The sequence below is a fragment of the Cricetulus griseus genome, chromosome 3 (assembly GCF_003668045.3).
Source record: "Cricetulus griseus strain 17A/GY chromosome 3, alternate assembly CriGri-PICRH-1.0, whole genome shotgun sequence".
NCBI classification, from domain to species: Eukaryota; Metazoa; Chordata; class Mammalia; order Rodentia; family Cricetidae; genus Cricetulus; species Cricetulus griseus.
In genome coordinates, this window is record NC_048596.1 from 113350687 (window position 1) to 113494865 (window position 144179).

General features: G+C 45.3%; 1 protein-coding gene across 2 annotated transcripts; it reads left to right on the forward strand.

Moving 5' to 3' along the window:
• Positions 1 to 6157: 6157 nt before the first annotated feature.
• On the forward strand, positions 6158 to 103022 carry Arnt2 (aryl hydrocarbon receptor nuclear translocator 2). 2 transcript variants are annotated; one of them, XM_035442410.1, is made up of 16 exons: positions 6158 to 6981; positions 10163 to 10376; positions 38149 to 38251; positions 44015 to 44080; positions 44416 to 44501; positions 62402 to 62478; positions 63993 to 64127; positions 66046 to 66120; positions 73268 to 73419; positions 79933 to 80005; positions 80839 to 80962; positions 83684 to 83783; positions 86302 to 86440; positions 87063 to 87213; positions 98248 to 98384; positions 100170 to 103022. In XM_035442410.1, exons 1-16 carry the CDS (start codon positions 6808 to 6810, stop codon positions 100266 to 100268), a joined length of 1905 nt encoding a protein of 634 aa, XP_035298301.1. In that variant the 5' UTR covers positions 6158 to 6807; the 3' UTR covers positions 100269 to 103022. The 2 variants fall into 2 exon arrangements, with proteins under 2 accessions (XP_035298301.1, XP_035298302.1); XM_035442411.1 differs by lacking the exons at positions 6158 to 6981; positions 10163 to 10376 and adding an exon at positions 17048 to 17453.
• Positions 103023 to 144179: the final 41157 nt, after the last annotated feature.

A 144179-nucleotide genomic window follows, 5' to 3' on the forward strand; every position in this document is an offset into this window, starting at 1 on the left:
ACAAGAAACATCAATGTCTTTCCTCCAACATGGACTGAGCCATGCTTTGGTGATCTGAGACGTGTTCTAGGGAGACAAGTTGACACTGCGTGTTTTCACTTCTGGCCAGAAAACTAACAGTGTGCATACTGTGTTTTATGACTTTTTTCCTTCCTGAGACTGTACGGATACTGTTTTAGCACTGCTAAAGGTTGGAAGCATTACACAGCAATGTGATGGGATGAAGGTCCCCTTGCTCCCACAGCACATGTCATTAATTACAGACTTCTGAAAGTTATAACCAGTACTCACTTGTGGCTTTGACCTTTCAGAATGGACTTTGATGATGAAGATGGTGAAGGTCCCAGTAAATTTTCAAGGTGAGTTTATTTTACCTTTCTTAAGCCAGTAGCCAGCAATCACATGACTGGCATGCACAAGCACTCAGTGCCTCTTGTCGTTGAGCAAACCATGGCCTATTCTTTGACCTTCTTGTGTGTGCCTTGTTTAGTGCCAGTATTTGGCCTAGTGACAGGAGGTTATTAGTAATTCTGCTATGTCCCAAGCCTGGCCTGGTGGTACATGCTTAAAGTCTCAGCAGGTAGGAGTGTGGAGCAGGAAGATGGCAAATTCAAGACAAACCTAAGCTGTATAGCAATATGCTGTCTTCAAAAGGCATAACAAAAGGAGGGGCATCTAAGTAACTAGTTCTTAATCCTGTTTGCTTTTAAGTTAAACAGTGTACACTAACTTTAATTGACTACTTTAAAAAATGTGTAGCCTGCTTGGGGTTGAATTCAACGTCCTCACAATGAAGGTACTGGTTGTGTGACAGCATTTTTAGCTGGCTCTGTGGGGCTGGCTGGGGTGTAGCCTGCCTTGAAGGAAAGCTCTCAGGTCACCATGATTTCTGATTTTTTCTGTTTGTTTTGTTTGAGGCCTTGTGGGACAGTTAGAAGTGTACAGAAGGAAGGTGTCATTCTCCTATCCTAACTATACTTCCCATCTGTACCGTCTTCTTCCAGCAGGGCTTGCCTTGATGCCTCCATTACTGCTTCTTGGTTATTGCTCTGGTCTGGCAGGTGATGGGTGTCTGCCAACTGTGTTCATACTCACATTGGGACTGATAGCCTTGCTTATTTGAAGCAGTTTTGAGAAGTGTGGTATCCACACAGCCCCCTGGGATGGCTGTCTACTTTTCTCCATGCAGGTCATTTTTGTTCTTTTTACCCATAACCAAAATGTGAATTAAGCAGTGCTCTCTACAAGCAGGAGGGATCCATGCCTTGTTCTGTCCAGGGAGTCCCAGAATCTTCAAGTCCACAGTAAATATCTCCTCACCCCATGAACTTTACCTTTGAGACCAGGCTCATCCGTCTATTTCCCAGCTTCTTCCTCAACTGAGCATGAGAGATACATTTTTAACCCATTAGTGACCTCAAGGTTTCCTGTCAAAACAACATGGATTATCTCTTCCTATGTGGATCGGACCCATGTTAGGTGTCCTGGCTTCTAAAGATGTATCTCAGTAGCAAGGAGTGCTTGGTCCCAGGAAAGGAGCTAACCTCAGAAATGCCCCCTCCCTGCTCTTCCAGAGCTTGCCCTTGCCACACACAGCCTTTCTGTAGACATTGAGCCCTCTATGTCAAAGTTCCCCTCAAGACTACATACCATAGCATGTTAACCTCAGGAAATAGTGTTGCTGGGTCTCAGGACAAAAAGAGGAAAAGAAACATGGAGTGACATTTGCTTGACATTGCATACCAGTGTCAGTGATGAAACAGCAGAGGTACACAGAGCTCATTGGGCCTGAGTGTGAGGAGGCAGTGACCCCATGCTGTGTAACACTCTGAACCTGCCAGTGAGTCACATGTTACACAGTCAAGTTCCAACCTTGGCTTCTCTCAACCACATCCTCTCCTCTGTGCCTTAAAAACAAGAGGGAGATGGAATGTACTTCCAACATGTGCTGTTACTTACAGGGCTGGATTCATGGGACCCCAGAGGCCACTGACTTCAATAGGCCATTTGAAATAATCCATGGCTGATGGACCTGTGGATACATCTGGGTTGCTCATAGTTGGGGAGACAAGCAAGTCCACTCCCTACATTCCCCTTAACCATCCGCGGAATGGTTAGATGTCCGCTGCCAGCCTTGATAAGGTACAATCTAAGGCCTCTCCCATTTCCTGCTCCCATGCTTGCAGTCAGCCCATCATAGCAATCCCAGCAGTCAAGGCCCTGAGAAGTGTGGGGACTGTGATGCAAGCCAGTCCCCATCCTTATTAGTTGATTCATAATCTGGGCAGATGCAACACCATGATCTCTGTCCCCTGATGTGAGTCTAGTGAGAATTCCCAGCTTTTTCTCAAGGAATGGAAATATAGAACTTGGCTTCCTTGCCTGAGGAAGCAGCCTTCACTTGCTGGTACTGGGCTTGACTTCTGTTCCCTCTTGAATTCCATTGTCAACTCACAGCAGACAGGGATGAACTCTCTGACTCTAGAAGACTGATCACACACCAAAGAAAAACACAGACCTCCCTCAAGGACACCAGGGCCTAGTGTCATCCATCCATCAAAGGGTCAGCATCCTGATAACATGGCCAGTCTAGAAGCCTGCACGCAAAGTGATGCCCAGGCCTTCTCACAACACTGGGCAACACAGAATGTCATCCTTCTAATGTCCCAGGATGTTTCTGTGCTGCATCTGGCATCAGTTGCCACCAGTGGGAAATGGCATCTCAGATATTATTTCAGTGTGTGGACAGCTGACGTTCCCATGCTGTCACCAAAAGTCAAAGTTAGACACAGTACTCTCCGTGTGCTTTATACTTGCAGGACCAGATCTTCTCAGACCCCTTTCCCCTGTGTCAGGTGAGGCAATGAGAGGCACTCAGGCTTGGCACATGATGACCAGGCTCCTCTCAGTCAGTCCTGCCTTCAGTGTCTTGGGTTCTGGGGTTCCTACATGTGTTCACTGAGACTTCTGTTTAGGGAGCCCTCTTCACCACATACTTTCATACCGTCCTGTAGGACCTTAACCTTTAGGTCACAAATGGATGACACGAGGTAACTGGGTCAGCATCTCCTGGTGGTCAGTGGGAGCCTTTGTGAAGTCCCTCCCTTTCTGTGTGTTAATCAGGATTTGTGATGCCCCACTACTCTGAGTAAACACAGGAGGCCCCTTTGCAGCAGAGCTGGAAAAGAAAGCAAGTCAACACACCTCCATCTTTGTCCTTGATTTCCCCGCTTGCCCCCTGAGGCCCAACAGAGGGGTCACCTCCTTTTGCTCTGTCCTTGCTGAAGAGCCCTTGACCCTTATCCTACATATATGGAGGCAGATTTGTTTACTACTCCTGCCTGGCTCCCAGCAATTATGGGTGCTCATAGACACCTTAGTCCCAGGCCTAACAGATGGATCCCATTGTTCCCTTCCCTTGGGGATAAGATAAACTTGGGGCAGTAGATAGGGTCTTGGGATGTGTCCTTCTCTTTTCACAGGATGGCACTCCTTCACCTCTGTATCCTTGAGGGCTTCAAAATGAAATCCTACACATCAATGCATACCAACTTGTTCTTCAGATCTTGTTGCTAGGCAACTGACAGTTCACAGTTCTTTTTAACATACTGCTAGTAGCTCAGGCTTATCTCATAAAATCTAAGATCATTGTATCATTTCCTGCACTGGTCAGTGAATGCGATTCTCAGCTTCCTTTAATTGTTCTCTTCCTTCACCTCAGCCCACGAATTGAATTTATCTATGGATCCATCAAGGAATCTCACAAAGACCATTCCCAGTGTTTATAGAGAAAATTAGTCCAGGGTAATAAGCTACCATTGGTTGCCACAGACACTACCCAAAAGCTTTGGGCTTAACTCTAGGTTTGGGGGTGACCACTGAAGGACTTTAAGTGACAGACTTACATTTAGAGAATTGTCAGTCTGGCTACAGTATAAGGTCTGAGATGGAGGGGGAGGAAAGATGGGAGGAGGCTTAGCCACATGGGGCAGGTGGTGTCAGCCACGGTGGGCAGTGAGCATGAGCATGGGGAAGGGAGGAGGGAGAGTCGAGAGGTTTTTGCAAGAGTTTTGGCACAGGCAGCAGTTTGTGGTGAAGGAGCCACGGTTCAGCATGGCCCAGAGATAAGTCAAAGTAGACACTGTGTTCTGATGATTCAGAGAGGTTCAGGTTGATTCGACTCCAGGTAGGGCAGGCGGATTCTCCTTGGGGGGTTGCTCTATACAGAGAGGAAAGCCTGTCTCACATGATTCCCCACGGGAACATGCAGGCAGGTGCTGTGACAGGAGCTCTGGGTCCCACCTAAATCATCTTCCCCCGGAAGTGCCTGAACTTCCTGTCTGACCTCCCCTTGCACTCTCAGAGTACCACCTTCTCAGGGAGGCCCTAGGAAGTGTGAGCCTGCGGGAGGAGTATGTACCTCCGGGAGCTCGCCCTGCCTTGGGTCTCGTGGATAAGTGTCCAGCTGAAGCATGTGGTCTGCACCACATGACCTGCTCTGTGCTTGTGGAAGGGGAGGAAAGGGACTCTGGTCTCTCCGTGGCGAGATTCTAGCCTGTGCTCAAGAGCTAGAAGTCCTCTGACCCAATTCCTGCCTGTATCACTTTCTCTGGCTTGTAGGTGTCCCACCTCAACCTCTTCTTATCTAGTTGGCCCTTTATTTCCCTACTCAGCCAACTCTGCCCATTTCTGCCTAGAGATGTAGACTTCCCTGAACACTGGAGGGTCTTTGCCTTGTACTTGAACATTGGTGCTTCACTGGCCAGTTTAGATCTTTACAGTTAACACCTGTGGGGTGGGGTTGGCCTCAAAAATTTGCTGGCTGGTCTTCACCTGTCTTTCTCCCCTCTCCTACAAGGCTCATCCACCTGTGAACTTCTCTAAAACGTCTGCTACAACTGATACTGTGCCTCAGTTTCCATTAGATTTCTTACTGTGGTCTGGCCTGCTCCCCAGCCTCCAAGTTCCTCAGCTTCCTCTTGCAGCAGGCCTGCCCTTCCTACAGGGATGTCTCTTCCTCTCTCAATGTGTTCTCCTGATCCTAAGCCTTCCTTTGACCCTCCACATGGACCCTCTTTCCAAAGCGCTGGTCCTCCTCCTGTTGCCACGTATGTCTAACTCTGTCTGCCATCCCCGACCTCTTCTAGTCCCTCCCCTTCTGTGTCTTTCTCTCTCCTGCCTTCTACCTTCCAAGGCCTTTCAGAGCATGTGATCAGATTCCACCTCTGGGTTCCGCTGTGCACAGTGCACCTTCCCACTTAATGCCCTTGCTCCTTGAAGATCATGTTGGGCTCTCTTTTTTCTCTGCCATCCTCTCCCCACTGGGAACTTGCTCAGGACTCCTTGAATGGAAGTTCTGCTCCAGAAGGCTCCCAGCAGGCCACCACAGGGACCACTGCTGTGTGCACACGCCGTGCACATCTCAGCACACACAGCACGAACACCATTTTACCATCAGGCCTGCTTGTCATGCTGTCCCACTTGCTGGAAGGATGGGGTGCGAAGCTGATGAATACATGCAGTGTGTGGAGCAGCCTTGCCTGGGGATCTTCTTTTCTTACTGTTAGTGTCACTTTCCTTCCCAGAGAAACCACAAAGTCCTCCATCCTGTAGCAGCAGACATGGGTGTATTTTTAGACACTGCTCCATCCCAGGGAACAGCTTTTTCTTAAGTGTGTTGAATGGGGCTGGCTGTTACTCTCTTTTGAGCCTAAAGGTAATAAATAATTCGAGACAGAAATATTCTCCCAGCCCTTCTGTTAGATTTTCATTTTCAGCCTGCCAGGGATGGAGTTAGGTAACTCCTTGCAGTGTTTTTTTAAATTGGTTATTGATTAATAAAGGGTCACACCTGTTCTGTTACTATGCTGCGGGAAATACACTGGATATAGAACAAAGGCACGTTCACAGCCTTATATAAAGTGAGTCTGCATCATCAGTGGCCTCCTTAGTGACACAAAGTGTAGTAAGGCTTGTGACAGTGTTGGATACTGCAAGCCCATTGTCAGAAGAGGGTATTGTTAAGGAGAAAGGAATTTGATACAACCCCTGCCAAACATCCCAGCCTGGCCTGGGCTGCCTTCAGCCAGATTAAAACACTTACATCAGCCTGTGGCTAGCTAAGCATTCAACACATCCCTGCCTTATAGTGGGATGTTGAGGTCTCATGTGATATATTGAATGCTGGATTGAGAGTGAAAGTAGCATGGCTGTGTGGGTATTTGTCATTATTGGGTGTTTTACATATTTTGAGGTACGGTGCTTACTGAATGGGTTATCACCACCGAAAAATTAAAGGAGCATGAGTTGGAGGCTATCTTATAGTGAGTGCTTCGTGCCACGAAGTACATAAATCACATATGCAAGCCGTCAGGAGCTATGTTTGTAGGTGTGAGCCCACACATTGATTTTTAAGATCACGCTTGTACACAGAAAGCCTGCTAGGATACATTGGCGTTCCATAGTCTCTGGTCTTAATTTTGCTTGTCTAGGAAAAATCCATAGGTATGTGGGTAATTAAGGAAGTGCAATACATATTTAAAGAAGGAGGTGACGGAGGTCCATGCTCCCCGCACATAGACAAGAGCTTACAGATGTGTCAGGGCTCGGCTTCAACACACAAGTACCAAAGCACTCAGCCATTATGAAGCAGGCTTAGGAGTTTGGCCATCTGTTGTTAACAGTGAGTTATTTTATCCCAATGTCTGCTGACCCCTGGTCTGATCCTTCTCTTTTTCCCTCCCCCTGACCTCTTGCTTTCTGGGAAGAGAGAACCACAGTGAGATTGAGCGGCGCAGGCGAAACAAGATGACTCAATATATTACGGAGCTCTCCGACATGGTTCCCACCTGCAGTGCACTGGCCCGGAAGCCAGACAAGCTCACCATACTGCGCATGGCGGTTTCACACATGAAGTCCATGAGGGGCACCGGAAACAAATCTACTGATGGTGCATACAAGCCTTCCTTCCTCACTGAGCAGGTGCCCCAGTGTTACTCTTCTGGTGTTGTGGCCAGTGGAAGTGTGTGTGTGTGTGGGGGGGAGTCTTAGGGTCACAAGCCTGAGACAAATTATGTGGGAACATGGAGGTCAGTATTGGGGAAGGGGTGAAGGCAAGAAATTTTGCTTCTATTCTTCAGCAAGAAGGACTCTTCAAGAGTGCCAGATCTCTCTATTTTCTGCTCTTTTATCTCCCACACACCTCAGTGAGGAGTGGTTAAAAAAACAGTGTGGTGAGCATGCTGACACAGGAAGATGGCATTGATACCATAATTCCTGTTTGTAAGGGTAGTGAGAAGGTAGTCATGCCATGAGAGTCAGCAAAGCAGTCATGGTGATGGCTACAGAGCCATACAGACAGCACTGGCAGGTGTTCATGGTCCTGGTGCAAGGCACATCCTTCTGTGCTGTTCATTTAGTTTAGCTAGCAAGACACTGCTCTCCGTCACTGTTTGAGCGGTGAAAAAGTCAAAGCTTGAATTTTGCATGGTCAGTTACTTAGAGAAGGGAACCGGAGACTGGTCTACTGGGGTTCCCTAAAGCCATGCTTTTATACCAGTGCTAACTGGGGAGAAGAAATACAAGAAATAACAAGGCAGCATTAGTAAGTGGATTTACCTGAGCCAGGTGGCTTGTGTTGCAAGTCCTTGTCCTTCATGTTGTGGTCACAGTGAACATCAGCTGATGCTTAAAGCTTTCGTTAGCTTGTCTAACTAAACATGAAGTTATGCCTTTCTGAGTTCCATAGCTTTCCTAAGAGAAATGAGCCGATGAATTTGGTAGAAAGAGGTGACATTACATAGTTGTCAGGAGTGTTAATTCGGAAGTGCCAAGTGTTCCATGTATGGAATCTTGAGTAATGCAATGTTTAACAAGACAGAAAGTTGCTCAAATGAAATTGAGCAGAAGTGACTGGGTTGCACCAGGGGCAGTGCTCAGGCAAAGGCTGTGAAGGAGGCACAGAATGAGCACAAAGGAAGTCAGTACACAGAGGGAGGGGTGGAGAAGGCATGAGAGGTCGCTAGTCATGCTGATCTGAGGGATCGTTAGTCACGCTGTGATCGTTAGGTCATTAGAACATCTGTCCGTGTTGTGACCAAAGGTTTAGAAGAATGAGGAAGATAAATCAATGCCATTTCCCTCTGTTTGGTGCAGGCACTTTACCTACACTGATGCCTTTTAAATGTTCCCAGGGTCACTTGACCTCTCATGTTGAGGATTTCCTGAAAAAGGGAGTGGCCATATTTGGTCTTATCGATGTAGAGCCTGGTGGCCCAAGTACAGGCTTCCACCCTCATTCCCATCTCTGTAAAAATGAAAACCATGCTAGCCCCCAGCTCTGTGGATGTCGTGAGGAAGGCCTCCCTGTTCGACTGGTTAGCATGGGGATGTTACTATAATGAAAGATGAATGGTGAGACATGACTTGCTGGAAACATTTAAGTAACGCTAACACTGGAGTCAACATGGCATCTTTTCTCTGAACCTATTTAACCCTTACAAAAAAGGACTCTAAGCAACTACAGGAGGTGGCAGAGAGAAGGCAAGCACACATTCACATGCCCTATAATGCCACTCTCTCCATCACATTTACAGAACCCTGTAAACACTTACTGTGTGGCAAACACCTCCTAAGCTTTGTACACCAGAAGCTCATGTAACCTTCAAAAGTTTCACTGCAAGTAAACTTTTTCAAATATCAGAAGCCAAAGCCATTAAATATCGTGCCAGAGCTGTAAAGCTAAGTAGAAGGGCATGGATGGAAGCTTTCTTAACTTCCAAACCCATACTGTCTGACTGGAGAAAAGAGGAGAGGCCAGTTATGAGTAACGAGTTCTCAGATGATGAAACTCAAGAGAGAGGATGGGGAGAGATGGGTGGGGGTGGCTCTGTCCTACCAGACCTTTGCAGTCCTTGCAAACTGGGTTAGAACATGCATGCATAAACAAAGCCACACAACCTCCTCCATCAACATGAGAAGATGTCTCTCCCTCCCCAGACATCTTATCCCAATTTTTTTTTAAAGAGGACCTTCCTGTTAGGAAGATTTTCCTGACGCTGAGAATGAAAATGCTGATGCTCTTAGAACTGCAGAAGCATCAAAGAGACACAGGAAGCAGAGTGTATATGGGAAATTGATAGAGTAAACTTTTGGTTGAAACATGGTTGCATGGTCAGCATCCACCTTGGTTTCCCAGGCTGAGTGTGTTTGAATTGTTCCCCAGCCAGTGCCTGCATACAAGCCACAAAGTTCCTAGGCCATGCCCCCAGAAGTTAAGGTCTTCTAGGGACTTGGGTCACTAGGAGGTTACTCTGACCAAATGTTCCATACTCTATCCTTCGATTCTTCTCAGCTGCCCCTGACTATTGGGTGGTAACCATTCCTTGTGGGATTGTATTTGAACTTTTGAGTCTGGGATGGGGAAATTGCTTGCTTACTGCTGACCCCAAAGAATGATTTTGTTCTTTGGGGCTTGGACAGTGTGCCAGACTGGTGACTGCAGACTCTAGTGTTTGTGGACATATAAGCTCACACCTCCTGCAAGCTGAGAGCCCAGGCATTTTATTTAGCTCGATGTGACAGGATATACATAGTTACCATTGATCTGCCTTTAGGTGTGGTTATCTCAGTTTAACAGAATTGATTATGACCCCCGGAGGTGATGACAGGGCTTCAGGAATAAGAGGAACAAGAGTGCAATGTCCCCACACAATGGGAAGACTTACAGTCTGTTTCTTTTTTCTCTTCTCTCCTTTTCATTCTCCTTTCTTCCTGCATTCAGGACCCTTTGTGCCACGAATTGGGTGCTGGGCCCTTCTGTGGTGTTATGACTGCAGTTTTAGTACATGAGGAAAGTACCTCATGAAACTGGCAACTCAGAACCCCCTCATCATGGGCACCTGTTCCGTCATTTCTCCATACTGGTAACCCCCCCCCAACCCCATTCATGCTCTCCAAGAAAAGACAGTGCATTTTAGGGATGGTGCAAGCTTTGTGTATTTCTCCAGAAAATAAGCTAACCAGGTGAAACGACATTCATCAACACAATCATTTGTACACCACAATGAACAGCTACCTAAAGGAAGTTGAGGTTGCTAATTGAGAGAAGATAATGGATCCGGATCCGTTAGTACACTTGCTGACCATGGCCTTTTCTCCCCAGGAGCTGAAACATCTCATCCTTGAAGCCGCTGATGGATTTCTGTTTGTGGTGGCAGCGGAGACAGGAAGAGTAATCTATGTGTCTGATTCAGTCACTCCTGTTCTGAACCAGCCACAGTCAGAGTGGTTTGGGAGCACTCTCTATGAACAGGTACACCCAGACGACGTGGAGAAGCTGAGAGAGCAGCTGTGCACTTCAGAAAACTCCATGACAGGTGAGCAAGTGTAGCTGTAGTGTATGTGTGGCCATTTGACCTTAACCCTTGTTCATCCTGCAAACACATTACATTCAATATCCTAAAGGTGAGGTGATACATTTTATTTAGTTTGTGTAAGGGCTTAATTCCCCTCCCCCTGGAATTTTTACTGTAATTTGTGCACGTGGCCAGTAGGAGGTGTTCTTGCTGCATTAGTGAGACCCATATGTTCTCTATATCAATATGATGCCCATCCCTTACACCCCAGGCCTGAGCCACTTGAAAGACAGTTCCTTATTGAGATGGTTAAGTAAGTCAGTTCTGCCACAACATAACAGACACTATTTCAAAATCACCTCTTTATACAAACACATGCAATGAGATCTGTAGACTTCACTGGGGGAAGTGGGTTGGAAGGAAAACACTCCATGGAAGATAAAAGTAAAAGTAAGAACCTACTGAAAATGCCAACATGGCTTCAGGTGAGAAATGGGAATTCATAAATATTAACAAGCACAGTGCTTGGCTGGGAAAATGGCTTTTGGTTGGGGAAACAGGTCTTAGGAGATGTTGTCACCTGTGTGTCCTCACAGAGTAGAAAGGACTGACACAGCCACAAGGGTTCCGCCCTCCTGACATCATACTCCAATCACCTTGGGGATTAGGATATCAACCTGTGAAGTTACAGTCAAGCTCTCAGGTCATTTCATCCAGGTCATGGTGTCAGCAAGTTTGTGTCCCTTGAGACCTCTCCTTAGTTTCCAGGTGCTTCCCTCTGGATCTTCCATGATCGTGTGTGTGTGTGTGTGTGTGTGTGTGTGTGCATTCCTGATACTTCCCCTACTCTTGAAGGACACCACTCATGTAGGCTGTCTTTACCTTAATTACCTCTTTAAAGGCCCTGCTCCTAAGGTTCTGGGAGTTAAGTCTTCAACCTATGAATTTTTGAGGGAGGGTCTCAATTCTACCCAGAATACTTAGAATCAAATCCAGTCTGGTGGAAGTTGTACCGTTTCTGAGGGACGGTAGTGTTTTCTTGGAGCTGGTGATTGTCGGATAGTGATCTAGCTTGGGGACAGTGTTTGTGTCTTGGCCGTCTTTGCATGCCTGTAAAAGAACAATGCCAGCTCAGACTCAGAAAGACACCTTGCTCCTTTGCTGAGCTGAAGTCTTACAATGCAGAATGTAAAGTTCAACCCTTGGGAACTTCGAGAGAGAAAAGACGTCAGCCAGGAAGTATTAGTTTTAAAGCTGAAGTCACCTTCTCTGGAAAGATATGGTTTTTTTTTCTTTTCCCCAGATTTTCTGTTTGGCCACAGGATGTGGCTTCTTCAAATCCTTCAGGAGACCCAGCTGAGGAAGATAACAGAGGAAGTGGTGGCCAAGGGCAGGGCAGGTTCAGGTCAAAAGTGTTGCTAACTGGCTCATCAGAGGCTCGTGGATATTTCTGTGTGAAATCATCATGCATCTGGCAGAGTAGAAATGGCCTTGGGGGTCTGTGAGCAATTGTCACAGTAGGCAGAACTGGTACAGTGTAGGTAGTCCTCCAAGATGCCAGAGGACTCCCAGGGAGCTTCAGACAGAGCTCTGAGCTCTCTTTCTGGCCAGGGTCCTCTTGAAAAGAACACGGGGTTGGAGATGTGGGCCCAGGATTTTTTTCTTGGAGCCACATACTGAAATGGGCTCTTCCAGGATACATACAAGACTGTTGATCTGGGGTTGTAGCTTGATAGAGTTCCTTGCAGCAGGGCTGCATGCTGATGGGCATGGGTCCACTATGCCCAGGACAGGCTAGAGGTTGATTACTGAACATCCAAAGTGTACACTTAATGTAAGTTTTTCATTAGAAACTCTTAAGGGTGACTTGATGCCTTTGGGACAAGGGTCTCAAATCCTTCTGTTCCTGGACCTCTGTAGTTTGAAGTCAGAAATAAGTAAACGTGGCCACTTGGGGGAATTAAGGTGATGGGTGCAGGGTCAGGGAGATAGGCAAAGTCTGCTGGGATAGAGGTGACTTACCTAGAATAGGCAAACTCCTCCACTAAGGGAGTCTTCCTCCCCTGATCCTCTCTTCCTGGAAAGAGCATGTCCCAGTGGTGTGGACCACTGCAGTGGTTTGTTTTTCTGTAAATGAGCACTGGACTCTAATGCTATTGACAGACAACAGTGGCACCCTCAGCTAGCAACAGCAATGTTGAACACAGACACAGTCACTGAGAGGGAGCTGGGAGACTCATTTTCACTCTGGTCTTTTCTTAGTGATCTTGGGAAGTTCCTTTCTTCTTTGATCTTTGTTCCCCTTATCCCAGCACAGAAGATTCCTAAGGCTCCTTTCATCTCTGATTTTATTCTTTGTTCTAAAGCTTCCAAATAGGATCGAATCCTATTTGGTTAGAAAATAGGTTAGAAAATTGTAGGAGGAGGGGTGGTAAAGGCTGGAGGAGTGACAAGGCAGGCCAGTGCCGTGCTGAAGTGCTGTTACTACCGTTCCAGAAGGTAGCAGTGGCCTTGTGGAGGAAGTAGGGGGTGTGTCCAATAACCTGTATCCAGGCACCAGTTACAGTGTTGATGGCCTCACCAGCTGGCTGTATATGCTGAATGTCAATGTGTTTTTTAAATAGACCTACTCATAAAACCAGGCTCTGTACTGACTGCTTGATAAAAACATGAATTGGGGCTTGCAGGAACCTAACCCTGAACTTCCATTAGGAGCAATGGTACAGTGTTTATTCACCTACTATCCACAGTAGCTTTATGAAGCATAACTATCAAATAATGTGAATTCATCCTTAGTCTTTTTCCCCAGCTCCAGCTTTTCTTTGTTTCATGTGGGGCTTTCAAGTGGCATCACACATTTATGTGTAGCTCCGGGCTTGGGGGCCTCTGGCTGTGCAGTACCTAGCATGCATAATGATTTCTGCCCAAGCCCCTGTGAGTGTTCTAGGCTTGCCTTTCTTAGCTCTGTTTAGATCCCTCTGCTCTGTCCTGCCCTGAACGGTCCTAAGGGCTAAGGAGTCTCAGAACCAGGTTTCCAGGCTAGCCTCTCCATCCACTTTGACTCATGCATTGAAGAGACTCTTCAGAGGAAGGAGGGATGCTGAGCAGTGAGTAGTGTTTAAAGTAATCCTGCTGAGGGACAGAGTGTTGCCCAGAACGAGGAGTGCCTTGTGGGGAAGGGGGCTATAGAAATAACCACCTCTGATTGATCTTCCAGTGATCTGAGTAGTCATTCTCAGTGGGGCCCGGGGTGAGGGGAGTGTGAAAAGGCCCAGGGCATTCCAGGTGACAACAGGCATCTCACTAAAACTGAATATACCCAAGCACCAGGTTCAGAAAGCAGGGGGCAGCAGAGACACCTTGGAGACATGGAGGAAGCCTGTCCTCTCAGTGTCTTTTGGTGGTTGAACTCTGGTAAACCTTGATCCTGGTGAGCAGAAGCAAGTGGTATTTTGACAGTGACCCCAGCACCTCACTGGGAGGAATGGCTTCGGTTCTCCAGCCTGAAAGATGATGTGGGAAAGGTTAACCTGTGGGCATTTCAAGAGGAAGTTCATTTGGGCCATGTCCCCTGCATTGCCCTGCTGTGCTTAGGGATCTGCAGGGTCCTCCTGCATTCAGGTGATTGGGTCAGCATCTTGGGTCAGTATAGGGAGTAACTTTGAGAAAGACTGCCCAGTAGTAGAAGTGGGTACAAAGAGTAAACTAACTTCCTCCTTCCTCCTTCCTCCTTCCTCCATCTCTCCCTCCATCTCTCCTTTCCTCTGCCCCTCCCTTTCTTTTTCAATGACCATTTATTCATTAATTCATGAGCACCTGACTTATACAGCTGTGGACAGGTCCTATGGGATGCATTCTCTCCGGCTCCTCACCTATAGACACTCCAAGCTTCTGTTTATGGATAAACCTCCATTTCCCAACTGTTGCAGCCTGGATTCTTTGTGTTAATTTGGGGAGAACCCAAGCCTGGTTGGTCCCCAAGGCTTCAGCTGGAAAGCCCCAGTGCATGAGTCACTCCCCCCAATCAGCTGTGATTAAGCTTTCATATCTCCCTTTGAGCTTTGCTGAAGTCCAAAGATGCTTTGAATCTTGCATCACAGCATTTGGCCAGGCTCCGGTCTGGGCACCGATAGCTGCTCGGAGAGCCCGCCACCAGGGAGCCATTTTCAGCCAGCTGTGCTCACAGCCTCTCATCAGGCATTTTCCATGAGAGCTTCAAGATGCCATATACACTCAAGAGCCTCCCTGCCTGTCTGGGAGAGAAGACACTTGTGGGACTCTGGATGCTTGTGACTTTCATTTTCTCATTCAACCCTAACAGTGAAATATTAATACCTATAATTAATCCACTTACATTTCCATGACATTCTTTACCCTCTGTAGAGAATAATCACACACTGCACACTAGCTTCAGTCACTTACAGAGAACTGGCAGATATACTTGCCCGGGGTTTGGCGAGGGGGCCTTGGTCTCTGAGACACCAAGGAAAGATGAGAAGCTTAGATTTTTCTGACCTCCTCTGCCTCATTGCAGTCCTGAGCATAGAGATTGATGCCAGTATCCCTGCAGCATCAGCAATCAGACCAGTACAGCAGTTTATCCCGGGCCGGTCATGGTAACATTGAAGGCTCAGGGGCACATGAGAGGTGCATAGTGTCAGAACCGTGGGACTAAAACAGACAGTCCGGGTGTCTCATCACCTTGTTCGAAGTGGTTCTCAACTCCAGCAATGGTTCTCATTGAACCATCTCTGTGAACATATTTTTTCTACCTACTGGAAACAAGTCTCAGCTTACCATAGTTCCATTAAATCAGAAACTAGGACGAAGTAGTTTGTCTGTCTACCCACATCCCCAGCCCTTGAGTTGCACACTGAACTTTGAGGCTTACCAACTTAGTGACACCATCTTGGAACTTTAGGTCAAATTCCTTAGGTTGGGTCTATCTTTATTCTTGACCTTGTCAGGTGCTTTGGCCTCTGTTTAAGTTCTGCCTTGGGAGGGTAGGAGATAGAAGATTTTGGGAAGTTTCTTATTAATTATGGTATGATTTGCCAAGAGTGTCCCATGGATCATCAGTACTGAATCTTCCAGGGGCTTCTGGAAACAGAGAATCTTTGCAGGCCTGCTGACCCCAGTCTGCATTTTCATAAGGCTCTTGCACAACAAAAGGGGAAGGGTATATTCTGGCTCATGGTTTCAGGGGTTCAGTCCATGGTTGGCTGGATCCATTGCTTTGAGACTGTCAGGTCGAATTTCATGTGACTGAGACTGCCCACCTTGGAGTGCTGGGAAGCAGAGAGAGAAAGAAGGAAAGGTGGTTGGGGGGGAGGGCAGGCAGCAGCCAGGGACAAGATATGTTTTTCCACAGCATTCTTGCAATGACTCACTTCCCCAATTAATCTTTACCTTCCATAGTTCCACACTCCACCCCTGATTATCTACTCAGATTTTTGAGCCATTAATAGATTAATCTATGAGGAGTCTTCACTGATGAAGAGTTCCTAAAATCCATTCATTCTGTAATTCCCTTATTTGAACAGTATTTATGCTGGACTAACAGCAATACATGAGGCTTTTGGGGGGGTGGGTAGGAGGGATGATACTTTATCTCCAAACCAGAGTAAGTTCCAAGAAACTTACATATGTGTATACACATAAAAGTTTAAAGGAAACCGAATAGCTTAGTGAAGTGTAGTGAAGGGGGCTTATAGTAGCTAGGGTCAGGAGTAGCATGTGGATGCAAAACTGGCATGAGATAATGGTCTGCCCAGCAGCTTCCACAGTCCTTGCGTTCACCCAGCCCTTCAAGGATGCTGCCAGGACTTTTGGGAGTGCACTTCTCACCATCAACAACACACCTTACTGTGAGATATAAGAGGAAGGAACTTCAGGGATACCCACACTGCCACCCAGGGAAAGCAAGCCAGATGCTCCAAAAACCATCCTGAGACAGAGGGCACACCGTGGGATGAGTGGACCTGGGAAATAATGGTAGTTGTCACCATTCAGTCTCAGCTACCCAAGGCAGCTGGGCTGCCTTGGTAACACTCACAAGAGAGGGCAAAGACAGACTGTGTGGAATGAAGCCATGCACTTGGGTCCTTTAGGGGAAGAATGTGAGGCAGATAATTGATCCCCCGGGAGTTCTGTGAACTATGCAGTCCGCCCTGTGGTATCAGTTCAGGAAGAAGATGGTGTATTTCCAACTGTCAGTCATGAAGGTAACTTCATGAAAACCATATTTTCAAATGCATAGTTTATTTTCTTTGGAATGCCCCAACCTAGTCTTTGGACTAATGCCAGAATCTGAAACTCTAAACACACTCAGCAGTCCATTTCTTGCCATATTAGGTAACACAGAAGGAAAAAAAATTATTCTGGATTTCATCTCAACTATTAACACTGTTACTGAGTTTCTGTTGTTTGAAGGGGAAATGAAACATCATAATGGTTACCAAAGCATGTTTATTTGAGTTAAGCTATTGGCACTTGCCCAGCTATGTAGTAAACACACAAGCTGCAGGGAGAGCGCTTGGCGTTGGGCTGTGAGAGGTGCCCAGTGAGGGCACAAGTGTAGATTGAGCTAGGTGCTCTGCCTCCTCACACAGACACTCCCACTGGAAACCACAGTGCTTTCCATCCCAGATGTGCCATTGGAACTGGTTCAGTTCTTTCTCATTGTTAAATATTTACACAACCTGCCTTGTTTTGCTTCATGAATACATAGCATACTGATGCCCCCGGAACTGTTTGTGGTTTTCTCTCATATTTTATATTAAAAGCTATTTCGTGAATCTGGACAGATCTCCAGCCTGAGCCGCTGGGTTCTTTATCATCACAGTGTGACAATAGAAGAAGAAGCTTGAGCAGTGTTTCCATACACGCTGCAGTCTCCTCAGAACTGCTTTTCTCGTGTGCTGCCAAAAGTCCCATGAAGTGATCTAGTGTGACTCACCACAGGACTGAAGAGGAGATGAGGAGTCATGGTGACATGGAGAGGCAGTCAGGGGAAGTGGAAGATCCTGCCCTTGGTCTGCTGGCCCTGGTGACATTTGCAGTCCATGATTCTTTACCTTGAGAGAGAACTTAACTCAGGTAGGCTCACTTCCTCATCTGTAGATACAGATAACAGTGTATGCCCTAAGGACAAATCCAGAGTATGAAAACTGGTATTCCATTCATTTCTGAATAATCGAGAATGGCACAGAACCACTAACATAGACGGGTGGCCTTCCAAACGACACTGCTTGCCCTGCTTAATTCTTTTCTTGTCCTCTGAAAGTGCCTTGGCAGCAAGGCTTGGAAGAAGCACAGAGAGAAAAGCTGGACTTCTCATCATCTCTTAGTTCTGCCCATTCAGACATCCATCAAGCAGCCCACCAAGCACCAACTTTATCAAGATACTATGCTAAGTGTTGGAAATATAGAAACGAATTAAACCAACTTAGCCAAGCACTTGTGGATGTCACAGTTTAGGACAGACATGTCTAGCTGGCTTGGAGAAGGCTGTGGGTTGATTGAGTGCTGCTTTGTAAGATCTGGCAAGGAAGCTAAGGGTGAACCAGGTGAGGTTGTCAATGGAGAGCAGGTGATGCTTTTTCCCAGAGTCTTAGAGTCTAAGGGTTTCCAACCAGAGGGATCCTGTGTCTCTGTTGTATGTGAGATGCTCACTGTGGCCATGGGCTTCAGAAGACAGATTAACTGTGCGTGGGAGGCAGAGTTCATCTCGGGAGGACACAAAAGCTTCATCTCAGGAGGATGTGGGGGGGGGCTCAGGAGGTGGAAGGATTCAGCTCATGCTGAAGTGTGGAAGTTATCCAGGTGAGAGCAATGATACAGGCTGGGGCTAGGTGGGGATGTTTCCCATTATGGTCATGACTGACCATAATTTGGGACAGTTTAAACAACAGAACTTCTTTCTCACAGCTCTAGAGACCAGAATTCTGGAAGCCCAGTGTGAAACTGAATTGGTTCCTTCTGTGGTTTCTGGGTGAAAATCTGATCTAAGCCTGCCTTCTGCCTATCCTTGAAGATGCCTCTTGATTTGTGCCTCCTTCATTACTTGGTATCTCAGTGTCTAAATTCACATCTTATAGGGACACCATTTATAGTGGACTAACACCCACCTTAATCCAGTGTGACTTTAGTATATCGAAAAAGACCTTATTTTCAAAGAAGGTATATAGATACTATAAGGATCTGAATTGGCTTGGGGAGTACAATATTAAATCAAGTCCAGGTTACAAAGTGGAAATAGAAGGAAGTGGTTATAACAAAGAGAACTATAGGCACACAAGCCAATGAGAGAGAGACAGGTGGATCTGAGTTGGAGGCCAGCCTGGTCTAAGGAACAAATTCCAGTACGGCCAAGGCTACACAGAGAAACTCTATCTCAAAAAGCAAAAGCAAAACAAAACAAACAAACAAAAACCAATCAAGGGAGTTGACACAATGGCTCCACTTCTTTCTGTGACCAAATAAGATGGCCTTTGTCCAATTTTAGCTGTTCTGTGTGCTGTGGATAAGCTGTTTCTACCAGAAGGAAGTTGGCCATAGATGGAGTTGGAAACCCCCCTGTATGTCCCTGAACTCTTGGTGTTGAATACAGCCACAGAACTTATCCCTTCCTGTGGTGTGTTTGTGGTTAATGATGGTCCCCTGGACTCAGCCTAGCTTTTTTGCATAGATCAACTGCTGCAACTGTGACCTACTAGGAAGTAAGCATATTCAGGGCTGGCAATGTTATAACTATGACCCACCCTGCTCTGTGAGTCAATATTATCAAAATCCCAAGAATGGATCTTGCAGCCCTGGGGGTAGCATGTGACTCTGCTTGCCTCACGTCTTGGCCTCGTGCCCATTCAGCTTTGAATGTAATATAGGTTGAGCCATGCTACCCAATTCCTCTACCGTTTCTTACTTGATCCCTCTAATCTGCTTTCCAACTGGACCACCTAACTGAAGTGAGTAAGTCTTCCCTAGGTGGGATAAAGAACAGTATATTCCTGCCTACACTACTCAGATCTGCTGGGGTTGGAATTCAGACCCCGTCAGAGCCAAGCAGCCAGTCTACATTATCATGATTCTTGCTCGTGTTCCATATTGTCCTGAGTTCTAGGCCTGGGTTTCTGTCTCTCTTCATTTGCCTTCCTTTGATCTAACTCAGTTTGTCACCTGATGCATGAGTCCCAGCCTTGGATCAGGCCTGCCACGTTGCTCTGTCTGCATTGGCAGAAGCATATCCAGACACATGCATACCTGGTGCCTAAGGGGACAGGATCTAAGGCATAGATCCCCTGAAACTGTAGTTATAGACTGATGTGAACCACCTCATGAGTGTTGGCATCTAAGCCCAGGTCCTCTGCAAGAGCAACAAGTGTTCTCAAGTACTTAGCCATCTCTCCAGTCCCATAATCTGTATTTTTTAAAAGCAACTCTTGGTTCCAACACGAACTAGAGGCTAAGCACTCCCACATTCGACAACGATCCCTGGGCACAACAACAACAAAAGAATAAAAGCGAAGAGACCCCCAAATAAAGTACAGTCTAATCTGCCCTATCTATGCCTTGGAGGGAAAATTTGAGGAAAATGAAAAAGCTACTTTTGATTTACTCTGCCAGCAAACAGAATGGTAAAGCTGAGTGGCATGGCGGAGAGTGCGCAGCATCTGCACAATAAACACTGCCAGTCTCCATTTCTTAACCAACTGTCTTTCATCTTAACCTTGATACTCAAACAGCGAGTCCACAGACCACCCCCTCACTGCCCGACACACCCCTTCTTTAAAAAAAAAGGAAACTATGACAAAAATAGCCCAGGAGTGGTATTGTTTTTAGGAAGATATAATTATTTTGAGTTGTTTGGAACATTTTGAGCAACACTGAATCATTGCTTCCTGGTGCTGTGATTTAGATCTCAGTAAAAACCTCACGTGATGGTCAGACTCTGTAAAGCCTTTGGTTAAAAATAGCTTGATTGCAAAACCCCGGCATGCTTCAGAAAATTAAAATAGTTTCCTCCAGCTTCACCAAAGAATGACACACATCTCTCCCAGAAGTGACATGACCCAAGGCAGACGGTTGGATGGAAATCATGCATAATCTCTGTCCTTCCTCTTAGCTGCCTCTGCTGCTAATTGAAGAAAGCATCTGCATCCAGTTTTCCCTTTATTTTTATAAATTCTTTGCTTACACCCGGACCAAAAGCCTCCTCTGCCAGTTTCGTGCTTAGGCATTAGTCCAATGGAAAGATGCATGGATGGCTTGCAATTTTCCCCTTCGAGTGATGACATAAATTACTCCCCAGTGAGCTATTTACAATGTCGTTCTTTAACCTTGACTCGGTGCACATGTTCTGAGGACTGAGAATCATGAGAGTTCTATATAGTGAGGTTGTGGGGGCAGACCCCGCCTGTCATTCATATCTCTCCCTCTGTAACTTGCTTGTGATATGGCCACATGACTTTGAATGTAGGTAGCAGTAAAGCCAGTGACCTCAGGGGAGAGCCGTTTCCACTTGAGAACAGTATGCTTGTACTCAACATTCTGAGTACTACAGCCTACGACTCTGCCACTGTCTCAAGCAGCACAGCTTGTATTGGTTGGGAGAGCTGTATATCTATAGATTTGTAGACATTCCTTGAGGTGATGACAGGGACTAATGTGGGTTTCTTGCCTGCTGGGTGACCTTGGCTAAGGTTAGGATTCTCTCCAAGCCTCGGTGTGAGGTGAGGATGGTGCTCAGGCCATGCCTGCCATATCTCAGCCACCACCTCCCTTCCATCTTCGTTACCTGGAACCTTTGTGTTTGGTGGAGTTCCCTAGACACACAAGCTGGATGGATGTTCATGCACACCGTTATGTGAACACTAAGTGTTGGAGGAGAAAGGAAAGGTCTTCAGGAGAGGTCTGATGTGTAGTAGTGGGGTGCAGGAGTATAAATGGTACGTAATTTGTCCCATCTGGTGTGCCAGGCTTTTTCTTTAGGGCCACCAACCAGCTCCCAAATCATGACACAGAGACTTTTTCTTAGTTGTGAATGTTCAGACTAGCTTAGGCTCATTTCTGGCTAGATCTTTTAGCTTAACCTAACCTGTTTCTCTTTATCTGCCTTTTGCCTCAGGTCTTTTTACTTTTCTTTCCTTCTGTATGTCTTACTTTCACTCCTTCTTATGACTGGCTGCCCGGCAGCTGCCCTGGCATATCCCTCTTTCTCCCTCTTTCTCTTCTTTCTTCTTCTCTCACCCCTCTTTCCTTCTCTTCCCGTTCTCCTCCCAGGCCTAGATTTTTCCTATTTATTCTCTCTGTCTGCCAGCCCCTCCATCCTTTCTCTGCCTAGCTATTGGCTGTTTAACTCTTTATTAAACCAATCAGGTACCTTAGGCAGGCCAGGTGAAGCAAATGCAGCACATCTTTATATGATTAAACAAATGCAGCATAAGCAATAGTAACACACCTTTACACAGTTAAGGTAATATTCTGCAGCATAAACTAATGAAACACACCTTTGCCTAGTTAAGAGAGCATCCCACAACCAACTGGAGCAAGGATGTAGTCTTTGGCCACCCTATCCCAAGCAGTCACTGATCACAGGCTTTAAGAGGGGAAGCTTCAGGCCAAGTGGTTTCTAGGACAGACAGAAAATGCAGTGGAGCCTTGACAAGTGGCAGAGGGACACTCCTGTCCTCCTGGGACAAAAGGCCTAGGGGAGCCTCGGCGGGATATCTGAAAGATTCTTCAAAGTAAGGGAGCCCCATGGCAAAAGAGGCAAGCCCCAAGGTTACTAGACCATCTGAGCATCTAGGTTTGCCCAGGATAATCTGACAAAGCAAGTGTCAGGTATGAAGACTGAAGCTGAGGGAATGAGGCTCCCTTGTCCTTACTCTTCTAGGGACTGGCAACAGCTTGGCTTATGACTGAGTCTAGTCCCTGAGACTTAGTCCCCAATTTTCATGAGTAAGGAGGGCATCTTTCTGGTGGTCTACTATGTGTCCTTTATTCTACAAATTATTAAACATATGTCTCTGGTGAAAACGGAAGATGCAGTCAGAGATGAAACTGACATGGTCACCATCCACAGTAGAACTCCCAGTGTGGCTAGGGAATGGACAGATGGCCACATGGTAAACCAGAATGAGGAATGTGTCCTCAGAGGAAAGGAACCGGGTGCTGAGATAGGAAGAGGGCCCCAACGTCTGTATTGGAGGATGTGGAAATGACTTGGAAGAGCTGAGGCTGTGTTTGACTGAAGATTCACAGTTTACAGGGCCACACTGTGGAGTTAGCAAGCCTGAGGAAGGAAGGCTGCCATTGGTGTGACAAGGAGAAAGGCCAACTAGTGCTGGCCCCAGAGAACCATTTTGCACTTAAGATTTAGTCATAGTGCAGGACACAGTCCCTGGAAGGATGTTAGCATGGTCTGCATTTTTATAGATAAAGGCTGTCCAGTTGCTGGGAAGGAAATGTGCTTTTGAAATCTAAGAATAAGAGCTAATATTTACGTACTATTAGAGGTGCTATGCAAGGTGACTCCACAAATATTTTTCCTTAAACCCTCCAGGCAGGCCATAAACAGGGTGTTCTTTGGCATGTGCTGTCTGACCAGTTGTTGCAGCCCCGTGGCTGAGGATGAGGCCCATTCTCCCTCCCTGGACCACCTTTGCACATCAGTTGCATGTGTGTGGCATCTTTCTCAGACCCTCTGCCTTCTATTTATCCTTGATGACTGAAGTTGGGAGCGTTGGTCTTTGGCATTTTCCAAGTCTTTCAGGGGTCCCTATCCCTCACTCACCTATACTTGAGAGCTGTTGTTTCATGGAATTGGATCCACTTCCTTACACACATGCCCCATCATTTCCTTTCTCCCCAAACTCCATCTTCCCTTTTCATTCAGCATAAGTTTCTAATGTTTAACAAGATTAACTTTTTTAAAAAATCTGGTACATGTGTCTAGCGGCTTCAACAAAAGGCAGATGTATGCTTTGGTCCCGGTCACTTGCAGAGAACAGGCTCCTCACCCACTCCTCCCACTGGAGCTCTGCCCTTGGAAGAAGTCTAAATGAACCTTTCTTCCTCACCTTGGCAGGTCAGCTGGCCCCTTTGCCCTAAGCCCTGAACCACTAGCCTCTGCTGCCTGACTCCCTGTTCTCCATTTCCTGCTCGGAGGGTGGACACTTCTCTTAGACTCCTTTACTTCCTTCCTTGGCATACAATTCCTTCATATGGTCACCTCTGGGCCTCTGAAGCCAGTTAGATTAGGGATCACCATGCAAATGCTCAGATCCCTACGTAGAGGTCTATGGTCATGTGTAGCCTATACACACCCTCCTATGGACTTTACATCACCTTTAGATGGCTTATTAAACCCAATACAATGTAAATACTATATGAGTTTGGATTATATATGGATTATAGATGACCCATCAAATGTCAGTGTGTTGAAGATTACACTGTTGCACTGTTGGAAACTGGCAGAACCTATAAGACTTGGGGCCTAGTGGGAAGTCTTCAGATCATTAAGGACACACTAATGAAGAGGATTGTGAAAAGAAGGTCCTCTCTTTCTCTTCTTAGCCATCAACTCAAAGTTTCTTCAACATGTACTCCTGCTATCATGGGCTACCTCACCACAGAACCAAACACAGTGTGACCAACTGATGACGGAAAAAGAAACTCCAAAACTATCACCTTAAATAATTTCATCTTCCAAGTTGATGAACTTCTGTGTATTTATTATAGTGACAGAAAGCTAATCAATATAATCTGTAACCAGTTACTATGTGGTGGTGTTCAGGGGTAATGGTAGGAAGATAAGGTGTGTCCATGGTCAGTGCAGATGCATTTCTTAGAGCATTTTTGATCAGTGATGGGTAGAATCTGAAAAGGTGAAATGCATGGACACACAGAGAGGGACAAGTATTTTTGTCAAACTACATTGCTGCTCATTTCTATACCCATCCCAGGTACACTGTTTTTGTTGTTGTTGTTTTTGTGCTTTGTTTTTGTTCTGTTTTGTTTTGTTTTGTTTTTTGAGAAATTCTTCAGTGTCTGTCTTATCTATCTAATTACCTCCCACTGTTCTTCTTCATGGGTCTAGGTTTTGCTGCTATTTTGATATTTTTAATCATTTCATTGGCCATTTGTGAAGTAAGGGAATCCAGACCTGAAGCTGCCTCCTGCTGTCCATCAGCCTGACTGTCTTCAGCCCCCGATGGACAATCATTTACCTTTGAAATGAAAACCCCCAGGCTCGAATTTCTGGCATTTTTGTAGCATGATCCCCAAAAGGAATTTATTTCTCTAAATCACACTCCAACATACTCTAAACAAGATGAGGGATTTGTACTCTTGTCTGTAGATTAAATAGCAGAGGTGCCAGCCATGGGGGGCTGTGAGTGATGATTTCATAATAAATAGCAGAGCAGCAGGCTGCAGCAGGAGGCGCCCCTGTAATTCCATATTATGATTGGAATTCAAGTGCAGGAAAGAATTATGGGGCTCTGCTGAGAGTTGAGGAGCCCAGCTGCTGAGGTAGTAGAGGTGGCATGGTGGGTTCCCTTGGTGCTCTCTGCCCCTTGGTAGAAATGTCCCCCCAGCCTTAGTCTGTTCTTTGCTGATGAGATGATTGCTCTCTGATGCTCCCTACAGACTGCCACTGCCCTGTTTTGCCATCTACTGCCTGCCCTTTGCCAATTAACACCTCATTAGCGCCTTCCCCAGATGGAGGGTTGGGGGACAGAGGGCCAACAATGCAAACCAGACAGCTTGGCAGGAAAGCTCCTTCTGAGTGTCAGTGGGACAGGGGCCCATCAGTGAGTGTTTGCCAGTCCTGATCAGCCTCATCAGAGCCTTTGTTGTTGTTGTTATTCCACTGTTACAGACTGGAGTCTAAGGGAAACCCCAGCACCACATTCCATGCTCAGAAAAGCAAGAGAGGGATGGGGGTGTGGTTCTCCACAACCTGCTCCTAACATGGACAGTTCCACCTGTCAACCATGGAGTTGCATTGCTCTGCTGAGTGGATGGGACCGTGGCTACCAGTCGTCCCTTCTCCCCAGCAGGCATTTCCTGTAGATTGGCTAGGACACTCAAGTCTCCAGATAATAGTGTGTGCTTGTTCTGCATGTGTTAGGTATGGCTCGTTCTGGATGTGAATGCTCAAGTTGCAAAGTTTTGCTTCTGAAATATACCTTATCATTGTATGTTAAAGAGCAAATCATATTAATTTCCCCAGGAAGTTCGGAGGAAGCAGAGGTTTTTACTTTGGTCATAGGTTCTGGCCTTTGTAAGGCACATTCACTGTCTATTGCCAACAATATGAAGGGGTGATGGGGCTGTCAGAAGCACATACCTCAGTGGAGGAGGGGGAACAGAGGGAATAGAGAGGAAAGGGGGAGGGATGGAGAAAGAGAAGGAGAGAAAGAGTGTGTATAGAACCTCCCAGAAAGCTTAACTACTTCCTTTTGTTTCTTTTCCTTTTTTTTTGTTTGTTTTTCAAGACAGTGGTTCTCTATGCAGTCCTGGCTGTCCTGGAACTCACTCTGTAGACTAGGTTGACCTTGAATTCAGAGATCCACCTGCCTCTGAGTGCTGGGATTAAAGGCATGCACCACCACTGCCCTGCTAACTTCTTATATTACTTGATTTTCTCATCTCTGTGGGGAAATACCTGATAGAAAGAAGCAACCTAAAGGAAGATCTATCATGGTTTAAGGAGGGGCACATCCATCTGAGAAGGAGGACATGAAGGTGGGACGATGAAGTGGCTGGTTAGCCTGGATCCATAGTCTAGGGAGCAGAGAGAGCTGATGGTTAGGTGGCTTCCTCCTTTCTCCATTTTTGCTCAGTCTGGTATCCTCACCTGTGGAATGGTGCCACCGGTGCTGAAGCTGGGTCTTCCCTCTTCAATCAAAACTCTCTGGAAACACCATTGAAGGTGTGTCTCCTGTGTGCTTTTAAATCCAGTCAGGCTGACAGTGAAGACTAAGGCCCTTCCTAGAACTGTCCTACTCCAACCCACCTGCTGCCTCTGTGCCTCAGGTTCCAGCCCAGCAAGACTTCTTTGTCCCATTGGCAGGGAGTTTCCCCAAACCTCGGGGCCTCCTTCCCTTCCAGCACCCCCTTTTGTGAGCTCAGAGCTCCTACCAACATGTGGTGCTCATCCTTGACTTCACCCTGCCATTTCTGATCCTCTGCACTGTCTCCCCTCTCTGACCCCAGGCTGCCTCTGCACTGACTTTTCTCCCAGCTCTTCTCCAGTCCAGCTGAGCTAGTTCACAGTTAGATGGGACCATCTTGCTTTCCCAGACCATGTGGTGATACTGGCACTGTAGCTTACATTTCAAGGTTTCTACTGATAGGTGCTCTACAGGCAGGTGCTTCTCACCTACCCCCTGGGGGTTCATGAACTTCCCAGCACTCTATTCTGACAATAGTATTTTAAGAAGAGAAGTCCTGTTATCCTGTGGGGTATGGCTAGCATAGGTAGGAGGCCAGTTATTTTAGCCCGTTCCTGACTGAGATCCTCACACTTCCAGCACCACTGTCTCCTCTGCTGACTAGAGTGATGAACATATCTCCTGCCTATGGAAGGACCTGCTGGTCCATAGCAACTTCCTGGGTCAGGAAGCCATATTCAACAGGTGCAGATTTTTGTAACCATGTTGACTTCAGTGGGAAAATAGTTCTGAAATAGCCAATGGGATGTACCATACATACATAACCTGTCATTCTCTGGATGCTACCATCTTTCCTCTGCCTAGATTACCACACAAAACCAGGCTAGGGGAGCCACCACTGGGGCTCGGGTGGTGCCTCAAGGTTGTTGAAAGTCAGGAGCTTAGTTTTTTTATGCTACATAAAACTGCTGCTGCCGAAGGGAAGATCAGGGTAGAGACTTGTCCTCAGAGGCTGGAGTCTTTAATCTTCAAAAAGTCCCTTAGAAAACTGGGAACACAAGGACAAAAGGACACCTACAGGAGGACGTGAAGAATTGTGATTCAGTTGTTGTCCACATGTGGCTGCATAGCCTCTTGGGGAGGTGGATGTGATTCCAGACAGCGCTATTGGAAGCCTACGGTGATGAGGTACCTGGTCCCAGGGAGACAAACCTGCTCCCCCACTGGTTATCTGTGCTCACAGTTTTTAATATAGGAAAGGAGGTAAGCCATCACCCAAGTAGCAGTAATGTTCTGTGCCATGCAAAAGCCCCCAATATTCAGACATGGTTACTGCCGATAGGATCTGTGGGTAGCTCCAGAGGGACCCTAGTCAGCAGCCAGCAAGGAAACAAGTACTTTAGTCCAGAGCTGCACAGAAGCAAACCCTGCCAAGGAACTGGAGGGGTCAGAGAAGTGCGTGCTTCCCAGGCACAAGCTCAGCTGGGTCTGTACCCAGCATTCTAAGGTCCTCACTGGGGAGCCCATTGGAGTAAGTTGAGAGCAGAAAAGTGTTTGAGAGCAGATAAGCTTGGGTGTGTTGGTGAGGTCACGATAAAGAAGGGCCTTCCTTCAAGAGCAGTGATTTCTGAGAGGAGGAGAGAAGAGAGGCTTTCTCGCTTAGATTTCAGCTTCATGTCCAGTCTCACGCAGGGTTCTTGGTGAGTGCCGGCCTGCAAGGAGTTCAGCCAATAGCTCCATCCAGGCCACAGAAAACATTTCTGTGGCAAACTGGAGCTAACTGTGCATGAATGTTAGCCACCCCTCACCCCCCCACACACTTGCTGAACTGAACCCACATGAACTTGAACCCTCAGTGATCAAGTCCAGCTGCATTCTCTTCCCTCCTGGGAGCAGGTACTGCACTGATGGCATGCTTAGCTTTTATGGCATTTCCCTCTATCCCTACAAATAAACTGAAGCCCTGTCTATGAGCAGACAGGCTTGAGTGAGAGCCAAGAGGCTGCCTGAGCTGCTTATCATCTGTGAGGTGGGGCTCCTTTCTCACTTGGGTTCTTCCTTTGCTACCACAGAGTGACTGGGTGGATTATCTCTTGCTCACAGCACCACGTTTTGAGAAAGAAAACTGTCAGTATAATAACGAAAAGCCAGACCCACTTCCTGTTTTGAGAAAACTGCTCTTCCTGTAACTCTACCCGAATGGACATGTAAACCTCTACTTCCCTGACCTCACTCTCCTAAGAACTGCTGAGGCAGACTAGAATGATCCAAACTACTCTATTAAGTCAAAAGGAAAAATCAAAAAGCAATAAACACACAGAAAGAATTGCCAAACCAAACCAAAGCCAGATTTCCCTAGTCTAGGTCTCTGATCCTGAAACAAACAGTCTAGCCACAGTCCCCTGCAGATGGCTGACTTCCTGTCCCCCCTCACTGCCCATCTGCTTCTGTCTGGTGGGTACTACCTCATTTTCTGCTGTGGGGCATCAAGCTCTTATGTACAAGTTGGACCCTGTAGCCTAACTCTCTACTCCTCAGCAGTGGAGCCATCTTTCTTGAGTTGTTGAATGTATCTGGACTTCAGTTTCCTCGTGGGAAAATAAAGCCTACTGGTATGACCAAGGAGGGGACATTGTTGATAATGTCTGCCTAGGGCACAGGCAGTAGGGAACTGCCCATGCCATGTTCACAATAGTAAGCTACAGAAATGAATCTGTTTTCCTTTACCTCTGTGCTCTGACAGTTTCTAGAATGAGTAGTAAGGTATTTTTTTTTTCCTCTAAGGATGACTTCTAAGGGTCTTCCTCCATGCTTGTTCTAGTTCACTTTCTGTTGCTGTGATAAAACACTCTTACCAAAACCAGCTTAGAAAAGAAAGGGGTTTATTTTATCTTGCAATCCCCACATTATAATCCATCATTGAGGGAATCGTACCCACCTGCTGTCATCTGAATGTTGCAGTCTCCCTGATTCCCATGTTGAAACTTACCCTCACTGTAGGTGGTCATTATCTCATGAGGGCCTAATGGGGTTAGTAACTGTCAGATATTTTTGTGTCACTGTGATCAGAATACCCAACAGAAACAACTTAAGGAAATGTTCACTTTGTCTTAGAATTTCAGAAAGTGTAGTCCATGATGGCCTGGCCCATCAGCTGCACATCTGTAGCATCAGGACTTCGCACCAGAGACAGATGCTTAATCTCACTGTAGACAGGTAACAGAGCCAGGCAGGACCAGAGACTGGGTACCACTTTCAGGGTCCATCCCTAGTGGCCCACTACCCCCATTGAAGCCCCATGTCCTGGAGGTTCCAGATCCTCCCCAATAGGGTCAGTTTCAGAATAAACACTCAAAACATGGGCCTGTGGGGGATATTTGAGGTTCAGACTCCAATGCTCTGATGAGAGAGACTCATGGGAGCCTGCTTGCCTCTTTCTCCTCACAAAGAGGCAGTGGTAAGGTGGTATCTATGAAGAACAGACCTTCATCAGACACCAAATCTGCCACTGCTGTGCTCTTGAATTTCTCAGCCTCCAGAACTATGAACGCTAAAATTGACTGATTACAAATTACCCTGTGTAAGGCAGGCATTTTGTTACAGCAACCCAGTGGGTTAAAACACAACTTTAGAGGTAGAGGGCCCGTTGTCTGTGCTCTCCCAGGCTAATTGCGAGATGCTTGGGTTCCTGTGCTAGGGCAGGGTGTTTTTGCTGTGTGTACAGCTGCTAGGATGGTGGGGTCAACCTTTTGAGAAAGGGAACACATTGTCACTGTAACACCAAGGGAAGCATCCTCAACCCCTGGCTCCCTATTTCAGGGGGCCACATATTTTGGAACCACATCAAATATTGTCATGTTGTGGGGCCATCAGTTTGTTTTTGTCACTAAATATTTTCTTCTTGTTTTTCTCCCTTGCTATCTTGGTTTTCCTTTTAAGACCGAGATAAGATGTTTCTGGTTTTCTCAAGGTTCTTTTGATGAAATATTTCTAATTTATATTTGTATTTCTCTTGTAGCCTGGGGAGCATTTTTATGTGCACAGAGTCTTCTTTTGTAATCTTATCCAAGACAAACTTCTGATTCTTCTTTTTCAAAAAGTCACTACTAAGAAAAATAAAACCTAAAAGCCAGCTTACCAAAAAACATTATGGAAGGAGCACATGCTCACAGGGAGGGGCACTCTGCTCCAGAGTCTTTAAAATGCCTCTCAGTAAAGGGTCAGGGGTGGATATCTTTGTGTACTATGTAGTCTCTGCCATGATCACTCAACTTGGTCATTATAGTTTGGATGTAGCAATGGATCAGAAACAAATGAGTGTGCAGGACTGTTTTTCATTAAAACTTTATTTACAAAAGCAGATGGTGGGCCAGATTTCAAGCATTTCCTGCTTTTCAACTATCTGAGAAAAATCACAGTTCAAAACTTTAAAATGAATGGGTGTCATTTTTATCCCCATTTCATGGGTGTGGTGGCTTGAATGAAAATGACCCCCATAGGATCATAGGGAGTAGCACTATTAAGAGGTGTGGTCTTTTTGTAGGTGTACCCTTGTTAAAGAAAGTATGTCACTGGGGGTGGGCTTTGGGGTTCCAAATGCACAAGCCAGATTCAGTGCCACTTTCTCTTTCCATTGCCTGAGGATCTGGTTGTAGAATTCTAAGCTACCTCTCCAGCGCCATGTTGCCTGCATGTCTCCATTCTTCCCATCAAAACAATGATGGACTTAACTTCTAAACTGTAAGCCAGTCCCAATGAAATGTTTTCCTTTATAAGAGTTGCTGTGGCTATGGTATCTCTTCATAGCAATAGAAACCCTCACTAAACACCAAAGTGTTGGGAATGAAGCTCACCCCATAATCGTGGAGGTTTGGGATGAAGAGTTATAAGGTCAGTCTAATGTTGCAGTGATTGCATGGTGGAGAACTCATCCTAAGATGAAAAATATACATAGAAATATATACCTGTGCATATACACATATATTAACTGTCTACATATATGTACATGTGTAGACACTTCTACATACACACATGTGCAAGCACTCACATATATGCATATATGTGTATGAATATATAGATACACATATGTATATGCATGTGTATACATATACACATATGTATATACACACAAACACACATACATATATACTCATGAACACATACATATTTATACACAGAGATATGCAAACGTGCATATGCACACATGCATGCATATGCAAATACATTCACACATGTACATATACACATGCATGTGCATTTAGATGTTCACCACAGCAGCCTTACCATATGGAAAACTTGGGAATAGCTTAAATGTTCAATAGTAAATTCTTCATGCAAAATGATATAAAACCATGAAAATGAGATTTGTTATAAAATCCCTTATTAGTTTATGCTAAGTGACATGAAGTAGGAAAATGTAACGATGAAACCTCAGCTAATTAAAATAAAGAGCAAGTATGTAGAGAAAGAGATTGACAGTCCGCCTACACGGAAAGTGTGTTTTTCTCTGTAGAGATTGCCTAGGATTTTACTTGATGAGTTTATGTATATATGGGTATGGGTGTGTGTGGGTGGGGGTATTTTTCTATAGTGATCGTGTTACTTACAGAACAGAAGAGCATCTCAGGAGAAAAATACTAGACTAAATCTTATAGCTCTCAGCCTGAGGCCAACCTCTTCATATTCTGAGGTTGGCTAGATGTCCTGTCTCCCAGAGAAGCCAGGATCAGGGGCTGGACCACACTAGAGTCCCTGGGGAATGCACCCTGTGTGGTTTTCTGGTCCATAAGGCTGTCCTTTCTGGGCTCACAAATTGCTGCCTAGAACCTGCCAGCACTTTGCACTCTAGCCCCCTAGTGGACCCTTGTGTAAGTCTGATATTCTTCAGTTAAACCTGAGAAGTAGGGATATGTGACCGTATTTTCCAGTCAAAGAAACTAAGACTCAGAGAAAACAAGTGACATGTTCAAACTCTCATACCTGCCCTGTGGAGCAGCCATGTCTTGGATCCTTCTGCCCTGTTCCTTTTGAAATAGCATGCTTCACTGTTCTCACTCACTGCCAGCTCTCCTATAACAGATCCAGGAAGATATCTGTTTCCAGATGTATTGGAAAGTGCCTGGGGCCCTGTGGTAAAGACAGCTGTTGCATGACTTGAGTCCTCCTGGCTTAGCTGAGTGGGTGCCAGGGCCACAGAGAAGCTCCTCATGTCGTTACTAGGAAATGGATGCCCATAGGATTAGATGCTCACAGAGTTCAAAGAACAGGGAAACAGTGTTTATTAGTTACTTTACTCATCTCTGTGACAAAAGTGTTTAATAGAAGCATCTTTGTAGAGGAAAGGCTTATGTTAGTTCACAGTTTGAGTCCACCATAAAGGGAAAATAATGGTGGGGTTCATGGTGATAGAAACATATGGCCTAGCTTCTTACGTAATGGCCGGACCAGCAGACAGAGTCAGACCTGAAGCAGGGCCAGGCTATAAGCCTCAAGCCTGGCCTCCAGTGGCCTAGGCCCCAGTTCGTAAAGATTTCCTAACATTCCCAAACAGCACTGTCAGCTGGGGAGCAAGTGTTCAAACTCAAAAGCCAGGTGGAGGATATTTCACATTCAAATCATACCCCAGGAGAACCAAACTGAGAGTGGTAACAGGTTGGAAATCTGTGGCCCAGTGATGATACCGAGATAGAATAACAATAGGTGTGATGGCAAAGGAGGGGCCTCCTGGAGGAGACCAGAAGGCTCCAGATGGAGCAGGGTGAGTACTGAGTGGGGTGGAATGGCAGGATCTCTGAGACCCCAGGGCATGTTGGCAGGTCTTGAAGTGAGGAGACAGAGAGTGATTTGCCAGATTCTAAAGTGAAAGAGGAATGGTTTGGGATATGGCTCAGTAGCAAAATGCATGCAAAGCCCTGGGCTCTGTCCCCAGCATCTCTAAAACAAAGAAAACCTTTAAAGTGAAGGAGGAAGGGTGTCTGTTGCAGGAGGACTGAAGTCACAGAGGGGTGGCAATTGGGCACAGCAGATGCAAGGATCAGCAGAGGTCTGAGGGACAGAGAGAGAGAGAGAGAGAGAGAGAGAGAGAGAGAGAGAGAGAGAGAGAGAGAGCATTCTGGCATTCTGTCGCAGGGACAACTGTGTGGACAGCAAGAGGTCATCCTGGTTCTTACTGAGGCATTGGCTGAGGGAATCTCTGTGAAGGGCTGACTATTCACAAGGCAGCTTGTTTTGGGTAAGGGGAGCATTTAGAAGGCACTGGGAGACCTTGTGGGCAGGATAGCAGGGGGCATGGGCCAAGCATAAAGGAAATAGGAGATGACTATGGGGTCCAGTCAAGGAGAAGAAGATGGAAGGCAAAAGGTGGGATGAGCCAGAGACACAAGTCCTCCCACCTTAGAATAGGGATGTTGTTCAACAGTAGAGTGCTAGCCTAGCATGAGGAAGGCTCTGGGTTCAGCCCCTGGAACTTCAAGAAAACAAGTCATCCTGTCCATGAGGAGGAGGATGGAGGTAGAAAAGGGATGCTGGAAGAAGTCAGCACTGGCCTCAACTGACTGCTGCCAGGTATCTGTTGGCACTAGCCTGGGGCATCTAAACCAGTCAGCCCCAAGGCGTGATGGGTCAGAAGAGTTAAACTTTAGCATGGTCTCCACATTCATTCCTTCTGAAGCCCCACTGTGAGTCAGCCCAAGCCCTAGGGCCTATGAGCAGAGATGCATTTGTATTAGCTCAGTTTTCAGTTCAGGGCCCAGGGCCTGGGATGGCCACCTGCCTTCATGCATCTTCACTATTAAGTTTGTCAGATCCAGTCCACACACCCCTCTCAGGAGCACACCTACAAGACAGTCAAGCGTGCTTGCATTCCTGAGGAGTCTGGAGTGGGGGGTCACTGGGCCCAAGGAAACCCAAGAAGCACGTGGAGAAACAAACATTGGGGCAGTTGTCTCTCAGGGTCCCCCAAGCAGCTCATGGAGATGTGTTTGTTCATTTCCTCATGTTGCAACACGAGAGAACTTCACAGCTGGGATTTATTTTCAGAGCACTTTGGAATTTGACAGACCCTCCTGCCTTCTGCTTCACAGCTGAAACCTCTTGCCATTTGGTTGATGATAAAGCAAGTGATGGTTTACACTAAAAGGGCTGTAAAAGATGCTGTCTGTGACTGAGACAGACAGGTGTCAAAACCAGAGTAGCAGATAGCACAGTCAGCAGAGCTCCAGGTCTGCTCTGCAAGGTCACTCAGTTTCCAAGTTCAGTGTCACCTCCAGAGGGAGTTGAAGTCTGTGTGCCCACCTTGCTTAGAGGTGTCCCTCAGCGGTGGGTAAGATGGTGATTCTGGTGTCAGTATAAAGTAAGCACTCACAAAGCTGTACTCCACATCTGCAGAGAAGGCTGCCATGTCCCAGGGTTTGGGGGGGGGGGTTGGGGGGCACAAGCTGATCAGACCCAGTCCAGAACCATATTTGCCAAACAGTACCAGAGAGCCAGCTCAAGAAAGCACAGCATGCTGCAGGAGTGCAATCCAGGGAGGTGACTGCCAGAGTTACACATACTTGTCATCCTCCATCTCCTTCCTCCATTAGCTCAGCAGGTCCAAACTAAAGGAAGGAAGTTCTCAATGCCCTTCTCTTTCTAGTGAGAGGGACTCACTTAACTGACCCCGAAAGAGGGGCCTCTCAGGCCACTTTCTCATACCATGTCAGTCATTAACATTTATCTCTGTTTGGAAGTCTGTTCTATCCTGTTCCATTGCTTTCTATTTGGTTCCATCCTCTCTCACACACCAATAGTAAGTGAATTGTTAGTGCTGAGTGACTCTTTGTGATCACCGAGGTAACAAGTGGGTGTCATGAGTCAGAGCTTGGAGTCAGTCAAAGAGGGGGCTGTTCCGGGCCAAGGGAGTAGCCAGGAGCACACTAGGAAGCCATGAATTGCACCAGGTAGCCAGGTTCCAGGCAGAGCCAAGGAGAGTCCTGAGGTGAGCAGAGGCCAGACTATATACTCTCATACTAGGGGATGAGATGTGGATTTGGGAGACCATTGGTGGGGAGCATGAGAGATTTTCAAGAAAGGTATGACTGTGTTTAAGTCTACCATGTATGTTGACTATCTATCACTCCACCTTTTTCTCTCTCATTGAACCTTGATCTAGTCTGGCAGCCATGAAGCCCCAGCAGTCCTGTCTCCATCCCCTAATACCCTTGGAGTTGCAAACATATATAGCTATGCCCAGCTATTTTACATGGGTGCTGAGGTCTGGACTTGGGTTCTCATGCTTGCACAGCAAGTATTCTTTCCCACTGAGCCATCTTTCAAGTCCTTCATGTTCTTCCGTGGAGGATCTGAGCAGTTGAGTAGTAAGGGTGAAGGCCATGGAGAAAGGGCAGCTTTGGAGCACCTGTGAATGATAAAATGTCTGTGATGCCAAGAGACTGCGAGACATCCTGGAGCTTCTAAGAGGGGTCTGGCTGCCTTGTGCTTGTCAAATATGCTGAGAAAGACTCTGGTCAAGCACATAGTGAAGGCTGCAAAAACAACAGCAGTGGAGTTCTACATCAAGGGAAGAGAGAATACTGAACTCCAACCCCCAACAAGGAAAAACAGAAATTTAGAACCAAAGAAAGGGTGAAGGCTAATTGGGTAGGGAATTACTAAGAACAAACATTAGAGTAAAGAGAATTCTTGCTAGACCCACTCAGCAGAATTCTTACTGAATGCAGGCAACAGTGATAAGATATCAATGGAGGCCAGATACTGAGGGTGGAGATTTTGCCCAAAAGTGTTACTCAGCTTCCCACTACTATGATAAAATACCTGGCATAATTCTTAAAGATAAAATGTTTGTCTTGGCTCATGGCTTTGGAGGTTCCAGTCACAGAATGGAAGTTTGGACCTCTAATGGGGTGCTATATGACAGTGGTGGTGGGTGTGTGTGCTACAGAGCATACCTGCCTAACACACAAGCTAGGTCACACAAGGAAGAAGAGACCATGGTCCCATAATCATCAGAAGCACACCCCTAGTGACCTAAGGACCATCTACTAGGCCCCACTTTAAAAGGTTTACCATATTCGATAATATCATTCTGGGAACCACGTGTTTAAGACATGGACCTTTGAGGTCACTTGTGCAAACTTGTAACACCGATTTATCTTAAGGAGTCTTTCCAAAACTGTTCCTTTCATGCCAGAAGGGGAAGCCCAAAGCTAATCCCAGTTTAAAAGTGGACTCAGAGCCTCTGTAGAGTTCTGGTTAAAGGGGAGTGTCTTTGACCTCTGGAGATGGGTGTCATGATGTCATCTGTATGTAGAAGGTAGTAGAACATGTCACCAAAGATCTTTCAAGGGAAATAACAAGGAGGAGGTCCAAGGCCCAGCACCAAGAGAGGGTAAGGGCTGAGGAAGAGGAACCTCCCTCACAAATGAGGAGTTATCTGGAAGTCTTGGTGTTCCTGGGCAAAAAAATTATCAGGGTCATGTTGAAGAGTTGGACAAAGGAAACACACCAAGGCATATATTTTACAATTGGCATTTAGATTTCCCTGTTGCCTGGACTAGATGGGTATCCATGGAGCTGTAGGATAAAGGCAAGTTTCAGGATCCACCACTGGGAGGAGTCCAAGTTACAGACCATGAGTGTGGATAGAGCAATCTGCCTGCCGATGAAGAGAGAAGATAGGACCTTCTGGGTCACTGAAGGCTTCTGTTTGCTCTCTTGTCTATGATGAAACAGTTATGATATTGTTCATACCTGGAGGCTGTAGACAGCAGGAAATGAAGACACTGGGAATGGTTGAATGGGAAGGGATTAAGGGGTAGAACAAAATTTACTGGTGTCAGAGACATATGTGGAGATTCTGAAATATTTCTTCCTTGAAAGTGAGAATAAGATAGGTGAGTGATGCCAGGGAGGCAGAAGACAGGCCGAGCACACAATAGGGAGTGAGGACAGAGACAATGTCTAGCTCTCTGGCTTAGACTGCAGTTTCTGGTGACACTCATGCTGGTTTGGGGAGCCTGTTTTGGAAGGAGCTAGTGAAGCTGCCTTGTAGCTGCACAATTAACTGCTAGTGATGTAGCTCTACAAGCAATGGACTTGAAATGGCTGCTATGGGAGAAGACATTAGGTCACTGGCATCCAGAGGTGACCTCTAAGACTTTGGCATAAATAAAACTGCACAAGGGCTGTATATATAGAATGACAAGAAGAGATGGAAGAGATTGAGCCCCTAGAGAGAGAAAGAACTCCCAGGGAATAAGCAGAGCTGCCAGGAAGGAATGAGAAGTTCAGGTTGGAAGGGCTGCTTGTTTTTTAATACAAAATCTCGCTATGCATCCCCAACTTACCTGGAACTCACTATATAAACCAGAATGGCCGTGCACATTCCAAAATCCACCTTCCTTTGTATACTGAGTGCTGGCATTAAAGGCAAGTGCTACCATGCCTGGCTTGGTAGGTTTTTTGTTTTGTTTTGTTTTGTTTTGTTTTTAAAAGAGATCCATGTATAGTTTGCAAAGTTCAGCAAAGCAGCCAGATCAAATAAAGGAAAGATGTGTTTTGGATTCAGCAGTGGGGAAGTTGTTAGTGACCTTGGCAAAAGCTGTTTTCATGGGGTTGGGGAGGAGGTGGCCAAACTAAAGTGACTTGGGGCTCAGGAATCCAACAGTACAGCTGACAAGTAGAGATTTCACTGAAGAAAACAAGGCCTTGTGAACCGTATGGATTCCATTTCCCTGTAAGTTTCTGCCCAAGAACACTGGAGATGCCAGGAAAATATCTGTTCAGCCTTGCACAGCTTGTCCTTGCATGGCAGATCTTTGGAGAACTCTCTCCCTCCCTCCCCAACCCTGATCTCAGGCAGAGGCTCACAACTACTGTGCTTCTCTCTCCCTCAGGCCGCATCCTGGACCTGAAGACTGGGACAGTGAAGAAGGAAGGACAGCAGTCATCCATGCGCATGTGCATGGGCTCTCGGCGCTCCTTCATCTGTAGGATGAGGTTTGTGGGTTGGCAAAGGCCAAGGCCAGGGGGCTTCACTCAACCTTGTGCTCTCAACTTCAGGCGTTCTTGACCCAGCATGAGAAGACTCCCCTTCTGCCTCCTGTCCCTCCCAATAATTCACCATTTCCCACCCATTCTGTCTTCACACTTTTGTATGCTGTATTCTGCTTCTCTCTCTTTCTTGATCTTTTAAATTTTTTTGTTTTTTGTTTTTCAATGTAGTCCTAGTTGGGGCTGGAATTTGCTATACAGACCAGGCTGACCTCTAACTAGCAAAGATGCTTCTGCCTAAGCCTCCTAGGTACTGGGATTAAAAGTGTGCACCACCACACCAGCACGTTCTTGGGTTTTTGTTTGTTTGTTTGTCTTTTTCTTTTCAGGGAGGCAGGGACTGTGCTGGGGATTGAACCCAGGGCCTGTGTCTCCCAGGAAAGTACTCTGCCACTGAGCTATTCTTCAGCCGTTGACTTTTGGGGATTTCTCCATGTAGTACAAGCTGGCTTGGGACTCCTGGCTCTCCTGCTTTCACCTCCTCAGTGCAGTACCTTTAATAACCCTGTTCCAGTCTAATAACTCTGTTCCAGTGTAATAACCCTGCTCTTCCATACTTGGCGATTTTTCCCCTGACTGTACTTTGAGGCCTTTTGCACATGTTTTGCCTCTCCAGGTTCTATATTCCTCAATATGGTTTATATTGAAACCACTGATCCCATGTTTATTCTTGTATTTCCTATAACAACTCACACCTTTTAAACTGGTCCCCAACTGCTATTGATCAGTTTTGATTTTGTTTTGCATTTTTGAGGCAGGGTCTCATGTGTCCCAGGCTGGCATCAAACTCTTCCAGATGCAGGTGACTTTGAAGTTCTGGTCTTCCTGTATTCACTTCCTAAATGCTGAGACAACGGGGTGGGCCACCGTGCCTGGTTTATATGGCATTGGAGTTCCAAAGCTTCCTGTATGCTAGGCAAGCTCTCTACTGACTGAGCCACATTCCAAGCCCCGTTGGTTTATGTTTTAAATGTAAATGGTTTGGCTTCATGATTCAATTACATCATCCTAAGGATAGAGGCTGTGGTTTATACCTGTTAGACTTTTTTGTTTTGGGGATGACCATGTATGTAGACCAGTCTGGCATCTACTAGTACCCATTCTTGATCTTCCTGTCTCAGCCTCCTGCAGGCTGGATTTACAAACTTGAGTCACCTTTTCCCAGATGATTTATGACTCTTTGCACCTCCTTGGCTTTCAATAGAATGTTTTGTATATAGTTATTGCTTGAATTCATGGACAGTTGGACCCAGGACTCCTCACCATGAGCAAAATCTGAAAGGGAAAGAGAGAGAGAGAGAAGGATGGGAGGGGGAAAGATTATTTGGTTCTTTCTAGAGAAAAAGAAATGTCAAGGCAGCTTTTTTTATCATTAAGGTGATAATGGCTAGTGAGATATATAACATACTTGGGCAATAGGATGGGCAACCAGCCATGTGTAGGACATAAAATAATGAGATAGGTCAGATATGGGATTATTCTGTGTCTTGTCCTGTTGGAGAAATGGGGTGCCATTACTAAGATGGAAAAGATGGCTGGGAGCTCCTCTGGGGTGAAGGGGAGTAGTCATCATTACTAGACTGAGGTACCAACCAGACAACTAAATGGCAAAGATGAGAGGCCAATTGCATGTGTAACTCTAGTACCCAGAGAAAATGCTGAGACTGAGGATGGACTCGGGGATCAATGTTGAGATGGCAACTGAGCATGGGGGACAGTCACTAGAAGGTAATGGAGAGAGCACATCAAAGGACAGCACTTGGGGCCCTGCTTCCCCAGTGGCAGAAAGCCGAGTTGAGCATCCAGGTAGGTGGGAGGGAATCCAGAGAGAGCTAAGTATCTGAAGCACCACTGCTGAGTCCCAAACGCAAGATCCAAGGCTTCTAGACTACTCCTCAGTGTGAGAAGCAGAAGCTGGAGCCACAGGCAGGCAAGCAAGGCACACCCACTCTCTTCCATGCAGCTTGCTCTGGGATGCATTTCCCCTGGGCTGTCTTCAAACACCTCTCCTGACCAGTGGGATTCTGCACCATCTTAGTTTAGCAGCACCAGTGCCTGCACCATTAGCCTTCTCTTCTCCCCTTTAAGCTGTGTGAACCCACTGAGCTGTCCATCCCACTGGCTAATGTCACTTTTGCTCAGTTGTCTGCTGCCAGAAGTGACTTAACACTTGAACATTTTGTGGGTATATAACATTCCAAGCAGAAATTGCTTTAAAGTGGGTATTTATTTTTCCTTTTGGACCAGCGTATGTTTTAACAAAATCTATTCCTTATGGAGAGATAGTTCTGTTAGTTAAAAAAAGAAAAGTCTAGCATGGTGGTGTTTGCACTTGTAATCCAAGCAATGGGGAGGTGGAGACAGGCAGACTTTTGGGGCTTGCCTGCTGGGCAAGTCCTAGGTGAGAGACCATGTCTCAGAAAAAAAAAAAAAAGTGCATAGTACTTGAGAAAGAACAGCTAAGGTTGTCCTCTGGTCTCCACACAGATGTGTGTATATCTGAACACCTGTGCCTGTATACATGTATACAGAGAGAGAGAGAGAGAGAGAGAGAGAGACAGACAGACAGACAGACAGACAGACAGACAGACAGACAGACAATTATACAAATCTACAAGTCATATCACCAAAGTTGCCTGCTTCTTATCCCTAGGTGGGTCTACAGAATCTTTTACAAAACATTGCTTTAGGGGTCTGGTGAGAGAGCTGTTATTTCCCCTGCATCTGCTCCTCTCCAGGCTGAATGCTGGACCTCTTCCAGAAAGCCCTGGCAAGGTGACAGGAAGGCACTGGAGTGACAATGTATAAATGGCCTCTGTGACTTAAGATGGAGTCTCACTGGCTGCCTGCTTTGTGTCGCAAGTGAGCTGGACATAGGACTCATGCTCAGAATCCCACCAGAAACAAATATTATCAGCAGGATCCTCTTATCCTAGCTTGAGGACAGTTAGTAAGCCCAAGTGATATAAATTCTTAATTAATCCCATGAATGAACCGCTTGGAGGCATCATCGCACACAGTTTCTATTAGCAGTTACAGTGCCACTGTCACCACCTAGTTTATCCATCTCTCCAAGCCCAGGCATACCTCCAGAGAACATCCTCATAGCTGCTCATCTGTGCAGCACTTTGTTGTGCCTAGGGCATGACATCATGAACAAAGCAACACAATTTTCTCAGGACACTGGGCACAGTCTACCAGAAAGGGGCAGAGGGCCCTTTTGGCATCCCTGGGTGGCAGTGTTGCAGATTGATCCTGCTATGAAAACTACTTTAGTGCTGGCAGCTCTCCAAGGTCTCAGAACATAATTGGACATTATTTTTTGCATGTTGCCAATGAAGACATCCAGGCTGGCACTTGTCATGTAGTTGGGAAATGGAAATGCACTTAGCAAATGGGCCTTCCAAGTGGTGGCCAGAGCCTGGATGCTTGATACCTGAGATGCTGAGAGAGTCATTGAGAAGTGACCAGGGATATCCTGCTGTTGAGGAGAGTGCTTCATCCTCTGGTCCCCATGGAGGGGCCCCCAGAAAGACCTGATTCTATGACTATAGATGGGTCTCTTGTCTCCATCCTCTCCTTTGCAGTCAGCAGGCTTCCAGCTGTGTGGTTGTTCCTACAGCCAGCCCTGGTCGGGGAGGGGTATCCACAATGTGATGATGCTCAAGCCTGGGAAAACGCTACTGTTCATTCAGCTGTCAACATCTGTTTTGAGTTGGTGCCTCTACTCAGGCCTGAACAGACACTGCTACTATCATCACCCTCCCCCTTTCCACAAAGCCACGGGTTCCACTGAGACAATCTGTGGGACCAAGGATAGCTAGGGTTCTTTCTGCAACTCTCTATTACTAAGATAGACTGTGAAATGTTTCTTGTGCATGTTAAAAATTAGCCAAACTCTCCTTCTAATGGCAGTCACAAGTCAAGAGCAGGCAAGCCCACTTCTGCCCTTTGGAAGGATATTAGCCATGGGACTTTTCTGAGTAAACATATAGCAGTTGAGAACCATCTACTTGATAGCAGGGTTATCAGGGTTATCCCCTCAGTGTGGGGGGAAACCCACACCTTTCACTGAGGTAGAAAGTGAGAGGAAGGGAGAAATTTTACAAGTGCTGGTCCTAGGTAACTTTTGTATCACTTGATGTTTGACAGCATCTTGTGGCAGCAGGCAAAAGCAGCAGTGGGAAGCATCTTTTAGGGTTACAGCTTTTGTGCAGGTCTTGGGTAAAAGGATCTTTAGCCCTGCAAATGCTAAAGCTCGTGTGCTGGTCTAAGATAATGAGATTTTGCAGCTCTTGGCTGCAGCTACAGTTTCTGGTCTATCTAGGTATTATATTCTTTGGCCTGTGATAACAAAGTGGTACAGCTCCCAGGCTGAGAGTCTTGACCCCAAAAGCCAGACTACTATAGAAATCTCCCAATAACAAGACTGACAGTCACTCTTGTCTGTCTTCTCTGACTGCAGGCTTCCAGCCGTCTGCTGTCAAGCAGCTGGCCATCCTGCCACTTACTCAGTCCAGTCTGCTGGTGGCTCAGCTGTCACTGGCACTGCTTCTCTCCTGCCTCTGCCTTCACCACTCACTGCTCTGCTATCTCTGCTACTTCTCTTTTGTGTGTTACCAGCTCAAGCTGTAATAATAACAAAGTAATTAAGATGACAACAACAACAACAAAAAGTAATTAAGGAAAGACTGTTCCAGGAAAGCTTTTCATTGGGCTTGATGTACTAGCAGGAGAGTGTCCCCCAGATGGCTCACACAGGGAGCTGAAGAGTGTGCTTATATGTTGCTGGAAAGGGTCTTTGCATCAATCCTAGCAATCCGTGCATGCAAATGCAGGCTACTGTTTGCCTCCAATCACAGGCTTACCCCTCTAGTTCCAGTCTTCTAGCCACCAGAAGTGCTCCCCTCCTGGCTTAGGTACAAATAGTTGTAGGGTCATCTAGAGTTCAGCCAGGCTTTTAACAGTTAAAATTTTCAGTAATAAACTGTTTCAAAGAGCTCTGGCTAGGGCTACACCTTTGAGAGTAGTATTTACAAGATGTCTACGAAGTGTTTAGAGCAGCCTCTGCTCACAGACTGGTTCTCTAACTGGCTGTTTGACTAGTACTCCTTTAGCTCAAGATCAGCTCAGATGCAAGAGGATCTCCAATGGCTGTGGATGAAAAAGTTTAATTCCCCTGCCCTGTACCTCAACATCTTTATTTATAAGAAGATGAATGTCAGAAAAAGTGTTTGCAAATTAAAGAATTCTTCATATGTGCTGGCAAAATGTCTCAGTCAGTCAATTTCTTGCCTTAAAAAATAAGACCTGGGTTTGATCTCTAGAGTCCATGTGAAAAAAAACAGGGTATGGAGGCACATTTTAGTAATCCTAGCATTGGAGATGCAAGACCATGAGCATCCCTGGGGCTCAGCCACCAGCCAGCTTCACTTAGTGAGCTACAGCCCAGTGAACCTGTGTTCTCTCCTGCACACACACACACACACACACACACACACACACACACACACACACCTGTGCACCCCCCACATGCACCTACACTACTTGAACACACACAAAGAGCTTACACTAATAGTTATTTTAAAGGACTTAACACTTGCCTAATGCTTCAGGGAGAGGTGGCTTCCCCTTGTCTGTCTCAGTAGTACCATATCTTTGTATATTTACCACATCCTCCCTAGTTCTAACACTTGTGCTGACTCTTAGGTGTGGAAACGCCCCCTTGGACCACCTGCCTTTGAACAGAATAACCACCATGCGGAAAAGGTTCAGGTGGGCATCCCTTTCTGTGATGTGCTTGGGAACTATGCTAGTAGCTGCATGATGGCCCCACACTGGAGAATATTTCAGCTTGAAGAGGGGCTAAGAGTAGAGGACCAAGAGGACATGTGTCGGGATAGCAGTGCTTGTGGTGAGAACTGGGAGTTGGGCGGAATTTGTGTTTGACTTTCAGGCCTTAGTAGAAGATGAAAGTCAGGATGGTAGGAAATCAATATTTAAAACCACAAAGGAAACAAGGAAACTGGTAGCTTAGATACCAAAGGGGTCATCATCATGTTGCCTTATTCCCATTTGATGAAGACATCTTCATGTATGTCCTTTCTCAGGAATGGCCTTGGCCCTGTGAAAGAAGGAGAAGCCCAGTATGCTGTGGTCCACTGCACAGGTTACATCAAGGCTTGGCCACCAGCAGGTGAGCAGAGCTGCTGATGTATTTCCAAGAAGGTAATGCCTTCACCTCCAACTGTAATACTGGGTTAAGAGCATTCTTGGAGAAAAAGCAGGAAAGTATTGTTCTTTTTCTTTGTGGTTATAATGTCATTTTTGATACTGGAGAAAGCCCCACTATCTGACATAGGTTTCCAGAAAGTGGAGTGAGAGGAGCCTTTGCATCATCAACCTCTGAAAAGATAGTGTGGAGATTTAAAATGGTAGTTGCAACCATGTTCCTATAGACACATGTCAAAATCATGATGAGATACGATAATAACAAGCATTGGCAAGGAAAAAGAGAAGTGAAACCATCATACCTTGCTGGTGGGAATGTAAAACAGCATAGCCACTTGGAAAACCAGTCTCAAAATGGTAAGCATGCCATTACTGTATGACTTCACAATTAGGTCTGCAAAGAAATTTGAATACAAACAATTATTCATAATGGACAAAGAGTTAAAACAACCTGAATAAACAATAAGTGGTGAATAGATGAATAAAATTTCATGTATCCATACAGGGAATATTAAAGCACAAAAGTATTGCTATGTGGCATAGTAATTCCCCAAAGAAAAGAACACAAAGCCTGTGGCCACAATACAATTAAAGAATAAATATCAATAGCCAGCCTAGTGCTTGGAATAAATATAGTTAATATAGTAAGCTGGTCATTTGCAGGCAAATGAAAATAAGGAGTATAAGATAAAGTGGCTAGATAATGTGGCATTGCCTCTACTGTGCAGTGAGCTGTGGAATGTGTTGACTGTGAATTGGATGTGTGTTTTGGAGGGGATTGTACAAGACCCCTCTCTGGCCAGTGCAGGGATATGCAGTGATCCTTCCTTCACTGATTTTCTGACACTGCCTGCTTTATAGGGGGAGTGACACTTTGCTGCTCGTTGTTCAGCAGATTGTACCTCTGACCTGGCATGTCGATTTTCATCCGTGCCATAGGTTGTCTGGAAGTAAGATAATTTCTCCATACTGCTTACCGTTTTCCAAAGAATGAGTTTTCGATGTCCACAAATATCATCAGCATCTTCCTGAAGTTCTGGAATGCACCATATAATCCTAACAATAATGACTGTTGAGTGTTTGCCATGTCAGATGTAATTAGATCACAACAGTGCTATGGAATTGCCAGAGTCTGAGCACCTGCAATTCAAAATTCTACAATCTAAACACTCCACACTGACTTTGTGTATGTATATACATATATTCACACACACAAAAAAAAAACCTGTCAGTTAAAAGGATATTTTTCTACTTAAGCATTATCTTGGGCTTTATTGGATTACTATCACAAAAAAATATTACAGACTGAGTAATTTACAATAAAAAGAAATTTCTTATCGTTATAAGGGCAAAGATTTCAGGGCTAAGGGGCTGCATTTGGCAGGGGTCTTCTGGCTGTGCGTCAGATTATGGCAGAAGGTGTCATCTGGGAAGAGAACTGACACATGGAACCTGTGATCTTAGGTTTCTCTCATTTTATTTTATTTTATTTTATTTTGTGAGACAGGATCTTACTATACATCCTGGCTGGCCTGGAACTCATGATCTAGATCAGGCTGATCTTGAACTCACAGAGATCCACCTGCTTCTGCCTCCCAAATACTGTGATTAGAGTGTGCCACTGCACACAGCCTTTCTCTCTTAAGAAGCCACTACCATCATCATGAGGTCACCATAGAATCTGATTTAACTTTCACCCCCTCCAAATGGCCTCATTTCCCAATACTATCAACATAGGAATTTGGGGTTTCAAGTTTCTGACTCATGAACTTTTGACAACATTTTTTTCTTAATGTGTATGGCTGTTTTGCCTACATGTGTGTCTGTACACTGTGTAAGTGTGCCTGCAAGAGATAGGTCCCTGGGGACAGGAGTTAACAGATGTTGTGAGTCACCATGTTGGGAATCCAATGAAGGTCCTCTAGATGAGCAGCCAATGCTCTCAATTGCTGTACCATCTCCCCTGCCCCCAAGAGACCTCTCTAAAGCACAGGAAGTGTAATTTATAAGACTATCAGGATATTGTTTGCCAAAGGCCTGAGCCACACTCAGGGACAGAGATTCAGAAAGCATCCAGCCCTCAGCTTAGGATATCCATTCACTCAGTTCTGATGGTACTACAGAACCAGTCAGACCCCAGGAGTACAAATAGTCCCAAGCAACTGAAGTATTACAAGGAGCAATGCAGTGCTGGGATAGGGCCTTTTGTAAATGGCATGGCTGCTCCTGTCTGCTATTGTTCATGGGAACATCACATAGTGCTTAAGAAAGTAGGTCTGTAGTAGGAGATTGTTCCAGGAGATGAAAATAAGAGCAAAAGACTGTAGCCCTTGAAAGGAGACAGGCAGCAGTGTCTCCATTATCCAGTATGTTTGATGGCCTGTGTGTGGACATTGTTTAGCAAGTGTCTCAGGGCTACAAACCCCAGGCCCATTCTTCTAGGAGTGCTCAGATAAATGGGGAGAGTATGTGTATAGAGGGGATAGAAAAGTGTTATAAGACAGTCATCTTTGGGGATAGAAGAGTCTCTAAGCCAGCTGAGGTTAGGAGAGTTGCCCTGAAGAATACCCACACCCCGGCTTCATCGGTACTCCCAAAGTCTTGGGATCCATGCCAAGGAGATGCCTTGATTCCTACTGAATCTTTCTTTGCTTAAGTTAGTTAATCTGTCTTACTATACCAGGAAAATTCCTCTTCTGCTTCTGAACTTGATATTTTTCTGCCCCTTTATTGGGGCTCCAGACCCATGATCTCACATGAATAATGCCACAAGTGTGGTAAAACTCACTCAGCCTCTGTGGATAGGGAGAAAAGAGGCTGTGGCCCAAGAGACAGGCAATGGTGGCACCCAGTAGATGAGTTCCCCTGGAGCTTCATGTGTCTCAAGACTGTTGGTGATAGCCTGTGTGGGGCAGGAGGACTTATTCTTCATCTTAAATACTGGTCCTTGAAACTGCCACTTAAGGGCTGGCTGAAGGGGCCAGGCTGTTTCACTTAGAGAAAATGAGACATGATTGCTGTCTTCAAGTATTTGAGGGGGTGTCGTATAAAGAAGGAATTAGTCTCAGGATAGTTCAGAAGGCACAACTTGGAGCAAAAGAGGAAAGTTACAGAAGAGAGATGTGAGCCAAGGGCATTAAAAATGCAAGATAGACACATTAAGCTATGGAGAAAAACAGTTTTCATGGTTAACCAGAGCTGCACATTAAAACAATTTGATACCATTTTCTCTTATATACTAATGGACCAAAGAGAGAAAAGGCGAGTGATGTACAGTTTAGTGAAAAAAAATTAAAGCACATTTTACAGTGCTGTTTGGAATGCATATTAGTACAAGGCTTGAGTAGAATAACTCATTGGCCAGTGTGTGACACAGCACTCAGATTTGTCGAATTTTATTCTAACAAATTGATTAGAAATGTCTATATATTGTGTGCTTAAGCAAAATTTAACAACTGTGAAAGCTCCAAATGAATCTAAATGTCACCGGTAGAGAATTGGCTAAAATCTGTGGAATCTATATACACCAGCACATTGGACAGACACTAATGAGAACATGTGCTAATTAAGGATGTTTGAGAACAAAATAAAGTGTAAAGAATTATTTTTAAACAGCTACAAGACATATACATCTTGATTTTTCAGTTATAAATGAAGAAAACATATGTATATGTTAAAACTGGAATATTAATCACTTATTTCTTTCTGTGTGTGGATTGTTGGAGTTTTTTTCTTCTCTGTTCATGTCTACATTTCCCCAAAGTTTGTCTGACTTTAATAATCAGAGAAAATGATGTTTTGAGACATCAATTTGAAATTTCAAAGTAGGCATCCAAGATGATCAGATTGTGTGGTTTACAGTGAAACTTGAAAGTATGTCATATCTGCCTTATTGGTTTGCCTTTCTACTGGGTGTTTCTGTGAAGACAGAGGTTCTGGAGAAGAAGGCCATCTTCCTGTGTCATGACTCATGTACGCCTACAGGGTCCTACCACATCTGCTGCCTCCTTCTGTGGCTACCAATACTGATTCTTGGTTAGCAGCTGCATTCTTAGCACATATAACACTAATTCTGATTTATTGTTGGCATCCTGCATCATTGCAAAACCCAATGGCATATGTTGTGCTCATCTTCTCATCCCCATATATCATTCAGACTCAGCAAACATTGTCTTCATGGAGACTGGATGGGTGGGTGGATGGATGCATGGATGCATGGATGCATGGATGCATGGGAGAATGGATGGTTGGGTGGGTGGATGGGTGGATGGATGGATGGATGGTGAAAAAGAAGGGCTGTTGTTAAAAAAGAAAAATTGTAAAATGTAAAAGGATGCATGTATGAAGGAATTTCTTGCCTGAGTTTCTAAGTTTATAGAATTCAGTTTTGTGGAGCTCTTTTGAGACAGTGACAGTTGTCTGGCCTAGATGAGTGGCTAAAGTGAAGTCATGACTCTTTTACCCCTTCCTAAGGTCTTGGAATTGGGGTACTAGATTAGCAAACAGCTCACTGTAAGGACTATGGGTTACAGTGCTGGCCCTGCTTGCTCACATGTTCAAGCTCTATAATCATAAACAATGACTAAGTTATGAAAAAGATTTATGACAGCTAACTAAAGTCACTATAAATACAAAAGCCAACCTCAAAAAGATTAGCAGCCAGGATGGACTTTACAGTGCAAACCAAAGCTTTGTGGACAGATTTCTTGACAGCAACTCATAACATGCACTTAAGCCTGAGTAGATTAGCTGTACATCCATGAGTCTTTCTTCCTCCTGTCTTCCCTTGCTATACAAACCTCAAAGTAGATTCTGGTATATTTCAGAAGCCCTTTCTGCAACACAGTAGCCTTCCTAATTAGCCTGACGACGTTTTATACTACACTGGTCTGGTATTTGGAGTGGGACTAACAGACATTGAGTTCCTTTGTCCCATCATGCAGTTGTTTATGTTGTCAAAAACCATTCATAACAGCGTACATTTTATACAATAGGGGTGTATTCAGAGTCTGAAGGACACTAAATTTCTAGAAGTGTGATTTATTTCCACCCACTTTCACTACCCAGTGTCTTGCCTTTCATAGTGGGTCCATCTTTGAGCAGAGGTCATTTCTAAAGTGGAGGCATTGCTTACCAACTAAAAGTCCATGTAGAATGTCTGGCTGCCTAGCAGAATGTTTGCACAGAAGAGCCAAGGTCTGACCCAGAGTAGGGAGTTCAACCCCAGGACTGGTGACTTAGCCCCTGGGACAATCCAGATCTGGAAAGAGCTTGTGTTGGCACTAGGCACTTTCCTCATTGGTGAGGTGGGTGTCTTTTTCTCACTTCGTTGCTGACTTTCAGTAAGCCATGGCCACAGCATGCCACAGGCTTGAGGTTATTTTTGCAGTTCTGGCCAGAAACCTCTGGGGTCAGGCCAGTGCTCATACTTCACCCAACAGCTCTGCTTTGCCATGAGCTCATCTCCAACAGCTCTGTGCTTCTGGCAGTTTGCTTGTTCAATGCTTTGTTTGTTTTTCTACCATGTGAAAAATCTCCAAAAGTTGATTGTTGGTATTGAGGCCACTATGTCACAGGCAATGGCTGTACCCATGTGATCCCTAGCCCCCTGATGTCCTGCCTGATCCATATGTGACATGCTCAGGATCTCTCCAGACATCAGAGCCACCATACTAGCTTCTGAGGTGGAGAATGACAGTCACAATCGTCTGGTTTTTCATTGTCAGGCAGGGTGAAATGGCTCTTCTTGTTCCTTCTGTAAATGTTTTCTGAGTTCCCACTACAGACCAGGTTCTTTGTGAGGTCCTGGGGATCTTGAGGTACCTTCTTACAGTGTTATGTAGGGGACAATCTGACTTCCAAGTCAATGCAAAATCGCAAGTCATAACCAAGGTACAAATACAACTGCTGAGATGTGTCAAAACAAGCTTGTCTGTTTTGCATGCCACCCTGGCAGGCAAAGAAAGAATAACACTGAGATGAAACATTGGGTAAAGGAGAAGGACTTTGCTGGATAAAAAATGTACTGTAAGCAAAGGAAATTACGTAGGCAGGAGAGAGCTTAACAGCAGCTCCCTTCATTGGGATGAGACTGTCAAAAGTTGGCTCAGTGAAAAGCCCTTGACTTGCTCTATGTAATTAATTTTCACAAGAGCCATGATGAGGTGCGGACACTGTTATTTCCTCCTTCCTAGACACCTAAAGACAGCATTGTGAATCAGTTAGCCTAGCACACATAGCTAGTAAAGGAATAAGGTCAGGCTGTACAGTCAGTCATCTTGGTGTATTCACTATTATGATCAGCCTTCTCCCTGAAGGAAAGGGATACCGTGGCTGGGGGGGGGGTGTGAGTGAGGTACCAGGGGTAGGATCAGATCTTGGGGATAGAATGCTAATCTTAAGAACCTGGACCCTTCCCTGCTTTCTGTGTGTAGGGTTTTGAAGAGTGTTCTGTGAATTAGGTAGAACTTGCTTGAAGGCAGATTGAAGACTAGTGCTTATGTCTCGTCTTGGGAGAAACTAAAGCAGAAGGAGGACAGTGGCTATGCTGATGTGGAGACGTGAGGTGACTTGGATAAAGCAGGTTACAGGGGACAGGGGTGGCAGTGGGCAAGGTCCACATGAGGCAGGTGGGAAAGCTACAACTCACACTCAGGAGGTCTGATTGCAGTGTCTGAGTGTTTGCACATCATTATTAGGCTTGCCTGGCTTTTCTTACTCTGAAAAGAGTGTATAGATCATGTTGTGATTTTGACTAGAATTTGGACTTTAGCAAGTTGCTTATTGTTATATTATGACATCTATTTATGTACTGTTGTTATCTATCATCTGTCATCTATCGGATCTGAAATCTATCATCTGCCTGTCAAATCTATCATCCATCTTCTATCATCTATCAAAACTGTTATCTATATAGCTCCATAATATGTGCATGTTGGCAACACTAATTAGACTCGGTGGTGGAGTATTTTATTTAAAAAAGAGGCTGAGCATGGTAATTTAATTCCAGTAATCAGGAGGCAGAGGCTGGTGGTTCTTTGTGAGTTCCAGGCCAGCCAGAGTTATATAGCGAGGTCCTGTCTCAAAAAGAAAAATTCAATACAAATAGAACGATAAAAGAAGATGGTGGGAGGGGATTCCAAGAGAAGTTGGAGGTGAATATAATCAAAATACATTGTGTACATGTGTGAGATGCTCAAAGAACTAAAATACATTTCAAAAACTATTGTCTATCACCAAACATTCATCTGTCACGAGCCTATTAAATCTATCAGCTGTCACCTCTGTCATCTATTCATCTCTCAAACCTGTTATCATCTATCAAAGTCCTCACCTGCCTTCTATCGTCTCTCTTTCTACCACTTGCATGGTACCTGCAGTTGGCCAGGTACTCAGCAGACCTCATTGGTTTCATTGTCCACTCTCTCTGTCCCTACACCAGAACTCTGACATTATTTGACCCATTCTGTCATGCCAAGATGAGTCTCTAAATAATTTGCATCTAGAAGGGTGAGTGGGCACCACAGTTCTGAATCCTTCCCATTTGAGGATTTTCCCACTGTCCTGAGCAGTTGCCAAGAGAATTCTTGAGGTCACAGGGTTTCCATGGGGACATTTCTGCAGCATCTTTAGCAGTGAACTTCTACCTTCTGATGCACAGATGGCGAAATCTGCCTTGATTTTCCTTTCAGAATCTCCCTCTTCGCCATTATAAGGCATGTAGATCATTCCCCAGTGTCCCTGAACTCAAATTTTTGTTTGGATACTCTAGAGAGGTTGTTTTTGCTCATTTTAACGACAAGGCCAATTCAACCTGCACTGCAGGCTTGAGCTCTCTCTGTGAAGAAGTGTCCACAGGCTTCAGAGTCACCCCATCCCCCGTGTCTCAGCTGCTCTGTTCATGCCTCATGTCCCACGCCCATTTCCTGGGTCTGGTTTGGCCCCCATTTAGAATTTTGTTCCTCATATTAATTTCTTTAGATTTTCCTAATCATCTGATCTTCTATTCATGGCCACCATTTCCTTTTTTTATTTTTTAGTGTGACAAGTGTGCTTTTCATCTAAACTCAGTCTTCACTGATTAGGTTGGTGTCTTTCTTCAGACATCATCACATCCTCTAGATCACCAAAGAACCGACTTTAGGTTTTCTTGTCTCTTTTATGAAGCAAGAGGAAATGTTTGCTCTGACTCCATACCTTGATGTCCTCCTTTTCACACACTTTTTGGTTTCCATGGAGCTTACCATAGACAGGTTACTATGTAATGGTCCATTTTGACAGCTGAGGATTGTTCTACCATCCATAGCAAAGGTTCTAGAAAGATCGGCGTATCCTTAACAAGGACAGAAGAGGGGTGTTTGGCTTTGCAGAAGTCTTAGAAACACCTGAACCAAGTTTCTCTTGTCTGTTTCCAGAGCTATGGCAGGAGTGCCAGGTTACATACAAGTCACAAATAACCCCAGTGAGACTCTTAGAAATCTTCGGCCATGCAATCTCCTAGGAGATTCTCCCAGGCTCTTTCCTGGGACTTGCCTGTCTGCTGGGCTCATCTCCAGACAAGCTTACTCTGAGCTTTGGAGGCTCTGATACAAACCTTCCACTCTATCTACAGGCACTTAAAGGACGAGGGCTACATTGTATCTTCCTCAACCTCACCTGGCCTGATCCATGCATCCGAAAACAGTCCCACTCTTGTTAGCCTTCCCTCGTTTCCAGCACTGAGATTCACTTCTGCCCATATCAGCGTCAGACACCTTTCATTGTAATCCGGGAGGGACAGGTAGGTACAAAAGCAACCATGGCACCCCATTTCTTCGCTTTGCAAAATGGAAAATCCACTTTGAGGATTACCAGGCAACATCCCTGAAATGCAAAATGCCTGCAAGTCAACATCTTTTCAAAATATCTACCAAGATAAAAGTCCCAAGACCACAACAAAAGGATTCCATAGAGCCCACTGGAAAACTTCACATTTTTCATTTCTCTCCTGGCAAATGGTACTCATTGACATGGCATAGTGCAGTCTCTGGGAAGCCTACGGTGATGAAACCGGGTTGTCTTTATTGAGACTGCTTCCCAAATGTGTTTTTGAAAAAGTAAATTTTTCCCTAAAACTTACAAATGTTCCTGAGGGAAGGCTTTGGCGAGTGCCCTGAATCGCTTACAGCCAGGGGACAGTTGTTCCCTATCTGCCTTTTGTTTCTGTGAAATGTAAAAATATGTCTTAATTCACATGATGAGATGAAGGCCAAGGACAGCCTCTTTGCAGAGAGGCTGAAAAACAGCCCCACTTTGCACTGGGCTGCAAAGTTCCTGTAATCCTTGGTGAGGAATGAAGAAGCCTCCCTGGCCAGGGCGGACTTCCCTTCCCAACAGCAGTTTCCAGTTCCATCTCATTTGCATTGTTTATATTCTCCAGATTTGTTTCTGGCTGGCAGGAGGGAAGAGGCTATCCAAGGAGGGCGAGGTAATTTAATATGGGGTGAAATGAGCTTGTGAAGCTGATGAGGGAATCACTAAAACCTGTTAGAATAGCTGGAATTATCTTGTTCCTATTAAAAACACTTTGCAGTTCCTGCCAGGAAGCACTCCCTCCTGACTTCACTCCACCCACTCTGGCACCCAGCGGTGGCCTGGTGGCCCTTCTCCAGGCACTGTTCTATTCCCTGCCACACTGTCAGGCACATGGAATGAGCTGGGTCTGTTTTCCCAGTCAGTTGAGGAACTCTGAACAGTAAGAGCAGGTTCTCCTTCCTCCGAAGCAGAGGTTCAGGCCCCTACCTGATGCTTGTACCTACAGGATGTCACAACCAGGGAGCCTGGGGCAGCATTGCAGGCCAGTGCACCTTCTGTCTTGAGAAAGGATGGTCTCAAGTACTTCTGAATCATAGTTGTGCCCTGCATCTAGGCAGAAATCGGCTCCGGGAGCACTGGCTCAGCCCCAGGAAGACCCTACCTCCTCTATCAGTGCTGAGGGTGGCGTACCTGAGCTGGTCCTGGTTGCTAAACAAGCCATCGGAGCAAGCCAGTAAGCAGCATTCCTCCAGGGCCCCTGGTTCCTGCCTTGGTTTTCCTGATGATGGATTGTGACTTGCAATCCAGGTTAATCTTTTCCTCCCCAGGTTGCTTTTGGTCATGGTGTTTATCATAACAGAAGCAAATAGGACACTGCTTTGTTGAGCCTCTCTGCCATGTGCAATGCGGATGCTTCTTGTACATCCCCCCACCAAATACCTACAGAGACACTATAGAATAAGGACACTCATACCCATATCACATGATAAGTGTGACACATTGTTTCCTGTACTTCAGAAGGCTACAAGCTTTTGCCATCAACAGTGGAGTCAGGATTCTTGGGTCAATATGCCCATGGTTACCCCAGAGCTAAAGCCTATTATTAATGGCCATCAAGCCATACACTGTCAGTAGTGACATCTTCCTTCCAACTATGTTGGTACCAAGCCCAATGGCCATTTTCCTTGAAGAATCCTTCCCTGGTGTAAGTTTTGGCCTTCCATGGGTTCATCATTAGGCCTCCCAAAAAAGACTGCCTATGTCTCTAATATCCAAAGAGAGTCTTATCACCTTTGTTTTAAATATGGATGTTTGTGCTATCACAAATGGAGAATAACTCACAAGACACACCCGATGAGCTCTGATAATTATCTCCAATGGATATGATTGCCAACTCTGTGTGCTTGGCCATAAGTCACTCCAGAAGGTCTTTGAGTGACCAGGAGGCTGCAGGGAGAGGCAGGAAGATACTGACAGCAAGCTACCCTGCAGCATAGTCATTGCACCCTCCTTCCAGGAAGCTCTGGCCTCCCTGTCACACACCCTTCTTCACAGTCACCTTCTTCTGATGAACAGATCATCATCTCAGATCTTGAGAGGCTATCACCAGGAATAATCAAGAACGTCATTTTCACAAATGGTGCAGGAGACCTGTGACATTGCTAACCTGTAGGAAGGAGCTTTGACATTTCAAAAAAAAAAAAAAAAAAAACAAATAGCCAAAACATTCAAACATAGTCAAAGCTGTGCTATGCCAAGATGCGCATGGCCATATAGTAGATGCCTGGAGTCAGAGCAAAGGGAGAGATTGGAAAGTGGGTGCTGGGAGGTATTTACAAAGAAAAGATATTGTTGAGCCTCAGTAATGGGAGAGCTGTCTTAAAGTAGTCCCAGGGTGGGAAAGCTGGAAAGTAGGGCACTGGAAAAATGAGGGGCCTCTGTTGGGGAGGGTTGTCATGATGAAGGAGGGGCCTTGGGAAAGGAGAGATCACAGAATCTGCAGGTCAACTGGCAAGACCAGGGCCTCCCAGTAAGAAAAGAGCCCTTTCTAGGGCTTGGCAAAAGGAAGTGGTCTCAGCATCAGTTCATTTGGCAGTGGAAGATAATCCTGCTGGACAAAGAAAGTACACACCATGGTGGTGACAGGAGACAGAGGAGTAGAGCATGGGGTTACTGTGGGAGAGAAGGTAAGCAGAGCCTGATGCCCAGGGACTGTGAGTGCCAGTGGACCTAGAGCACCTAAGGAGAACATGGTGATGGGAGGTCTAGTGTCGCCTTAGGGAGATGGGTGACAGGTGGACAGCTGTCTAGAAGCAGGGGTGAAGGGAGCAGCTATGAGTGAAACACATTGAATTCCTATGAGTGTCCTACAAACAGTAGCAGAAACCCCTCAGCTTTCCTTGGGAAAGGGCCACTGTGCTCCCAGTGGAAACCACATCACTCATGCTAGAATAATAATTCAAACTCAGAATTGCATGGTGGGCAGAAACTGGGAGGCCTCGGCTTTCCCCCAATTTGATTTCTTGATGAAGAGGCTGAGGTGTAGAGCTGGGCAGCCATTGAGCCTTCATCTAGATAACCTAACAGACTCACCACATCTGTTGTTAAGGTAACCCTGTGTTTACAGATCCCCATTTCCTGAAATTCAGTTTTGCTTTTCAAGTCCAAATCTAACGGACAGAATACTCCATAGCAGTCACCCAGCCAGTGAAGGTGCTTTTCCACCTCCTAGCTTGGTAGTCATGCATTTGAAAGGGGAATGCTGTGTCTCCATTTAATGTTTGGGTAAGCCTATGCTGCCACCAGGCACATCACTCTGCTAACTGAAGAGCAGGTCCCTAAGTCTGGATATCACTTTGCCACACCCATGATTTTGTGTGCAGGGAGCACAGGGCATCACAAGAAAACTTTCCAGGAGTGGGAAGCCTGAGGATCAAAGCATCATGGGTTGGCCTTTTTAAAATCAAAATGTACATTCTTCCTGCCTCAGCCTCCCAAGTGTTGGGGTTACAAGCTTGGCCACCACTATACCTACCTTATTTTGTGTGTTTTTAGAAAATTATGAAAACACAGAATGTGTTCATTAATAAAAAATTTGGAAGATATGGAGAACCACACAAGATAGAGAAAAAATCACTCATAAGCCCATCGTAAATTTATTTAAAGGTTTAAACTAAACAGCAACAGTACCCCTTTCTGCCCCAAAGTGCATTATCTTCTAGTGTTTTTCTCTTTTTAGAAAATGTAGTTCATATGGCTTCTTTCTTGTAGATGGCTGAATGATGTTTAATTACTCATTTGTTCTCCAGCGGGGAGCATGACTCTCATCTCCAGTACGAGAGTCTGGTGGGTCTACACACTGCAGGGGATTCTCTGTCTAGGAATTCTGGTGTTTCTGAAGGGTAGTACCAGAAGTAGTACAAGGATAATTTATTTATTGTTTTGTTTTGTTTTTGTTTGTTTTTTACAAGGATAATTTAAATTGACAGAGCTGCCACCAAAGTACCCTGCAGAGGAGGAGAATGTCCTTTCCTCACCTCCTAACATCTCTAAGTTTTATCATCCCATAAGCTGTATCAGTGTCATATTTGGTATGAAAAGATGTGACATTTTCAATTGAGTGTTCTTTAGTGTGAACTTCCATGTCGTTTGGAGGTGCACAACATTGTGAGTATTTCTCTCTGAATTGCTTGTTCATGGCATGCACTTTCTCCTGGTTGATTTGTGCCTTTCCTGTTTTCTCCTTGGGGGTCTTGATGCAATTGTGTCCTGATCTCTGTGTTGCTAACATTGCCTTCTTACTTTAGTTTACCTTTGACTCTCCTTTATGCTGTTTCCAGCCCACAGAACATTTTGTCTGCTTAACTACAAAACTGCACCTGTGCTGTCTTCTTTGGGGCATATGGAGCCTGCAACTCAAAGATGTCCTTGGGCTTCTCCAAGTATAAGGAGTTTTAACGGCCTGGGGTGGAGGATACTGTGCTGTTGATTTGTTTCTTTTTCATCTCTTTTTTCCCCCTCTATAAAAATTCTTTGGCAGCTGATCCTTCATTTCTCTTTACATATATTACTTTTTTGCTGACCTGATCCAATCACAAACCATCATTTCATCTTGTCTGGTCTACAAAGGTAAACTGTAGAGCCTGCCAGTATTGTGCATATCAAAGAAAGGTAAATCATTGTGGGTTGGCTTGAGATTGAAAGGCCTAGGCTCCAGTGAGGACCCATGGGGTGTCTGCTAGGCCTATACCAGGATGTGTTCTTAGCTGAGAATTCTGGGATGCTGCTATTTCTGGTGGAAATAGACTGAGTCTTACAGGAGTGACCTTCAGTCTACATGGGTGCACAGAGCCTTCAGCTGCTGGCTTAGACAATAAACTGTAACTACACTCGATCCCTCACTGTATTATACTGTCCCTCCTCCCCCCAACCCCAGCCCCATGCCTCCTGCAGGCACAAGAGCCATTTCTCCTGTCTCTGCTGATCTCACCAAGTCTGTAGCCTGATACTGATGAACCTGTGAAGCCCTGCCCTATTCTGCCAGCCACTGGGTGTGCCTGGACCTGCTCACTTTGCACTTGGCATTATAACAGTTTTTACATCTATTTGTCTGTCTGTCTTCTTTTGGGTTCTCCAAAGGGACATGACTGTAATATTAACACCCACACCACTGGAGCTCATCACATAGTGGGACCTTGGGGTAATAATGCATGGGAAACCCTTCTAGTTGTTGGTCAGGGGAATCCAAGAGACTACAAAAAAAAATCTAGGCTATTGCCCTTGTTTGACTACCAGTAAGACCCTATTGCTGGAGACATAGGACTTGGAGAAACTGAGCTGGAACTGACCTGAAAGTCTCCTCTGAAAAGCATTTCTAAGTCCTAAAACCACAATAATGACCACCACAAGATGATGTACCCAAGGATGCAATAGTAGCACTTATATTTTGGGAGTAATCAACAACCACTCAATTGGACTTACGGCCTGTTCAATAGGAGGGAAAGCATGGCTGGTACTGTAAACTTTGCCAACTACCTGTGGCTGATGAGGTCATGAACTCTGGAGGGAACCTACAACTGCCATGTTCCTAAATCAGTATGATTCTCAACTTCATTCTACATATCTATCTTTATATTCACAGATAAATGTATCTCTCACCCCTAATCAAAGAAGCTTTTCTTTTCAGTAGGCTAAGAACCATCACAGAAATCCACAGCTGGTCTAAATGCAAAAAACAATTGACCATGGGGTGCCCATCTCTGAGGGGTGCATCTACAACATAACCCTTATACCTAAGGCTCGGGGAACACTTCAGAAAAGGAGGTGGAAAGAGTGTAAGAACCCAAGGACCAGTATGTCTGCTACGAGATGGTGTCTTTTTATCTATGACAGAGTTGCACCCATGAAACCTTTTTTTAACCAATGAATGCTTATTTATTAAGCCCACACATGGTAGGGGTAGAGCTTGGAAATGCCTTTCCTAGCCATGGATGATACACAGCAGTCCTCGCCCAGCATCACGTCCCCACTCCTTCTCCTCTGCTGGGAGCATCTGAGACTTACATCATTTTCTACAATTACACAATATCCTGAAGGAAAAAGTACAGTGGTAGTCTCAGCTAGCGGAAACTGCTTTGTTTTTCTTTCATACCCATGAATCTTAACAATATGGTTGCTTAAACAAGACAGGCACAGTGACAATACCAGATGACAACCCAACATAGATGAGGGAATAAGTTTAACAGATGTAAAAGTACAAGCATTTATACAGAACATTTTGAACCATTCTGAAAAACATAAAAAGAGGATGAAATACATGATTTTAAAAATCTTACCCATGCCAGGCAGTGGTGGTGCACACCTTTAATCCCAGCACTTAGGAAGCAGAGGCAGGTGGATCTCTGTGAGTTCAAGGCCAGCGTGGTTTACAAGAGGTAGCTCTGGGACAGCTAGGGATACACAGAGAAAACCTGTCTTGAAAAGAAAAAAAGGAAGAAAGGAAGGAAGGAGAGGGAGGGAGGGAGAAAGGAAGAAAAGAAAAAAGAAAGAAAAAGGAAGGAAAAAGAAAGAGAAAGAAAGGAAGAAAAGAAGGGAGGGAGGAAGGGAGGGAAGGGGAAAAAAGGAAGGAAGGAAGGAAGGAAGGAAGGAAGGAAGGAAGGAAGGAAAAAAGAAATGCTTGCTCTGTGCCTTGGGAGGGTGAATCAACATTTCAAAGACATTATTTCTCCTGAAAGTAAATTATAAATTTAATCAGGCCTATTAACAATGCCATCAAACTATTTCATGAAGTTAGGTAAGTTGACACTAAGTTTCATGGAGAAAACATGTTTAAGAGTAGCCAAGAAAGGACTGGAGAGATGGCTCAGAGGTTAAGAGCACTGACTGCTCTTCCAGAGGTCCTGAGTTCAATTCCCAGCAACCACATGGTGGCTCACAACCATCCGTTATGAGATCTGGTCCCCTCTTCTGGTGTGCAGATATACATGGAAGCAGAATGTTGTATACATAATAAATAAGTAAATAAAAATCTTAAAAAAAAAGAGTAGCCAAGAAAACCCTAAAGGGGAAGCCCTAAAAGACATTAGCACACACTGTAGTGCCCCTGGGGTTCAGGTAGCGTGGCACCACAGCTGGAATGGATTAGTGACTGGTGGAATGAAAAGAAAAGTCCATAATTAGACCCCAGCATACATGGGGACTTGTTTACACGATTAAAATGGTATCTGAGATAACTGTACTTTAAACATAGATCAGTGGTATAACTGAAGAGTCACATATTTGAAGACAAACATGGATATGTATCTCATACCCTACACAAGAGTAATTGAGTATCTGAGACATCTAAATGTAAAAGTTGAGGCCAGGAAAGCACCAGAGAGAAACAAGGAGCAGTCATTTTAATATCTGCATGAGAAATGGCTTTCTAACTGTAGCTCAGACTTATCATCGTAAGCAAAGTTAGAAGACAAAGGACCATGTGGGAAAGCATATTTATAGCCTCCTTCTCTGCAGAGACAACTCCTTAAAATGAGACCCCACATGATAGTGTGAAGCTATAATCCTATCTCCTAGGAGATGGAAGCAGAAGGATAAGAAGTTCAAGGTCATCCTTTGTCTACATACCATGTTTGAGGCCATTCTGGGATATAGAAAACCTGTCTAAAGAACAACAATGAGAAACAGGTAGCCAGAATCCCAACAGAACAATTAATTAAAACTCAAAATGCAAAAGAAGTTCTAAACAAAGAGCGATGTTCAAACATAACTATAATTACTGAAATGCAAATTAATACATCGATTCTCACCTATCAAACTTACAAAAAACTGACAGCACATTCTGTTGGCCAAGAACATAGAAAAACAGACTTTCAGACATCAGTGGCTGGAATACAAACTGGTACATCCCATCTGGAGGGAATTTTGTCAGAACAAAAGGTCTATCTATATTTGACCCCATTTCTAGAAAACTGCTACCCTACAGGTACAACTCCAGTGATAAAAAATGCATACATGCTAGAATGGCCATTGCTTCTAACTGCACAGCACTGAAAACACCTCACCATTCACACATGAGAGATGGTTGGATAAACATGACATCAGCACAACTAAGTGCTATGTAGTTCTGAAAGAGAACTGGGAAAAACTAGCTTTGTAACAAATCTGGAGGGTTTCCAAGATGTATTCTCTCTCTCTCTCTCTCTCTCTCTCTCTCTCTCTCTCTCTCTCTCTGTGTGTGTGTGTGTGTGTGTGTGTGTGTGTGTGTGTGTGTGTACATGGATGTTCATGTATATACAGGTACATGTTTGTGTGCATGTATGTTAAGTGTATGTATGTGGAGGCCAAAGGGCAACCTCAAGTGCTGTTCCTTGGGTGTCATGCACCTTGTTGGTATGTTTGTTTGTTTGTTTATGAGAGTATCTCAGTTGCCTTAAACTTGTCAAGTAATCTAAGATGCCTTGTTAGCAAGTCCCAGGAGATCTGATCATCTTTGCCTCTTCAGTGCTGGGATTACTTGTGAGCACCAACAGATTTGGTGACGTACAATTTTAATCTGAACATTCAAGAAAGATCTCTGTAAATTTGAAGCCAGCCTGGTTTACATAGCAAACTTCAGGACAGCCAAGGCTGCATAGTGAGACCTTGCTTCAAACAAACAAACAACAAAAGCCAACAAGTATACACCACCTCTGATGGTCTTTGATTCTTTGTCAACAGAAAAATGAATTGTTTCCATGATCAACAAGACCTACTTAGTCTTCTTATTGGTGTTTCATTCTAACTGTTGCAGTGAAATTGTGCATACATAGAGATGAATGACTTGCATCTTACCCTCCTTCACCGCCTCTGTGTCATCCACAAATGCAGATGGTGATATATCAGGAAACTGTCAGACACTGTCAGGCAGGGAGGAACAGGAAACAGTGTGGGGATGCTGAGAAGCTGGCTAGTTTCCCAGCTCTGAGTGACAGCAATGGATCTGTATTTTCAGTTGCATGAATGAAATCATGGGTGCTTTCCCCACTTAGCCAGGAACTTTGGGCATGTTGATGATGTTGGTATGTCTCATTTCAGGAATGACCATCCCCGAAGAAGACGCTGATGTAGGCCAAGGCAGTAAATATTGCCTTGTGGCAATTGGGAGGCTCCAGGTGAGCAAAATGCCTGTCTTTTCCATCTTCAATGAGGGCTTGTTACTGCCTGGGACAAGAGACTGAGTTTGGATGCCTCTTCAGAATCTGGAACTCCTGTGTGCTCAATATTTGTGGGGTTCTGTGTCTCACTGTGGGTCAAGTATAAGGCTAAGCCTGAAGATGAAAAAGGGGGTACCAGGAGGGGAAACACCACAGAGGCCTTGCTGTTCTTAGGGTTACCAGACCTCTCTTCCCATCTACACATTACTGCAGACATGAGTTCTTTCTGAAGTCACATCCTTGCTAAGCACCTTTAAAGTCTCCCATGGGCCTTGTGGGACAACGTCCAAAGTCATCATCCCATCCTCCTCCCCTTCCCTTCCTCCCATCTCACCACATCCTCTTACCAAACCACATTATTCCCTTCTCATGGCACCACCACATGGTTCCCCACCTCCCTGGCTATTTTCAAGCTGTTTCTTCCACCGTGTGTTTCTTAGTTGCCATTCTGCTTACAAACTTCCTTTTGTGTGCTTCCTGCCTTCTCATCCCTTGAGACCTAAATGCCAGTCTCCCAAGTTCACACTAAATGTTGCTTCCCATTGTGTGCTCTCATAACACAGAGTTCTCACCTCCACTTCATCTGCACGCTGTTTCCCATGGTTAGCGGAGGATATGCTTGTGCCTGACACGGTCCTCTGGGACAGGGATCCTGTCCTGTTAAAAGTTAATTTGTTTGAGTCTGAAGAGATGGCTTGCTGTTAAGAGAATTGACAGTTCTTCCAAAGAACCTAGGTTCAATTCCCAGTACCCACATGACAGCTCACAACTGTCTGCAACTCCAATCCCTGGGGGAATTGATGCCCTCTTCTGGACTCCTCAGGCACCAAGCACACAGGTGGTACTCAGACATACATGCAGGCCAAACACTCATACACATTAAGTAAATAAATAAAACTTAAAAATTTAAATTTACTTGATATCTGATCTATAGTAGCCCCTCAGTCAACCGGTTCATTCATTCTTCCATTGACATTTGGGGTATTTTCCAAACTGATGAAGGGAGGCATAGTTGACATAATATGGAAAGCTACTGTTTCTCATCCTTAGTCTCCTAAGTCTGACCATTCTCAAACAAATGAATAAGCAGTTCATTCATAGAGAGAAAAAAAACTTAGATCTTCGCTGAGGTGTAAAATAGTTGGGTGAACTCAGTCTAGAAATACATACTTTTTGAGTCTCTACACCAGTTACAGAGAGGAAGATGAGAAGGGGAGAAAGTAGTAGCATTTGCTGAGCACCAGACATTTTCCAGCATAGCAGGCAGTAAAACATTTGTGAATTGTTGTAATTATTCATTATTCCCACTGACTCATAAGGAGAAAAATGCTCAGAAAGGTAAAGAAATTGGCCAAGCATTAATTAATCCCCCCACACTCACCTTTCCAGTGACACAGAAGGATGTGTGAACTTCAAGCTATGTAGATTCTTGCCAAGTCCTTATCTGCATCTTTGTCAACCCTCCATTCCAGGTGACCAGCTCTCCTGTGTGCATGGACATGAGTGGCATGTCAGTGCCCACGGAGTTCCTGTCCCGGCATAACTCTGATGGGATCATCACATTTGTGGACCCAAGATGCATCAGTGTGATTGGCTACCAGCCCCAGGTCAGTGGCTAGCCCTAAGCTCCCAAAAGCTGGTGAAAAAACTTAACTTTACTCAAAATGTGTTTATCTTCCTTGTTCAAGGTTCAGCACAATGACATCTTGGAGAAATCATGTAGGAGTCTAGATTCCCTGTTTGTATAGACTGACACCCTGTTCATCATAAGGCAATTCTACTTTAAGTGGACTCATTGTCTTGTCCTAGCCTTCCTGTAGCTCTTGCTGAGTTTTTGCAAAAGAGGGGGAGTTAAGATCAGTTTATTTTAATTACAAAGTTTGTTTATGTCTGAGATCTGTCAAGATGCCCAAGGGATATTGCTTAATCTTTTGGGGGAACCTTTCTATTGGGGCATATTTCCAGGTCTTTGCTCCAGATCCTTTGTTAAAAATCAGTGGCATGAGAAACACAGAAAGGCATGAGCCACCCAGGTGAAGCCAAGGAACCACAACCACATACAGTGAAAATCAAGATGTGTCCTAAACCTAAGGATCTCTACCTAGAGGGGACACTTAGGGACAAGTGTGGGGGGTATGGAGATGTTACCAAATGAGTATTTGAGTATTGACTCAATGGTGTTTTGGTTTTATTGTATGTTGACATTTAGTATATTAATGCTAAAAAGCCTTGTGGAGAAGTGTTATGGGATCTCCAACTTATTGCCATGTAATCTAGTTAACACACACACACACACACACACACACACGCACGCACGCACGCACGCACGCACGCACGCACGCACGTGCGCACGCACACGCGCACGCACACACACACACCCCTCTCATCTGCATTTGTGTGTGGACATCTATGAAGAAAAAGAAAGAAAATATTGGTAACATATTGACAACTGAATTGATGTAATAGATATGCAGGTATTTATTATATATCCTGTAACCTGTTCTATAGAATTTTTTTAAAATAAAAAAAATATTTAAAAAAGAAGGGGCTCTTTGTTCTAAGAAACAGACTTTGGGAAGCTTTGGAATGTGTTAGCATGAGTTATTTTAATTGCGTGTGTATTTTTCTTTTATTTACTTAAAGTTTTATCCATGCTGGAATCAGCCCTGATTAAGACTAGGAACAGTCTCAACCAAAAATACTAAAGACTTTCTATAATTCTGAAAGTAGATTCATGCAAAGTGTGGCCTCTCAGAAAGAATAAGGTAAATGTGGATGACCCTGACAGCAGTGCATTTCCGGACAGACCCAGGGATTCCTCCTCAGCTTCCCCTGAGTGTCTGTGTGCTCCTGGGGCATAGGAACTGCCCCTTGCTGCTGAGTCAGCTCACTTCAGGTGTGCTGATGCAGGTTCTCATCATTGAGTTAGCTTACATCTTTTGCTGTTGAAGACACTTCCCCAGAGCATGCTCAAAATTGCCCTTTGATTTTTTTTTTTTTTTTTTGTATTCTGCTTCCATTCACTGTAATGCACCAGCATTATAGATGAAGGCTGGATCTTTCAAATAACACATAGATTAGTGAAGGTCAATACTGAACTGGCTTGAGGCAAGCACAGTTATTGTAGCCTCATTCGGCCACTAGTTTCCATCCTTAAACAGTTTTAGTTTTTGTGGGCAGTGTGTCTGTCCTTGAGCTTACTCTGGATGTTTTTAGAAATATGTTGATTGCAGTTTGCCTCTCCAAGGCAAACAGGAATAAAGTTGTGTTGTAAAGCTGCTGATCTAGCACCCAAGCAGAATTAGAAATCAGTGAGGAGTGAGCCAGCGGGATTTAGAATCGATACAAGGATGCCAACTCCTCAGTAGACAGGAGTGGGGGCATTTTACATTTAAGACTATGGTAGGCAGGCAAGAGGAGGTGGGCTCAGGGGGATGTAAGTGATACCTGTGTCTCCAGGGTGGGAGTAAGAAATGGAAAATGAGAATGGACTTTGGGGTTATTAAAGCTGTGTGTCCCCTTTAGGACCTTCTGGGAAAGGACATTTTGGAATTCTGCCACCCTGAGGATCAGAGCCACCTACGGGAGAGCTTCCAGCAGGTATTGCCCATGGCTGCTGCTGCTGATGCCTAGTGAGGTACCTGGGGGGTGGGGATGGTGAGAGGGATGGATGCCTACTGTGAGCTACCAGGCTGGGAATGCCCTACTACAATGTCAGACAGCCATTCTGGGCAAGAGTTCAGCATGGGAGTAAGATACATGAGGAAGCCATTGCTATGTGGCAGCAAAGGAGGACAGGCTCTGAAGAGTCTCCCCAAGTGCCAAGGCTAGAGAAGAGCTAGTTCCCAGGAGAGGGATCAGCTGACATGAGTTGTAATGGGACAGTACAAAAGAAATGAGGGAACATGCCATAGGAGGGGCCCATGCCAGACAAGCCAGTGTGGCCTTCCAGGAGACTCCATAGCAGCTCCTAGGGCTAACAAGGAGGAAGTGGCAGGCAGTGAGGCCAGCCAGGCCAGGTCTTAGGCCTCCTGCACCATGTTGTAGGGCCTCAGTTCTCTCCCAGGTCACATAATGGTAAGTAGCAATTCCTCTGACTGGGTAAACAGAACAGAGCTTTGAAAGGCCACTTGGGAAGCCTGGGTACACAAATAAGTGAAAATAAAGATAAGTCAGGAAACCTTTAGAATGAGCAATAGTTCCCAGAGCTGTGCAGGACCCTTGAGAATCAGACATGGAAGACAACTTAAGTAGAGGATCATCCAGATGGGGATAGTGGGGGAGAAGCAGCCTGGCAGAATGGTCACCATAATAGTGGCACTCCATGCATTGTTTCTATTTACTGAGCACACACTGTATGACAGGCACCCATAGCACAGGTCACAGGAGGAAGGACTGCTGGTTCCTGGGGTGGTAGGGGAGCTTAGGAGAGGCTCACTAAAGCAAAGGGCCAGAGTGTCACACTTCAATGAGTTAGAGCTAATTCGGAATGACGCCTGTGAGCTCCTGAGCTGGCCTGGGAGGAGGGGAGAACTCACTCCAGCAGACTCTGACATACTCTGGGAAAAGGAGAAAATGGACATAAGGAAAGAGACCTTTGAGTCACTTTTCAAGAGGGAAAAGAGGAGTCTGCTGTCATCCATCTGGAGTATGGGCTTACTGGAGCATTTTGCTTTGCAAGTATCTCAGGCACAGTCAGGGGAAGGCCTCTCCATCTGCAGAGCCCTGAGCCTCCAACTTGGCACCTACATGGGCAGCACTCTGGGGCCCCCTTCCTCCCTGATCTCAGTTCTGTTCTTCCAATGTAAGTCCTTCCCACTTCTGGTTCCCTTTCCATTCCCTCGCCCCATTTGGTTGACTTATTCACACTCTTTTGCCGCTGTGAAGACAGAGTCTGACTTCAACCATAGAACTTACTTTTTATAAGCTCAAGCACTGGATGGCCCCAGCCAACTCATCTTCTAGCTTCATGCCCACCTTCTTCCAGGCAGCTCTTCACCTCTCCGTCTGAGGACCCAGGATCCTCCATACCCAGCATACTGCCTCTTCTCTCAGCGGCCACTCCCTCACACCACTCCCATCCAGTTGCTCAGGACAAAGCTCAGCATCCCTTAGGCATAGACCACGTGGCAGGCCCTCCTGGGACACTTTCACAAGACACTATGATGTCTCCCTGTTTTCTTCTGTCATCCATGTCCCCTCCTATCTGACGGTTGCATATGTTCCCTTGCTATGTCTCTGCCTCTGTTGTCATTTCACTCCAAGCCTTTGTTAAAAAAGAGAAAGAAAAGAAAAGAAAAAAACTGGGTTTGTTGCATCTAGAATTAAATATGCATTTCTTCCCATAGCTCTGGTCCTATTCCATGCTCCTTCAGACAAAATTCTTCAGTCCCAAGGCTTCTCTTGCCTTCTTGAACATTCTCTTTCCCATCTTCTGACTATGACTGATTCATCCCCTGGTTGGAATACTACCCTCTACTCTTCACATGACTGATACCTTTCAACTCATGCCATCCATGAGATCTTACTAAGAAAGGTCCAAAGTCCTCCCCTCCTTTTTTTCTCCTTTACCATGTGTCATTTCTTTTGTCCACTTCCTCTTTTTTGATCTCCTTCACTGCAACCTGGCTTTACTGTGGACAGACCCCCATGCCTGTACTCGTGGGCATCATCTCCATGAGGGTGGATTTGAACCAAGCTGCCTAAGCAGACCAGAAATTACAGCAGGTGGCTTCCTCCCATTTGGGGAAAAATGTGCTTTGTGCCACGTTTGCTACGTGTGTGGAAGTGAGAGTAACTTTGTCTAGCCAGCTTCGGGCTCTGTTGGTTTCATCTTTCTGGGTGTCTGAATGTGAATCTCTCATGATGATGAGCCTGTCATCCTGTTTCTGGAAATTATCCAGATCCTTCTTCATGTGTTTTCCCATAGAATCCCCAACCATACCTCATGAATATTGTCATCATGCTTTTCCTAATATACAATGGGACTAAGAAAGTTTTGAGTGTCTTCTAGCACCACTGTCATCATGATGAAATGTGTCTAAACAAAAAGAATAGGTGTGAAGGAGGAGCCTGCTTTAAGTTTCTCTCTTCTGTTTGACCTCTTGGCTCACTGACTGAAAAGGGGATTCTGGGAGCGGATAAACTTTCCTGGCCCCTGGGAAGGTACACTGACCCCATACTAAACTCAGACCTTGTGTGTGTTCCATGGGCTTCCTGTCTGGGCAGTTCAGTGCTTTTGTTTAAAACCAGAGTTCAAGGGCTGACTCAGCTTTCTCAAGAACAAACCACTTCCCTTTATCAACATTGGTCCTCCTTCATTGTTGGTGGCCAGTTCCCAAAGAACACAAACTCAGGCCAAGTCTGGGTGTGCCTAGGGATGTCTTTATGGCTGTACAGTTGCTGCCCATGTGTCCTGGACCTGAGCCAGGACTCCCCCGCCCCCGATGCCACAGCCTTGGTTTCCCTTTTATAACGGATGAGGTAGATAATCTCAATACAAGTTATTGAAGTTGCCTACCAGGGTGAGATGAGATGTTCAACTCCCTTTTCTTTTCAAACCTGCTAAGTTCTTGTGGCATCTGTAGTTTTTACATAGTCAAATGTGACAGAGGGTAGAGTGGACCCCAGGTGAGATGTGAGTGGATCTCTGGAGGCCCTGGTCTTGCTGTTATGATCCAGAGCAGGAGGGATGGATGGCAGGTGATGGTGATAATGATGAAGGTTTATGGTCATCACTGGTGTTAACGGTGATGATTGTAGTGGTAGTGATGGTGATGATAATGGTAATGACTATGATGATGTTGATGGTCATGCTAGTAATGGCTTTGACTGTGACAATCATAAATGATTATGGTGGTGATTGTGATAATGATGGCAATGGCAATAGTTGTGTGATGATAACGGTGATAGTAGTGATTGTGGTGGTGATGATGATGCTGATAGCAGTGGTGGTAATGGGGATAGTAATGATTATGATGCTTATGATGGTGGTGATGGCAGTGATTATGACAAGTGACTGTGTGATTTTGATGGTGAGGGCAATAATTGTGATGGCAATGGAAATTAGTGTGAGGACATTGACAGTAAGTGTGAGGTGATGCTAATAGTAGTGATTGTAAGGGTAATGATGGAAATAGGAATGATGGTGGGTGATGATGGTGATAGCAATGGTGGCATTTTGAATAAGAATGGCCCCCGTAGGCTCATGCATTTGAATGCTTGGTCGTTAGGGAGTCCTGCTACTTGACATGGATTAGGAGGTATGGCCTTATTGGAGTAGGTGTGGCCTATTGGAGGAACTATGTCACTGGGGGTGGCCTTTGGTGTTTCAAATGCTCAAGGCAGGCCCAGTGTCTCTCTCTCTACCTGCTGCCTGTGGTTCCAAAGGTAGAACTCCCAGCTACTTTCCAGCACCATGTTTGCCTGCTTGCCACCATGCTCCATGCCAAGATGATAATGAACTAAACCTCTGAACTGTAAGCTGGCCATAATTCAGTGTTTTCCTTCATAAGAGTTCCTGTGGTCAGGGTGTCTCTTTACAGCAACAAAACATTTATTAAGGTGATGGTCATGATTTAAAGGTGATGATGATGATGATGATGATGATGATGATGATGATACCTATGAAAGCTGTTTTTATGAAGACCCAAGCTAAACTAGGTTTTATTATCTTCGCAGTCCCTTATGTTACGAGCCCCACACTTGAGTGAAGCACAATAGGATGCGTCACTGTGGACTTAGACATAGATCATATTGACACTCTGCTCACGTGCATAGCTCAATCCCCCATCACTTCCCGGCTTTGTTGCCTATACACAATTGCTTTCCTCAAAGAGCGCCAACAATCTCATTTGCCAGCATCACACCTACCCTCCAACTCTTTCAAAAGCTTCATTTCCCTTCTGGAACCCTTCATTCATGTCAGGACATCAACAATAGGTCCCAACTCCTAACCCTCCTAGTAAGCCCCTGCCATTGTGAGTTTGATTGTGAGTTTGTAGCAGATTGTGTGGGTTATGGTTATCTACACATCTCTCCAGCCCTGCTGGGTGACAGGCACTTTGGAATAAAGCATTCACCGTGGCAATGGGGACTCTAGACAGGGTGTCAAGATTGGTTAAGCAAGGATTCAGACCATGCTTTTCCTTGCCTGTGGTTACAAAGCCTCAGCAGTTGTCTAACAACTTTGAAGGTCATGTTCCTAATACAGATTATACTGCTGTGAGGATTTGTGGACTGAAGGGGCAGGACCAGCAGCCCCCTTCCTCTCTTCTCTATCCTCAGCCCCATAGCCCAGCTTTGTATATAAGTAGGGTCTGTTACTAGTCTATGACATACCATGAAAAATTTTCACACCCCCTCAGTTATTTCCATTGGAAGAAAGAGAAAGCACACCCCCTCCACACACTCATGACAGAGGAGGGTGGTCTATATATGCTGTAGGCACCAAGGGAGCCCTTAGCCTTCTGACCTGAGAGGCTTTGACCTCTGACTCCTTTGAGGGAAGAGGGATGTCTCTGTTAGCTGACTATGGTAGTTTGAATAAGAATGCCCCCCATAGGCTCATATATTTGAATGTTTAGTCATCAGGTAATGGTACTACTTGGGAAGGATTAGGAGGTGTAGCCTTGTTGGAAGTATGTCACTGGGTGTCTTAGTTAGGGTTTCTATTTCTGTGAAGAGACACCATGACCAAGGCAACTCTTATAAAGGAAAATCACTTAATTGGGGTGGCTTATATTTTCAGAGGTTTAGTCATTATCATCAAAGTACAACATGGTGGCAAGCAGGCAGACATGTGCTAGAGAAGGAGCTGAGAGCCCTACTTCTTGACTTGCAACAGGAAGTGGTCTGCCTTACTGGGTATAGCTTGAGCACAGGAGACCCCTAAACCCACCCCACAGTGACATACTTCCTCCAACAAGGCCATACCTACTTCATTCAACAAGGCCACATTTCTCATTAATGCCATTCCCTTTGGGTGCCATTTTCTTTCAAAGCACCACACTGGGGGTGGGCTTTGGGGTTTCAAAAGTCCCTCCTCCCTTTCTCTCCCCCACCCTTCTCTCTGCTTATGGACCAGGATATAACTCTCAGCTACTTCTCCAGCACCGTGTCTGTCTGGGGCCATGCTCTCTGCCATGATCATAATGCATTAAGACTCTGAAACTGTAAGCAAGTTCCTTACATGTGCCTTGCCAAGTCCCATGGTGTCTCTGCACAGCAGTATAACAGTGACTAGACATGGGCCAACTTTCTATGAGGCAGCATCCTCTGAGCAGGCCAGCTTTGCCTTACCCCCAGAGGTGATAAAGAAGACCTCTGTTCCTTCTAGCTTTCTATCTGGCATTTTGATCACTCATATATTTCTGAAGAGGGTCTTGTTTGATACTCAGTGTGGCTGTGACTGGTTTTCTCTAGATACAGTGTGGGAGAAGTCACGTAGCTGCTTCTGCTCCGGTCTGGGATGACCAGGGCCATGAAACCAGCTTGTGAGGTGTGATATAGGTACTACTCTGCCAGGCACTGGCTGGGCTATATGAGCCTCAGCTCACCATGTCCCCAGGCTGTCTACAGTATGGTAGAAGCCGCAGACTCCCAGTGGGAAGCAGGATTCAAATGCAGTAATATTAAGAGGAGTCTGACCTTGCCAGCCTCTAGAAACTGGCCCTGCTCTTGTCAACAGTCCATCTGAGATCACACCCAGGAATACTGAAGACTTCCATTCCCAGGGTGTGAGGGTGTGCATGCCGACAAAAAGGACTTCTGCTTGCCTTATCTTGTCCTTGGGGACAATCATAGCCAGGCGAGGTCTGTTAGTCATTCCTATAGCTTCTCTCTCTCCCACTTCTTTCTCTTTGTGAGACCAACACCTGGATGCTTCCAGCTGCTAGTGGGTGGATGTCTTTGTATAACTTTGTATTGTGTGAGTGAACGGAGAAAAAAAAGCAAGCTGTCCCCAGAGAGATAAGCTTGTAACTTGGATATAAGATCATAGTTCTTGTCACCTCTTTGCCACCAGAGCTGTCTTGGAGAACTTAATTAATTTCTTTTCATCCTGTTATTATCATATTTAAATAGGGAAGACACCTCTCCAGACCTTTGCTGGGCTGCACTACAGGGTGTCCATGAAAGTACATTGGAAATCATGCTGCAACATGAAAGTAGTGGCAGATCAATACATGCACATAAATAATGCATACAGATTTACCATTTTATTTCACCTCCTTCCTGAGAGTTTATTTGATTCATTTTACAATGTCAAACAGAGGTTAAAATCTTATGTAAATTAAGTCCATCTAAGAAATGAGTCCATGATGCATTGTAGCTGCATAGCTCTGTGAGACAGTTACTCCAAAGAGTACTAGCACCTAACCCTAGTGATGCCCAAGGCAAAAGAAGAAAAAAGAAGAAAAAGAAAAGGAAAGGAAGAAATACAACTCATATGGCGTGCTCACTATCTGATTTGTATCCACTAAATTAGAAGCATTGACTGTTACTAGTCTCTCACACGAGATGGCAGAATGACCCAAGGGCAGTGCCCTCCCCGTTTCAAAGAGAAGCAGATGGAAGTGAGAGCTTAGCTTCTACCTGTCACTCTTACTCTCATAGCCCCCCCCCCTTACTGTGGTTGGAAGCAGCAGCCCACTCTGAGGTCCTGCTGGCCTTCTCAGCAACCAGTCACACTGCCTAGCCATTCCCTCTTCCTCCTCCTGCTGACTTCCTTGTCCAAATGTTTTTGCAGGTGGTTAAGCTGAAGGGCCAAGTGCTGTCGGTCATGTATCGGTTCCGCACCAAGAACCGGGAGTGGCTGTTGATCCGTACCAGCAGCTTCACCTTCCAGAACCCCTATTCCGATGAGATCGAGTACGTCATCTGCACCAACACCAACGTCAAGTACGTGCACAGCCCCCTCTTCTGCTGGTTATTCACATATGAGTTGCATCCCGAACTGCTTTGCTTGAGGCTCCCTTCTCCCCACGAGCTCTAGCTGCAGCCTGAAACCCCTACAGGGTGAAGGAGGAAGAAAAGGGGAGACTCTGGGTTCCTGTTACTGTGGGATACATGCATCTCTCCCATGTTCAGGTCAGGGTACCACAGTCTCCATTCCATTCTTTTCCTCCTGATACCAAGCCAAGCAGAGAAGAGCTCTGCCAGTGCCCAATTCCGCATCCTATTGTGCTAGTCACCCCTGGTCCTGCTGAAGCTTGTGGGTGGAAGAAAGGGACTGAAGCTCTGGCTAAGTCAGGCAGCTTGTTGTAGCACCTAGTACCACCACCTAAGCCCAGAAGTACCCCTGCTACCCACCCGGGACCCCTACTTTTGTACACGTTCCATATCCATGGAGTTGGCAGATAGACCTGAGTTCTCCCTTGGCCCTGCTCGTTCCTGGCTTTGTGATGTCACATAAGTCACTTCCTCTCTTACCCATCACTTCCTTTTCTGTGACATGAAATGATGGCCCTCTGTTTTGTGTGTGTGCATGGGCATGGGCATGTATTTGGAAGCCAGGGGCTGACATCTGAGGTCTTCCTCAGTTGCTCTCCCTTACCTTTGAGATGGAGTCTTCCACTGAACTTGCAGCTCACGGTTTTGGCCAGGCTTGGACCCTGCTTCCCAGTGCTGGGATCACATGAGCACTGCTGAGCCTGGATTAATTGTCTACATGCATGCTGAGACATGCTCTCATGCTTTGCTAACTATGTCATCTCCCCAACCCATGGCCCCTCCTTTCCGGAGGTAAGCTTAAATCTGTGGAACAGACTTGTGGACACAGTGCTTTCTATATGTTGTAGCAAGTTTGGCTGTGGTCAGGTCTTGCCTCTTCACATCAAATGTGGAGGGAATGCAGAGGAAGTCTGATTTCAGATGCTTCTAGTTACACTATTTTGAGACTTTTTGTAGCTGTGGCTTACCTAGACCTCACTATATAGACAAAGCTAGCCTGGAAGTCTCAGCATTCTACCTGTCCCCCATTTTCTGTAATTTGAATTTGCTGTGTTGTGAAAATGCTGCACATTTAAGGGAAATCACTCATTAGACTTGAATCTGCTCCTTCCCTGTGCTAGCAATGTGCTAGAGGATGCCAAGCTTTGGCAGTAAGCAGTGGCTCCACTTAGCCACACATAAGAGAAAATACCTGTCACTCTACGTGTGTTGCTAAGATGCCATGAGTTAGGGACAGTGGTGCTTTTTTTGGTTTGCAAAACCACACAGTTATGCTAGGTTAATCAGGTGTAACCCTGGTGTGACCTAGGGGACATCTGTACCCAGCAAGGAACATACGCATGCAAACGTGTGGACACAAAGGTATCCCCAAGAGTTAAAGCACATGGAAGCCATGTCTAGGATGAAAAGATGTAGAATGAGGCTGACATACTGCCCTTGTGTCTGTCACTCATGGCACTGGACCTCCTGACCTCCATTTCCCATTTAAGTCAGGGCTGGTCCTGAGCCCATGGCCTTCTAGTCCCCATCCCTGATACTAGGGGATCCTTCTAAGGACCTACCCTGCCTCTCCATCAGAGCAATTTTTGTTCCCACCAGGCCTTGCTGAGCCACTCAGTTTGTCCCAGGCCCTTGCAGCCTGGCTCTCACACTAGCCCAACAGCTACTAGCATGCCATCTGGAGCACATAACTCTTGCTCCCAGGTACTTTTCCCTCAGCTATCTTCTGGTCCAGCTCTCCTTCTAGATATCTTCTCCCTTTGTGTAGTTGGTACAACTGGATTCTTCTTCTACCCCATCTGCCGGTCAAACCTATAAATGGAACAGAAGAAATATGAGAAGCCATATGTCCAGATGGGCAAAAGATGATCTTATCTCAATTTTCTATGTCTTCTTCTATGTCTTGGGTTTTTAATCAAATTGAGGGTGTTCTGTTTCTCCACATCAATGCCACAATGTGGAGGAGAAGTGCTCTTTGCCAAGATACCCTTGAGTGCCACACCCAAATCTGGCCCTAGGTCTGACTAAAATAATGAAGGTTGAGAAATGGGAGTAGAGCCAAGCACGGGGCCAGGGAAGCCCTGGTTGCTGTTTTGAGGTCCTTAGCAGGAGAGAGAGAAGGACAGTGCCAGCCCTGACCTGTTTAGCACCTGTGCAAGCCAGATCTCTGCCCTTAGGCTTGTCTCTCCCAATATGGCTCCACACCTGCCAATTCAGGCTGCCTAGTCAAGTAGTCATAGAAATAGACAAACACACCAACTACTCAGAGTCCTGGACACTATTCTAGAATCTTCCTCCTTTGGATGCCAACAGGTTGGTTGGTTGTTAGGGAAAGCCACCCCTCCTAGATTCTGCCTCCTCTGCCCCTTATCCCTCTTTGTTCCTTTACAACACGAGGTTGTGTACACAGGCCTATACACAGCAGGGGCCCTGAGGCTGCCTACTCCCTGTGGGTGAGGCTGTTTCCTGGGCTTTGAGGGTGTCATCTGCATCACACCATCAACCCTAAATCCACCCTGTTGATGAAGCTGATTCTGTCTTACATCAGAGCCACCCCATCACAGTGACAGCCCTGAGTCTTGGCTGGGCATCCAGCTGCTTTCTAGATTTGGTTGAAAGAGCAGACTGACCTCCTTGTTGGGTGATGTTTGGCACTCTTCCAGTCTTTGTAAACCTTCTGCTGTCCGAGTCACATGTTTGGTCACAACTAATGAAGCTGATACTCCCTGATCACCATGACCGGACATGGCCTGTGCCAGTCAAGATGCCTGTATTACCATTCGTGTTCTTAAGGGGAAACCTGGTCCCAGGAGGCCTAAGGCTTGGGCTTTAAACCCATGAGAACATGGGTAGGGAGGGACAAGAGACAGGGGACAGTGGACAGTACAGAGGATGAAGAGGACAAACCAGTCCCCCAGGAGGCAGCCCTGACATGAGGCCTGGAAGCAAAGTCACTTTCCTCTGCAAGCCAGGCCCAGCTGAGAGGGTTGGCCTTCCTTTCTGAAAGGCAGGCAGTGTTGAGAAGACAGAAAAGCTTTTGTTCAGGGGTGGGCCATCCTGCTGACCCAGGCCAGTCATTCTCAGCAGCTCCTGGAGGTTGTGCAGCTCCGAGAGATACATGCAGCAGCTGCAGCCACGCAGCATCAGTTTTCTAAGCCAGGTGTTCAGTGGCAAGGCTGAAAAGCTCACTGTGGACAGTAGAGGGCAGTGCTGGCCACACATGTGAGCAGACAACCTTTCTTTCATTTGTGAGGTCAGCTTTGCCAGCAGAAGGGCCAGCTAGTTAGGAAAGATTCTCCAATGCCCTGTGCTTGCTTGGCGGGAGGAGGGGGAGTTGCTTGCTCGGTAGCCTTCAGCTGAGAGCATCCAAAAGCAACTTCCTGAAGAAGTGAAGCAAGCACCGGGTGTTTAGCATTTGTGCTAAGCTACTGAAAAGGCTCTTTGTCAACCCTGACTTCTTCCCGTTCCCTCCACACAGATGGAAGCCCAGAAAAACACACTGATGCAACACACTGGGTGCACATCTCTGAGCTGTGCCAAGTCTTGGTGTTAGGGAGTTGATTCTCTGAGAGACCAGTCCTGGGCTGACTAGGTACCATTCATGTTCATCTTTCCACATTTGTTCAGCCTCGCTCCTGGATTTTCATTTCCCTACCTCTCTTCAGGCTACTGGTATGCAATCCTCCTTGGGCCAAGCCTCTGTTACTAAAATAGCATTAGTCTGAGGTTGTCTCAGGTTTTCATGACACAAGTTCCTGGTGTGTTTGTGTACATGCACATGTACCTGTGTACATCCATGTGTGTATATACATGGGTGTAGATGTATGTGTCTTGTGTACAAACACAAGTTCTTAAAGTCCCACCATGCCCAAAGTCCAGCTGGTCAATGATCATACATACTCTGTGATAGCAGTGGTTACCTGCTTGGTAGTAGGTGGAAACTGTGGAGAAGGAGTGAATGCAAAAGGAAGCAGAAGATTGTATGTAATCTCTACAGAATTTAGAGTATAGACTGTACCCCCAGAGCCTAAGGAGCATGCCCAGGAGGCAACCTTGAGTGAGTCCTGGAAGCAAAGACACTATCCTCATCTGTCTTCCTGGCTGGAGCTGTCTTTCTGCAAACCAGGCAAGAACTTCCACCCAATGAGGGGCTGAGACTCTTCCAGCTCCAGGCTCTAAACCCAGGGATCATCTTGGCCCCTGCCTTACCTTCCCCTCGGTGGAGAACCTGAGAACCAGAGCTCCAGGTGCTGCCCAGGACCCTAGCACACATCCTCCTCTGTCCCAGTAGAGGCCTTGGTGATCTCTCAGGTGATGGTCACCTTCATCAGGCTGCTGTTGAGACAACCCACATGGCAAAGGGGCAATTTCTCTGAACAGACAAAGGGTCATGCCATTCCCTACCCTGACCAAGTCAATGCCAGGTGTCCAGAGTCCCCCAGGAGCCCTAGGATGTGGTGAATGTTTATTCTTGGCTAGGCAGAGGGAAAAGTACAAGGTCCACAGCCCTGCAGAATTGAATTTGAGTTCCTTCTGTGTCACATTCAACTGGGAAAACTACTTAAGCTTGCTGACCCTCATCTCCTTTATCTGATAATTGATAGTATTGTATTGTAAAGATATAAAATGTTAGCCAAGCACTGATGATCTGTCTTCAGTTCAGATATTAGCAGCCTGCCAGTGAGCCATCATGCTTCCCCAACTTGCAGGGAACAGGAAACAAAGCAGATAATGGAGTAAGAACAAGGAAGGACAGTGATGCATCTTTTATAGTTATGATTATATTGATTCTTTTAAAAATATTTAAGAAAGGGTCTCATGTTGCCTGGGATGGTCTTGAATATAACCTTGCACTATGGATTCTCCTGCCTCTGTATCTCTAGTGCTGGATTACAGGCACGAGTCACCATGACTGCTTTTATGTGGTACTAGGAATTAAACCCACAGTTTCATGCATGCTAGGCAAGCACTCTACCAACTACATTACATCCTAACACTCTTTTTAAAGGTTTTGAAATCTCAGTTTGTTTTGAAAATTATTCTTGGTGCTCTGCTTTGCTGATGTGAGAGGCATGGGCTTCCACTGCCTGGTAGGACTTCACATGCTTCTGATTCCATCCTTGCCTTTGTTCCTGGGCTCTTGTACCACAGTGAGAAATCCTTCGCTCTTTTAGAAGCTCAGTCTTCTCATCTGTCCTCCCCTGGAGACCTAGCTCCACCAGAGCAGGAATCTGGGGTTCTGAATCATCAGAACTGGATTTGGGTATGGTGGTTTTCTTTGCCTCAGCATAGTTCACTGAATGGACTTCTGAATTTGATCCCAAAGGAGCTGCTCAGCCGGGCCACCAACAGAGCCTCCTCATTGGGGTATCTGGACCTGAGTTCCTTACACTCTACCTTGTTTGTAGTATTGAGTTGTGGGCTTCGCTGTTCCCTGAAAGCAGTCTCCCTACTTTAAAAACTGGAAGCATCTCTTTACTTTAAAATTTGAAGGTGCTGGTCATTTCCCAGAACCCCAGCAGGACATCCTGGCAGAGTAGGAAGAGCCTGACAGAGTGGGAGGAGCCTAGTAGGAGGAGCTAACCACCTTGGAATCAACCCTGAAGTCAGATCCTGTTGTGCTTTAAGCAAAACATCTCTGACCTAACCCTAGCCTTCAGCTCCAGCTTCTTGACTTTAGCATGTGGATGAAATAGCCACCATGAAAATCCAGTGTGAGGCATGAATAAAATGTACACCCGATGGCAGGTGTGCACACTTCAACCAGCAACCTTGCTAAGTGCTAAACCAACTGCTTCCCTGAATTTTGCTTTTAAAACAATTTCAGTGCTTACTGTTTGAGCCAGGCATGATGATGGCATGGTGGCGCTTGTCTGTCCTCCTAGAGGTGGAAAGGCGAATTGGGAGGATCAAGAATTCCAGGCTAGTCCAGGGTGCATAGCAAGACTCTGCCTCAGAAACAGAATTTGAAGGCTAAGGAGATGACTCAGTGGATAAAGCACAGTACAAGCATGACAGCCTGCATTTGGATCCCCAGCATCCATGTAAACAGCTTATCATAACCGTGGAGCAACCGGGGAGGGTACAGGTGGATGCCTGGAGCTCATTGGCAAGCCAGTCTAGCCAATTGGTGCGCTCTGGGTTTAGTGAAGGACCCTGCCTCAAAGGAAAAGGTGGAACACAACTGAGGAGGACCCCTGATGCCAATCTCTGGTTTCTACATGCACATGCACACACCCACAGAACACACACACACACACACACACACACACTTACTTTACCTTACCTTTTCAACAGCTCCTGTAGAAATCTAACCCCAAAATACAGGAGTTGGAGTAAAATAAAAGCGGAAAGCCTTTTAGAGATCTGGTATGTGGTGACTTTGAGGAGTGTGATTTCTACATTTGCCCCTTTGCCCCTACCTTTCTGTTCCTCACACTGTGTTGACTTATTACTTCACAGGCAGCTGCAGCAACAGCAGGCAGAACTGGAGGTACACCAGCGAGATGGGCTATCATCGTATGACTTATCTCAGGTGAATTTTGGAAAACTCTTTTCTGTTTGACACTGAGAGGACTGAAAATTAACTCACCCCAGAATCCCCACTCTAAACGAAACTGAACCAAACTAAACTAAAACTACACTCATGCCCCACATCCCAAGGCACTCTGTTCCATTCAGCCTTGGGGGTACTAATAGTATTTGGTTCCTGGTGTCCCTGTAGCTCTTCCTTCCTGAAGTGAACCACGTGGAGCAGGAAGTAGGTAGAGAGTAGATGAACTGTGGTCATCCCACACTGCATCTCTAGGGAAAGTGGGAAATCCCATCATGGGCCTCAGTCTCACAGGTGCATCCAGCAAATGCAAGCTCTGGACTTAGGTTCTCTGGCTTCCTAGCCATCTCTCTCAACTTTGCTCCCATGCCTGTTTTGCTTTAACATTTCTCTTCCTGTCATACTCTGTGTCCCTTCTTTCCTTCTCTCAGCTCCTCTGGTCCCTCGTCTCTCCTCCTGTCTCTGTTCCTGCTTCTGACAGCTGGCCTTCAGAGAAACTGACATGGGTCAGTACCTGGCCTCATTCCCAAATTAACCTTTCAGCTCTCTTCCTGGTGTTTATAATGGGTTGGTTCTTTTACATTAATCTCTAAGAAAATAGTCATTGTGACTCTGGCATTCTTCCCATAACCCCTAGTTCACACCTCCGAACCCAGGTGCCCTTGATCTTCATGAATTAGTTCTCAACCTTGCAAGAATAGTCAAGTCTTGAAACACTAGCTTCTCCTCCCAGAGGGACTATGCAAAGGACAACATGTGACCCTTGGAAAGAGTGCCTTATGTGTGGATTGTCACTGTGTTTTATGTGCCAACAGGTCCCTGTACCCAACCTACCTGCCAGTGTTCATGAGGCAGGGAAGTCTGTGGAAAAGGCAGATGCAATCTTCTCCCAAGAGAGAGACCCCCGTTTTGCTGAGATGTTTGCAGGCATCAGTGCATGTAAGTGGCAGACGGTGCTAAGCCATGAGGCTGTGGGTTGCAGTTGCTTTCAGACCATCTGGAGATAGCCACCCTAGAGATAAGGGCAGGAAAGGTGACTTTTGTGTAACTGCCACAGGACATAAGAACCTGTACAGGAGTCAGGACAGATTCTCTGTATTCCTGTCCTCGCCTCTTACTTCCTTGTCACATATGACACTCAACCTCAAGCTGTGGCATCTTATCTCTACAATGTAAAGGGTCAGAGCAATGAAGTCTAATCCACTAGGCAATGCCTTTGTCGCTGGTCAGACCTCACCACTTTAACAAAATACCCAAGAAAAAGAGGGAGAGAAGGTTGTTTTGACTTGGTTAGAGGAGAAACTTAGAAAAATCACAGGAATTCCAGAAGGAATATAAAGGAAGATGGCAAGAAAACATGAGTATCAAGAATGATAAGTCAAGATGATATTCACGGACTACAGATCCATAAGCCCCAATTAACATGCTGTCAAAATTCAACATAATCAAACACAGTGAGACGAACTAGTGAGCCCTCAGGGGCGAGTGATGAAGATGCTTTCGAACCCAAGCAGGGAAGTAGAGTGACAGTGTCACCAGAAATAGACTTCAGAATGTCCCTGTAAGCAGAGGACATGGAGCCGGAGCTAGCTATAAATCTCATGGACTTTTAAAACAGAAAATCCAAAACAATTACAAACACAGGAAGAAACTGATTTAAAAAAAGAAGACTAAGTAGAACTCAGAATGCCTTTCCTCGTTTTTAACAAATTGAGTAGATGAAAATAATAAAACGGGGAAAGATTTAGAAGACTAGATAATATGTATGTGTATATATATACATATATATATTAAGATGTATATATATATGATCGTTGTGTCCATATACATATATAAACATATATAGGTACATGTATAAGCAATGTACATTACCAAACTCCAGGAACATACATAGAACAATTATTTACCACCAAAAGCATGAGAAAAAAAGTAACTTGCATAAAGTCAGGCTTTTTGCAGTGCTGGTTGACCTGTCTGACTGACTGTCACCTGTTTTGTGTGGTGCTGAGAAGGGAAGAGCTAGGCAAGAGCTCTGTCACTCAGACTACACCTCCAGACTTGGTGAATTGTTTATAGACAAGATGGTGGCCTGATTTGTCTTTACAATGTACATTTTAGCCTTGTCTCCTCCCTGCTCAAGTCTTGTTCTTCGTGCCCCACCCTCAAGGCCTTTCAATTAGACTGCAGACTGAGCTCCTGCCCCTTAAGGATACCCCCATAGATTCACTGTGACAAGGGCTTTATTTAGAGCCCCACACAGAGATAGGAGTAGGCTATTTGGTTCCTGTGTGGTCTCCCAACCCCAGGCTACAGCCCATTACTTCTCACACCCACCTGGCAAGCTGGCCTTGGAGAGGATATACATGCTGCATAGTCACTGCCATGCATCCAGCCTTGATTTCCATCCTTCCAGGGTCTTGAGAGTGATTGTATAATTGAGACATGTAGGCATCATGATACTCTAGTTCAGTGGTTCTCAAACTTCCTAATGCTGCAACCCTTCAATACAGTTCCTCGGGTTGTGGCAACACCACACCATAAAAATTATTTTGTTACTACTTTGTTGACTGTGATTCTGCTACTGTTATGAATCATAATATAAATATCTGATATGCAGGATATCAGATATTTAATGCAATGTAATATAAATATCTGATATGCAAACCCTGTGGGGGGCCAAGACCCATAGGTTGAGAACCACTGTCCTATGGCCACAAGGGATGCATCATGGAGCCAAGGAAGGGGTGTGTTCTGGTTGACACTGCTGTCTAGAGGCTCCATCCGTTTATAGTCCGTTTTTGCTTCTTATATCACCACCGAGAACACCTTCCTTCTTATGTGAGATCTAGACAGCTTAGCTGTGACCTGAGCCCAGTCCTCTCAGCCTTTCTCTGCAGGTGACCTGTTTGAGCAGTCTCCTCACCTATCCTGGGTCTGAGTGTTCCCTGTCTCATGAGGTGCTCACTCTGAGACCCTGGTGGAAAAGCCAGGCAACAACATTCAACTGTCCTGGCCAGTCAGTCTGAGGTGCGCCTCAGCACCTGCCGATCAGGTCGGGAAAGGGCCACTGGACTGGGATTCAAGTTGTGTCTTGGTGTTTTGTTTTGGTTTTTGTTTGTTTGTTTGTTTGTTTGTTTGTTTTTGTCTGTAAAAGTGAAAGCAAGTGTGTAAGCTGTTTGTTGCTTTCCCAGCACAGTAAACATTTTACTCTTGCTAACACACAGAATCCCCACACAGCCCTGTGAAGGACACTGCAGTCATCTTCCTCTTTCAGGTGGAGAAACTGAGGCAGGGGAGAGTTCAAAGAGCTTCCCAGGTGTGATACAAAAGGCAGAGCTGAGGTCCCAGGTCAGGTAGCTGAGATTACCCAGGGTGTCCTCACCCCTTGACATATTCCCTATTGTGTATTCCCCTATGAAACTGGAAGGACGAAATACAATAGTGGCTTCCCCATTCTCAAGGGCTTGCCTTCAAGTGGCTGGGCTACCCTAAGAGTCAGAGGAGACCACCTAACAGGGAGAAATGCAAAGGTGAAGGTGAGGAGGCTGTCTTGTGTGAACCTCCTAAGTCCCCTTGCCATGCCCTGTTCTGGGGTTCCCCTGCATGGCCTGAAGCCCAAGAGTGGGGGACCTTCACATGCAACTCCTATGGTTTTCCTAGCGGAGAAGAAGATGATGAGCTCAGCATCAGCATCAGGCAGCCAGCAGATCTACTCCCAAGGAAGTCCATTCCCTGCTGGGCACTCGGGCAAGGCCTTCAGGTAGGTGCCAGGGAAGGGAATGGTAGGAAGAAAAGCCTGAGTGTCATCATTGGCTCTGCAAGCTGAACAGGAACGAGCCATTCCTGTGCTGTGGGATGGAGCCAGGATGGGGACTCTGGACTCCTGGCTGTGCTCCATCAGCCCCTCCATAGGCACTGGGTGTCAGTGACTCTCAGACAACAAAGATACCATTCTCTCTAAGTTCCTGAAGGGGAAAGTCAGGGAGGGGGTCCTATAGCCAAGATCCAGGTAGGGCTTGTTGAGAAAGTAGCCGGAACTGCCCTTTTCTCTGGTTTGCTAAGGCCATGGCCAAGTACAAGGAGAAAAGATGGTCTGTCATATCTGAGCCTCAACCTCAAGGGTCATTCAAGGCACAGAGCCAAGCAGGGTGCCTGGCTATTAGCATCAGGGCATGTGATAGCTTACTGAGGAAGCTTGACATCACCACTAAGGGCCAGGACTGCCTCAAGTTTCTTCTAGGAAATGCAAGCATGAACCCAGAAGCACTGGCAAAGGACAGGCCAGCAGTCCTTAGGGAAGGCATCCTCCTATGTCACACCAGCTACTTCTAAGTTCCCTGGAAGCCTCTGCTACCCCAGACCCAGGAAGGTGGTGTTTTTCCTACATCCTTATTGAGCTTGGCCCAACTCTGAGCAGGGCTTCAGGGACCCTGCAGGGACCTGGGTTGGGCAGGCCAATCCAGTGCCCAGAAACTACATTGGCCACAACAGGATAGGAATCTCACCTCCTTGCTGTTCTAAGAACAGACTTCCTACATCAGCAGCAGGTGTGACCAGAGGCCCAAGTGGGGCTGTACACAAGAGCCAGTACTTTGTTTCCAAAAGCCCAGGCAGAGTTAAAGCTGTCCAGCCTTAGTCATTGTCCTGGGGAGGGCTGTGCAGGCTGAAATATGTGTTAAAGAAGCACCACAAGGAACACGAGAAAATGTCCTTTGAGGGAAAGGGAGATGCAGGGGAAATACGCATATATGATGGTGCCACAGTGAAATCCGTTACTTTGGAGCTAGGCATGGTAGCTGACATCTATAAACCCAGCGCTCAAGAGTCTGAGGCAGAAGAATGCCACGAATTTATGGTCAGAATTAATTATACATTGTATGATTAATATAACTGATTTTTTAAAAAGAAACCAAATAAAAAATAAGAAAGTCCTCAGCATGGCATGGCAGTACACATCCTTCATGCCAGCATGTGGGATTAAAACTGCCTTTTGACAGAGGCAGGTTGATCTCTGTGAGTTCCAGGACACCCAGAGCTATATAGTAAAAAAAAAAAAAAAAAAAAAAAAAAAAAAAAAAAAAACCAACCCTGTTTCGACATTGAAGACTCCCCAAGGAAGGCCTCACCCTCCCTGGGGAGCAGAAAAAGGTTGGGATGGTCGGGGTGGGGGGGGTCGGGGGGGGCAGGGGAGGGAGAGGGAACTGAGATTGACATGTAAAAGGAGCTTGTTTCTAATTTAAATAAAAAATGTCATTGAGGAAAGAAAGAAAGAAAGAAAGAAAGAAAGAAAGAAAGAAAGAAAGAAAGAAAGACCCTGTTTCAAACAAGCAAACAGACAGACAAAAACAACAACCGAAAGGGAATACCCTCTAAACTGAAACATCCATCTGGGGAAGTGGGAAAGAGCTGCTGTGTTAGGTAAACTCATTTAGGAAGACAGAGATGACATTTGAACAACCACATTTGCTTTACAATCTACAAGGGGTCAGAGAGCATAGGAAAAGGTTAGAATACAATTATTAAAACTGTAGTCTGTAACTACCTTTCTTTCAAAACCCACCTGAAAACCTAAAATTAGATGCAGCCCACCTCACTCAATACATTCACAGGCCCCAGCACAGACCCAGAGAGATAACAAGCAGGACCTGGAACAGCATGAGTCTCCCTCCCTTCAGCCTTTCCCATCTTCAGTGGGCTTAATGTCCACATAGCCCAGAAAGCTCCTGGAAGAAGGACCTGGCAGTGGAGTGAGGAATCTGTCACAGTGCCCTCATCAGGCATGCAGAGAGCTAGGCATTGAGACACATACTGCAGGAGCCTAACAAAAGTGCACCCAGTGAATTCATCTGAAGGCAGAGGAGGTAAACCAGCAGCTACATACCTGACTGAGCCCCTCATAGCAGCCTTCCATCCCCAGGGTTGTCTCAGTATTGAAACTGACAGCCTGCAGCCTATATGCGAAGTCTGTAAGCCTCCTCAGTGCCCCAAAGGGACAAATTAACCAGAACACAAAGAGCAGGTAGCCTGAAGTCTGATTTGTATTCTCAGACTCGCTTCTCTTCTTGGAATGGAATCTTTCATAGAGATCTGGGGGGGGGGACAATGTTGGGGGAGGGGAATGAAAGAGGGGACAGATCCTGGGGGAGAAGGAAGCTGAGAATAGAAACCTGCAAGGACCCTGGGCCACATACGAGGAGGGAGAGGGCAGGAAGGAGCGCCATTGCAGGATCTTTTGGCAGACTCAAGAAAGCAGGAATAAACATATTTTCTTCTCCTAGCTCTTCCGTGGTCCATGTTCCCGGAGTGAATGACATCCAGTCCTCCTCCTCAACGGGCCAGAACATATCCCAGATCTCCCGGCAACTGAACCAAGGCCAGGTAGCATGGACAGGCAGCCGTCCACCCTTCCCGGGGCAGGTATGAATAACTATGAGATACAACCGTGGGTGTCCAGAGTGACAGAACACCTGCTTTTTTGGGTCCCAACTCTGAGGGTATGTCAGTGTTCCCAACTAGAACAGCCAGCTCTTTGGGGGTCCTTGCCATCCATGGAACACTTTGAGAGCTGGGTCCCCAATAGTTATACCATGTCTGATCAGCCCCCCTTTCTTCTCACAATCTCCCCTTAAGAAAGGGAGCAAGAAGAGGTCAGGTACCCAAAGTTTCTTCAGCAAAAACAAGCCCCTCCATCACTTTGGAGCTCTGGTAGCCACTAACCCAAGATGGCCTGGAAATACTCAACCATACAGCAAATACTCCTACTTCCCTAGAAGGTACTAGAAGCATAAGTCTTATTCAGCTGAGAGACCTCTGTAAGCTGAACTTGGAGAAACCAGGCCATTGTAGTCCTCAAAGTAATGCTAACCAGCTCCACCCCAAGTCTCCAGGGCCAGGATGCTGGCCCCTATACCTTGGGCTCATCCAGGCCAGTGAAGGTAACCAGGGCCTGCTGTTCCTGAAGGGACCTCAGGGGTGGAGCTCATGGGAGGCTGGTTGGTCCTGCCTCTTTCTGTCCTAACCAAAGCAAATCCTACCCCAGCCCAGCAAGACACAGTCATCTGCCTTCGGCATTGGATCAAGCCACCCCTACCCGGCTGACCCTTCTTCCTACAGCCCTCTCTCCAGCCCAGCTGCCTCCTCGCCAAGTGGAAACGCCTACCCCAGTCTTGCCAACAGGACTCCGGGGTTCGGTAGGTGGGGGACGAAGGAAAGAATTCTTGTTCTGAGCATCCTGTGTCCAGGAGCTGAGCCTCGGGCCTAGAGAATATAGGGCAGCACCCAAATTCTCAGGATATGGGGCAGGGCCCCAAAATGTCTCAGCTCCTTTCCTATCTGGCCACAGTCAAGAGGGCCTCGGGTGTCCTAAGTCAGGGAAGCATATACCTTGACCCTGAGGTTCAGTGTTGCTATTTCAAGGCATGATCACTCATTCCTGTGTTGTGATGTGGCCCGATTGCTAGTTTAACCCTGCATGGCCCAAGGGAGAAATTGTCACATCCCAGAAGTAAAAAATTCTCCTTTCTCCACTCAGAAACTCAGAGAAGTCAGGGATGGCTGGTTGGGTCAGTGGCACCAAAAAGTTCCCTTTTGAATATTGCGAGTTGTATTTTATGTTTTTTCTCATTCTGTGGCAAGATACCCAACAAAGTCACTTCAGGACATATGGTTTATTTTGGTTCACAAATTATTTGAAGTTCAGTTCCTTATCACAGGGGAAGGGTGACACTGTAGCTGCAGTCAGGAATCAGGAGATGAATGCTGGAGGTCAGCTCACTCTTTCCTATGTAGTTAGTATTTCCATTGCATTTATGTGTAGTTCCCCAGCCGATGGACAGTGGTGCCCCTCAGTCAGGATGAATCTTCTCAACTCAGTTAATATAACCTCTAAAGTCCCTCACACGCATACCCAGATGCTGTCAACCTCATAACTTCCGTCACACTAGGGATCCCATCTCACCGGAATGTTTCCGTGCTCTGCAAGAAAGGCTCAGGCCATAAAAGGTGTTGTGGCTATGACTCTATCTACTGACTCAGTCGCAGACACTTCTATCGGTTGTTCTAGGTGTATTTGATACATGTCAGCATCTCTCCCAGGGCCAGAGTCACACGCCACAGAAGTGGCTGTCCTGCCAGATTACTTATGGTACAGTCACTGGGTGACATCCAAGATCAAGGCACCCAAGGATTTTCTGTGCAGACCCATCACTCTTAAGTGAGCAGGAAGCCAAGCCGAAACCTCCCGATTTCACTTGTCAAGTTAAAGGCTTCCATTTAAGTGGCTCACCTGTCTATCTTATGGGAAAGCTCCCCTCTGTAGCCCATCATACAATGTAGTTATGAACTGTCTCTACCTCTCTTCACTTCCACCACTGACAGTAATGCTTCTGCCTCAAAGTCCAAAGCCTTGGTCACAACATCTCAGGACTCCAGGTTTGTCTGTTCCCTTTGAAGCCAACAGTCCCCCAAGTACAAACCTTATTTATGTGTAGCACACATGTTCAGCCTTTAAAGATCCCTACTGACTCACCCTGGGACACTGGTGTGAGAAGCACAGACCCCTCAGTCAACCATGCCCTCAGCTCTGTTGCAACCTGAGGGTAAGGTCCTTAGTTCCCAGGATTGGGCCCCTTCCTGCTTTCAAGTGTAGGAACATTCTCTTTGTCTGAGAGCAGGGGCCCTGACTTATTGTGATTTAACCAGAGTGCCACGCCCAGTCCCTGGAGGCAGGAAGAGACCTGGCTGACCTGTAGCTCAGGCTAGAAGCAGAGGCAAAGATGCAGTAGAGATAGAGGAGACAGGTAACAGGAAGTAGAGAGACACACCATGGCTCCAGCAGCCAGATATTCATGGAAGCCCGGGGCGGGGGGGGGGGGGGGGGCGCAGGGGGGATGGTCACTTGTGTTACAGGGCCAGGAAAGTCTTCCAGAGAGAGAGATAACATGTATCCCTGGGAGGACTTAAAAGCATCATGTGACCATGACAAGACAGGTAGGGAGGCTCCTCCCTGTCCCAGCGGTCCAGTGCCTTTACCTGTGTGCATTTGGCCAGTCTCCATCAAGTAATGGCAGGTTCTGAAGTGTAAATGGAGGTAGGACCCTTAGTTGAGGTCACTGGCCAACTCTGATGACCCAAGAATAGGGTCACACACTGGAGCTTCTATCTCAACCAATTCTGTTGCATGTTGCTAGGTGGTAAGTGTGCCGGTGCCGGACATTACTAGGTGGTTGCTGAACACTGCACAGCAGGCTTCCACTGAGTATTTCATGTGTTTGAATTCATTTAGCAATTAACTTGTCCGAGAGGGAGAGGTCATTCTTATTCCCATTTCACATGACAGAATGGAAGTCCCGGGTCCTAATGGATCATGGTGGAGCCAAGAAGGGATCAAGACTGTCCCTCTGCTCACAGCCCTTAGGACAGGGATAGAACTTTCTACTCCCTTATTCAGGGAGTAGAAATCAGCTGGAAGGGTCATCTGCCAACATATCCCTTGCTTTGTGACAATGAGGAGGGTGGGAGCTCTGCTGGGAAGGTGTGGAAGGGACACTAAGGCCGAGAAATTAGGGACTGACGAATGTGATGTGACTGTACCCTCAAGGCATCCTGCAGTGACTTCAGGGAAATCTGCCGTGGAGTAGGATTCAGGAACAGCATGTTTGGAGTCTGGCTATGAGGATGACCAGGGGAAGGATGACCAGGGAACAGAGCAGAGGAGCTGAGGAGGGGAGAGGGAAGGAGCCCAGCTGAAGGGGATGTACCATCATCCCAGGAGGCAGCAGAGCCCCCTGGGGCTGAGGAAAACTACATCAGTGGAGAATGTTATCTTGAGAAGTTGGCTGTGAGTCCCTGCTAATGGAGGCTGAGGCCTCCACTGCCCCAGGACTTCAAGAATCAGAATCCTACTGGGGGTAGGGCAACCTTGGTCAAGGTCAGAGGAGAGAGTGTATGATTAGAAAGAGGCCCTGGGAGAGAGGTTTACTATCAACCTCAGGGGTACAAGAGAAAGTAGAGAAGAAATAGAGCAGTCTCCATTAATGGTCAGTTTCATCAATTATTAAATAAAGATGAAACAGTTAAAGCTGCCAGTGCAGTGTGCATACTGCAGTGAACACCCAGCCTGTGGACATCAAGATACAAACCTGCCTGTGGGCATCCATATATAACCCTGCCTCCAGATATAACCCTACCTGTGGGCTTCCGGAGCACTGATATGACTCCGGGACTCATCAGGGCACGTGTAATACTTTGCAATATTACAAGGGAGATGGGGTCTCCCCCTCCCTCCTTCCTTTCTCCCTTTTTGTCCCCTATCCTGGCAGCCATGAAGTCTGCCTGTACGTAAAACTATACTTCAGACCATTTCCTTGATACCTACAAAATGAGTCCAGCTGTAGGAATTATAATTTAGGTTTTTATTAACCAATTTTTTCCTTTGCTGATCCTGTAATGGGGCCAGGTGGCATTACAGTAAAATATTTGCCCCCTCTTTAGATGCCCAGGTTTAGCCTTGCTTTAATTCTCAAGGCTGCATCAAAGTAAGGGTAGTCCTGGGAAACTGGAGATAAGTTCCCTATGATGGTCCTTGAAGGCAGGTTTAAAGGGATCCACACATACCAGATAAAGGACTAACAGGTATTTATTAGGGGAGCACTTACACAAGGATGGTAAATAACTGCCACAGTCTTCCTGCTCCTGAAGATGCAGTTTCTGCCCTTCAGGATGCTCCAACCACAACCCAAGAGAGACGGAGACAGCCCCTCCTCTTCCTTATAAGGGATCATGTCCACCACCCCAAGTCCACTGGTGGAACAAGGTGCCACTACAGGTCCTAAGTAGACACAGAGAAGTCCTAGAGCCTCTGGAGTGAAAGGGGGTGTCCCCTTGCCCACTAGAAGCAGCCTCCTTCCAGTCCTCTGGTAACTCCACCGATCAAACTTATGTGTGTCTGAGCATAGCCCCAAAGGATCAGGAGCACTGATTTGGGTCCCAAATGCCTTTAACCCTGCCAGAGTTTAAACCAACCACCTGCATTGCTGCTCCTGGTAGTAAGTCATAACTGTTGAATGCAAGTTCCTGCTGGGAACATCTCTGGGGCGTTTCTTTTACCTTTGTAGAATAAGGTCTCTTTACAAGGAAAGAGGAGGAAGGAGAAGGAGGAAGGGAGGGGAGGGAGGGAGGGAGGGAAGATGGGCAAGCATACAAATAGTGCATTAGGAGGTTCAGAGAAGAGTCTTGCTTATATGAAAGGCTTTGCCTTTTTTTTTTTTTTGTCTTAAATTGCCATTCAAGGTTAAAAATGCAAGGAGCCAAATTCTCCCCCACCTTGGATATATTGTTCAAGGGAATTTCTTTCTGCCTCATGAATTATCTACATACCCACAGGAATAGGACCTTATAGTAAGTGAACAGAGAGGAGCTGAGAGCAGTTACAGTGTAGCTACAGTGTACAGTTAGTTATAGTGTATAGGTCTACACTGAGGGGAGAAAGAACAGGTAGTCCCAGCCTATTGTACATTGTATCTTGTGATGTTAGCTTGTAGGTTAAGGTATCTTTATTCAAATAATACCAGCCAAGCACAAGCCAGAGCGTACCCAGAGGCAGCAAATTAGGGAGGCCAGAGAAGAGGGGCTCCCACATGTCTGCAGCACCTTAAGAACCACCCACGTGTCATCCTGAACACCCCTTGACCACGCCCTGACAGGCGTGGTTAAGCACACCTGTAGCCAGCCCTTAGGAGGCATGGTTACAGTGTCTCCCTACAGTATCTCCCAGCTATGGGGTTAGACATTTCGTTTGTGGACAGAGGCTGTGCCATTGCTCTTATCTCATTCTTACTATCTAGTCGGGTAAGATGGGAGTCTAGGCTGCAATTTCCATGTAGGGAGAAGAAAATAAAATAAACTTGTGGACACTGGGACTTAAAGATGGTAGCCACTAAAAGCCTGCTGGGAATAGAGTTAGCACTTGCTTTATATCCATCTTTCTCCACCCAGGAGGCATCTAGATAGGGTTAAGACTCTGAGAAAATTATCCTGGGGTCTAGGAAAGAATTGTGATGGTGTCATGTGGGAGTCCTGTCTGGGTCTTTAGTTTCCATGATCCTGACAGGCACCTAAGAAAGTGAGAAGAAAGAAATGCGTGGTCTGGACTATATGAATGAATGGCTTGTTAGAGAAAAGTTGGGGGGTATGTGATCAAGGGACCTAGCTACATTAGGGCTCCTAAGAAACCACATGGGCATTGCCACTTGAGTAGTCGCATGGCTTTTGCCATCTTACATCTTGGCTGATCACACAAACATCCTCTGCCTGTGGAGGGGATGGTTCCACAATACCACATGCTCATTCATCATCAGGACATGAGTCCTCATAGGATCCATGCATCGCACAGACTAGGGATGGATTAGTATTGGCAGCTGCCTCCCAAGATAAGTCCCAGTTGGCAGCTATGCCAATGCATGATCTTGTTTGCCTGCATATAAATTCTGCTAATACCCTGTAAAGCATTGATAATTTTGGGTGTTAAGAACCAAAACCCAAAAGTTGAGAATCGGGGTCGTATGCTTTCCCTGGTTCTGGAGATACCTAAGTCAGCATAGATGGTTTCCCAGCCAGGGAGAGTTGTCTTGATTGGTGGAAATCAAGCTTTAGCCCTATTTTTCCCCTTAATTTAAAAAGCACCTGAATTAAGTTAGCAGAGATGTGGCAGGAAACAGAAGAACATGTAAAATAAGAGTGAGTGACATGTAAACATGAATGCAGGACAGATCTTGAATATTGGCACAGAATTGTATGCACAGAAGAAAGCTGTAGGCAAAAAAAAAAAAGAGTAGACAATATTATAGTCTCAGTTCAAGGTGGGGGAGTACATGCCTTAGCACAAAGACATCTAATTTTAGCCAAGAATACCAAAAGATGTCACCTGGATCTTACTTTGATTTCCCTTGGCTTTGGGTCCTTGGTTTTCTAAGCTCTGATGGTGCAGAAGCTCCCGAAAGACCTGGGAGTTAGGGGGACATATGTCCATCATGCATTTGAGTTGCTACTTTGGTAGCACCTGAAAGAACTGGGAGGGAGAAAGTATTGTATAACATGGACATCTTAGCTCCACATGAGGAGCTAGAGGCTCTATGATCCTCTGTGTTGGCAAACATTGAAGTTCCTCAAAAAGCACGTTGACTTTGATTTCAAGTTCCATCAGCTTTATGTGGCACCTATATCCAGTAAAAAAGCAACTGCCTGGGGACCTTGGGATCATGCACCCAACTGGTCAAAGGCAGTGTTAATGCCCTCTGTTTTAGTCAGGGGTCTGTTTGCCCAATTCTGCTAGGGTACTGGAATTATTTCTCTCTTCCTTTCTGTCCATGCCTCTCTGCCTCTGAGGGAATAGCACCGGTAATGCCAATAGATAGTCCAGACACCCTGGGAGAAAAGGAGAGTTAAATTTAGTGCCATTTACATCCCACCATGTGACCATTGGCTGCATCCCAGGGAGGGGTGGGCACCCGAATGAGTCTACCTAAATCCTGGATATGGTTACCTATCTTGTTCCCAGGAACAAGAGGAATGGCTTTAAAGTTTGTTTGTGTTCACCACATATCACTGGAGAATCTAGGTTCCTTTTTTGTGGGTTCTTAGTCTCCTTCATAAAATTATTTAAAAGCTGACTGAGAAGGAAGCTTGAGAATCATTTTATTAGAATTTTAGAAAAAAAACAACAGAGCAAGAAAACTATAAATTCTGACATCTCTCAAGAGGAGGGAGAGAGAGAAGGAAGAAATCCATGCCTTTGGTTAAGGTCAGCAATGGAGGTCTGCAAGCGAGGTGTCAAGGGAAACAGTGAGAAAGTCCAGAGTATTAGTTCAAGCATGTTCAGGGGTTTGGATAGTATTCAAAGAAGAAAGGACGAATTACACTTCTTGAGTTAGAATTTAGGAAGTCAGGCAGGCTTAACAGTAAATATCTGTAAGCAACTGCATCAAGGCTTCTAGAGGGTGTAATTACATTGTTTCACTGAGGGGATAATTATTCCTCCCATCTCTTTAGCATATACCCAAAAGAATCAACTCTCCTGAGGGTGATCTCCTGGCCAGGCTATTGATGGGCCCAATTGGTGCCAAGTCCTTCACAGCTTATTGCTGGAAACATGACTAGGATAGTGATAGGATGAAGAAAAGACAGACAGACAGACAGACAGACAGACAGACAGACAGACAGACAGACAGACAGGAAAGCTGGTAGTCAGTGAACTGTGTTTACTCTGATAATGCATACCTACTAGGCAGCATCCCAGAACTTCAGCGTGTTTATTATGTACAGTATGAGGGAGAGGTTAGGTAGTCTTTGTACACCTCTGCACCCACTTGCACAGCAGAAACTAGGACCAGTACAATATCTCAAAGGTGGGTAACAAGGGCTGGATTTAGAGCTAAGAGAAAACAAGTTGGTAACTGTCAGAGAGTACACAACCAGAATTTCCAAATCGTTTAATTGCTCTGTCACAAACTTGTCATTGATGTATATAACATTTCTTGTAGAAGCGTAGGAAGCCAAGCCCACAGCTTGCTCAGAGAGTATAGCTCAAGATGCAGAAGCAAGCAGGGAATCCCCTCCCTCCATTGCTCCACCATTGCTTCTATGTGGCCTGCCTTGTATAGCAGCATGTTTCCAGACACGGTGGCTTGGCAAGCACCAGCATGTCCATGTCATGCATTTAGCATCTGCTTTTCAGTTTTAGACTGAGGTAGTTCCAGCAACTCAATCATGATGACACAAGGTCGAAACAGGTAAAAACAGATCAAATCAACAGGCGACAGCAGAAGACACCAGTGCCCCCTCGGCAAGCCTCTTCTGGAAAGCACCGGGAATTCCCTCCCTACCACATGCTCCACCCAGTCTGGGCTGAGTGGAGGCTGGAGGAAAATGGACTTTATCATTCCAGAAACATCTGAAGCTTCTTCCACTGAGAAATAGGATGCACAGGGAGGGAAGGGAGATGCAAACCCACATTTTCCTCCCTGATCTTGCCCCTAAATCTCAGGCATGTACATATTTAACCTACAAATATTGAGGAATCATAGACATACCTGACCCTATTAATCAATGTTGAAAGGTGAGCTCCCTGCCAGAGAGCTGAAAAGTTTGTGGTCCTTGTCTGATCAGCTCAGTAGGGAAGGTAGGAGGCAGCTGCCTCCATCAGGACAGTCTCTTTTACCCAGCAGGATTTCTCAGCTTTTACACTGCTGATAGGTTTGTCTAATCCCCATTGGGGTAGGATGTCTGCTTACTAAGGATGTTTATCTGTCTCCCTGTATGTTTATCCGCCTGTATCCTGCTGTTTGTGAGAATGAGAAGTGCCAGCAGTTCCCTTTACCAAGAACCATTAAGCTAAACCCAACAGCGCTGAACGTACTGAACGGCTGCATAGATCTCACAGGAATCTTAGGGCAATTTCTACTCAGTGCATCCTCCCAGAAGAAATGATAGCAATTAAGAACGAAGTATAGCATTAAACTTCAGTTAAAAAGATGCAAGAGATCAGCCTTGTGTCTGTCCCTCAGGACCAGAGACTGCCCATGGTCTGCCAAGTTCACCCAGCTGCCTCAGATGGCAAGTATGGTGCCCTTACCCTAGACACCTGGCCTAGCAGGAAGCTGACCCATCTATCCAGGGTGGCTGGCAGCCTTGGTTTTCCTTGGGAAGCTAGGAAATGTATGGCAGTGTAACTGGAACCCAGCTCAAGGCTTTAAACTGTACACATGACTTTTGGAATAATGACCTAACAAATGTGTTGGAGACCACTGGGTTATTCCAGAAAGAGTTCTTTGTATGGATAGCCTTAGGAAAAGGTCACATGCAACTCCTGCTGACCGTCTGCTGTACAGGTTGGTAGGGTTTAAGCAAAGGACCCACAGTGCTTCCTCAGCCAGGAAAGGTCATGTTGACGGTCATGTTCATTTTTTAGTTAAAGAAGTTACTAGTCCAGTTCTGGGAAGACAAAACACCTTCAGTGTCCTCTTTAGTCTCCTTTCCCATGGCTAACACACTCACCCTTCATTCAGGTCACACTTTCTTCCTCCAGGAAGAATCTGGTTTAGGTGGGACCTGCTCTTATGCCCCATGGTAGCCTGTGTTGCCCTTAGAAGAGCACTCAGCTGTATTGACCTCTGGACTCTGCTATTCTCAGCACACTAAGTCTGTCTCCATCATTACCCGCTGTCTCAGGCTTAAGCTGTATTTATCAAATGAAGGAAGGAAGGTAGGCTTCCATGTTGAGAGGACTAAGTTCAACTTCTAGGTTTATATAGTAAACGAATAGGTCAAATCTGTTGATATCTTTCAGCTTTCAGTTTCCTTATCTGAAAAACACAGATAATGGACTCATCTCTTAGATTTGGAAATGAATTAAAATAATGTACCCAGGACAAGCTTAACATGTAGCACACAGTTGTCATTGCTTCCAAACACTGCCATTTCTGTCATTCAGTATTTTATGTCATTCCTAATGCAGCATAATTAATTGATTTTTTTTCTGTTGCAAATGTTTGACAGCATTTACTGTCTCAGAAGTATAAAATTTTTTATTTTGAAATATATTATCCATAATTAATAGAACCATGTGCCCCCGGGTATGAATAATCAGCTAATCTTCTCCAGTCCTCTCTCTTCACTCTACCTCTGATTGTCCCTGAGGTACAACTGAGGAAATTTCATCACGAATCATGTGTGCCTGGAGGCTTCAGATGCAAAGAGAACTAATACGACATGTCCACAGTCTTCCGTCTTCCTCCCCCATTTCCCTCCCTTCCTCCTTCTCTATCTCCCTTCCTCACTTCCTCTTCTCTCCTTTCCTTCCTTCATCTCTTCCTTTCTCCTGTCTCCTTGCTCTCTTTCTTCCCTCCTCCCTGAGTCCTCACTCCCTCATCTCCCTTCTTTAAGAACTTACTGAAGCCCTTTATATTCCAAGCACCATCTCTGCAGCCCAGCACAGCCTGGCCTTAGTTACTCCACTTAGGGTGTCAATCTAACGCAAAGGACGCTGTAAAAAGTGGTACAGGCACTGCAGGAAAACTGAGAGATGGCAAAACTGAGACTAGACCCTGGGATCACGTCTCCTTAGGACCATGAGATAACTAAGAAAATGCAGGAGCAGGGCCAGCCAAGGGAACAAGTGGCAGGACCAGTGAGCTGACCTAGTGGGTGGGCGTGTTTGCTGTACAAGCCTGATGACCTGAGTTTGATGATGGACAGACCCCATTATGGAAGGTGAGCACTGACTCCCACGAGTTGCCCACTGACCTCCACACATGCATCTGCACACACAACATACATGCACATGTTACTACATTCTGTTTATTTAAAAGGGAAAGAACACAGGGGCATGAAGACAAGGGAAGTGTTAGAATGTGACAGCCAAGTCCTGCCAAGTGAATAGGATGAGAGAGGGTGGGGCTACCAAGATATGAAGAGAGACGTGAGGCTAGAGGAGCAGATAGAAGCCACGTTCAAGGAACCCTCAACTGTCTGTAGGCAGTGTCACTGTCCCAGGAGGGTGGAGGTAGAGCCCTATAGATCTGGGAGTGAGTGGCAGTGGGACTCAGAGCACAGTAGGGATGGTGAGCTTAAAGAAAAGGCACTATGGTGAGATATGCCACCAAAGGAATAGAGACTGAGCAAGACCCTGTGGTGGACTCAGTGAGGGAGAGACTGGAAGTGAGAAGGAAGTCCTGGTTGCAGGCTATGAGGAGAGGAGGTGGCAGACCGACACCTGAGCTTGTCCTTTGTGTTTTACATGCACATTACACAGGTGTGAAAATGCATGTGTGCACAGCACACACACACACACACACACACACACACACACACACACACACACACACACACACACACACACACTATCTTTTTAGTTAAGTTCCATAAATAGTTTAGGCAAAATTCTCATTCTTCCTAATTTCTGTTTTGAGGACACCATGAGCAGCCACAGGGGCATAGAAAGCTCTGAGGATTGGAACACAAGTCATTTTTTCTGGCCAAGCACTGACATTTCCAAAGGCTTCCTTGATTCTTATCTACTCAGCTTATTCTCTATCAGAGGAAGGAGGAAGCCAGGAAAAAGCCTGTTTGGGTGGGACATGCCTTTCAGGAGTGTGGAGCCCTCAAGTGGCACTAGGATGGGGAAAGTGACAGAAAATGACAACTAGTGTGATGTCCATTGGATGTTTCAGCCGAGAGTGGACAGAGTGGCGGGCAATTCCAGGGCCGGCCCTCGGAGGTCTGGTCTCAGTGGCAGAGCCAGCACCACGGACAGCAGAGCGGTGAGCAGCACTCCCACCAGCAGCCTGGCCAGACTGAAGTGTTCCAGGTAAATCCAGCGAGCAGCGCCTTCTCGTAGGTGTAGGTACCTGCGCCTTCTCTGCTTCCTTATGCTCCTCTCTGCACCTCTGCCTGCCCTACCCGGTAGCCAGCAAGAGATCCCACCCAGCCTGCAATATGGGGAGCCCACAAGTAGAAGGTCCTGCCCTGCCCAGTCAAAGCCTGAAGGTACACAGAAGAGGCAATCAGGCCTTTAGCCTTTCAGCTGTACCCACACAGGGGAGGCTGCATCCTGAATTGAACCCCAGTAGGGCAGTAGGACTCGGGAGCAGGGCCCATGCCCCTTTAAGGGCTAGAGAACCTCAATGCTCACCATGGGCAGTATGCACAACCTCCAAGAACTGCAGGTCACTAGAGGCTTGACTGCCTCAGCCTATCTCCACCAGGAGGAGGGACTCTCTTCCCCAAACCCTCAGCCCATGGCAGCTGGAGCACTGCTCAGCTCTCTAGGCCTGGCTGTCTATTGGCTGAGGGTCCCCGGCTACTCTCACACCTCTACTTCTAGAGGCATGCCTTGCTCTTCTCAATTCCTGGCACAGACCAACATCACTGTGCTGATGACAAGGCCATGGCCTGCTTGTTATACAGGGCTCAGCCTCCCAGGTTTCCCTGGAAGGCTGTAAGTGAAGATGTGAGCCCCTTAACTCCCCTCAGCTAGAGCTGGGCCTGCTGGCCCAGTCCCCTAGCAGTAGCCCAGGCTCCTCTATGGGGCCTCCAGAGTGCTGCCTGCCCTGTGCAGCAAGGCTCCAGGCAAGAGCCAAGGAGGCTCAGGCCACACTCTTCCTGCTCAAGGCTTCATCCCTCTCACACACATGCGCGTGTACGTGCACGCGCACACACACACACATACACACACACTTCACTCTCACCTGGTCAAGTATCATTTTCACAGACCCATGTCTAGATCCAGGTGTCACTCAGTGATCCACAGGGTTGTATCCTTTCCCAGTAGAGGGAAGTGCCTTCCCCAGGCCTGCCTTTAACTTCCCTCCTTCCCACTATAAGTACCAGCCCTTACCTATTTTTCATCTCATAGAGCAACTCTGAAAGGCTTAATTTTCTAACCGAGGTCACCTCGCCAAAAATAATTCTTGGTCAAATGATTTTGTGAAACACCAATTAAAGCAAGTTACTCAGTTTCTTTCTTACAGAATTTATCAGAGCCTTTATTATACCACTGAGGAATGGATTCCTAGGAGGTAGAAAATATTGCCTTGTTTCCCAAGCACATTTGGCCACAGAATTCTTTGCCCACCATTATTACATGGGTTGGGAATTGGACAAAGTACAGCGAAACTTTTGCCTGAAGGAATTGAAAGTCCCCCAGTATTTTCAGAACAGGTAGTCTAAGATCTAGCAAACTAGGACAAGATAAAGTAACCAACTTTCCACTCAGGGATGGCACCACCCACCCTGACAGGCCACTGAACCCAAGCCGCTTCTGCTCAGGCTCCTGCTTGGTTAGTCAGTCTTGCTTACTGCTGCAGGCCTTGCTTGCCCAGCTGGGCTCTTTCCACCTGTGGGCTTAGCTTCAGTTAAACGGCTGTGGCCTGATGGTTACCTTCATCGTGACCATGTCCCAGGAGAGCAGCTCCCAGGGGGGTCAGGTATTGAGGATCCCTGAAGAGCAGCCCTGTACACAAAGCTATGCAAAGGAACCCTTGCTCACTAGAGAGATGGCCGAGGGGATCAATGGCAGGCTGGACTCCGGGACAAGGGCAGGCTTTGGGTGAGGCCACTGACCACTGGGACTTTCTGTTCTTCTCCTCTCCAGGACATGCTGCCCATGCCGGGGGACCCGACGCAGGGGACTGGCAACTATAACATCGAGGACTTTGCTGACCTGGGCATGTTCCCTCCATTTTCTGAGTAGCTTCAGGCAAAACCAGGCTCCTACTCCCCAGGAGCTATTCTTGTCATGGCATAGATGCCCATGTTCAAAGGGGGGCCCCTCACCCAGCTTGCCCTGCTGCAGAATCCCCAGAAGTCCCCCTTACTCCCTATCTCCCTGGACATGGCATCATCTGGCTCTAACCCACAGGCCTGGCTTCTTGGGTTTGGGACCTTTGTATTTATTGTACTTTATCTGTGTGCTCGGAAGGGGGCCTCCAGGGTCCATAAATTCCATTGTGAATAATGTCTAAATGGACAATTTACACCCATCAAGTGTTTGCCTGGCATCCACAGTGGCTGGCAGCACCAGCAGGTCTGCCTGGTGCAGAAGCTGGGTTTCTTTCTGCTTTTTCACAGCTGCTGCCTGGGGTCTTCAGGTAGGACTGAGAGGCAGTAACTGTGCGTCCTGTGCTGGAGCCAGGCACACAGGGGCCTGAGTGAGATTCCCACCACTCGCTGTCCTTGATGGCCTGGGGCCAGGTGTGCTTTGTGCAGTGAGAATCAAAGTTGTGACTTGGTAGATGTACTGTGGTGTGTTGGTGTGTGTGGCCAGTGAGAGTGAGAAGCTGTCCCCACTCAGTTGTATTTGAAAGGAGAGCACTACAGGAGCCAGGGAGCTGGGCTGACAACCAACCTTCCAGGAGTCAGGGCTGGGGAGCTGTTCATGGTGTAAGTCATTTCTTTGGTCCGCTGGCCCTTTTACAGACAGCCTCCACTTAAAGTTCCTAGCCCTTCCTTCTGGCGACCTATGAGAGCACTCAGTCTTCTCTCACTAGGCCTGAGGGACAGTGTCCTGATTCCATGAAGGTCGTGGCATCCTCCCTGCTGTGCAGCAGAGCTGAGCTGTTTCCTGCCTAGCTCCTTCAGGAAGTCACACCTGGCCCTCTGTATGGGTTCGATGCCCTGCCTCTCAGTGTCTCTGACACCTTCTGCTCAATAAGGCCCCTAGGAAGACGGGGCCACATTCTGGATGGAGAAGTGTGTTCTGGGGGACCTGAGCCTCCATCCTCAGCAGGCCGCAGAGCCAGGAGTATCTCAGAACAGACACAACCAGGCCTTGGAGGCCAGGGACTCGGCTCTGGCCACCCTCTTATAGTGGTCTTAAGGTGGAACTTTGAGCTAACTTGTAGAAATTTCTGTGTGGTTTATCTCTGACACCAGAGTCCCCGTGTCAGTCAGATTTGACAGAGCTTCAGATTCCAACCCATTTTCAAGTCCCAGAGCTCCTCCCACATCCCATGTGCTACAGCTAATGCTCCCTGCCTCCCTTTACATAATGAAGCCTCATCTCAGGTGTCTCATCACCATGGATCAACCCAAGTGTAAGAGAAGCCACAGAACTGCCTTAGGCAGGCCCTGGGGTCCTTCGAAGCTCTTTTAGGAACCCCTTGTTTGAATGTGGAGGTGCAAGCTCCTGAAACAGCCCTGCCTTGCAGCCTGGCTCCTGGGATGCTGGGAGTATAATAGGTTCCAGGATCCATAAGAGCAGAAGGAGCATGTGGATTAAAGGCCTGGAAGAGTAGCACTGCGTTCCAAAGCTCAGCTTTGCCTACCATCCAGGGAGCACCAGTTTTCTTATAGGACTCACCTGCAAACTCTGCTTAGCTCAGCAGGAATACCTTGGGGATCCCTGTCCGTAACAAACTCTGGCCCCAATGGTCCTCAGACAGCTTTTAACCCTTCCATGGAGACTAATAACACAGTCTAAGGTCCATCCCAGCCTCAGAATCCCGAAGAGGTCTCCTATGTGTGCTGCTTGGTACACCTTCTGTCCCAAGCAGCCTGGAGCTGGCCTCAGTTGGTGAGCATAAGTTATAAAAGAGAAAAAGGCCCAAAGCTAGCTTCAGGGGCAAAGAATGTTTTTCAGTGACAAAAACCAGCCATGGCCTTTAACTTATGAATTAAAAAGTGTGGGAGCTGTGAGTTTGGGTTTTTACTACCTTTGGAGGAAAATTGGGGCTTTTCTTGGGTGTATGACACAGGTTACATGGAGTATCCCTCTCCAATGTGAGACCACCTGCTTTGTGAGGGCTATGGCCTATCATACAAGCAAAAACAAGTCATTTGCTAACCATCAGTAACAAGGCAAAATTGCAACCCTCTTTGTATGTGACCATGGGTTGCTATGTCCTAACTTGCCAGTCTACCCTACCCTACCCTACCCTACCCTTCCCCAGTGCCACCACTGGGGAAACTGAAGCAGGAAAGGTCATGAGCTCAGGAGTTGGTCTTGACCAACCTGGGCAACATGATGAGACTAATCTCAAAAATAAATATATAGCTGAGTAACTTGGCCATATTCTATGTACGAAGGCCATATTCTATGTACTGAAGAGGTAGCTCACAGGGCATGGACACATTTCTACATGTGACATGCCATGTCTTGTGCCCTGAGCTGAATTTGTTCAGGCAGCTTGCAAAGCCTTGTGGGTACAGGCTGCAGCAACAGAGCTGTTCACAGGCCATGCAGGGCCCAGCAGTTTGCTTTGTCTAACCATCTATTTCCTTAAAGAAAAAGATTCCCAAGCAGGCTTCCACGAACAGCAAGCACTTACTCATCTCTCTTTTAGCCTTTCCTCTTAATGGATGTGAACTGTGCCGTGGGTAAATCATTTGTATTTCTTAAGCGTTCTGTATGACTAACAGGTATTAAGTCACTGGGTATGTGTATAACTAATGTAACTGCCTTTTAAATTTTCATTACAATAAAAAATGACTTTGCTCTGAACAGTGAGAGCCTCGGGACCAGCTTGGTAATTGATCACCTTGAGGCACCTGCCCCTGGGAGTCTGGGATAAGCTACCTCCAGCCAATCAAGGATGTGTAGTTCAGACATGCTAAAGAGTCATACTACAAGTTCTAGCTACTTAGGACAGAAAAGGAAACAAATGATTCTTGAGCAATGTTCTCAACCTGTGGATCACGAACCCCTTGACAAACCTCTATCTCCAAAAAAAAAAAAAACACATATTTACATAATGATTCATAACAGTAGCAAAATTACAGTTATGAAGTAGCAATGAAAATGATTTTATGGTTGGGGGTCACCACAACACGAGGAACTGTATTAAAGGGTGGCAGTGGTAGGAAGGCTGAGAACCATTGTTCTTGAAATTCAGTGTAAGGCAAGGCTCTCTAGAAAACTGGAGTTCACAAACACAAAAGGCATTTATTTTTCCCAAAGACTTTAAAAGAGAATTCCTGGAAGAAAGCCCTGAATCATACATCTAAGAAGGACTTGTATCCAGGAACTACTGGATGAAAGGAACTACTCCTCCAACTCAAAACAGAAATCTTAGTACCAATAAAAATAGCTGAACATAACACATCAGTGTTTTTTTCCCAAGAATTTATATACAGGCTGCTGGGTGTGACAATGCCTACAACTGCAGCTTCAGATGGGCTGAGGCAGTAGGATTGTCTGAGTGAGTGCAGAAGTTCCAAAGCAGCCTAGGCAACACGGTGAGAATCTATCTCAAAGGCACACACACACACACACACACACACACACACACACACACACACACACACACACACAAAGAGAATGCCAAAGGGCCCATCTGTCTGCATTTCTAATTTGCCAAGTTGAAATTTAGTGCTAACTGCCACAGACCTATTGTCTAAAGAATACATGTTGCTTATAAAATAATAAAAATTATTTTAAAAGAACAAATTGCCTACCAGAGGAGGAGGAAAGCATGATTTGTCACTTATTTACTGAGAAATCCTGAAACACTTCAAGATTTAACCTCAGAAAGACGTAACAGAAAAGTGTCTATGGCCAGTGTTCCCTATCACTGCACAAGCTCATGAATGGGAAGCTGGGAGAACTGCAGAGCAGGGGCCCAGTAGAAAGAAACAGCAAATAAAAGGCAAATTCTTGTGGGACCCGAGCTGACACCCTCCCTACCTGTGTTCCTTCTGTTGTCGATAAACTATGAACTGAAGCAAACTTTTCATAATTATTTTCCTAATTGTGCACATAATATAAGCCATGTGGAGAATATAGAAAGTTATTAAGCGTTAAACTGTGAATAAGTGACATGTGCTTGTAGTCTGTGCACTAGGGAGGTGGAGATAGCCAGATCCTTGGGCCTCACTGATGAGCCAGTCTGCTGATAAAGATGAGTTCTAAGTTTAGTGTCTGACTCAAGAGTAAATAAAAAGATGTTGACTCCTAAGGAGCATCATCCAAGGTTGATCTCTGTCTTCACAGTCCCATGCACATAGACATACTTGCACACACCTCAACACATACACTTAATATTGTGTTCCAATTCATTATCAGTGGAGGGAGGAAGGGTCAAGTTGAGAAGTGAGGACACTGACTGCTCAGAATTCAGAGAGTGTGTGGGGAAAGCTGTAGCATGTATTATACTGCTACCCAGAGATCTCCATCGTCTCCCAGTCTCCCCTCAACTTCCAGGGAGGAAATTAAGGCATGTCCTCAGTTGCTATTTGCCTGATCACCTTCTCAAGCATGTCATTTCTGTAAACACTTATGTGACACCTACCACCTGTTATGCATGGTGCTGGTATTGGGTTAACATAAAGAAAACCTAGGCTTCCTGAGCATAAAGAGTTTCCCATCACTAGGGAAAGACAGCAGCAAACAGAACATGGATTTCTGGGATATGCTAAGAGTCTAGCAACTGGATACCCATTGAGCACCGATATAAGAGGGGGCTGCATTCAGAAAAGACTGAAGTAATCAGCAGGACAACCACTGGCTCCTATGGCAATTAATAGGGTGAAAAGAGCCAAGGAGAAAACACCCTGCCCCTGATTTGACCACAGGACCAGGTCTTGAAATCCCACCAATCCCTGAGCTCTATATGCTGTTCAGTTTGCTGCTGTTCCTCACCTGAGACAGACAGCCTCCTGAATTCTTCCTTTCCCAATAAATATCTTGAGTGAGGTTTGTTATGCGGTGTGACATTTTCGTTAGAACAGAACCCAGCTGTAACAACTTTTGCTGGAGCCAAAGCCAGAGAGGAGAGAGCTTTAACACTTTCACTAGGGGAATTTTCCCCTAGCAAACAAGAGTTGTTACACTCCAGGGGACCTGGGCAGAACTGCAACACTTCTCTGGAGCAAAGCTGTAACTACTTTGCCAGGGAAACCCTTCCCTGCCAGAGCAGAGTTGTTACACTTGCATTGGGGAAGCCTTCCCCCAGGAGCAGGGCTGTGAGCTGCTACACTTACAGTGACTTATGGTATCCCTTGGCACTTACTGCCAGGATTCCTTTCCATCCTTGCTGCAATGCTTGCTTACAACAAAGGTGTCTTTGCTGACTCACAGCTTCTGAGCTCAGTTCTTTCAGGGAACACTTAAAGCATTCCCATCTCAAATCCCAAGACTCTAATAAAGTATGCCACAGGACACTAAATTAGAATGCCTGACACACATCCTTCCTCTGGTTCTTTGATACAACTTCCCAGCCCCTGATTCCTCCTATGTTTTTACTAAAAGTCAAATACATATATGAAAAAAAATTAATTGGTTTGCTGCTAATGAGCAAAGAATCATGAGCTACCATCATGATCTGGTAGCATGTGGGAAATTTCTTCTCCTTGGGCTCCTCAAGGGAAGAAGAATTTTTGCTCATTTTTCTCTTGAAGTCTATATATCCTTAAATGGTCACCATGTTTCTCTTGCTGCTGTGTTTGTATTTAAGCTGGGTCCACCAACCTGAGCCATGTCATCAGTGATGCAAGTGATGATGTCACAATGGGTTACAGGAAACTATGGACATCTTTCAGGCCTTCTCAACTCTTAGGAAGTGTGGTTTGAGAGTTTCCTGTGGAAAAGCCCACAGAGCTACCTGGTCATCAAGGAGACAGGACCCTGAGAGCCAAGTAGGAACTAAAGGTAAGTCATTATAGTTCCACCTTCATGGCAGGATATGGTTTCATTGAAGACCCAAGGGCTCTGTCTTCAGGTAAGGAAGCAGGGAGACCTCTGTCCAAGTCAGGTTGCTACCAGGAGGACATAAAGAGAAAAAAGTTACTTCTTTGGTGAAAGCTGCCTCTAGACTTTGGATCATGAGTTCATCTTCATCATAATTCAGAGTCCATGACATTCAGCCCCTGACCGTTAAGTGATCAGAAACTCAATGCAGTCTGGGTCCCCCCTATTCCTTCATGGCCCAGATCTGGAGTGAGCCCATCTGGACACATGGTAAAATAGTGGTTTCCAGTTACATCTCAACTACCCCAACCCTATGCTGACTATGAATCAGTGTCTTGTGTTTTTATTCCCACTTAAAGCTATGATGTGGAGGCTGAGAGCTGAGGTGGACACATTCCTGGCCTTTGGTTGTAGCAGACACAGGTTGGAATCAGAGGCAGGCTGGGAGGAGAAAAGGCCAGGATCAGAAAGATGCAAAACAAGTATCTCAGCTGGGGCCCTGGGGCTTTTCACCTCAGTATTAATGGAAAGAGGTTCAGATAACCATTCTTCCTTTAGTGTGTGTGAAGACAGGGAAAGCGAGGTTGTGAAAAGACAGGCAGAGAGGGTGGCGTCTAAACTGAATCCTCCATGTCAGTGAAGATACTGAGAGAGGAACAGACAACATTGACAAGCATGGGAAAGGAAGTGATTCCTGGCCACCATGAGGCAGCTATGGGGTCATGGGGCCAGCTCGTGGAGTGAAGATATGTCCCAGGTAGATGGCCTGAAGATGAAGAAATGGAAGAGGCAGAAGATGTAGCTATGGCCAGGATAGAAATGCTGGACCTCATTGTGCCTTGAGCCAAGGATTGGTTATAGAGTGATCTATGGTCACCTGTGATCCAAGGGACCATTGCCCTCAGTGTGGTAGTGGACATCCACATGAGGCAGTTAGGGTTGAGAGCATGCAGCCTGGCTAAGCAAATCAGAGAAGCCAGCAGAGTTCCTGTCAACTACTGTTATCCTCTCAGGAAGAACATGTCAGGACTTGGGAATTTTCATGCCCACCATCTTTGTGTTTTCTTTCAAGCTAAAACAAGCACCATCTTCACATTGTAAGGTCATGCTTTGGCAAAGCACGAAGTCCTGTGCCAAAGCCTTTCCATCCCATCAAGCAGCTTGCCAATGACTCCTGGAAGCAGAGGCACCGCAACTAGTGTTTGCAGTGTTGTAGTTCATGTTTTCTCCAGCATCCCTGTGGGGATCATTTCCCTCTGTGGGAACTTGACACTGGAGCCCTGCTCAATCTCTCAGGATTTCATACCCTTGCTGGGGTGAGGTGTCCTCCACCTTCACATGCCCACTCCTGGGGTTACCGTCTGTGGAATTATAGGGTGGAGGTACTGACAGATGGAGGTATTCATTCCACTTTTTTTGGGGGGGGGGGAACTCTCCCCTAATAAGCCACTTTCACACACATTTTGCGTGGATTCCAAGATCAGACAGTGGCCCTGAAACAAATGCCAAACCACAGCAGCATGGAGATTAAGAACTTGGAAATGCTTGCATGGAAATTATTCTGTCAACAATGTATATTTCAAGTGCTAAGGACACAATTTGGATTAGAGAAATAGTAAATTGCTTTTTCTGGCAAGCAAGACATGAGTTCTATTTCAGAACCCAATTTAAAAAGAAAAAAAAAAAAGGCTTTGCACAATGGCATATGCCTATAATCATGGCATTGGGTAGGCATAGACAGGTGAGTCCTGTGGGGCTCTATGGCCAGCCAGCCTCACCTACTTGTCAAGTTTCAGGTCGATGAGAGTCTCTGACTAAAGAATGTATGTGGGGGAGAAGGCTGGAAAGATGATGCAATCAGTACATTGTTGCTCAAGCATGAGGGTCTGAGTATAGACCACAGCACCCATGTACAAGCACAGCATGAAGGTCTGAGTGTATACCACAGCATCTATGTACACGCACAGCATGAGGGCAAGTGCTTATAATCCCAGGGCTAGAGAAGAAGGTGAGGGGATACAGGCAGATCCTTTAAGCTCATTGGTCAATTGGCCTAAGACCCAGTGAGCCTCGGGTTCAGTGAGAGACCCTGTCTCAGAAAATCAAGGTGGAGAGAGCTTGTAGAAAAACACCCACCACTAATCTCTGGCCTCCACATCCATATGGACACACTTACATTAATAGAGTACATACTCCAAATGCACAACACATGGGTACACACGTGCACACATTCACACACACTCATACATGGCACACATTCACAAATGCTTTGGACACAATTTAATCTTTCCTTTAAAAAATTACTGTGTCTCTACTGTCTTGATACTGAAGATGTGGACAAGACTTTGAACTCACAGAAACCTGCTTTTTCCAAGATCTGGGAGGAGCAGCCTGTCTTTGTTTACCTGGGACTTTCCACTGTTCACAGCAGAAGCCCCACGTTCCAGGAAATGCCTTCAGTCCTGGGAAACTGGGACATTTGGTCACCCAGCCCAGGACCCCAGGATTTGTTGGCAAGGAAGGCAGGGTCCTGGAGAGGAGGAAGTGGACAGAATTTTTGCAAGAGCACAGAAGGCAGGAGCTGGCATGAATCTCAGCAACAGCTGAGACCAGGTTCTCAAATAAGGAAAAAGTCTAGAAGTTCAAAAGACTTTTATTTTCTTTCCCAAGAGAGAAAAGCTGATGGCTGTGGAGATGGCTCAATGGGTAAAGCACTTGTCACTCATGTGTGAACATGAGACCCATATAAATCTCCAGAGCCCATGTAAATGCAGGGAGATCCGGTGGCCAGCCTGTAATCCCAGCCCTTGGGAAACCAAGAAGAGATCCACTGATCAGTCTGGCTAGTTAGCCTAGCCATACTGGTGAGCTCTAGATTTAACCAGAGATCTTGCCTCCATATAAGGTGAAAATCAAAGAAGATGGTGGACATCCGTCTTTGGCCTCATTCACACGTGTGTACATTTGCATGCATGTGTGCCTGCACAGGTGAACATGCACAGACACACACAGAAGAAAAAGAGACAACGGCTTCACCCAGCCAAGACCTAAGTGAACAAGACCAAGTGTCAGACCCTGCCCATAGAAACAGAGAAACCATTTCCATTCCCTACAACTCACTAGACAGGTTGAGAATGACCTTTACACCTTAACCTGGAGAAGCCCGACCCAGTCAGGATTGCTTGCTCTGCCTGAGTCCACACCACAGCAGGAATGGCAACTGAGACCCTGGCTTGGAAGAAATAGCAGACTTTGAGCCAGACCTCTGCAGAGAACACTTTCTCTCCCTTGAAGAAAACCAGTACATGATCCTTGTAAGCCTAACATCAGTTAACTCACACACTCGTGTGTGCTGTTGCATGATTCGCCATGTATAGGATATGGCACCTGCCTAACTGTCTGTCACATAAGTGAAGACAATGTAATATGCATAGTTTCATTCAGCATGGAAGAACAAGATCATGTCATCTGCAGTAAACTAGGACTGGCGATGGTGTTGATATAAACCAGTCTCAGACAAGTATTGCACATTTTTCTCTCATATGTAGAAGCAAAGTTTAAGTGCATAGATATGTAAATATATACGTAGGTATTATTATATGTCACATAAAAGTAGAAGAGGTACTTTTTAAATATGTTTTATGCTTTAAGAATTGTATATATGCATATAATATATTTCGATTTTATTTACCCTCCCAATTCTCCTAACTCCTCCTAGGTCCACCTACTAGGGTCACACACTTAAAAAAACTGACTTTTCCCTTCCCAGACATCAATTGTCAATATCTCCTCAGCTGGGGGCTTGCTCATGAGTTCCTGCTCCATGCCGGAACGCTGGCTGGCTTGCTTGTGTGCAGATCCTGTACAGGCTTTGTGCGGGCCACCACAGCTGGTATGAGTTCATCATTGCGCTGGTCCTGTCATGTCCAGAAGACTGCATTTCAGCCTAGTCTTCTCGGACCACTGAGTCTTATTTTCGGGGAAGTAGGGTGATACAGAGGTGTGATTTGTGTGTGATTTGTGGCTGAGCACTCCACAGACACTTGATCTCTGCACTTGAGCCAGCTGTGAATTCCTGCACTGACTGTCATCCACTACACAAACTTCTCTGATGAAGGCTGAGAGCTACTAATGTATGCGTATAGAAATATTAGTTTAGAGGGTAGTCTGGTACTATGTCCATTTAGCTACCGACTTCATTTCTCCATATCCTGTGACAAAAGTGTGTCACCATAGGGTCTTACCATCAAGTTCTGGTAGATCAATGCAGTAGCCTCTGGTGACTTGGATGGGGGTTCTCTGAGACATCCCTGACCACCAATTTGAGTGGAGGTGTCCCATAACTGGCACAGAGCTTTGGATTTGGCCGAATGTGGCTTCTGGGAGGAGCATCATCCCTTTTGTAGGGTAGCTCCTATTAAACTCTTTTATAAGAAAAAAAGTAGACAGACAGATAGCCAGGCTTGGTGGTACATGTGTCCCCCACCCCTCTACCCCTAGATTTGTTTACTTTATAATTTTTGGTGTATTCATGTCTTGCTGCATATATGTATGTGTACCATGTGCATGACTAGAGGTCAGCATAGGGTGTCAGGTCCCCTGGGACTGGAATTACTGACAGTTGTGAGCTGCCATGTGCGTGCTGAGAATCAAACCTGGGTTCCCTGCAAGAGCAACAAATGCTCTTAACCAATGAGTCATCTCTCCAGCCCTTAAACACATTCTTTAATCCCAGTGCTTGGGAGGCAGAGGTAGGCAGATCTCTGTGAGTTCACAACCAGTCTGTGGCCTTTTCAAACACCTTTAGTGTTATCCTCCCGTACATATACTCCGGCTTCCACTCTACCCTCCCAACCCTCTCCCCACTTAAACATCCCTGCCTGTTATTCCACCTTTACCAGAAGGGTTACTTTTAGGGAGCAGACAGAGGGATAAAAGTAGGAGAGGTGGGCCAAGTGAAAGTAATGGAGAAAGATAAATACCATGTTTTCTCATGGAGAATCTAGGTGTGTGCGTGTGTGCGTGCGTGTGTGTGCGTGTGTGTGTGTGTGTGTGGCGTGCGTGCGTGTGTGTGCGCGGCGCGCGTGTGTGTGTGTGTGTGTGTGTGTGTGTGTGTGTGTGTGTGTGTGTGTGTGTAAATGGTCCCAGAGGTCTGAAGAGTAGGGAGTGGCTGAAACCTGGATCTTGGCTATGAAAAAGAAAGGGAAGAGGCAGGAGGGGCAAGGTCCTGGGGGAGAAATAGTGCAGTTTTGCACTCTCCTCCACCTGTGGCTGTGCCCAGGAGGCCCTCTTAGAGCAGCTGGTGTCTCCCTCCCCTCCAGCTGCCATGCCATGTCATCACAGGCTGGGCAGCTTAAAACAAAACAAACATATTCTCCCACCATTCTGGAGAACAGAGGCCAGAAGCCCAGGCACTGGCAGGGCTGATTCAGACTGCAGGCTCCCGTTCTCTTTCAGCTTCTTGCAGCAGCAAGGCGTGTGGCATCATGCCTCTAGCCTCAGCCCACTTCACATCACCTCTCCCTTGCCTCTGTGTCCCATCTCCTAAGGACACCAGCCACTCGACATAGGCGAATGCCATAAATCTGGGTCTCAAGGCCTTTGCAAGACCTGCATTGAACATGCCTCCACACAAATCATATGCACATGAGCTAGACAAACTTTTGGGGGAACAGTCCTAGTACATGGGAAAGGGTGATGGGGGACTTCCTGAGACTCATCCCCCACAGGGAAACGCAAGTCTCCACCTCCGAAGTATAGAGGCCAGGCCTGCAAGGAGCTGCTGAAGACAACCTTGCTTATCATGGTGAAGCTATTTGCAAAGACTGACAGGTTAGCTTTCACAGAAGGAGACTAGCAAACTTTCACAGAAGGAAAAGTTTCTCCTGGGATCTTGATGAATTACTTAATTTTCCATCATTTTAGAAATAAAGTTTAAGTGGAGTGGAGTGGTACATGCCTTTAATCCCAGTACTCATGAGACAGAGGCAGGTGGATCTCTATGAGTTTGAAGCTAGCCTGGTCTACAGAGCGAATTCCAGATCAGTTAAAGCTAAATAGTGAGACCCTGTTTCATAAAAGGGGGAGGCGGGAAAGTTAAGTTAAAACAAAAGAAGTAAAAAGAAATATAGGTGTGTGTATATGTGTATTGGGTTTTATTTTGCTGTTGGTGTGTTTTTGGCAGACCCCTAGGGTCACTTCCTATATCAGCAAATGTTCAAATAATGCACAGATACTCCTTGACTTTCAGGGGGTTAAAATAAGCCCGTAAATTGAGAATACAGTAAGTAAAAATGTATTTAATGAATTTAACCTCGTGAACATCATTGCATGACATACCTGCCTTAAGCAGGCTCAGAACACTGCTAGAATTAGGCAAAAAAATCATGCAACACAAAGCTTATTTTATAATAAAGTGCAGACTATTGAATGGTATCCTCAGAGTGAAGAAGGGGGTGGTTAAATGGTCACACATCATTAGTATATGGCTACCAAAAAAGATTAGCTTCTCCCCAATGTAGATGGCTTTTGTAGCATCATAAAGCTGAAAGCTGGCAAGTCAAACCATTGCAGGTTCCAGGACTGTCTAGCCAGTGATCTCAACATCTATAAGGATGCTAATTCAGGTGCTCACACAGCTGGCTCATGGGATGAGCCTGTGGTATCCCACAGTTGTCTTATAAATAAAAAATGAGCCCTGTATACCATCCTTCATTACATGGTCATATGATCCCAGTGATGCAGCGTCGTAGGCTTGGATGTAGTCACAGGAGGCTTGGAAAAGACCATTGCAAATTTCTGGCTTTCTCTTAAGTACAAGATTTTCTCTAAGTACAAGCCATGAAAACTAATATGTATATCCAGCAAAACCTGTTCACCCATATCCAGAATTTATTTTGCAAAAATTATTCAGTCCAAGAGAAAAAAAATATCTTTAGTGGCTTGCATAATAACAAAAAATTTAGTATGAAATGATGGATATTTTATTCTCTTCCCCACTTTTCCCTAGCCTCACTCTATTTAAGCAGCAAGAATAGGCTGTATCTGTCCCTAGCAGACAGAATGAACAGGAGTTGATTTAAGTGTTCAATGGCTTATAACTATGTCCTTTTGACCAACAATGGGACATATTGTTGTATATCAATTCCCTCTGAGTTGAAACATTCCATCCTGAAAGAAAGCTCACTGAGATTTCAGAAGATATAAAGGAATGTTGTTAAGACTCAGGAAATAAACAACTCACAAGTCTCAGTAGTTCCCTAAAACTTGACAGATTTATAAGATCTCCCCCCTTCCCAAAGTTGTAAAGGTAGTAAGCTGAGGAGACTCAGATCAGCACAACTCTATTGAAGAGACTCCTCAACTCATTAAACTTCTGGCGAGTCCTGCAGAGATCTGCAGGGCACCATCTTTAAGGAATTTTCACCCATGTTAGGCAGGGCTTTCAATGATACAACTGCACTTAAATAGTCTGGCCTCCTTTAAGTAACCCCCCTACCCATATTTCTTTAAGTAATCCTAATACACTTATTGCTTCACAAGTTGGATTTCAGTGATATCATTGTTTTAATCTGTCATCAGTTCCCTAGGTGGAGTGAATAGACCTTTCTGTTTTATCTCTGTAGGAGTAGTGTCACAAACACATATGCCCAATATGATCCTATAAGATTATTTATTGAGCATGATTATTCCCTATTGACTAGAATGTGAAGATGCTTGTGAGAACTGGCTGCACTGAGAGTTGTATAGGGCTTGGGAAGAAGGTTCAGTGAAAAAGATACTTGCTATGCAAGCATGAAGACCTGAGTTCAGATCCCCAGTACCCAAATAATAAATCAAGGGTGAAAGCAGTCAGATCCTAGGAGGTTGGGGGCCAGCCTGCCTAGTTGAAGCAGCAAACTCCAGGTTCAGTGAAAAGACCTTGTCTCAAAAAATTAAGATAGAGAGCAGCAGTGGGTGATACATAATGTTCAACTCTGTCCTCTACATGCAATTGTATGGGTGAGGGAACACACACACACACACACACACACACACACACACACACACACACACACCGCATATATACACAACACACACAGAAAATGCTTATAATTATATACAATGCACAATACTTAATGATGATAGCTGACAATTTTGCTCAGTTCTTTTGTATTATACTTTCTCATTATTTTAGAGTGCACTGCTTAACTAATGAAGGTTCATGTGATTCAGTGTGCCATGCTCTACCAGCATCAGGGCACCATGACAGCAACCCAGGCTGTCTGGATGTGTTGGTGTTCACATGTTACTGTTTGCATGATGAAAGTGACTAAGGCTGCACTTCCCAGATAATGTCTTTCAGGAACTGAGACAAGATGGTTGTAAGACATAAGACACAGCCAAGTATATTGCAAAACCCAGTCTTTCTTGAAAGTTAAAAGAGTTTCTCAGGTGTTTTAACTGGACTTTAAAAATAGAAGCTGTCTTCATTCTCTTAGAATTTAAGAGGCCAGAAGTCTGAAGCCAGTCTAAGGACTTAAGTCTAGATTGTGGCTGGGGCAGTCTACCAGGAAGCTCCTAGAAGAATCTATTCCGTTCTTTAATTCTTTAATTATTTCTCTCAAGTAAAAATGCTCAATAAAACATGCCAATATGGGAGTTTCAGTAACAACCATAGATGCAGGTTAAATTCACTATTACTTTTCCTCAGTTGGTTGGCAGTGAAGAAAATGATGGTCACCACCATTGAAGACCTGGAGTCAATGGACATGTGCCAAATAATGTTGGAAGTTTTGGGTCAGGGGAACTTTTTGACAAAGCTACCACAATGCATGTTGGCCCTGCAGCCACACAAGTGCACACAAGTCAATGCCCACAAACACACACGTAAACACATGTTTATAAAGGGTTAGACAGCACTATTATGAACAACTGAAAAGTAGTGGAAACAGCTGCCATATCCATTGGCAGGAATTAGTTTGTAAGCAAATGATGATTAATCCACCCAGCTAGTTGTCATGAGATAAATACATCCCCTTGAAGATAGACAGACACATTCTGCGGTCATAGACCTTCCTTGTGACTCTGTGTACAGCAACACTTCTCACGGGGGTTCTTTTACTCTGCCTGCTACCCCCATTTTCCATATGATCCTGGGAGAGGTGAAGAGGTCACGGTAGGAGGTGATAAAAAAGAATTCTTTCTCTTCATCTTCTCCCTCTTTCTCTTCATCTTCTCCCTCTTTCTCTTCATCTTCTCCCTCTTTCTCTTCATCCACTTCTTTCCCTCACTCTCCTCCTCCTCTTCCTCCTCCTCTTTGAGGCTGGCCCCCAACTTCAGATCCTCTTGGCTCTGCCTCCTGAGTATTGGTCTGTGGGTATGAAAGTATGTGTCACCACATCTAGCTTTGTTTCTTGCCCTTTTCATCATCTTTAATTTAAAAAAATTGAAATATAATTACATTTCCTGCTTCCCTTTTCTAATTCCAACCCTTTTGTGTCCCAACCCCTAGTTATCTATCAAATTCATGGCCTCTTCTTCTATCATTATTATTATATATATGTATAAACACATGATTTGCAGATTTCCTTCATTCATTGATGTGCAAACCCTTAAATAACTTCAGCCCCTGTCACCTTTGCCTCATCTATAGCCACTGCTCTTCCCTTCTCCCTCCTACTATACCCAGGACAACCTCCCATGTGAACACCCTCAGTGAAAGTCCTTTTGCCACTTAAGGTGGTATAGTCACATGGCCCAGGGATTCAGGTGTGGATAGTTCATGTGGTCAGTTTTCTACACCTAACATAAGGACAGTGCCTCACTCTGCTTTCCATGGTAATTATCCAAAACCCAGTTCCTGGCACTTGCAACCTGAGGGAGGAGGTTCTTGAGTTCCAGGCCAGTCTGGGATACTGAAGAAGAACGTGGTAGTAGCTTTTCCTGTCATGTGACCTTACAAGAAGCAATTTAAGAGGAGAGATTTATTCTGGCTCACAGTTCAGGGGATGCAGTCCATCATGGCAGGGAAGACACGATCCCTGTGGCTGCAACAGGCCTATGTGGTTGCTGATTATACGGTGTGAACAGTGTTAGAACTGCTGGCTGAAGTTGGCACACGGGTTGCCGAACTCAAGTCCCACCCACCCTCATGACACAGGGACAGAAGATTCCACAGCCTCCCAGGACAATAGCATCAGGTGGAGACCAAATGTTCAAGCATATGAACCTCTGCAGGATAGCACGGCAAGGGGAGGGGGGGCATTTCACATTCAATCTGTAAGAGACTCAGTCTAAAAAGTAATAAGAAATCAATCCCATTGCATGGGCTTCTGTCCTGAGATTTCCCTCATCACAGGCTGAGTATCCTCAACAGTCACAAGCTCAAACTTTCAGCCTCTGATGTGCTGTCTGAGCCACATCTTTCACATAAGAAGCTGGGTAACAAAATGCTGCTCAGGAACTGATCCTGGTGGGAAATGTCACATACCTGAGAACCCGAGTGTCATTCCTCTGTCTCCATCCTTCTGGCAATGGTGGTGTTCAAATCACATCCTTTCCTCTTGCATCCCACACACAAGTGCAGGACTTGACTGAGTAGCAACTTAAATGAGGAGGTGAGGAATTGCTAATAAGTTGGATGTACTGCACAACACAGAAGTACCTGGCTTCTCTCTCATCAACCAAGAGGGTGAAACATCATGGTACCTAGGACCTATCAGCTTCCAGTACAGCATCCTGCCAAGTATGCAAACGGCACTGGGACAGGAACTTACTTACTTACTTACTCTGAAACCAGGTTTCAGAGGGAGAGACACAGTCCTTGTGCTGCTCATCATCTCACTCATCCTCCACACTTTGCCTTCCAAGCTGTCTACTTGAAAATGCAAATCAAGAGGCAGGAAAGAGCTCAGCAATTGAAAGCATAAGTGCTCATATAGAGGAACCATGTCAACAGGCTCACAGCTGTCTGTAACTCCAGCACCAAGGCATTTGACAACCTCTTTTGGCTTTTATGGGCACCCACATTCACACACACACACACACACACACACACACACACACACACACACACACACACACACACACACACACACACTTTAAAATCTTTTTAATGCAAATCAAATTGGCCTGTATTTCTTAAACCCTTTATACTTCCCTACATGAGAGTCTGTGAATATTTTATGACATCTAGAACCTTCCTTTAAGGCCCCACTGAACTCCAACTTCAGTGCCAGTAATTCTTTCCTCCCGACCCTTACTTGGCCACTATGCAGTCTGCCTATCTCTGGCCTCCTTTGTCTTTGCCCCTGCAGTAGCTTTGCATCTCAGACTCAAAGCCTTAGTTATAGCTCCAGTGACCTCACCCACCAGAGAGCTGACTCTAATGACACCCATGTTTGGTAGGCTTCTTTTGCTCTGTGCTCCCTGACATGGGTTTCCTACACAGGATTGTTGCTACTTCTAATTGAAACAGCCTCTTGAGTATTTTTCATGAAAAGAAACTCTGAGGGACAGTGACAGTGTTCAATTTATCTTGTTTAACCAAAGTCTTATAAACACCCAGTAGGAGAAACGAATTGAAATGAATCTTAGGAATCTTTATCCCTCCTCCCAGACTCTAAGCTGATCTGCCCCATGCTTGTTTAAACAAGTCCTGGTGTCTGGAAGGCAGCAGAGAGAGCCTGCAGCTTCCACAGTAGCTGAACTAAGTCTAGAACTTCTGAAACCACCAGAAAGGGGCAAGTGTGACAGGAACTGGTATTCAGCTACTCATCGCTGATGTTTTTCAGCCAAATGGTTTCTTGATTAATCGTTTTGTAAACCATTAAACAGAAATAGAAAGGCAAATTAATGTGTTGTCCTCTGCTTCCTGAATCCTTACCAGCCATCATCTGTAACACATTGTCATTTTGGCATCTGGCAGTGTTTCCTCTTGGCCCAACCCTCTTGAATTGTGGAGAGAAAGTCAACAACCCAGTTCGAGGGAATAGTAATAAAGTATGCATTATGTCCCAGGTCTCGGGGCAGGCTCACACCCTGGATGGCCACCATCTGTCTGAGTGCTTGTGAACACTGTCCACTTTATTTCATGCCCTCACATAGTTTTGAAATGGAGGATTAAAAGCAGAGAGGGGAGCTGGAGAAATGACTTAGCAATTAAGAACGCTTGTTGCTCTTGCAGAGGATCCAGGTTTGATTCCCAGCACCTACATGGCAGTCTACAGCAGTCCAGTTCCAGGGGCTCCAAAACCATTTTCTGGTTCCATGGGCACCAGACATTCATATGATATGCACTCATAGACAAAATACTCATAAAATAACACTTAAAAAGGAAGAAATTTTGTTGCTGAGTTTTAGACATGATTTCTTATGTATATGATTTCTTATGTCAATTTCTTATGTATATGTTCAGTGGTAGCTATCACTTGTTGGCACAGGCTATGGTTTCACCCTCACGGCATCTTGGTGTGGTAGCCATCACCATTCCCACTGTATAGATGTGAGAAAGGAACTTCATCTTAACTGGCCAAATGGCAATCAAGTGACAGCCAATATTTGAACATCATGCTCTGAGTTCAGAGTCCATAGTCTTTTTGTTTGTTTCCAGACAGGGTTTCTCTGTATATTGGTAGCAGTCATGGAACTCACTCTGTAGACCAGGCTGGCCTTGAACTCATAGAGATTCCCTACCTCTGCCTCCCTGAGTGCTGGGATTAAAGGTGTGCACCACCATTGCCCAACCAGAGTCCACATTCTCAACTACTGTGTTCATTGCTCACCTTCTCCTAACCTGATCCTTGACCCATGAGTCTTTCAACCAGTGGAATCCCACAACCCAGAGACCCTCTGACAACCATGTCTCCCTTCCCACTGCACTTCTGATAAAGCAGCTACTGCTCTCCACAGCAGCCTTTTCTGGCTCTGCTCATGATTAGCTGTATATAAAGTCTTCTTCTAAACTGCCTCTTGCTCCACTCAGTGAGCCTAGCTCTGACCTGAGGCCTCATGTGGCTATTCTTCCACAAGGCAGTAATAAGGTTTTGAGGATATCTTCAGCTTTGGGCTATAACCATGGTTCAGAACGGAGCCTGGGAGTCCGCTCATGAGTGTAAAGAAGGGCACAGCATCTCGACCATGCTTGTCTGTGTAAAATTTGTCTCCAACAAGTGTCCAAATTCCCCACCGGGCAAGTCTGTCTCATGTGGGGCTGAACTAAGATCTGCTTTTCCTTTTGAGACTAGGAGAATGATTAAGCTTGGACCTGTGGGGTGACTCAGTGACTGATAATGCTTGTCCTACAAGCCTGGTGACATAAGTTTGAACCCCAGAATCCATGTAAAAAGCCAAATTCAGCAGCATGTACTGTAATCCCAAGATCTCTGCAGCAGGACGAGAGGTCCAGACAGGTGAATCACCTGGAAGCCTGTGGGACAGCTAGCCTGAAGGACACAGTGTCACAGAAACAAGGGAAGAGCCTGCATCCACAGGTGGGAGATGAGAACTGATTCCCCAAAGTAGTCATCTGATGTCCACATGTTTACCAGGGCTCACACAGGACCCCCCACACACACACACACACCTTCTCCTCTCAAAGATACATTTTACCTTTTGAAAATGAAGAATGGCCACTCTAATTAAAATGGTCTGGGAACAAAAATAAGCAGGAAGAGCCTAGCAAGGTGAGAAGCTATATTACAGATTCACTGGGACCAGTCACCAGATCATTCCATCCCCTCACTACAGCCGTAGTGCCCCTTGTGAAAAGCCAGACCTTGAGAGTGATATGCAAGCTTTTTCCTAACCTGTATACCATATGCTCCATTTCAGAAGTGTTGGTTGTGGCTTGGCTCTTACTTCCTCTGTTTTTATCCTGTCCCCTAACTTCTGGGTTCCGTGAAGAATTTTAAACAAACAAACAAAAAAAAAAACAGCCTTTTGCACAGAACTATAAAGTAAACACTGCGACCTTACAGTCTCTGGGGCAGCTACTCAGCTCCCCTATAGCAAGGTAAGAGTGCAGAGGAAAGTGGGTGTGACAATATTCCAATAAAATTTTGTCCATTGAGAACTGAATTTCATACCATTGTAATTGGTCACAAGGTAATTATTTTTTCAACTACTCTAAAAGTGAAACTAACTCTTAGCTTATGGTGTAGGTACAAATGTGCCCTACCTTTTGACATTCACAGGAAATGGTGTTACTGTCTATAAAATTTACAGTGAAGAGTAAGCCAATAAATTTAAAATACCATGGGTCTGGAAAGGTTGCTCAGTGGTTATGTGCTTGCTGTGCACATGTGAGGACTGGAGTTCAGAGCTCCAGAACCAACATAAATGCCAAGAGGATGAGGTGCTTGTAATTCTAGAAGGTAGACACAGCAATTGTATTTCTTCTTGTAATTCTCACAGAGACAGCAAAGCTAGCTCTCTCCAATGAGCCCTGGGTTTGGCAAAGACACCACATCACTAAATAAGGTGGGAGAGTGATCAAGAATGTTTTTTGACATCAACCCTGGATCTCCACATGAACACACATGCATATGTATGTGTGTCCCCAACACAGACACACACAAACACACACACACACACACACACAACACACACACACACACACACAGAGAGAGAGAGAGAGAGAGAGAGAGAGAGAGAGAGAGAGAGAGGAGAGAGAGATGTGCTTGTGATCTTGTGTTGGTCCACATTCAAAACCATCCTTGGCTGAATGTAGACCACAGGCCACTGGTTGGTCAGGGCTGTTAGAGTCCCCAGCATTCTTAAGTCTATGAAAGTCTTGCTACCTTACACCTCTAGAAAGCTCTATTTCCTCAGAATGAAACTTCCATTCCCATTAACAATTTTAACATTTTTGAAAATCACTCTTGGACCTGCAGTAGATAAAGCAACTTGGAGCACAAACCTGGAGACTTGAGTTTAATCCCTGGGTTCCACATAAAAAGGTAGGAAAAAATAGTTCAAGGTTGTCCTTGTTTATACGAACAGCGTGGAACACATACCACTGCCCACCTCCCATGCAAAAGAGAATGCACATACACACAGCAGGACATTTCACCTTTTCAAATTAAATATACATACTCTTAGCTTGACAGCCGCTTAAGAGATGGCAAGATTTAGGTCTTTGATCTGGAATGTTTCCCAGTCTCCATTGTCAGCTAAGTTGTAAGAGACCAGTCTATGTAATAGCCAGAACTTGTTGACCCAAACTCAAATCTGGGCCATCTGGGACTTAAGGCCAAGATGACTCCTCTGGAAACAGTGTGTATCCGGGCTCTGTGGCTGCTTTCCTGCAGATCCACTCCTGTTCTCAGTCCACCCTTGGCCAGGGTCCAGAGCCTGGTCACTTCCGTTTGCGTCTGAACTTTATGTTGTCATCCCTTGAGAGTTTGGCCTGCAGAAGAGAAAGGTCTGACAATTGCCTAGAGCCTTGACTCACTTTTGCCAAAGGGCAAATGTCTGTAGAGTGATTTCCTAAGAGAAGCAGCAGGACTCAGTGGAATCCTGACGGCTTGTGGACAACAGCAACTCAACGGAAACAACACAGTTGGGGAGCTGGAAGGAACCAAGAGTAGGGATGGGCAATAGAGGGAACCTGCCAAAGGTGGACAAAGAACCAGGCAAGGGTGAATAGAACATTTACCTTGAGATAATACTTGTCCGTCTACAACACATCTCACAAATTCCAAAATTCCATTTCTAAGTACATTGTCTGGAACTATGATGAGGGGAAACCTTTTTTTAGGTTAAAACAAGTGAGTTTTAAATATTTTAAATTCTCTTCTCCAAGTTGTTGTCTTAATCTGGGAGGGGAAGCTTTGAGTTCTGCTAAATATTGCTCTTCTAAACCCTCTGTTTGTCTTAGGAAAGTCCCTGGGCTCTTGTTCTCATTTGTATGTTGGCTTGTTCAGCTAGACTTCTCGGTTGAACTCTGTCCTTCCCATTTTATGTGCTGCCTGGGAAAAGGAAGACCACAATGTTGGAATGTCAATAGCAGGACCTGCTCCAGAGCTGAAGGCAGTGAGCATGAAGGCATGAGGCAGAATACCCCAAAGACAAGGCTTACTGCTACAGAAGACATCAGGGGTACTTGCTGTGACTCACAAGACTTCAGAAGGAAGGAGATAAGTTACCACATGGTCATAACACAATTCCATAAGACATGGATCAGCTCCACTGTGAACACAGCAGATTCACAGATTCTGGGAGGTGGTGGACCCTCTGGTGGCACAACCATTGTCCACTTACTAAGCAGACTGTATTCACATAATGGATTTTTAAAATAATGTCTACTATTACACCATAAATATAAAAACAGAAAAAGAGCAAATTAAAATATCTATAACCAAAACAATTAAACAGAGTTACCAGATGATTCAGAAATTCTGCTTCTGGCATTTGTCCAAAAGAGCAAAAAGTAGGACTCATCTAGACATATATGCATCCGTGTTAACACAGTGTTTCTCATAATAAACAAATGGCAACAACGAACCGAGTTAAAAACAGAAAATGAAAGCGCTAACGTGTATTATCAGGCTTTAAAGGGAAAGGAATGCTTGAATATGCTACAATGTGGATGAACCTTGAAGACATTGTGCTCTATGAAAGAAATGCATACAAATAAGAGCCAGATAGAGGATAGAAAGAACAGAGAGGAACATCTTCAGTTTCTGTATTATAAAGACACACTGGCACTCTGTATTGCACAAATAACTAGCTGAGCAAACACACACCTGGTAACAGTTTGTTCTCAGTTAACTCTTCCCCCAAAGCCTGGATGACCCTGGGGGAGTACAAGGTTCATGCCAGTAGAACCCATCTGGATTTGATATTTCAAACATTGCCTGTGCCCTGACATCTGAGTGAGAAGGGGAGATAGCATGAGAAACCAAGGCATCACAAGTCTCAAAAAATGTAGCTGACCACCTGACCAGAGTTACAGAACTGCTGGCAACTGCCTTTTTTCCTCCCAGTCCTTTCTCCCTATAGAGTCTGCTGGCTGGAGTAAGAAGGAATTAGATCTCTAGGATAGGAATCCATTGTCTTCTCCATGGACTGCTCTGAGTAAAGCTCATTCTTAAGATTGAATTCCTGGCTCCCCTCCCTGGAGCCTGACTGTGATAACTTGATCAGATTCTGCTTACAAGACCTTGTATTGTAGAGTTCTTTGTAAGGGATCTGGAGGGATCAAATTCTAGAGACAGAAAGTGGGACACTTGTTTCTAGGCTCTCAGAGAAGAGGGAAGGGACAAGTCATTGTTTAGTGGCAAAGAGTTTCATTTGGATGAATGAAAGTTTTCTAGGGATGGGTGAAGGTTGTTGTTGCACAGCTACAGGAATGACACCAAATGAGACCTTAAAATACCAAATTTTATATCTTATTTTATTTCATATTCTACCACAAAAATATGCCCAATAACAAAAGACTTCTGTAACTTACAATCCAATAATTAATTGAGTAGGGTAGGAAATTAATTAAACTCAGAGGGTCAAGCACAAGAAGAAGACATGAAAGTGAGAGGGAGATTTGTTGGGAAGAAGGGTTCTACTGGGAGAGAGAGAGGGCATGGGAGATGGGAATGGGGGCTGAAAATTACTATAATTCCTTATATGAAGGTAGGAAATCACTAAATAATGTATAAATCTTAAAAAAAATATTGTTAAAAGAAACTGTAGAAGGTTTAAGTCAATCAAGAGACAAGCATGTTCATGAATTAAAAGACCCACTATTGTTTAGATGACAACACAGACCAAATTGACTTATTTGCCTGCCGTGACAGGGGTGTTGCACACATGAACTCATAGTGGCTATGACTAGATGTTTAAGACCAAACATTGAATCAGCCAGAATGCCAGCACAGAAGGGAGAAGGGCTCATGGAGCCCCGCCCCTAGCTGAGGAACTATTGGTAACTGATGGCTGCTCATAGAACAAAAGTCCATTTTCTTCAATGGTCCTAGATCCATGCCCATACAGCAAAACACATGAAGTTGGGGTGGGGAGGAGAGAATAAAGGAGGAAACAGCAGGGAGAGATTAAGAAGGGATTAGGGACCAAAAGACATTACATGCATATATAAATTCTCAAACAATAAAAAGATATTTTTTAACAAAACAAAAGAACAAGAAAAAAATCAGTGTGATCCCCGAATATCTCAGCTGACTCCTTTGCAGAAATAGACAAATGAATTCTAAAACTGGTACAGAAATTCAAAGGACCCAAAGTAATAATGGCTTTAAAACAGAAAGTGCTGACAGGCTCAAACTTCCCAATTTTAAGCCCACTCCAGTGCTACAGAAATCAAAGTTTGGAAATGGAATAGGATAAACACATACATGGGTGGACTAGAACAGAGGCGAAAATAAATCTCCACATTGATGGCCAGCTGATTATCCACAGGCATGTCAAGACAATTCAGGAGAGAAAGAATGGTGTTTTTAACCAATAGTAAAGGGACAGCTGGACACCCACATAAAAAGGAAAAAAAAAAAAACATATCTCATCCCATTTCTAAACAAAATGACTCAGCAGATAGCCAAGGCTGATGACCTGAGTTTTAATCTCCAGAACCATAGGATTAAAAGAGAGAAGCAACCCCCATCACACACACACACACACACACACACACACACACACACACACACATACCTACACATACACATTAAAATAATTGTAATTTTGAAAAGTTTATCAAAGACCTAAATGTAAAAACAAAATCTAAATTCCTATTTAATGCTGCTGAGATCGTATGAGATGGCACAAACCCTTAGGAAAGATCTTCAAATAACATAGTTAATGTATGACTGAGAAAATCAAACAGTTATCCTCACACAAAAAAAATAAATAAACCTTGTACAATAATACTCATTGCAGCATTATTAACCATACCCAAACTGTTCACAAACTAACAAAAAGATAAATAAATCTTCACGATGTATATTTATTCATAGAAAGAATACTATGCTAATACACACTACACCACAGTTAGACCTTGGAAATTCTTAACTAAGTGAAAGCAACTTGCCAGATCTTCTATCTTTAACACAAAAATGTATTAAGTACCTGGTTCATGTCCAAGGGATCAGGACTGGGTAGGAAGACATGAGAGTAACTAATGATGGCTCACAGTTTCTTTTGAAGCATCAAAAACTTTCTAAAATTGATTATGATGATGATGGAAAACTCTATGATTATACTTAGACTATTCTGTGTGTTAAATGAGTTGGGGCATACGGATTACATCTTAAAGCATTTGGGACAAAACCTTAGTTTGCTTGAACCCTTTGATTATGGTGAATAATGCCGCCAGGGTCACAGTCTACAGGTATCTGTTTGAAACCCTACTTTTAATTTCTGGCTGTATCCAGAATCAGAACTGAGAATCACATAGCAATTCTGTTGGGGCTTTCAAAAAAGAAGTATCAATGCATTGTCCATTTGTTTTTCTGTATCTATTTCACTGTTAACATTTTGGGTTGTGTTTTTAGAACCTTCTTCTCCATATATTTATACATTTTAAAGTAAATTTAGGGTTTTAATCTTTCATAGTCTGCATTTGTATTCAACCATGCCATTAGTCTTCATATAATCATTTCCAATTATTTTATCAGATTGCCTTTCATGAATGGATTCATTTAATCAATGCTCTACGGTTGGACTTTTTAAAATGTTTTAATTTATTCTTTGAGAATGGCATACATATACACAATATATTTTGATTATAATTACCTTTCTTCCCTCTCCAGCTCCTCCTGGACCCCTTCCAACCATGTTCCTCTCCCAATTACACATTCTCTTAAGTTTTCTAATAACCCACTGAGTCTAATCAGTGCTGTCCTTAGGTGTATGGGTGTGGGGCCAGCCACTGGAGCATGGGAAACATATCAACGACTATTGTAACATGAATTCATAAATGACCCAGAGACTAGCATTGGGGCTCAAACCTGAAGCTGGAGATTAGGAAAACAAAGAAGCCAAGCTGCCAGAGAGTGCTAGGGTGTTCCTATTCTCTACATGGCTGGAGAATGAATGCCTGTTACTGAGACCTTGCTCCTGTCTTATATACCTTCATAATTCTGGGATTAAAGGCATGTGATCTCAGGTGCTGAGATGATCTTTGTGTGAGCTGTACCTCTTTAGGACTGGATCAATCTTGTGTAGATATGGGTGGCCTTGGACTCACAGAGATCTATCTACCTCTTAATTCTGAGTCCTAGGACTAAAAATGTGTACTACCACCTCCTAGCTTCTGGCTGCTGGGATTAAAGGTGTGTGCCTGGCTTCTATGACTTGTGGCTGACTTTGCTTTCTGAATCCTCAGGCAAGCTTTAATAAATCATAATAGTCACCACAGACTACATCCCTGAAGAAACTGACTGTCAGGAGCCATTAATGATAAATAACTCCTCAGCTAAGAGTGGACCCTTTTGTGGTTCTCCCCTTTAGGCTGAACTATTTATTGATTGGCCTGATCTTATACAGATCTTATGCAGGTCACCAGAGCTACTGTTGAGTTCATAGATGCAGTGGCCCTGTTATATCTGGAAGACACTATTTCTTAGTATCTTTCCCCATATGGTTGAACTTTTGTTTACAGAAACCCCCACTTCCACATAACATGGTATTTTATGTAGAAGCCAGCAGAGTCTCGATTCATGAGAGTCGAGAAGGAAGTCAGGTTCAACACAACCCAGTAGACAGTGTTGTTCAAACTTCAAGAGCCTGACATAAGATAGTATATTTTAAGCATATTTAAGCATAGAACCATTTGGAAAAAAAGTTTCCTGATGATGATTAACTTAGCTCTGTGTATACAAGGCTTAAGACAAGATTATTTTGAAACTTTTGTAAAATACAGATGACATTTCCCAAAAGATAGATTCTATATGATTAACTGAGGGAAAAGGTTCAAGGTAAACAATGCTCCTGGACAAGGGTCTGGGGGAAGATATAGCTAGAGATTGACTGAGATAAACAGGTTCAAGATACGATCTAGGGGAGCCAGTGTGGCCTGCCCATATAGATAGCACAAAGGTCACCAGGATATTAGATACATTCATACTCAGCCTCCTGGGTTGGATGCAGGTTACACACCTCTCCATTTGAATAGATAACCCTGCGTCTTTGACATTTCTGGTTTCCCTAGTACTTATCTTTAAGCCTCAGGACCTGCATGCCTCCTACAATGGTGAATGTCTTTTTCAGAGGGCTTCTTAGCCATCCAAAATTGTTTCTTAAATGAACTCTGGAGTCAAGGTATTATGATAAAATTATATGCACATTTAGTAATTTTTGAAACACACTGCCAAATTGCTTTTTAAAAAAGATATTCCTGGCAGATGAAGAGGTGCCTAACAGTGTTTGCAATTAAGCCAATGCAAATCAAAATTATGAGATGCCATCGGAATGACAATCTCCTGCCCTCAGTACTGCTAGCTGTCAGATGTGGATTCACTGCCAAGAATCTCAGCTTTCAGGCTTTCAAACTACACCAACAACTTTCCTGGGTCCCCTTCTTGCAGACATCACCCTGTAGAGCTTCTCAGCCTCCATAATGTATGAGTCAGAATGGTACAGCAGATGATAGATATATCTAGGTAGATATGTTAGTATATATGTGACAATACTTCCTACTGGCTATGCTCCTCTGGAAAATTCTACCTATCCTCTAACTTTCCTTAGTTTTTGCACATGGAGGGCCAAAAAGCAATTTCACTTTCTATACTTCATCTTAATTCTTCAATTCCGGGTCCACCAATAGCTATTCTGTCTCCATAGTGACATGAGTCAAGCACTTGTGCTGCCCCTAGGGAGTTGGTAATAGCCTTCAGAGTGATAACTCTGCTGTTTGCTGCCCCCACCTCTTTTACATTTTGCCCTGGATGTTGGGATGGGATGGGGGAAGGGCACTGTGAAGATTCATAGATTGTTTTAGGGGATTCGGAGCCACCAAATTATCTTTAGGGTCCAGTGCTCTGTGTAGGCATCTGCCAGTCATCATACCTGCTGTCACCTGGTAGGGATTATTGACTGAAAGCAGCAATTAGGGCTGACTCTTCCTAGACAAACTCAGACCATTCGGTAAAAGGAAGCTAACTGTGGACTGATGTTGGCATGTTTTCAATATCCCCTGTGGTACTCAGACCAGCAGGATTGGCATCAAGCAGCCTACCTAAGATCTCCTGAATCAGAAACAGTGATCTGTGTTTTAACTCAATTAATAGAATACTTGTTCGATGTGTATGAGGCCTTGAGTCAATCCTCAGTACCACACTAACTGAGCATGGTGGCCCATGGTTTCTCAACAAGTGGGAAGTCAGGAGGATTAAAAGTTCAATACCAATCTTGACTACATAGGCTGTTCAAGGTCAGCCTGGACTATCTAAAACCCAATCCAAAAGGGGGAGGGGATGAAAGAAAATTTTGTGATTTTTTTGCATATTTGCATGTGCCTGAGTTATTTACATACCCTCTATATGTTCAGATGACCAAGAAGACTAGAAGAATGTGCCAAATCACAAGAACTGGAGTTCCAGATGGTTGTTAGCCACCACATGGGTGTTGCAAACTAAACTTAAGTCCTTTCCAAGAGCAGCCAGTACTCTGAGTACTCAGTACAATTGAGCCATCTCTCTAGCCTAGAAACACATAATAGTTAGCTAAACTATACAAATAGTAAGTATCCAAAACTCACCACATCCAAACTATCTTATTCGGCTAGCATGAAAGCTCTTGAAATTGCATCTACCTACTGGGTGAGAGTGATACATAGTGTTTGGCTCTTGGTGGTCTCTTGCCAGTCCTGTGCAATGAAGACATAGGGGTAGATTGAAGGCAGCCACAAGTGGGATATTTACAGCATGTGGGTCAATAAGTGCTTCAGATCACAGCTTTTCATCCCACTAGATACTGTTTTCCAGCTTACTTCTGCTTGTGAGGCCCTAGAAGTCGTGATTTGATGCATCCAGGGTCTAGAACTTAAAAGAACTCTCAGGCAGTTGTGACATGCAGATGGGACTGGGCATCACTGTGATAAGGAAGGAGAGCTTGTGGAAGGCCCATAGAAACAGGTGTGACAGCTCATGCCATGGGACCGATGACAAAGGAAGACGTGGGAAAGGAGTTCTAGAACTTCTCGAAATCAATCATCTCAGCCAGGTGGTGGTGGCACATGTTTTTGATTTCAGCCCTCCGGAGGCAAAGGCAAGTGGATCTCTGTGAGTTCGAGGCCACCTTAGAGTGAAATCAGGAAAAACAACAAATAAGTGTCAAAGGGCAAGGAGGGAACACAGTGGCCAACTGAATTCATGTCCTATTCCCACCACACCTGTGAGCTGCTCAGTGCCAACCATCAGCCACATGTGGGATGCAGACCCAGTCGTGCCAGAGCCTCCGATTTCTTCCAGCTAAGCTAAAACACAATGGACCTTGCCAGTCTTCAGGAAATCATGAAGGCCAAGCAAAACCACTTGTGTCCAGCATCAGCCAGCAAGCAACTAACTGGATACATCCACCAGCATGAGGCCCTCACTGATGCATAGAAACACAGCACCAGAAGGAGCAGCGGATCTACACCAGAAAGCTCATGTGGTTACAGCGCAGTGGAGGGTGGGCCTGAGCAGCTACCAGATCCCCTCCAGGCCTGGGCTGTAAGTTGATGTCCAGGGTTCCAAGGAAGGGTGACATTTTTTATTTCTCCTCATACCACACTGTGAGCTAAACACAGTTTACCAGTTATTTTTCCTACAGCTGTGACCAAAGACCTGACAAGAGCAGCTTCAGGGAGGACAAGTTTATTTTGGTGGTGACTTGAGGAGACTAGTCCATCTTGGTGAGGAAAATATGGTCTCAGAAGCAGAGCATAAGGCTTCCTGCTCACATCTTAGAGGACCCAGAAGCAGGGGAAAGAAAATGACAGTGCTCAGTCTGCCTTTGAGACACACACACACACACACACACACACACACACACACACACTTTTAATATTTCTTTCTAATTACATATGGGGAGGTCAGTATATACAGATGAGTGCTTCTCTAGAAATACCCACACAGATCCACCAAAGGTGTGCTTCAGCCATGCCTAGGTACTCCTCAATCACAATTAACTATCACACACAAGATGCTTTAAAAGACAAAAAGATTAACAGGTACTTGTGACAATTCCTACCCCAGGACATTTTGTGAACTGACATTTATGTATGTGTTCTTTTATTATTTGTGGTGTGTGTGATGTGTGTGTGTGTGTGTGTGTGTGTGTGTCTGCGCGCGCGCGCACACACACAAGTGCCTGTGTGTGTAACATGTACCCACAAGTGTGAGCATGCATGCCTAGGCCAGAGCAGAATGCCAGGCTATCTCTTTCCACCTTACATTTTGAAACAAGGCCCCTCACTGAACTTGAACCTCCCTGTTTCGTCTAGGCTCACTGGCCAGAAGGCTCCTTGGATCGCCCATCTCACCACCAAAATGCTTAGGTTATACGCACATATGACTCTGACTTTTATGTGGTTTCTGGAGATTCAAACTCAGGTCCTTTTGCTTGCATAGTCACCCTCTTAGTCTCCTCCCTAGTTTACTACACAATGACATTTAATAACTGAATATTGTGTGGAGAAATAGTGGTCCTCCATGCTCACACCCATGTCTGAGTCAGAGGAACAGATTTGCCAGGAGTCACAACCACCAAATAAGACCTTTGACATGTCACTAATCCTGGTCTTGAGTTTTCAATGTACAGGTTCCCATATGGCCTAGCAGTCTCTCTCAGCAACCCTGCCCATAAAAACTGAAAGCTCTCCACACAGGAGCTTGTATATAAGTATTCACAGCAGTGTTATTCATCTTCATCAAAGAAAAGAAACAAGCCAGGTGTATTTCCTATTTGTTCTGTCGCTGTGATAAAATACCCAGGTCAAAGAAACAGAAGAGAAAGGGTTTATTTTGGCTCATGATTTGAGGGGCAGTCCATCATGGTGCTGAAAAATGTGAGAAGCATGCGGCTGCTGGTTATATTATATCTGCAATCAAAACACAGAGTGACAAAGCTAGCCCTCATTCAATTCTCTCCTTATTCAGACAGGATCCCAGTCAACGGAATGACACTGCTCCCAGTTAAAGTGGCCTTTCTATCTCAATTAGCCTAATCTAATCTCACAGCCATCCCCAGAGATTTGTTTCATGAATGACTCTAGATTCTGTCCAGTTGACAATATTAACCATCACGACTCCAGCCCTCATCAACTTGACATGCAAATACATCACTTTGAGCTATAATCTTGCTCTCTTTGCCTCTATAGGCTCATGGCCATTTTATGATGCAAAAAATACATTCAGTCAAACACAAAAAGACCCCATAGTCTGTAACAGATCCAAAACTGTTAAGTGTTAAGTGCTGAGTTTCTTCAGAGACTCATGAAGTCTCTGTGAGCCTCTGAATAAATACAAAACAGTTAAATGGACTGGAAAGACAGTTCAGCAGGTAAGAGTATTTCCTATACAAGACACACACTTTCATATGGCTTCTGCACGCATGTGCACATGTGCACACACCTACACATATTTATCCATGCAACATATATACACATACATTACATTCTAACTTATCTACAAAGGAAGAACAGGGTCCCAGAAAGAATGACCAGATCCACATTAAAACCCAGAAGCACAAGAATCAAATCCTGTGGTTCTATATTAGGCATTTGGAGCTCATGATGGAGTCATCTGGGCTCCAGAGAACTTGAGTAGCCTTTTCCGTTCAACTCTTCTGTCTGTGGCATACACAATCTCTCCTTGGGGCCAACTCCATTTCAAGCTTAAAGCTTTCTTTTGCATATGTCCCATGGTCCTGCCATTGCCAACACTCAGTGGCTCTCTAAAACTGTGGAGTAAGATTCCACAATCCCGTTAGTCTTTCATGCCTACAAAACCAGGGCAAAAGAGGTCCTGAGAGGCCATTGCATGAAGCTGGCAAAGTAAGAAGGCAATAATGCCAAGTTTTGCTGCCAGCTGTGGGTGGAGCCTGGCCTGTTTGAAACATAGTTGCATCAGCCACAAATGCGACTCAAGACACATTTCCAGGTGCAGGTGTTTTGAAGGTCAGGGCACTCCTTCAGAAGCATTCTTAGTTTAGGTTCTCCCCTTTCAAATGAACTTGCATTTTCACAAGGCAAAGCCCTGATGGGTGGGGTCCTATCCTCACAACACCTTTCCTGCTATCCCAAATGCTACATTTCTCTTTAATGTTTGATCTCTTAAACAATTACAAATGTTTCTCACCCTTTTTGTGCACACACACACCCCTGTGTTCCCTTCCTGTCCTTTCTGCTGCATTTTTGCTGTCTCTCACTGTAAACCTGTGTGTGAGCAGTGATCAGTAACCGTGCACAGAGTACTCTTCTGTCTTGAAACTTCCTCCTCCAAGCTCATTAGCCCATTATCTTCACAGTCCAGTCAATCTCACTCACTGTCTTAGGACACAGAGTGCAGCTAGTGTCTTTTCCAGGATAGCATACAAGTGGCTCCTTGCCTAGTTCCACACAGAGTCCTTGCTCCCCACCAAACCCCATGAGTGAGTGAGTCTCACTGTCCACATGGCTTTTAGAATTCTTGTCTTCTAAGCTCCTATCAGAATTGCCCATTTGGCTGTCCTTGAAGTGTTCAAGGACTTTTCCTGCCCAAAGTCTCCAGCTCTTTTTTTCTCCTCTACACCAGTTCCAAAAGTCTAAGAATTTCATGGTCAGATTTATCACAGCAACAGCCCTACTTCTTGGTACTAATTTTTCTGTATTTGTTGTTGCTATTGTTGTTACTATGATTTAAAAAACTGAAAAAAAGCAACGTAAGTGGGGGTCTTTGACTCACAGTTCAAGGGCAGAGTCTATCTTGGTAGAAGATCCACAGTGCCAGAAGCTTGAGGCAGTCAGTCATCTTGCATCTGCAGGCAAGGAGCAGAGGTCAATGAATGCCAGGACTTGGCTCACTTTCCCCTCTTATTCATCCAGGGCCCTAGCCAATGAATGGTACCACACAGAGTCAAGGTGGGTCTTCCTGCTTTAACCTAACCTAGATAATCCTTAACAGGCATGCTCCCAAGTTAATCTGATGTAGTTTTCCACAAGTGTGCCTAGACTCTTACCTCCTAGTGATTCTTGATCTTACTGTTGATGACAATAACCATCACATCAGATGAGCATCAGCTAACGAATGGAAAATTAAAATGTAATATACCTATACAGTGGAATGAGGAAGAAGTTATTGCCCCCCCCAATACAGCATAAATATATCTGAAAAGCACAATAGTAAGGAAAAGATACCAGATAGAAGAGTTAACATTTCTTGCATGGTTAGATTCTATTTATAGGAAGTATCCATGAAAAGAAAATCCACAGTAACATGGATTAGTGGTCACCAGGATCTGGAAGGGAATAAAGGAGTAACTGCTAATATATAGGTCAGGAGTTCTTTGAGCATTAAAAATAATAATGATATAATAACAATAATAATAATAATAATAATAATAATAATAATAATCTGGAATTATACAACAGTAGTAATGCACAGCCATCTTTGTCTTAGTTATTTTTCTATTGAAATGTTAAAAAACATAACCAAGGCAACTTATAAAATGAAGTGTATAATTTGGGCTTGTGCTATCAGAGGGCTGCAGTGCAGGATGGCAGAGCAAGAAGGACATGGCGGCAGGAACAGCTGAACACTTCCTTCTTGACCCTTAAGTTGACAGCAAAGGGAGAGGAACTGGAAATGGTGAAGGTCTTTTGAAACCTCAAAACCCACCCCCCAGTAACACAGCTCCAACAAAGGCACACCTCCTAATCCTTTCCAAACAGTTCGACCCACATGGAACTAAGTATTCAAATATATGATCCAATGAGAGCTGTTTTCATTCAAACCACATACTCCTCTATTTATGCTTTAAACTAAAAGTAAATTATTTTAAAAAGTTATACTCATATATCTAAGGAGACAGCTTGTTCCTTGGCAAGAAATGTATAAACATCCCCTTTATCTCATTGTGGAATGATTCAGGACAGGAAGCTGCCCAGTGGCAGTCCCTATGATGACAATTGGCATTGTCAGGCACAGACTTTTACTAATATTTACTTTCTCACAGCCAAGGAAAAGAATGGCCTGAGACATGCTGGTTGGAATCAAAGTGCCATGTGAATAGAGGATATGAAAATAGAAAAGGGAAGCCCCAGAATAGGTCTTCGTATTTAGTAGCCAGCACAGCCATGTTCCAGTGGGCAAGAGAATGACTCATCTTCCAGATCTCTCCCTCCAACAGAGGTTCCTGCTTTGTTCTTACATGGCCACGAATCCTCGGCAGCTGAACACTAATGGAGTCTTCAAGTCATGTCTAAAAATTGGCACGTTTAATTTCTCCAAGACATGAAGAGATTTATTTTTGGTTTATGGAGATAGTCCCACGAAGAGGAAGCTGATAGCACTATGGGGGGAAAAACGGTACTAGCCCAGTCACAGGCATTCTTTCCTCAGTTCTCAGCAGAAGGGCAGGGGTGGGAAAATGCATGTCCCCAAGACCATTGGAAGAAGTTCCTTTAGTTGAAGAAACCTCTTCAGCATGTCTAGACAGGGACTGGGTGCTACTCTGACCCACAGAGGGAAGACTTGTCAGCCAGTATGTGGTCTGGGCTACAGAAGTTGCTCTGGGTGCTGCAGATGCGGGAAGTGAATTTGGGACATTGGTCACTAATGTATTCTGAAGGCTAAAGCAGGAGAAAGGGAACAGTGAGGTTTATAAGGGACTAGAACTGTGGGAACTTGTGCCACAGATAAAGAGCTAACAAGGAAAGTGACTCTATAGTCTGGGACCCACTCTTAGGAGGCAGTGGCTCAGGACCCTCTGTTCATACTGTGGCACTGGGGAAGCTGGGATTATCCTCTTTCTGATGTTGTGGGGACCAGGATGCCAGATGACCTCTGTTGCCCCGGCACTGTCTAAGCCAAGGCTCACCAAGCATGGTGCTTTTCAAACAGCCATTGTTTCAACTGCCATTGTTACTGCTGCTGGAGCTGAAGCCCACCCTCTGTGATGCTGTTACAGACAGTAAAAAAAAAAAAAATGAGAAAGGCTTCCTTTCTCCCTCACTGCCTCCCCATCCCCTGACCATGTCCCCAGGGGCAAGATCTACACAATCTAACCAGCATGCAGAATCTAAGCCAAGTGCAGGGTCCCAGCCTCCTTCCATATGGAGTGGAGCGGAGGGGCAGGAAGAAGGACATAAAGAAACAAATGACTAGTATGGCGAGGGTAGGGAAGCTTTTATGGCTGCACTAGCTAAATAAGGGAAGAAAGTTAACTAATTTCCATCCTTGACAGAGCCTGGGCTTGTGAAAAATCGCCCTTATCTAATACAGACAGATTTACTTGTCCATTGTACCTACTCATTGTTCATACTTGTTCACTGGGTTGTCCACTAATGCAGTGAATAGTGAATGTCATTATTGGCTGCACCACTCCTCTTTTACACACTACTGATCTCCAGGGTCTTTCTGGGCTTCTAGAATTGCTGTAGGCTTTTTTTCTGCAGAGATTGAAGCCAACATCAAGGCAGAAGAGAGGAGTGAGGAGGCTCTGATCCAAACATACAAGAAGATGCTCCCTGGAGACACTATGAGAGACCACCAGCCTGCTGCTGGAATCCCTCCAATTTTGTCATTACTCCTGCTTCACTGTGCCCAGGGGAGGACAAAATCTGAGTTCACACTGCTATTTTTACTTAAAAGACAAAAGCATACCTTTCATTTGAGGAAATGAGCTTTTTCTCTGGCACAAAATTCTAAAAAGGGTTTTGTCACACGGAGCATTCCTTGTTTCTATGACATCACAGTACCCTCCCCTACATCTTCCCATCAAACTCGAGAGCAGTCAACATACCGACTTCGGGCAGAGGTGTCAGGGAAAAGCCAAGGAGCCAGTGAGATTGTGTGTGGTGACGACTACCTAGGCCACTTGACATGTGAAGGACCGGTGGAAGACCATGTGCTTTGGCAAACAGATCTTACAGCCTACAAGCCTTTGCTCCATGGAGTCACCTGGAAGAACTTACCGAGATGGATGGAAGGAAGGTGGGTAGAGAAGGTGCCTGGTGAGCTAAAGAAAGACCAACAGTCATGGCAAGTGACTCTCTCCCTGCACAAGCAAAAATTCGTCCTTCAGATGCACTCATCCTAGATTTCTGGCAAAGGCCTTAGGCACCCAGGGACACTCACATGAGAGTAGAGCGGGATCACTCCAAAAAAAAGTAAAGGTACCCAGAGAGGTAACTCCACAGTCCAGAGTCACCCATATCAGTGGCACATTACAGGGATCAGAGATGTGACTTCCAGAGAGAAAACTCAGTTGACTGCATCTTACTGAGCTCTTCCTGGGTAAGGTAGGCATGGAAACAAGGTTGGGTCCCAGGGGAAAAGCAAAAGAAATGTTATCTGAAGTGAAAGGCACCAGTGTCATGTAAGCAATAATGAAGCAGTTAGAAAGCTGGAAGAAGAGGCCCAGAGCAATGGGAAGAAAGCATGTCCAAAGTCAGAAACGCAGATGTCTTAGTCTCTTGACTCTGACAAAAACATCTGAGTAGAACATTTTGAGAGAGGGAAGATCAATCTGCTTCATAGTTTCAGACAAGTGGCACGGAGGGTGTGGAAACAGGCAGCTCACATAATGGTGTCCAGGAATTGGTGAGAAAGTGCTGGCTTTCTCCTTTTCTCCCTGCTATTCCTTCCAGTCATCTAGTCTTTGGGGAGACATCCTCTGTATTCAGAGTGGGTTTTCCCACCCTGTAGTTACTCCTCTCTGGAAACAACCTCAGACATACACAGAGTGTGCGGCATCAATCTGTTGGTGCTTCACAAGCCAGCCAAGCTGATGATCAGCCTTTACAATCTTAAATGCTTCTCTGCATTGGTTCCCACACTATCCTTTCCTCCAGAGTTCCTCACAGGTATTCGAGAGAGCTGGTGATAAGGGTAGCTTGGTGGGAACAGATTCCCACAAGTGCTTGTCCGATCAGCGTTGGGCTTACCAAGATGTTCTAAGAAGGGTAAGCTGCATGTTTCCAATGTGTGAATGACTAGCTAGAACTCAAAACAGAGGCAGGACCAGAAGCAGAAGAGAAACAATTCACATAGGTGAGAAGCAAGTGGAACTGGAAAGCCACTGGGAGAATGCCTCTCGCTTGTTTTGTTCTAGATGGCATGCACCTTCACAGGCATTTCCCAGTCTAAAAAGCCAAAAGCTGACCACCAACCCTCTGATGTTCTGTGCTGTAACCATGATGCAGACTCATAAGGATCGGGGAGCCATAGTTGAGGACAGCATGGGATCTTGGAGTGGGAGGTTCAATAAGTTACAATGCCAGAATTCACCAGTCAAGTTGATTGACTCATGTATATCATAAATATGTCAACTAAAACATTTCATAATCATGATTGATTGTCAGATGTTATTTTGCTGTCTGGAGTTACAAGCAACTTGGAAGATCTTGATGGTGTCTTCTTGCAAAACCAGATGTTAAACAGCTTTCTGAGAGCACATGAGAGAATGGTCAGGGAATAAGACCCCTCCTAAAGATGTGAAGTAAACCATGGATGGGAATGGACCATTTGGATGGGAGCTACTGCAAGGTCATTGGCAGTGTGAGTTGGGGAGACACATAGACATCACATCCAGGCAGATCGCAGTCCAGACACAGCTTCACCCTCGGAATCCACCCTTTTATTATCTGCTTAGGGGACTGGGACTGGGAGTCTGTAGACTGCCTTACCCAGTTCAAAAGCAGACAGTAGAGAGTCTGAAAGGAGAAGGGAGGGACAGAGGAACACCTCTCCTATTTTTCCAATTCCTGTGTCAGTCTTGCAGCAGGAGCTGCCCAGCTCCTGGCTTCTCAGTCCCAGGACTAGCCTCACTATAGAATTCCAAGTCCAAGGATGACATCCTGGTGCTGCATGTTAGACACCACTGAAAGATGTACTCCTCGGGTTCTAAAGGAGTATCTGGGTACCATAAGGCTGAATAACCGGGGAAAAAGACATGCCAGGAAGTCAGCTTCTTCATGTCTTTCCAAAGATAGGGGATGAAGGACTCCAAGAGGTATTTCAGAGGGGGAAAAATACAACAAAGTATCTTTTAAAAAGAAACACCAAAACAAAGGCAACAAAACCATAGAACCCATCATACATATGCAGATGTTCAATGCTATCCATAATTTTTTATTTTAAAAAGAATATTGCAATACAATTTTCTACCTCTCATGTCAACAAAGTTTGGGAACATAAATATTCTCAGGAAATAATTATTGATGGCTTCAAAGTGGGTGATGAAATAAATTATTACAGCATTATTTATAATGCTGGAAAAAGTAACATATACACCTTACAGCTGAATAATGTTAAATAAGTCATGTCATTTATAAATCCACATTATATAGTACTGCCTAGATATTTTGATGATCCTAGAAAAGCATATCTGAATCATAAAAATATGTGTAGAATATCTCCTAATAAAATGTAAAAACATGTAAAACCATATGCATTCAAACCATTCTTGTTCCTACTAAATGCATACATTAAATATATCCATATATTAGTACTTAGGAATGAGATATTTTAAAGAGATGTTTCACGTGTTAATAACTAAGCCACACCCTAAACCAATTTAATCATGATAATGGATGGGTGGACATGAGTTTTAAAGCACCCCAGTGGATTACAATGGAGAGCAGCATTGCAGTCAACACCCCGAGCACACTCATCCTATCCTGTGTAACTCCCCTCTCCCCTGCCACAAAATTATAGTGCTTCTCCTGGCTTCTCAGTTGATTTCTTTTGATGACCATTTGGACCTGGGGGGGGAGGTAGAGAGCTCCAGTGTTTATTTGCCATAAGGAAGCATAGTCCATTGATTTCTTTTGATGACCATTTGGGGTATCTGTGAATTCAGACTTGGGGTATCTGTGAATTCTGAAGCCAGCTTGACGCTACTTGAGTGGGTTGCCCACTCGTACCTTGGAACTTTAAAAAATAAGAATCTACCTCAGTTTTCACATCATGCTTTGTAAGAAGGTGTCCTAGGAAAGCTGAAGGTCTCCAGGGAAGAAGGACCACTGGGGCATATAGAGATACACAGGGGAGGTGTACTGTTATATGATGGGACACTGAAAAATTCTAGCATTTGTCCTCTGCAATGCTGTGGTTCCTGCCCAAGCCTGAGGCCTGAGAACAGGCAGCCAATGAGGTGAGTCTGACTCCAAGGCAAAGACCCAAGATCCAGAAGCTCTGATGTCCAAGGACAGAAGAAAGTGGATTATATAGCTCAAGAGACATAAGAATCCCCTTCTCCCCCTTCAGTTCTGCCCAAACCCTCAACTGGTTACATGGTACCCAACTGCACCAGGGAGGGCTGGCTTTGCCTAGTTTACTGATTCAATGAATAACCTCTTCCAGAAATCCCCTCACCAACACACCCCAAAATAATGGCTAATGAGCCACCTGGGCATCCCTTAGTTCAAGTGGACACTCAAAATAAGCCATCATTGGTTCATTACACCAAAGGGAGCCATCCCTCCGACTCCATGTAGGTGGTACAGCCCCAGATGTTTTCAAACATCAAAATGGCATCAGCTACCTTCGTGACTTGGCTGTTGGGAAAACAATGGGTAGAAGCTCTTTTAACAAGTGAAGAGCTGCCTGGATTCCAGGCCTATCTGTCCTCAACCAGTTTGATTCCAGGTGAGTCTCTCTCTCTCTCTCTCTCTCTCTCTCTCTCTCTCTCTCTCTCTCTCTCTCTCTCTCTCTCTCTCTCTCTCTCCAAATCTGGGGTTTGTCTGATATTTCTGCTTGTGCTAGACATGGTTCCTGAAAAAGACTGAGGCACTGTGTTCTTAGATCAGTTGTGGACCCATGGGGACTGCCATGTCTATTGCTGGATCTTCCCCTGGCTCTGTCTTTGACTTTCATACTTCTACTATGAAGCAGATAGGAGTTCCTCAGACTGCCTAGTGGCCATGTGTGGACCTCTATTAGGATACACATCATGAAACACTATTGGCAGCAAATAGTTGTCCTATGTCAAGAGAACGTGACTGAAGAGCTTGGAGGTATATCTGGAGTATCAAGAGGTCCAGGACTTCTGGAAAACCCCAGAGCACAGCATTAGAGTGGTCCCAGTGTACTGGATGAAAAGGGTTACACCAATCAACATCATCAGCCTCTAGGGAAATGGGTTGTAAATGTTATTCAACCCTGACCCTACCTGAAGAACTGGAGAGGTCAGGAGCTTCTCTTGGACTCAGCCCTCCAGGTAGTTATGTGAGTGTGGGAGCTCAGAATCACTGCTTTAGAACACTGTGTCTCCATCCCGAACATTTAAAGCCCTCTGGGGAACTGTGTAAAACCAACACCAGAGCCTTACACTCCAGGGTAACTCAAATTCAGAGTCCTCTGGGGAAGCCCAGTTGTGGGATTTTATCAAGGTCTCAGACAGTGTAATAGCTGGGTTTGAGATCTATACTTTGAAAAGGCAGGAGACTTCAGAGGCTTAAAAAAGCAAAATACATACACTATGTACACACACCATACACTACACTTACTGAATACCATACACACCATATATACACACACATGAATACATACCACATAGACCACCCACTACATGCACACCATGTATACATCCCACCCACCCACACACCATGTGTACATGACACATACAGCATATCCACACAGCCACACACAGCAGAGCCAACGTTGACTCCCCATCTAGCTGGGATGAATTGCAGAAACTTCAGTGTTTATAACATGATTGAACTCATCTTTTGCTAGTGACCTTTGAATAGATTGATTTTCTTTGAAAAGCAAAGAAAATGCCTCAATTGTTTCTGACAAGCTCTCTTCGTCTTTGAGAAGACTTTTCCAAACAGCACTTATCTGATTTGGAAGTCCTAAACCTCCTCTAGACTGTTGTCTATTGATCTAAATAGACTCCACATGATGTTGGGAGAGCCCAGGATTTAATAGAGAAATGTCTCCCATTGGAATTGAGGAGCATCTTAGACTTCACCCAGAGCAGCTCCTCCTGTTTTACAGGGGATGCTGGGATGCATAAGTGCTTCTGTTGGGATCCTAACTTGGCTGCAAATGAAGCCCAATTTTGCCACCTTCTTTAGATGTGTTTTTCTAAGACCATGCATGAGCAGTAAGCATTATGTTGGCTCTTTCCCTGAGTCACCAGATTTCAGTGTGTCATTGTCATCATGATGAAGGCTAAATCATAGTTCAACTATGTATTAGCTGTGAGAATTATTTAACTTCTATGTGCCTCAGTTTTCTTATTGGTAACAAGGATCCCCTTCCCCCCAATGCACCCCCAGATTCTCACAAGACATTTTGGACAGGGCCAGTGCTTTCAGTCAGTGACAGTTATTCTCATGGACTGCGAGGCAGCTTGCCCTGTTCCAGTCATCTCGACCTAAGTTTCCTTCACCTTGCCTCTATACTCCCTTCACTGTATCCTGTTTCCCATAGGGTGTCCTGGGGTTCAGTGTTCTCTGCCTGTGATGAAAGGGACTGAGCCTCACATTCATTGGGGAATGCTTTTTAATGGGTAGTGACATTTGGGGAAAGAAGGCATGGGACCTGGGAGGAGGAGAACAATGATGATGACAACAAGGAGGAAGACTCTTGAAAGAAAATTTTCTGGAGATTTGAAACATTTATTTGCTAAGGTGTTAGCTGGCCTTGCCAAGGATGCTACACAGGATGATTACCTGGCTCAGTGATAACCAGGACACGTTTTACAACCATGGAGATTTCCATATCCGTCATTAGACACCGGGCTAGGAGCACAGCCCACTGTAGCCTCTGCTTTCTCTTCTCATGTTGTGTGACCTCCAATTAAATCTGTCACTTTTCTACCCTAGACCCTGTTCCCTTACCTAAAGAACACTAAATGACTTCTGCTGGAACTAAAACATTGTGACTCCTCAGGTCCTCACAATAGCTGGTAGTGAAGGCATTTTCTGTGGTTGTTTCCTTTGATGAACAAGAAAGTTTTGCCCAAGGCTATGGATTAAAACACAGAAGGAGTTCCAGTACTGTGTCTCCGTGTGGTCTTCCAGCTTCTCCCCCTGGAAAGCCCATCTTCCTGCATCATCACCGTGGTGGTCCGGTTCTACTATCCTTAATTTCCCTTAGACAGCCTTGATTTTCACTCTGGACTTATCCCCTAGTTCTGTATTTTCTACAAATGTATCCTTTCTCCTATCTCCTTTGGGATATAGTTGAAAGCTGGGTGTTGTTATTTTTAAGCAAAGAATTCATTAAAATATCAACTAAAAAAGTATAATACACAATGAAGCAGCATTTCAAATTAGAGACAAAAGAATTAACATTTCAACAAATGGTTTCTGAACAGATATGAGTCAAAGGTCTGGACCTTACTGATAACCACAGATGAAATTCCAATCCTTTGTCACATCAATCAATGCCCACCCTAGAAGTACATACAAAACCCATAAACATATGTAAGCACAAGGGAAATATAGAGAAGGTAGGTTTTGTAAAGCCAGGTCTGAGGTCAAGTGATCCAGGCTGAGATGACAATGGCCGCAAAAGGGTTTCCCAGCTTCCACTTCCAGGAAACTAAACAGATACTTATCAGAACACAATCTCAGAGGGAATGGCTCACAGTGATGTGAAGTTCTAGAACCTTGGCAGAGCAGAGGATCTGTACTACTTTCCAGAAAGCTGGCCCATAGAGAAGTGAAAGGGATATGGGCTTGAGCGAGCTGTGATTCACCCTGGGTGCTTCTCTCCCAGTGCTCGGCACCACCCATCTATATCCACAGGCTGAAGAACACACCGGGGTGCCGTCTGCAGTCCTCCAACTCACATGGCACCTTCTCTAGTGTCTGAGACACAAAGCATGGGGCTGGGCTTTTCCTTGGGTTATGTTGGAATATTTGCCTTCATCTTTTCATTATTCCTCCTAAGTCTCAAATTACCTCATGGATAACCCAGCTCTCAATTCAGCTTCCCATAGCTTTGGAACATCAGGCTCTTCTCACCTCACCCTTACACCACTTACACATTGGACTATAACACACTACCAGAAGAGGAAATCAGCTAAGTGTTGGGTTTGAACTTCCCCTGTTTTGGTTAAGTGCTGCCGGTGCCACATGTAAACAAGGAGTGTATGTTGTGATCACTACAGGTACAGCCAGATGGAGGTAGAGCAAGATAAAGTTGAAGGAGAGGAGTAAGGAAAGAGCTGAGTTTGGAAGCAGGATGGTTGCTTAGTCTGGAATTACCCAGCAAGTCTGAAGGGCCAAGGGCCAGAGTAGAGCCGGGGGTAGGGAAGTGGGCCAAGTGGGCTGCTGTTCTCTCTCTCGTAGCTATTACACAAACAAATAACATAGTGGCAATGGAAATGAGGGTGGAGAGAGGAGAATCACCACAGTCCTCCCCTCTTAACACATCAGATGTTTTCATTTTCCCAAGTCATTTTTCCAGGCCTCGATGACATTTATGCAAAAATGTTAGGCTGTGTGGTAAACACAAGCTTGGGCCTGGTTCCAAAGTTCCAAATTCAGCTGCCCTCCCTTAGGCTCCTGTACTGAGCACGTTTGCATGTTGTTACACTTCATCAGCTTAATAACTAGACAGCATCTCACTGGGTGTTGTCACCAATGCCACCAACAATGGGTGAGTGTACCAGTTTCCAGTAAGTTGCGTGCTTTGGGTCATCATTTGTATTTGAAATGTTTATGCATCTGTTAAACATTGACGCTTATGATAGGTTTTTCATTTCCTTTTGTAAGTAGGAGGGACAACCTTGAGTCAACTCTTGTCAGTTTTGGCTCCTCCTGCCTGGGTTAATCTACCAGGCTTCTCTGGCTTTCCTTAACCTGCGTACTCTTCACACAAATGAATCTGGATTTGCTCAAGTCTGAGG

What these genes read in the sequence shown, in the direction of transcription:
- Arnt2 (XM_035442410.1), top strand. Translation starts at nt 6,808, where the DNA reads ATGACTCAATATATTACGGAGCTCTCCGACATGGTTCCCACCTGCAGT. An exon ending in ACCATGCGGAAAAGGTTCAG is followed by an intron (nt 44,081 to 44,415) that starts GTGGGCATCCCT and finishes GTCCTTTCTCAG; the next exon opens with GAATGGCCTTGGCCCTGTGA. An exon ending in GCCAGACTGAAGTGTTCCAG is followed by an intron (nt 98,385 to 100,169) that starts GTAAATCCAGCG and finishes TCTCCTCTCCAG; the next exon opens with GACATGCTGCCCATGCCGGG.